The sequence below is a fragment of the Barbatula barbatula genome, assembly GCF_947034865.1.
Source record: "Barbatula barbatula genome assembly, chromosome: 10".
NCBI lineage: Eukaryota > Metazoa > Chordata > Actinopteri > Cypriniformes > Nemacheilidae > Barbatula > Barbatula barbatula.
In genome coordinates, this window is record NC_136773.1 from 20,284,445 (window position 1) to 20,428,623 (window position 144,179).

Consider the following 144,179-nt stretch of genomic DNA (forward strand, 5'->3'; position numbering starts at 1 on the left):
CTAGACTTTCTCTGACAAAGCAATTTACAGTTTCATCGGACGTGTGCCTGGAATGCAGTTATCTTCCGGTCTGTGTTTGGCTAGTTTTATATTAATTTAGATGATTATTTTATTGTGTAATAATTGTATTAAATAAACAATTTGTTGAATATCTTCATTTTATTAATTGAAAAATGTGTTGAATGGGTCCCGCTGTTTGGTCGCATTTAAGTAAACCTCACATTGAACTCTAGCGGTTAAGCTTGGCATCGCAGTCTAAATTTAAAATATTGGAGAGACAAGTTTAGCCAAGTAACAGTTCTTCTGGGTTTCTTTTGACTAAATGACTAAATGTAAATGTAGGAAGAAACAGGACCAGTATACAATTTTATTTTCTTAGTGCTTTCATTTCGGGATAATCGCATATCGTAGTAGATACTGACTGATGTGAGAATAAGCATGTGTGTCCATTACAGAACATACAGGTTTTAATAGGCTTCACAGATATTTAGTAAGGCGACTAAGTATAGGTGAGGCGAAATACTTGCTTGGTCATATCTGCCACATTATTCATCCTAATGACCTGTGCTAGACAAATCTGCTCATTTTTACAGAGAACGACTTTGGCATATTTCTGGTGGCCTGGACATCCTGCCTGTGGTCCCCCTAAGGGGCTTTTCTTATTACTCACCAGGTTTTAAACGGCACATGAATCTTCGCGTTCACGAAAGCCTTAATGATGCTGTTTGATGTTTGAGCGGGAAACTGTTTGCGAGCCTTTTTGACTTTAGAATTGGTCTTTGGTGGCCATTACACTTTAAGCAGATGTGCGCCCACCATGTCAACTAAAAGAAATTCAGACATCTTTGGGACGATACTGATGGGGATACTGTGTTTGGGGAAAAGTGATTAATAAAAAAGTGCTCATCGATAGACTAAAGATTCGACAGAAGAAAATGACAAAGCTTTAACACACTACACCATACATCCACTGTACAAAAAGTTTAAATGCAATTGTCCAATCATAAATCGCCAAATTATGTGCTGTACTTACAGATTTTACTTACATTTTGAGCTCTACAGAACAATATCTGACCTTAACCTCATGCATCACGTAGTTCAAACAATGCACAGGAAGCCAGAGGTCTTACCTGCTCGTGGTTATTGCTTTCGTGTCCTGTAGCAAACATCACATGGTGAGCTTGCTATCAAAATCCAGGCCAGTTGAGAAAGTTCTGCCTCTCGACGGGATAATTTAATCCAGCCGTCTAAATTAAGGAAGGAATGAGGAAAAGGAAGCTTCGGCCCTATTTATGGTCCACCTCAAACCTCATAACATGCTGGTTGCGCCATTGATCTCATATGGCCAACGTGACCATAAAGCTGCTGGATGTACCAGACGAGATCAAGTCTCACTCGGTTAGCGTTGACATTGCGCACACATCGTTGAATGCATATAAAAGGCTTATAATGCAGCAATAGCAGTGATGTGATAAAAGACTGGAGTTATACTTTTACTATTTATATCATACTCCATATGATGTTCTTCTTTAGAAACACCCCTGCTGGTTTTGTTTGTGAAAGGCATGCTTGAAACTTTTCACTATCAAGGCTTTCCAGCTTTCACAGACATCCTTTGATGCTTGAAGAGACCTGGAATTTACCAAAGGAACTGTTACACTTACTGTAAAGGGATAGTTTACCCAAAAAGGAAATTTTGTCATAATTTACTCAGTTTCTTGTCTTTGCAAACCTGTTTGACTTTTCTCTGCAGAACACAATATATTTTACTTTAACTGAACAACGGCATTTTGAGTCTACCAAGATTCTTTAAAATGTTTTCTTTTGTGTTCATCAAGTTGTCATCAAAACTGTAGCCATAGTTTACATCAGGAAATATTATATTGGTCTTTAGTTATATTGACAACATGGCTAAACATTTTGACAGTCTTGTTTATAAACCATAACATAAGGACGACATTGACATGTTCATTGACATAAAAATTTACTTTTGAGAACTACGAATTTCCAACAATGAACAGACTTTTGCACGTATTCCATGATGTTGTGCTGTTTGTATGAATTGTTTTTAAAAATGCACTTTTTATTATTACTATTTTGCACATTTTAAGAATGATACGAGAAACGCACCAAAGCGACTGTTAACTGTAAAATGCTCCAGCAAAATGCCCCAATGTGCAGTATTTGACTATCATTTCACCAACATGTTGAATGAACTGCATGCTGTTTGCCACAGAACCTCAGGGTCTGAAAGGGCTGAGTAGCTCATTAATCATCTAGATCAATCGTATAAACACAATTTGATGGCACATGCTGTAGAGAGGTCTCCAAGATAATGGACACAAGGTCTCATGTGAGCTCAGCAAGGTTTGTGGCTAAATATAACCCTCAAAACTGCTATAGTAAGTAATGATGTGTTGTTGAGATCTTGTCGTGGCAGGTCCTTCATGCCCTCTGTAGGACAGATGGTAGTGATGTTGTTAACATATGCAAGCGCTGAGTCCAGCTGCTGATTAAGAAATGATGTCCACGGCTGTGTTCAAACATCTGTGTGGGCTATCAGGACATTCTCCATGAAGTTTAAGTGAGTGGACAATAAGGGTAGACACATTCTTTCTTTCCTTCTCTCTTTCTTTCCTTCTCTCTTTCTTTCCTTCTCCCTTTCTTTCCTTCTCCCTTTCTTTCCTTCTCCCTTTCTTTCCTTCTCCCTTTCTTTCCTTCTCCCTTTCTTTCCTTCTCGCTTTCTTTCCTTCTCGCTTTCTTTCCTTCTCGCTTTCTTTCCTTCTCGCTTTCTTTCCTTCTCGCTTTCTTTCCTTCTCCCTTTCTTTCATTCTCCCTTTCTTTCATTCTCCCTTTCTTTCATTCTCCCTTTCTTTCCTTCTCCCTTTCTTTCCTTCTCCCTTTCTTTCCTTCTCGCTTTCTTTCCTTCTCGCTTTCTTTCCTTCTCGCTTTCTTTCCTTCTCCCTTTCTTTCCTTCTCCCCTTCTTTCCTTCTCCCCTTCTTTCCTTCTCCCTTTCTTTCCTTCTCCCTTTCTTTCCTTCTCCCTTTCTTTCCTTCTCCCTTTCTTTCCTTCTCGCTTTCTTTCCTTCTCGCTTTCTTTCCTTCTCGCTTTCTTTCCTTCTCTCTTTCTTTCCTTCTCTCTTTCTTTCCTTCTCTCTTTCTTTCCTTCTCTCTTTCTTTCCTTCTCTCTTTCTTTCCTTCTCTCTTTCTTTCCTTCTCTCTTTCTTTCCTTCTCCCTTTCTTTCCTTCTCCCTTTCTTTCCTTCTCCCTTTCTTTCCTTCTCGCTTTCTTTCCTTCTCCCTTTCTTTCCTTCTCCCCTTCTTTCCTTCTCCCCTTCTTTCCTTCTCCCTTTCTTTCCTTCTCCCTTTCTTTCCTTCTCGCTTTCTTTCCTTCTCGCTTTCTTTCCTTCTCTCTTTCTTTCCTTCTCCCTTTCTTTCCTTCTCCCTTTCTTTCCTTCTCCCTTTCTTTCCTTCTCCCTTTCTTTCCTTCTCCCTTTCTTTCCTTCTCCCTTTCTTTCCTTCTTTCCTTCTCCCTTTCTTTCCTTCTTTCCTTCTCTCTCTCTCTCTCTCTCTCTCTCTCTCTCTCTCTCTCTCTCTCTCTCTCTCTCTCTCTCTCTCTCTCTCTCTCTCTCTCTCTCTCTCTCTCTCTCTCTCTCTCTCTCTCTCTCTCTCTCTCTCTCTCTCTCTCTCTCTCTCTCTCTCTCTCTCTCTCTCTCTCTCTCTCGCACTCTCTGTCGCTCTCTCTCTCGCTCTTTCTTTCCTTCCTTCCTTTCTTCTTTTCTTCTTTTCTTCTTTCCTTCTTTCCTTCCCTCTCAATCTCTCTTTCTCAATCTCTCTCTCTCAAGTCTCTCTCTCAAGTATCTATATAAGATTGAATTGATCTTTTTCCGTCTGGTTTCTGGTTAAGCTCTGATCATTGCTAGACGAAAAACATGATGGACAGCCCAGTCATCGCAAGCAAAGCCAGAAGAAACCACTCGTAAAGATTTAAAAATAATAAACCACCAGTGGCTGAAGGTGGTCTGATGTGAAACCAGAAGAGACCTTCGGAAAACAACGTCAGTGCTGTGAATGAGATCTGATGCACAGTGGCCTTTCATCACAATAACTGAAGAAATGAACAGCCGGCTAAATAATGTTCCAACTGTCAATCATCAGCTTAAACTTTTGCAACCATCAGCCATTGTACAGTACTTTTGATGCCATCTTGACTCTACAGGCTGTTTTAAGTACCAGATATTTAACTGAAGGTTAAATAGGCAGGGGTATTCATTTATTTATTTGTGGATGTTTTGTTAAAAATATAGCGGGCTTTGTTTTATAGACAACTTTCTCTAGGCACTGCACTGCAAAAAATGTAAGAAAAATAATCTTGAATTAAGGTTTACCTTTTTCTTAGTCACTCAATTCAAGATTATTTTGACAGATTTGTTTGCTGGTTTTTGACTGAAAACAAGACTTATTTTCTTAAGTCAGTTTGCTCATCAAGAAAATACTTCTTGATTCAAGAATGTTCAAGAATGTTCAAGACTTTTTTATTGGGAAACAAGAAAAAAAAAAAGTAAGAAAGTCATTTTTTGCAATGTGATACAATGTAACAATGAAATTACACAAATAAATATAAACTACTTGTATAATAGAGGTCAAGTGGGCCAATAACATAACTGATTTAGATCATGCAACAAAAACAAGTCTCACTGGAACCATAACTCATAACATAAATGAGCTGATAAACTGCATAAAGGCTTTTTACAACTCAGTCATTTTGCCTCCAAGTTTAGATGAGCAGAAAATGATGCATATATTATAGACCAAAACCATTTAACAAGACACTGATTTGTTCATTGCTATGAAAGAGACAAACAATACATGTGGATTTAATATTGCATGTATCCAAAAGCCCAAGTTTCCTTACTGTAACAGTAATCAAACTATAATACACAAACATATTTCCTGTTGTCAGCCCCGTCACAGTAAATGTCAAAGCTTATGAAGGAAGCAAACTCCTGGCATCCTTTGAAATACGGCAAATAAATTATTTAGTGTTGTTCTTCGTGACCCCTGACCTGTCCAGTGAGCGGAGATGGAACTGAGGCGTGCTAAAACAGGATGTGAGCACATGCTAGAAAGGAGCTCATGGTGTACGCTGGTCAAATTCTTCTGGTTTTAATGCATATACAGCCTGTAGTCTGCCTATCATAAGGGAAAGTGCTTAGCCTGTACGCATCCTCCAGTAACATTTTACATGAAATGGACAAAATCCAGTGTTGAGGAAGATACTTTAAAGCTATAGCTTGCCACACTGATAATGCAAAGTAGCCAAACTACTTTAGAAAACTTTAAGTACTTTAAGTAAACCTACTTTGTAAAAGTCCTTCACTCAGGTCGATACCTTTTAAATAATAAATGATTGGACCTAGCTGAAAATACAGCAGCTTTAATGAAATATTTCCCCATGAAAAGAAGACCCATAACATCACACAGTTTTTCCGGGCAGAGTCTTGAACGTGGCCGTTTTAACATCCCCCAGGTGTGCAAAGACCCATTACAGAACAGAAATGCAGCCCAGCTCCGAGCAGCCATCCGAGGCAAGTGAAACAAAAATAAAAAAATAGCTTTTGGGAATATTTAAAGACAGGTGTGCCAAGCCTTTTTACTTACTGTACACAAACTCACCTCATTACAGATCCTTGTGTACTTTAATTATTCCTCAAATCCCAGATGAACCATTTTCATTAAAATGCTAATTTATATAAACAAATTAAAGGCTAGCGCAGTGCTTAATAAAACATAACGTGCTGCCAATCAGGGCAAGTGTACTCACTTTTCTCCCTAAAACACAGATAAAGCATTCAGCCTTAGACCTTTAAGAAAAGGTTTAGAGCTTTACCGCAATATATTTATTACTCTAATAATATGATAACAGATGAAAAAATATAATAACTTTAACTTTAATTACATATAAACAAAAATAAATAACAACTAAAGAAACACAGAATAACATATTAAGACATTTGAAATGACATATAAAGAAACTTTAAATTATAAATAAAGAAACATTAACTAACATATAAATAAACTGTAAATAACAAATAAAGAAACGTTATGTATACATTTTTAAACACTCGAGGTGGCTTGAGCTTCTTCTCCATCCTCCGCAGCACCTTCTGGGAAGCACACAAACACAAAACTTAAGCATGGAGTCAAAGCATACATAATACACCAACTTCTGAGCTTTGTTTTGAACATTGCTTAACCTGAACATCACTCAAGACAGATTCGCATAGTTTTTTCAGCATACAGGATTTTTTTAAAAGCCACTCCATACTTTTTTATTTCACTATACCCCGTCTAGCTGCTTTGAAAAACGCTCCTTACACTCCATATCTATAAGGTGCCGATGAGCCGCTTCCCTCAGACCGGTGAGCACATAAAGGAAAAACTCTTCTCAAGTTCCTGCAGCTTGTCCGCAGACAAGGAAAGAAGACGGACTTAAGTCTTCCGATGCTGTACGACTGACCTTTGCTTTCGTCTGGTTTAAATTGAAGTGATGCGCAAGTGAACTCGAATGAGGCTGATGAAATCATAAAAATATCATGTATAGTCATTTTCCTGTCAAAATTATTTTTTCTTCTTGGTTTACATAACAGAAAACGCTTCAATGTATTTTCTGTAAAGCTGCTTTGGAATAATAGCATACAATATTGCAAAATAGAAATACGTTAAATTGAAACCTCTAACTTCTATGATGTTGATTCTTCAGATCAATTTTAGTCACAAGTAGGCTTCAAATGAAATCCAAATGACCTTGTACCGTTATTTTTCTGTGAACTGCTAGTTAAGCTTCATGAATCCTGCCAAAGTAAACTTTTACTCTTTTTTAAAATAAAGTTGATTATAATGTAGGCTTCGGCTATATTTCATTTTGGTGGTAGGGACTATGGTTTGTTTTATCACATGCTGGATGAGAAAATGTTTCATGGAATCTTGTAAATGAAGTTTCAATATAAATTAATTTGCAATTTATAAAAAATAATTTAAGAAAATGAATTTCAAATTTGAAGTTGTAAAAAGTGAAAGTGCCTTCATAAACACTTTTCATAAAGACTCTGCACATCATCACAGAACAGTTATTTTCTTGGATCGAAGAACAACACCGCACATAACTGGAAGCAGAACTCCCTTAAATGACTTGGCTTTGCTTATTTTGGACAGAATATCTAACCGAATAGTACTGATATTTGACAGCTATATTTAAACGCCCGTATGGACCTTCACTTATAAACCCTTGTTGCAGTGCACTTAGAAAATGATTGATTCGACATCATTTCCTAAGTTTTAAAATGTGTTTTAAAGACACAGTACTGACCGACATAAAGACAAAGACACAAAAAAGTGGGTATTTTGTGCACACACATAATGTAAAACACCTCTCTTACTTGGCCATTTTTGCATCCACCACATTATTTGAATTACTTCAAAAATATTTTGTATGGCAACAACACAAATAAAATCTATTTTGATTAAATTGTCTTCACATCACTGTAGATAAACTTATGCAAATAGTCCAGATACAATCTTGAATATTAATCTAGATGAAATTTTTTCCAGCTGGTATGAACAAGATATAAATCAGACTTTTTTTATTGCTTGTGTTGTGTGTTAACATAGATGTATAATTTTCATTTCGAAGGCTGTCTACATTTTTAGGAGATTTAAGTGTGTCAGTTACCTCACACCTGCACCAGGGCCTGCCACATCCATAAAGCTTTAATAGCTCCCATCGTCTGCCAAACACAGGTTCCATATACAGCACAACATTTTCACACCGTGGCATTATGGTCTGTTCTGTAGAGGTACAGCTTTAAAATATTGTTATAGTGAAACATATCTGATCTCATTGTTGTGGCCCAGATCAGCGGCATGTTGTGGTTACCATCTCAATAAGTAAAAAATAGAATAGATACACATTCAACCGTTATATATACATATTCAAGGTTTTTAAAGGCCAAAAAACTATTAAATAAACAAACTGTTGACAACAACACGATTTTGAGTTTAGCTCAAACACACGAGTCTGACAGCTTGCTGAAATCCTGGCTGTTGTTTTTAACAAGTGGCGCCCACATGTTTTAATCTGTTGTCTGTGCTAACCAGCTAATGTCTACTTCATGTGTAAAAAACAAACCTTAAGGCAAGGACATGGCTTTATGGCACACAGATGTGCGTTTGGAAAGTCATTTACCATTGATGAAGCAGTAATTGAAGTGTATTAAGTAAATGACCTTGTTGATCTACATTTTTGTGGACTATGTAACTGAAGAAAGTATTTTATTTCAAGTTGTACACACACACACACACACGGACATTGTAATGGACAGTCCTGTAGGTTATAGGTCACATAGCTGTTATAGAACTTCAGGGAATAAAGACAACAAATTATAGAATTATTATTTTTCTTTGATCATAAAATGCGATGGCATTAACACTGGCATGACTTATCGAATAGATGCATTGGATTTAATATGGAGTTGATGTACATCTGCAGAAAATCTGTTTTGTTTGTGCGCGCGTGTGTGAGCTCAAAGTCTTTGTACTCATCCGGTTCCCTAAAGGAAGTGGGGAATGGGGTGTTCTGGTGGACTTTGATGTTAAAGATCAAACAACCTGTTTGATATTATGTTCTCAGTCTTTCAGGTGTCAGAAGTGTTATTTTACAAACATATTCCAAGGAAATGTTTTACATATGAAACACCGGGGCTAAAAAACAGCTATAATTATTAGTGCGATTCGTGGTTTAATCCTACTTTCCCAGTCACTGTGAGATCTAAATTAAACATCAAGACCGTGGCAAGATAAATTTTTTGTTTAAAACAGTTTATATGTTGGTTTCCAGCACTTAAACATCCAACATCCTGTATCTTGCTATATCTCCTCTAAAATTGCTCCAGAGAAATACAAAATCGAATATTTTCAGAAGTCTGAGACTAAGTCGATACATAAAACAACGATAAGAAATAGCAGCAACAATTCGGTGCTATTGCTCTGTTTTGCCTTTCGTCATTTTATAATTGTTTAACTTTGGCAGTTAAATGGCTGGATCGCCTTTATGGAATGTGGCAACATTCTTCAAAATATCTTCTTTTGTGTTCTGCGGAAAAAAAGTCATACAGGTTTGAAATGACATGAGGGTGTGTAAATGATGAACATATTTTTATTTTGAGTTGAACTATCGCTTTAAAATATATCAGTGGTAATGTTTTTCTAATGCATTTTTATACACGTAAAATGTGATTTCAATATCCTAATTTCTGTCTTACACTAAGCCCTGTGTGGATTTACGTGTAAATGTGTGCCAAGAAACCCTCAACTACCAGCTAAGGTTCCTTTTTTGGGTTTATGAATTGGGGGTTTGGAATTTGGGTTATGTTAACAAAATAAACCCATGTGTTTTTGTGTCTGCTGACTGAATGGGATTACATTGCATTTGTTGGTAGTTAAAGGTCCAGTGTGTCATTTTTGGGATGATCTATTGATAGAAATGCAATATAATATACATGGCTATGTCTTCAGAGGTGTATTAAGAGCTTACACAATAAAGCGTTATGTTTTGCTATTTCGATCTACATACACCGCGGATCCCATTGCATGTAATTCGCCAAGTTCTGTCAGCCGTCGTAGTGTTTCGAAAGGGAGATGTGAACGGAGCGGTTGGTTGCGAACCTCGCCGCCAGAGATTACCGACTGGCCCTTTAAGTGCAGAAAAGGATTCCTGTACAATGTTGGTCCTCTGTTGGGTTGTCACTTGATGTCCCAAATAAAACTTTGGATCCTAAAACGAAACAAGTCAAGAACCACCGCCCTAAACCACAAACCTTCCCCAACTGCCTGGTAACGTTCCAAACCACAGGTCTGTGCACTTTTCATCCGGATTCATGTCTTAACTATCAAAACCATCACACACTGGCCCTAGTCTCTCTGAAACCCACTTGTAAATAGGGTCCCTAACCTGAACAGAGTATTCAATTTCAGATCTAGCCTACCAGCATGAAACTACATGGGTCAGCTACTGCACAGGACTTGGGGTCTGCTGAGCAAAGCCAGCCGTGTCAAAAGCAGGTAAGACAATCCTCTCCGTTATAGGTTGAGTCGTGCTTATGCACCCACACGCCGGTGTCCCATTTCTACCACTTGAGTTTTCCCCGATGCGAGCGTCCAGACCTATTAGCAGCATTTTGCACTCTCTCTCGACACGTTGGATTTCGGTGCCGAGGGTTCGGGAGGACCTGCCTCGGGTGCACACTGCCTGCCAGTGCTCCAGTTCTGCATGATGGATGAGTCAGGTGGCTGGCTGAGACGGGTCGTCTTCTGTAATGGCTCCCCGAGGGCTCCAATCAGCAGCGACTGGAGCTCAGCGGGTAAATAATGAGCCACAGGGCTTCCACTCTGTGGGTCCAACACGGTACCAGAAGTACCTTCTGGTACAGTCAGCAGTCTGTTTAGAGATATTCATAGCATTAGGGGAGGGAAAATCAGTTATATACTCTCAACACTTTCACTGTTCTGGTCACAGAGGCCTACCTGTCAATGCGTGGGTATTCAGCAGGTAGCAAAATCAGTCCTGAAGGGCCTTGTCAGGTATGCTGGCTTTGCTTCAAACACTTTCCAGCAGGGAGAAAAGCAAGCAAAGAAAGACCGGAATAGAAAGGAGTCATAAGGTGGAGGAAGATGAATTTGATATTTACAATGAGCTGATTCCTCGTGGTCAAAGAATCCCATCTGTATGAACTTTGGCAAAGGATTCAATTTTTACAGATGGTTAGGAAAGAGAAGAATTGGAGCGGTATTTTTTTGAGCAGCGTTCCTTAAATGGAGCATGAAAAATAACATTTCCAAACGGCAAATTCACATGGTGACATACAAAATAAAGCTAATGGTCAAGTGATGAATGTTCTGATTTCATTAATAAAAGCTTTAACATGTAAATTATACCATTCTGCAATAATCCATCTTTAAACAAGGGCCGCTTATAGTGTTTCTGTAAACATTACATCATAGGAAAATTACTACGTTTAACTATTAACACATAAATGTTTCATATTAACTACATTTATTTTTCTCACAACCAGTGCCGTAGACAGTGTGTTTTCATACAAGCCTTGCAACTTTGTTAAGTTGTTAAGCAGACAACTCTGTGAAAAGCTAGAATTAAAAACATAGAAAAAACCAACACGAACCAAAAATTTAAATCTTTGACAGAAATGAACAAATAAGTAAAACGAACAAAAAATAATAAAAATGTGACCGTTTCTCTAAGCCACAAATGAATAAGGCAAATGTTGGATATTTATTTTCCTTGCTTTCATAGAATCACACAAGAGTTTCTTTGAGACCTTTTCTCAAAGAAAAACATTAACTGCGATATTTGACAACACATTCAGATAATAAATCAAATTAAAATATTTTTACTATAAATCAATATTTTATCAACAATACGAAGACATAAATAAATATCAAAATGTTGAAATGTTGGGTTTGTGGCAAAATAGCATATAATATATTACCAAAACACCGACTGTAAGAATGACACAAAACCCTGGAGTCTAATTCAACAGTCACAATAGTATTCAGAATGTTAAATGTTTTAAATTCTGCACTTACAAACAGGGCCGGCCCAAGCCTTACCAGGGCCCTAAGCAGAATTTTATTTAGGGGTCCCATTGTGCCCCTAAAACAATCGACTATTATCAATGTTTAAATATTTGCACGTTGTTCAATATTTCTATCATTAAACACTAAACAGTTGTCAAATATTGAACGTTTTTTATTCACAGTATGTCATGTGTTGTTGCACAGCACTCTTTCAACTTTAAAACTGAAATGACCAGCTAAAGACCATCTTCTTTGCGATATCAAAATAAGGTGGCAAATTAAATCAATGTTGCGTTTAGTCAGTCATTTCACACGTTTTGACACAAAACACAGAAAAAATTGTGGGTGCAGCCCTACGTGAGAAAATATATGTGCGATGTGAATATATCACAAAAAAGCTGTCATTTCTCAGCTGTCATGTTCTCTTTTGGCCCCCCTAGTGGCGGCGAGGCCCTAAGCAGCGCTTAGTTCGCTGATAAGGAGGGCCAGCTCTGGTATACATACATACCAAATCCTATTGTAATTATTACAGAAAGGGGGAAATAAATACAAAAAGGTTAACAGGTGTTATTGTATGTAATTAACCTGCAATTTTTTGTTTCAAACAGAGATGGTGATAAAGAGGCAAAAATATCATTATGAATTGCAGCTTAAATGGTTAAAATGTGTAATATCGACATTCTGAGTGCATTATCCTGTGGCTAGTTTTCAGACTTAATAGGCTATACCTAAATATAACTAAGCGCACATCTGTTGGAGAAAGCAGCACCCTGCCTTCTATTCTCATCCCATTCACTGTCAATATCACTCGAAAACCTCATTACACTGTGGCCCGCGTTTGGATTGAAAGGTTAATAAGTATCTGTCCAGGGACAAACCCATCTCAGCGTCTCCCTGGACACTGTCCAGTCTTTCTAGAAATTGATCTCCACCTGTCTTCCGCTGGGCCACAGCAGGCGGTTGCGAACCTGTGACTAATTAAACCCGTATCCAAGCACAGAAACCCACCGACCCCCACGAGTACAGAACCCGACAGATGCATAACATTCCAGCTGTTAGAGTATGAAACAACAGAGGAAAACAGGGGCAGGCCAGTTCTTCCCTTTAGCTTTTGTCCCGCAAGCGTGTGAGGTCATTACACTTTGTTTACAACACCAGCGAGACAGCGGTGCCAAATAATTTGATGGAGATGGGCATGAAAGTGGTCTGCGTTGTTTCGCTCACTTCTCATTTCACACCCGGCGTGATATGATATATATGACATATAGCCACTCTACCCCTGCTGATTATCCTTTTGGTTCCTTAATAGGGTGCACATTTACGGACAGCTGAAACATGCAATTCTAACTCACCTGTGTGGTCCAAACAATTCCCAGTCACATCATCTTCTTACATCTGATAAGAGTGTTTGATTTAGTCTAAGTTTAAGGGAATGTTTGAAATGTGTGCGTTTTGAAGGGTCACACAAATCCAAATATGTCCAATTTTAGTGTTACGACATCTGGGTGGATTTTCTATTGGCAACAAAACCGAGCCAACGTTGCCAAAGCCTTTTTTGTGCGGGGAGATGAAGTAGAATTAATGAAAGCACACTCGTGGATAAAGTTCATGATGAATATTGGCACTTGGAGAAAACAGCTTGCATTATCACACAGTCTAATCGACTGAGCATTATTGTGTTTTCACTTGCTCAAACACTGCATCTTAGATTTCCTTAAATTAAAAGATGTAATCATCCAAATGTCATTCTATATAAATGTCTTCCTTTCTTCAAATTCAACATTTTAGAACAACCCACATTCTACATTCAAAAGATTAACGCTCCGAAAAGCACACACATTCAACATTAAGAAAATCCAAACGACTCCAGTGAGGTGTCTAGTTGTCTTCTGGAGTAAAACCATATCTGGAATATGTTTGTGAGAAACCCTTAATATCGTGAACTAACTTAATTCAAATAAAATGTGACAGTATTTTCAAACCTCATCGGATCTCTTTGTGTCTCATGACTAGAGTTCATTTGGTCATTTCATCACGATGCCATATTCAAATTTAGTGCTCTGATATTTTTCTTTGCATTTCAATTTCACTAAAAAAGCTCAAGACGACATTTTTTAACCCACTGGAGCTGTTCGGATTATTTTAATGATGGATGGATGGGTGTGCTTTTTGAAGCTTTAACATTCTGAGTAGGGCAAGAAGGTAACTTGAAGATAAAGAAAATAATTTAATAGGTGACGTCCAAGTAAGACAATAAAAAAAAAAATATTAAAGACAGAAAATGTTTGAAAAGAAAAAAGTTGTCGTGTTTGTTGCGCATAATCTCAGTTTTCTGTATGTGTGCGGTTTCAATTAAATGTACATACAAATAACCATCTCCATTTTTCCTCATAAACAGAGCTAGATTATCTGTCACACACTGACACTTCCAATTTTATGAGCTGCAAGCTACCCATCTTCACTATACATCAAACAAATCGAATTTCCTCTGCGCTTCAGGAAATTATAAAAAGCTTTCGAGTACCGATGCCCCAATGTTGAGTTTAGCATTTTGTGCACAAATCCCTCTTTTAATACCTCATCTGTCGTGCCCTAACATCGGGTATTACGTCTACGCGTCACGCAGTGGAGTTGCCGTCAAAGACGCCGTGTCTGCCCGAGGCTGCTTTACGCAGCCATGAAGCCAGATCAAAGACCCAATAGGTCGCCTGCGCATTCCTAAAGATATTTGCCTGATAACAGCTGCTAGATTTTCTGCACAACAACTTAATAAGAAAAAGACGCTCATAACGGCAACGGTAAGCTCCTCTCCTTTACCAAGAAGCCTGTTCTATGCAACAGGCAATATTGTAATGATGAAGTAGGCCTTGGAAATGAGACGCAGATGTTTTGATTTCCTCCAGCGTTGGTCATGGTGGATCTGCGACTTAATGCCTCATCAAAAAGATAAAAATACACACTTACTAATAGAAAGGTAGGAAATCATATCGCGTGTGATGGATGCCTCCGTCCCGGGAGATTTTCAGAGAGATTTATCACTATATTCCAAGATCACTGAACCTGCACGATAAAATTCAGGTAAGAGCCAGATGAGAATTCTCATGAACTGTCAAAGCACAGGTAAATCGTACATTCTCTCATTCATTTGTAAGTCAGTTTTGTTTGCTCTAAAATAATGCATACGGGCTTCTTAACATTAAAGAGAAAAGTAGAAACATTTATATTCATTTCATGAAGGTCTCACCGGCTTCTCGCTAACGGATATGATCTTTTATTATGCTCATTAAAGTAATGATTAGTTAGACACAGATGCACAGCAAAGAGCTGGAGAGAGGAGACAAATTCATCTATTGTTCTGTTGTATCTGAATAACATTTTGTTGAGGAGTTTGTTTAGTAGGAGTACTCGGATGTCTAAGGATTTGTGGATTTTTAACGCAATCTAAAAAAGATAAATAAATGGTCCTCTGGCGAGGTGAGCTTTTAAGTACACACTGCAGGTATTAAAGGGATAGCTCACCCAAAAATGAAAATTCGACATTATTCCTCATGTCATTCCAAACATGCATGACTTCAGGACACAAATAAGGATATTTTGAAGAAAGTTGGTAACCAGCCTCATTGACTTCCACTGTATGAACACTAAACCTCCAAAACATTTCTCAAAATATCTTCTTTTTTTGTTCCACAGAAGAATAAATCGAATACAGGTTTTGAATGTCACGAGGGTGAATAAATGACGATCATTTTTGGGTGAACTATCCCTGAATAAACAATATTTGACCCTGCTTGTGAATTCTTTTTCCATAAAATCACTTGACATGTTAAGAACATTCAGAAATAAAATATAACCTTGACATTTATTCAATCATTTTCTATCTAACATATAATTTTAACACCCATTACGCGTTTTTGTCATATATGTCTAGTTGATGCTCCTAACCTAAGTATAACACTAGATTCTTCCTGGATTTCTCAGACATGGTAAGGTATTGGAACTTTATATATACAGTTTACAAACGGATAGCCAAGCTCTAAAACACAAGTGCACAAGACAGTTTTAAATGAACCGATGGTCTCTAGTCGAGATATGAGACACCTGTGTTAAGTGAAGGAGATGAGAAGCATGTAGAAGATACTGTATGCACACAAACGTCTCACACATTTTAAATCAACATGGCCTCCTAGTGTGATCAGACATGAGAAACCGCCACAGAGAAGAACATGTGAGATACAACACATGGCATAGATTCTCATTTCTAGGCTTCTGGCTGTCAGCAAGATGTGTGTGTGTGTGTGTAGAGGAGGGGCAGAACACACGTCCCAGATGTGGATTTTGAATGTCTTTCAATCAGGGAACATTTCGATTGCATAGTTAGGCAGCGAGATCACAGCGACAGATATGAGAGGATTTGATGATGCGACAAATTGGCATGTAAAATTTAACAAGTAAATCTTTACACTTTCTGAAAAAAATATGAGGAGTGCATGCTTGTGGAAAGGTAACAACCCATAAGGACCCATAACTAATAAAAGATTATTTAGATTTCAGATATGACCCCGGGCCTTTCTTTAATATCTGCCTATTACTGTAAAGGGAGAAAAGGTCAAATCTTAATAGTGCATTTTGTTGTATCACAGACTTAAAAGTGACGGTACAAAAATATACATTTTAAACATTATTTGAAATGTTTTTAGCAATTTATATAAATCAGTGATGGCAATGACTGTCAAATATGATAAAGCCACCAGTCAAGACCATGATACTTGGTTCTGTTTTCAATTGTTGACTTATGCAAATATAACGTATGCAAAATGCCATTTGTTATAATCGTTGTTCAAAGCACTACGAAACAATTGACTTCAAATAAGAACAAAATAAAAGGGAATGAATCACGAACCTCTCCAACGTTTCAAGGATATATAGTCTGGAGAAGAGAGAGGAAAAGCCAAACTTTATTATGGAAAAGAAATGTGACATCAGGAAAAGTGTTTATCTGGCACTCACTTCAGTCTCGATACAAAAACAGATGAAAGAAAATCTACAAATCATCATCATTTATCTTATTCAAATGCCACACCGCTCCAAAAAATTTAACATGTCTTTTTGTAAAGTAAACTCTCTCTCTCTCTCTCTCTCTCTCTCTCTCTCTCTCTCTCACCACCTCCCTGAGTAAGGGCACACTCACTCTGACAGCTGTGGGGGTCTCAGCTGTGTATTCTGCACTGTGTAGGTGACACTTATCACTTATATCGCTGTAGAGAACGAAATAAAACATGATGACATTTAAGACCGATTAATGTGTGACATACACTTCTAATGTTTTTACTTTATGGAATGCTAAAGGCAAAGAAGTTTAGAAGTGTTATTACATCAGTATTTCAAATACAATATTGATACAAAGGAACGGTTCACCTAAAACTAAAAAAAAACAATCGAAATATCAGTACCATTAAAGTTCTATATTATATTCAAAATGTATATTCACTTTTTGTTAGGGTTTTCTTGTTTCACAGAAAAGAGAAATTCATACAGTTTTATAGATGTTTTAACTGATAAAGGGATAGTTCACCCCTCAGATTGTCCAAATCTGTAAAATGTCTTTGTTCTGCTGAACACAAAGGGAGATATTTGGAAGAATGTCAGTAACCAAACAGATCTAATTCCTCATTGATACATAGTATTTATTTTCCCGACTATGGCAGTAAATAGGGAATGAGATCTGTCTGGTTACAAGCAGAAGAGAAGATGTTTAAACAGGTTAAGAACAACACGAGGGCCAGCAAATGATGACAGAATGTTCATTTTGGGTGAACTATCTTTTTAATTCTACATGTTTTTTCTGAGCTTTCTAATATACAGCCTAGTAATGTTAGTGAGATCAGAAAATTGAAATAATAACGATTATCGTTTGGGTTTCAGTCAGAACTGTGGGAGAAAAACCGACAGGAGAGAAATGAGGAGGCAGATTCGTCCGAGACACAGTTAAGACAAATGCATTACAAATACTGGGTTTATTCCAAAAGTTCCCATTGTTTTACACACCCTTTATAATGTTTCTTTACACAGGTCTGGATTGTTCAATAAACGTTTTCTTTTTGTAATAAGGGATTTGCAAATCGTTTGTAAACTTTTGACACACAACAGTGCCAGCTGCTTTTCATTCATTTTGACAACTCGAAGGAAATAAGTTAATACTGATTCGGCCGTCTAAAACTTCACTCGCTAGACCTTTAACATGATGGAAAACTGACATCACATAAAACACACTTCATATAACAATCTCAATTCATTTCTCAGAAACCGGTGACACCAACAGACAAAGAGATTTTCCAATGTTTTTCCATCTATATGTACACAACATTGGGAACAGAACAGACAATGAAACCGTAATCGTAAGAATGATAATTCATTAATGGTCCCGGCTCACCACTTTCACCTATGAACGACAACATACGGCGTAATGTGTCGTTTTATATATTAAGCTCCATTTATACACTCCAACATAAAACAATATTAAACCCATATTACATATAAACAATCCCTTATAAAATTATGGCTGTATATTGTTAGATGAGTGCAAAAAGTGAAAGGATTTATATTTGGTTAGGAGTTATCAGTCAAAGCTTTGTCTGAACTTTACCGGGTCCACCTAACTAATGCAGTGATGGAGACTTCTCCATTAGAAGTAGAAGAAACACATGGTCCATCTCTGAAAACGGTTTGCAGAATCCAAACTTTTTTGAATCCTTCGCCTTTTATGTTAGCACAGCAATAATCGAAAGTCCATTTGTTTCTGCTACATGAGTTTCCCCGTAGCTCAACTGGTAGAGCACAGCGCTAGCAATGCCAATGTCACGCCTGAATCCCAGAGAACACAAACCTTGAATGCTTGAACATCACAGTTTTTAAGGCAAAAAGAAATCAAGTTATTTAAAATTCCTTCAGGCTATGTAGCCTATCAAATATTCCCTTCAGATTTCATGTCATTTTGGCAAGATACTTCAAAATGGATAGAATTCATGATCCTCGTAGACATTTATTAAATGTGGGTGCACCATGACTGAATAGATGTGACATTGATGGTCTATATAAAAATACTGTAGGTTCCACAAGTTCAAATTTGCATTCCCCTATAAATCCTTCTCGAACTATGACTTCACACATCAAACGCTCAAACCTAACTTTGTTTTGTTCAGTAGGCGGAAAAAATGTACAACTTATATTTTGTGGCCTTTTTGACTTGATTTTGTGAATCACGCAATGCAACGTAAATGTTTCATCCGTGAGCCACAACGAAATCATTAAATATTAATGAATCAAATCATACGGATCAAGGAACTTAACGTACTGTACATGCTCACGGGAGTTTTATACAGCCTTGCGGCAAATATTGCCCTTCAAGACTATTGCGTGACTATCAAGACTATCATGACACTTCAAGTATGTACCGTTGGGCCACTTCAAGTTCAAGACTCCAGTTGAGGATGCAGAGCCAGATATCCTCTGCGGTTCTAGAGAAGCTCTCCATTTTACCAGACGCGGGTGCTCGCATAACGTTGAGAATCCAGTGAGGTAAACAAGGTTTTGAAAGCTTCCTTACTCTGTACTACCTCACCGGTGAATACATCTCACTTCAAACCTCAGCGAAGGTGTTCAATAGTCAATGCTATCCAAAGTCAAGGAGCCATGGTCCTCAAGCCCTGTTTTTCCATGATGTTCCACAGCTTCCTCAGATTGGACTGTGTGATGGTGTCGTCTGGTTTCAGCTGTAAGGCTCGTAGGTAATTGGCCTCTGCATCTTGAAGCTTACCGTTGAGATGGAGGATGGCCCCGAGGTTCATGAGTGCTGCTGGATACTACGAGAAAGAGAAACAGAATGTGTTTGAGGAACTAATTAATATTTATCCAGTTTGCGTGCAAATCGAGGTTATGCTGAAGTCATATCTTGCATTTATTATTTTCTTAAAAGTTCACGGATCCATAAATTTAGCTGGAGAGGCTGTTATTCTCCAGCCTGTAACTCTACTGGACACCCATCATCTGTTTTTCTTACGTCAGGGATATATGATTCATGTTGTCTGAATCAAGATTCAATGGAAACAATATGTTGAGCACGCTGATTCTTCTCACATGAGAGGATTCGAATAGACACGTAAATTAAATTTATATCATCATACCACGCAGGGCCACTGGCGTCCCAACACAGACATAGAAAAACACATTTGTTGCAGTGGTATGGGTTGAAACAAAGGCTGGTACATTAAGATTCTAACCCACTCATTCAGCAAGATCAAAAGTATTTAATTGCAAGACAGTGCGATTTAATCTGTAAAAACATTTCTTCACAAGCTTTATGCTTAGTTTGGAATCTCTAAAGTGAGAGTCATATATTATTAGAGAAAAAAAAAACTTAAACCAACTGCCTTTTTAGGCCGGCTGCCAGGTTGCTCTACATGGAAACTCGGAGCGACGTGATTGTGGTATATAATAAGTCAAATATTAGTGCTATCTGACCCTACACCGAGAAGTCAAACCTCAAACTAACACTGAAGGATTAATGAACTGTAAACTACATTAACTACACTCAGGTGACGCATACACTTACTTCTAAGAGCAAACACAGATCTGAATCAAACCATCGAAAGTGCGTAACTCAAAACCAACCAATATATTCACAGCAGACGAAAAATGCTGCGGAACAAAGTATGCATGAAAAACAGAAGCGTGCGGTTTGACCAAATTCTAATATTACCGTTTGAGTCATTTTATATCACAGTAACATTTTTACTGTCAATAAAAACACATTTTGTAGTTCAACGGTCAAAAATGGTTTATATATTATATCCAAACAATAAAGTCTATTTCTGGATTATCCATCTGAATATTTGCAATCTTTTTCTTGTTATTCAAAGATTATTCCAAACAAATAAGTTATCTACTACATCTACTGTAACCTTATTAAATACGGACGAAATTTACAACCCCATCAACCCATATTTGTACACTACATGAAGAAAGGTGTAGGGACGCCCCCTTCAAACAAACCTGTATTTCAATTCCAGTAATTTGAATTGAAACAAATATTAAGGACCAGTGTATACAGTTTAGCGGCATCTAGTGGTGAGATCGGGAATTGCAACCAACGGCTCACTTCACCCTCCCTTTCGCAGCACTACGGTGGCTCACACAGAAAGATGCTGTTTGACACATTTTCACTTCTTTCTCGAAGAAGATAACTTATTTACGACAATCTCTCTGTAGAGGAGTTTGTCCGTTAAGGGCTACTGTAGAAACAACATGGCGAATTCCATGTAAGGGGACCCGCGGTGTATGTAGCTCATTCTAAGGTAAAAAAAACATAACTCTTCATTATGTAAGGTCATTATACACCTCTGAACACATAGTTATGTATATTAAATATACCAATACTTTTGTCCACATAGTGTACACATGTGCATTCTTTTGGGAAGGGCGTGACGCCTGATTTTCACAATTCTAAATAATCCTCCAGATGCCGGACACACAGGAAACCGATTTAGACTCGTGTGTCTTCACCATCCAAAAATAATGATTAACCACACCACAACACAAACCATACAGACAAGACACTGTCACATGAGAGGAAGTGAGCAGCGGAGGTCGGGGAAACAACCCCACTGTGGCCTCAAGAAGTTTCCTGACCGCCCTCCTTCACCCTGTTCCCCATGACCACACAGTATCCCTCACAACACCATATTGGCATGCGGTGACAGCATCAGCGGAACCAGATGCGGAAAGGATCTTGTGACCTCTGTTGAAACAGCTGCTGGTCTGGGGTAACCCAGTGCAAAAGTCCAGACATAGCACACTATTGAAACCATTGTGCTGATGTCCATTTTCCTAGCCAAAAACTCGTGGTTTACAACTAGTGGCATCGAACTCGAGAAGCAATATAATTTGAGTGCACTTCAAAGACAAAACATGAAGGGAATAACTATATATTACTATATGTAACAATGGCTGACAGCGTAATTTGCATTTTGTAGATCAGAATATAAATTAAGTCTGGAATACACTACAAGACCTTTGCTTAGATTTTGCTCAGAGTTTCAGTCTTGACTTGCAGAAAGTCTTATCACGTAGGGTGTGATGCCTAGTTTTTTTAATATGTTCAGATTTTAGTGTAGATTTTTATTGGAGTGTGTTGCAGCCTCAACGCTCGTTCTGTGGCATGCTTTCAAATTAAGAGCACAACTCCTTCCACAGTGAAAACAAATGCAAAAAAGCAAAAACACAATAACTGCCTATAAAGCTTGTACAGTTTTGTTATCGATGGAACCGATAAAGTGAAGTGGACTCACACCAATCATTTAAAAGTCGAGCAGCGTGCGCGTGGAGCTTTACTTACATTGGGTCTCATGTTGGCCGCCTGTATGTAGAACCTCTCCGCGGCATCATTGAGACTGGCTTGTCTATAAAAGCAAATAAACATTGTGTTACTTTATGTGTTAACTTTAATGCCATGGAAAAGCTGTGTAGAGGCCAAAGAGGGTTTTAAAACCACAAGACATTGCAATTTTTATTTGACAACACAGAAGGTAGAACCCTTATTTATTTCATGACCTCATTAGATGCTTTGAAGATCTTTAGCTCCTGTAAAACCCAAAAGATTGATTTTTCATTTCATTATTTTCACACTCAAGTGGTACTGTACTGTACTGAACAATTTATGCATTTTCATATCAAACCAAGTGCATTTGAAAATAAATGATACTACAGTAGAGCTTATTTCTGAACTTTTATTTGGAATGTGGGCTATGGCATTCATCTATGTTTAGGTGTGGCACTATATGTATGGGCCACTGTGTACAGTATGTATCTTTCACCTGCCGGTAATAATTCTTCATTTACAAATAGAGCTCAATGTTGACACAATGACAAGATTTTGCCAGTTAGCCTTTATCCCTGTACAAACTCTGAACAGCTTTCCCCCTGTGAGGTGAGAGAGATGGCTCATTTGGGTCACAGTGTTTTAAGTTTACTTTATGAAATATCATCAAGGCTTGAAGTAGGTTGCAATGTATTAAAGGAAAAAGGATGAATAAAAAACACTTTTGAGGGTTGTAGGGTCAATCCAATCCTATATTCTTTTAATCTAAAAACAAAAGAGTCTCTAAACAGCCCATGTCCATTATTTCATTTAGTAAGGAGTGATTTACCGGCCTGAAATCTTACATGTAATCTAATTGCACTGACCTTTCCTAAACAGGAAGATCTAAATGATCTCTTAACTTCACAATACAGAAAAAGATAAAAATAACGTGCTCAACAGCCTATAAACCGAACCATGTGTTTACCATCAGCATTCTGTTTTACAATCCCCAAACATGATGTGTTTTAACTCCATATAATTTTCACATTCACATGCATTCAATTAAACAGGGCTTGATAACTAGAATTGTCTGCAAAGACAAAGGGGTCCCCTGGGCATCAACAGTAAAAAAGAATAGCCACCGCTGTCAGCTGGAAGTCAAAACTCATTGTTAAGACTGAACTGCTCCCCAGGACCACTACTAAGTTAAAAAAATGTGAAAGACAGCAGCACTTGGATCTTCCTGCTGGAGACATAATCTCTTTAATGGCAAGCAAAACCTTTCCTCCATACCACCCATCATTTCAATATTAATATCAATATACCATTCATGGATTCATGGTCCTGTGAGCTGCATTAAACAGTCTCTAAGATTTATAACAGAGGGGTCCCCAATTTGCCCTGCACAACCCCCCTTCCACCTACCAACAAACCAAACCCAGTTCCCCCCCACCCGGCGGGTCTCCCGGATTTTGGTACACAAATGTTGACCGGTATATATCCACCAAACAACATGTTGCATTTTTATAAAAAAATACTAAGTACATTTCTACTGACAGAGCGACAATAAATAAACAGGCAATGGCCCCACAATCTGGCTGAGGTTGATCTAAATGATACTCTAAGTGGACCAGAGAAACCCATATCATGGAATAAACCTGTCAGCATAGACCTGCTGGAAAGACATGAGACCTGCAGGAAAACGCCTTGTACTTCCCAATCCCGCTCACACTCGCCTCCCCCCGTACGAGATCCTTCCGTAGATCTTTCCAAGACAAACACAGTAGGAACCCGATCTTCAAATAAGAAGGACCACAAACCAGCGTGATGGCGAGAGGACACAGTCTAAGACAGCAATTAAGAACCAAGGGTTTGAACTCGTGTAGCATAAAGCTCCGTGCAAAATCTGCTTTAGGGCTGTAATACTTTTTAGGAAATATGTAACGATACACCATGCGAAGTGAGGGTAGCAATTATAATACAAGTGTATCGAACAGAATCCTCAAGGCAAGGGTATAAACGCTGACATTACATGCCCTGAATCTAAATGTTTCCACTTGGGGTTCAGCGGTATGGCAGGAGAAAGAACACATCCACTGAAATGGGCGGGTGGAAAGACGGAGTAAAAGAATGAAAGAAAACAAACATTCTATGGGGCAGTGATTTACAACAGCTTTTAACTGTTTTGTCATTAACTGGCAACCCAACATAATATCAAACCTGTTGTACCAAAGCAAACCAAACATTCTGTCATCAATTACTCACTCAGAATTGTCATTTTTGGGTAAACTATCCCTTAAAGAAATTATTTATATAGGCCTACTGTATTCTGTATATAAAAAAATTGGCTCGCACAAACTATATTTTTGTAAAATATATCGGAAATTCCACACAGTATTGAGGTCATTTTTTTCTAGCTAGACCGATTGACAACCCTTTTCATACACAACCCACCAGCTGACAACCACAGCTCTAGCGATGTCGCTGCCGTGCATTATGGAAAAACTTCCCCATTTTGTTCAGAAACAAAGGTATTCAATCATGGTAAAAATGTTGTCCAAATGAATCCTAGCATGTCCTCCTCACCTGAGCATATGAGCTGCGCTGAAAACCACATCGAATTCTTCACTGTCCAAGCGCGCTGCCTTTTCCGCCATCTCAGCAGCCTCCAAAAGCCGAGATTCTTCCAGCAAAAACTGACCTGGGGAAGGAAAGGGGAATTTCATTTAATATTTTCTTTGACTCCCTCAGAAAGACAAATGTGAAATGTTTCCTTTGGCTGTGGAAAGGATGGCTCGGTCTGCACGAGTCTCTGAAACATGAGATAGCGGGCCACTACTATACCACGCTAGTCACAGACAGACTATTTGTCCAATTGAGGTTTCGGCGATAAGGATGTTTCCATGACAAATTAATTGCTTACTCCTGTAGGCTTGCGGAAAAGGGAAGAACTGGGATTGGAAATGTTTGCTGTACATTTGCCGCAGATCACAGAATAAATAGCCTGACACATTGTAGTAAAGTGGCCTTTTCTCAATCTTGAGCTCCAAGGCCAAAACCAGACAGTTCTTGAGTAGCTTTGGATAAAAGTAGAAGCGAAAGATGACACACATTGTTTAAAAAAAGTCAATGAATAAAATTTCAAGACTCACCCAAGAATAAAAATTATGTCATCATATGTTGTCTAGATCCACCTTTTTCACAATGCGTGAAATTACCCATTATGCCTTGCGTATGCGCTTAGGGCTAATGCTCAAGACTTCCGGTTCACCGCTTGATCCCATTCAAGTTGGCTTCACAGCTTTTAAACAGTCTTTGTGCTTTTTTAAATGACGTAAAAGTATTATAATGTCAAAGACCAGTGTCTAAATTATTTCACAGGGGCCGCACAAGTTTTTAACCTAGACTTGAAAAAGCAACTTTGTTTCTCACCACAAGAAGTTAGAAGTTGCAAGTGAATGGGCACCAAGAGTTTTCTGTTACCAACATTCTTGAAAATATCCTCTTTTTCGCATCGTGATGTATACCCGAGTGTAAAAAAGTGTAAGGCTTTTTGATTGGTTTGTTGTAAATTGGGCCTGGACGCGAAGGCTTAAAATGCCAGGCCATTGGACAGTCAGTATAGTTCCATCTCTTTTTTTGTTGCTGACATCATGGGGTGAAGAGTTGTTGTTGGGAGGGGGAGAAGAGCTTAATGTTTTTGATTAAAGATTACAAATGATAATATATATTTTTTAATAATGGCGTGCACAGATAAATCATTTATAATAATCATTGCAAAACTGTGTAAAACACATTTGGTTCATGGTTCCAATCCACCCTCATACATTTGTATTTCTGTGAAGTGTAATACCCAGGGTAATACTTGGGTTCGATTCATTATAGTAAATGTATAATTGATCTAAATGTGATTTGTAGCTGCTTATGAGATAAGATTTGTTACCATATATTAAATGACAGTGGCAGTCTATCAACAAAATGGAAACTACAGAAGAGGCACGTTCTGCAGAACAATAGATGGAAACATAAGATCATCCTTATTGGCCTTCTGATGGTTTGCGCTCCAAAGATCTCAGATCAGACACATACTAGATTATATTACACAGATGCTTTGGCAGCGTTTGAGTGGAAAACATGTTATCTGTTTTAGCCAGAGGTGCTGTGTTTATCTGGATGAAAGCCAGACACAGTGCATCCAGGGACAACAATGGAAATCTCTGATTTGAAGGAAGCGGATTAAAATGATGTAAGGATAACCTTACAATCCTATAGATGGAAAGCAAATGTTATATAAAAATATATAAACATACAGTGATATGCATTAATGGCCATATGTAATCTTCGGAGCACATATTTGTACAATATTTCGGCTCAGATTCAACAAATATAAAAAATATGAGGCATGTGGTTCAAAATGGACAAAACACTATAGACTTCTAATGTATTTACTGGACTAAACATTTGTTAACAGCGTATCAGGGAATATGTGTTTTGCTTATATACACTAGCCTATACAAAAAAGGTCACGGAAGATAAAGTATGCATTGACTACAATCTTATCTAACTTTGTTAAATATTTTATATAGTAATATTTTGTACCTTTGCACATTTGTTGTGTCATTTTTTGCAAAGCTTCAGTTGACAGTCTAAGTATCTAACTTCACAACACGCATACATTTTTAATACTTCTTTAATAATATATCTGTATAGAAAGGTATAGAACTTTTCAAAGTTGGCCAAGACCGCACATCCATCTTCCTCATCGCTTATGTCTACTGAGGTCATGGGGAGTGTTGAAGTCTAGCCAGCTATCTCGGGTTGAGACCTAGATATACAGTACCTCTGAAAAGTCTGTTAGTGTTTTCATGCCACAAAATGGTTTTCAGACGCTATTTACATAATTTGCTGTAGTGTGTCACACAATAGGAATCAGTTTCCAAACACTCGCCATTATTTGTGATAATCCAGTGAGATTTTGGAACGCACAAGAAGTGTGACACACAATCGGTTTAAAATGATATAACACACAGATCTGGTCTCACCATCATTGAGTATATAAGAGGAACAATGGCAATGTCTCCAAGATGCTTGTAGAAACTCACATGTAAATGGGATGTATGAAAATGTAAAATGATTTTCCTATTGACACACCAGAGCAGGGCTTATTCAATTGGCGGCATTTGTGGGCCGAACCCGGTCTTGATGTAATTTGTTCCGGCCCTTCGAGCAGCATAGAGTGAAAAAGAATCTCTAGAATGAATGTAGTTCACTCGAGAACGGACCATAGTTTTATGAAGTCTTCATATAAAAAAACTGAACTTGCACCTGCAAAAGAAGCTTAATGTGAATCGGCCCTTATGGGGTAAAATTACAATATACAGGCTCCCATATGATTGGATGGCGAAAGCCATCAAAAAACTGATTTTGGCACAGAATCTGGCAAATGTAGCAGAAATGTGGCAGAAAGTAGCACCGAACAGCTAACAAAATTCTAATTGTGAGTGAATGACTTTAGAAATATCAGACCGTGTTTAAATATGTAATCTGTATTTGTTTTGAATGTGCTCATGGAGCTTTTAGAGAACACGTGCACATGAACATGACGGTGACCCGTCAAAATAAAAGTCTGGCTACCAAAGAAAGTTACCACACCATACCTCTTGTTTTTTTTCATAATTCAACCACTGATTATATTATTTACTTAAGTAAACTAAAGTGTATGTGCTAGTAACATTATAAAACATATTACATATTACCAGACTTACAAAAATAGTTTTTTTTCCCTGTATGGTGCAACGTATCTACTGCAGGTTTTTTATATAATTTATAAGTGAATACTGTAGTATAGTGAAGTCTTTTTTCATTTGGGCAAATATATTACTATTGTATAGTAAAGGACGGAAAACTAAAAACAACAAAACAAATTTCTTACGGTTGTTGTGTCATCCCTCATATTGCAAGCCATATCTCTCTGGCCCCTCATTTGGGATGCTTTTCGTGAACTGGCCCCCAATGACAAACTTATTGAAAAGCCCTGCACTAGAGCAAGAAATAAACATCCGGCGTAATATTAATGCGCACTGTACATCTGCTAAACCTACATTACAATATTTCAATTTGAGTTGTCACAATTTTTATCAAAAACAATGTCACGTGAAATTCAAAAAGACATATTATAGAACGATCCAAATGCACAGCAAGTAAAAATCCCAAATCTGATGAACAGCTTCAATAAATCTAAGCAAATACGGTTGGGATAAAAGGTAAGATCCCTAAAAAGTGAGCTTCAATTATACTTCCCGAGTCTCACTCAGAGAGGAAGTGGCCGGAGGGAAAAAGTTGCCTAACTCATGTTCATTCATACACCCATTTCTATTTTTTCTTTGAGAAATACGATCTTATTATCCCTGTCGACTTGCCCGGCCGTGGGTGGTTTCGTCTCACTGGAATAACATCTGTATAGCAGGTACGCCTCAGATAACTGAGAAACAATTACTTCCTGCACAGCATCATCTATCTTGTCGGGACAGACCCAAAATTTAGACCCGCAATTAGAAGCCCAACAAAAGATAAAGAGCTAATATGAACAATTACAGCTTAGAGAAACCACAAAGAATTTCACAAAGTCCTTTGCGTCAGCAAAGTTCGTACTGTACAATGTCTGGATTCATACGACCTCATTATCTTCCCATTACGGAGTGACCTGTTAACGTTGTTTTAGCCCGTGTGCGTGCACATTCAAGAGAGATAAACCATAACATTACTAACCATAATGCATATAGCAGTTTCCTTTCATGGGATCTAGCTCGATCGCCTTGAGAAAGAATTTCTCCGCTTCTGTTTTGCGACCCTGAAATAAAAACAAAGCAAGTCAGACATATCTTTAGGGTGAGTTTTTGCGTTTTTCATTTTCGACCTCTGACCCCCATAATGTTCACTGAAGCAACAGGAAATGCGTTTATAATTTCAATCCTTAATGTTTCTATACAGGTAACAATTCCCTTTCTAACAACATATCATATACAAGTTTAAAAAAAAAAATAGAATATCTTCATTACAGTCGATACTGTAAGCACACATTTGTTTACCAAATGTTCTTACACAATGGAAATATTGCATGTTTAAAGCAACAGGCCGTGCATATTGTTATAAATAAATACACTTATTTACATGAATTACGTTAGAGGAAAGAAACTAAGATCAAGGTTTTATTTAATTATACAATTTAGAATTCATTACACAAAATATTTGATAGACAACGCCATGACTGACCAATGAGAATCAAGTATTACAGATAAACGTGCGATTAAAAACACATGTTTCATGCAACTTCAGGCGTGAACGGAATCCATATTGGTTCCAGTTTGCAAGGCAAAACATCCTCTCATGAATCCCATGACAAACAGTGCATGCAGTCATCTGCCGAGCAGCTGCAAAACTGGGATGTATTTTTATATACACGTTGTTATTTAAATCCCTAAAGCAGTGGTGTGTAACTTTAAATCAATTTAATGCATTCACAATGATGCCTCTGCGGCTGCTGTTTACTGTTAGACATGGATGCTTGAATCCTTGGGTCTATGACGAAAGAGTGTGAGAAATAAGAAAAATGTCACATGAAACAGATGAACGGTACGGGAGGTTAGTGTCTCTTATCATCCCATTACCCCGTCTCCTCCTCACTTATTTCTTGTCAATATCCATTATGTATCTATCTATATAATACAAGTAAGCAGGGGGGTCATATAGTATTAATTTCAAATGAAAAAGAAGTAGTGTTGTCAAATAGAACAGATTTAGCACAATAATACACTTTGTCAAGTTCCTGACAAACACACTTCTCAGTGTCATCGGCTGAGGTCATGTTATCACTCTAAAGCAATATCCTGTTTTACCCCTTTCCCTCTGAACACCCCCCACCCTTTGCACGACACCCCGTGACCCCTTAATCTGAGCGTGACATCAGAGAGACAACAGACTCGCTGCTGTTCCGACGTCTCCAAAGTGTTTGTGAATGAAGTTTGAAGCTGATTAGTTGCGGATATGAGAGAATTCAATAACACAGCTGAGCAGCCCTTCCCATTCACACACACAGACGGACGCATCCCCGGGGTGGGGATCTTTGACCCCGGTGGGTTCCAGTGGGAAGGTCAGGTAAGGTCAGCACAGCGGGCGAAAGGGCCGAGTTTCACCACGACTCCCCCGTTCGATCCCTGACTGCGAGATCTCGCCGACCCCGCCGGGAACCGTACATGCTGATGTTTGCAGGATGAAAGCATCCTTATTTTACTTGAACGGAATAAAACATTCCAGTAAGAAAAAGCAGTCATAAATATTAAGAAATGTATAGGCTTCAACTGTTACGTTTCACAGCTGGCAATACAGCTGGCAGATTTTTTTTACTGTGAATAGAACAGGAAGCACACGAACAAAAACTCACTGCATGCTTGAGCAAAGTCACAATAGTCAGGCTTGAGAAATTCAGAATGTAACAATTGGCCTTTTGAATGCATGAGCTGGAAATCGAAATGAATTGGACACGCTATATATGATGTTACACATCACAATGACAGGATGAAGAATATAGTCAATCAAAGAGAGAATTAAAGAGAGATATGTCATATGTATTTCATACGGACACAATGCGTGTTTCTGTTCACAACCTTTAAGAACTACAATAAAGCCATTTTAAGCATTTTCAATATCCTCCAAAAAGTATATTTCTTTGGTCAGTGATGCAAGTTGTTATTCATAAAACGATAGCATTAAAGTAATAGACTTTATGTTACTTAATGATAATGTGAAAAAACATGAATGACATGTGAAATGTGCATGAATTACTTTTTTTATTCGACTGACAGCACAAGTCCTCACACAACCATGAAATATCTTTCCTTCAAAGTTTATTTAAGGTCAGTGGACTCCGTATCAGATCACTGCCCAAGCCTGCGTTCACCCTTGAGGAAGCTTCTTTTTCACACAACGGATTGTCTGTTTCTCTGTTTCTGCATTACACAAGCAGAAAGCGCACAGTTCCGAGAGACCTGAGCTGAAAACTATGTTTAAAATCAATACCGCTCTCTGAAGTCGAGATAACACCTTTTCAGTTTGCTCAAACTTCACTGTGTTTCATCACAGCAGTGACTCTCTGATGGATTGTGTTTGACTCTGGTGGGTAGAACTGTCCATGTCTGTCCAAATGACTTCATTCAGCTGCTTTCTTTGGTTGTATTGTAAGACTCTGAAAGGGAACGTATGATGTACGAGAGTCAATTAAAGAAGATACTGTCTCATCAACTGAGAGAGAGAGAGAGAGAGCGAGAGAGAGAGAGAGAGAGCGCGAGAGAGTGAGAGAGAGAGCGAGAGAGAGAGAGAGAGAGAGCGAGAGAGAGAGAGAGAGAGAGAGAGAGCGGGAGAGAGAGAGCGAGAGAGAGAGAGCGAGAGAGAGAGAGAGAGAGAGAGCGCGAGAGAGTGAGAGAGAGAGCGAGAGAGAGAGAGAGAGAGAGAGTGAGAGAGAGAGAGAGAGAGCGAGAGAGAGAGAGAGAGCGCGAGAGAGTGAGAGAGAGAGAGAGAGAGCGCGAGAGAGTGAGAGAGAGAGAGAGCGCGAGAGAGTGAGAGAGAGAGAGAGCGCGAGAGAGTGAGAGAGAGAGAGAGAGCGAGCGCGAGAGAGAGAGAGAGAGAGAGAGAGAGAGAGCGAGAGAGAGAGAGAGAGAGAGAGAGAGAGAGAGCGAGAGAGCGAGAGAGCGAGAGAGAGAGCGAGAGAGAGACTCTCACATCTATTATTCTCACCTATGTTTGAGGAAAATAAGGTAACTGACAGAAGACTTTGTGGACACTTTAAACAATAATTTAGAAAGCAAAATTGTATTACACAAACATTGTACATTTGAAATATAAGTGCAATATTTAAGAGACAAACTCAAGATGGTCATTGTGGGACAAGAAACGCCAAGGCATTATAAAAAATACCCTGACTGTAAAGGTTAGAAGATAGTCAGGCAAATATTGCGTTTTTTTATAAATTAACTGTAGAAGTGTTTTTTCTTTATCATAGTTTTCACTCCACTACATTTCATAAATACATGTACTGTAGTGTATTGAAGTACATTTAATGCTACTGTAGTACTCTTACTCTTTTTACAGAAAAAATTTACTTGAGTAAAAGAAAGTCCGAGATTTTTGTGAACTTTACTATTAAGAATATAAAACAACTACAACAACAAAATATATATTAAATATAGTGGAGTAAAAAGTATATTGCACTTTACAATGTAGTGAAGATGTTGTTTTCAAGGTAAAAACAATCTGATAAAGTACTTAAGTAGAGTACAAATACTTCAAGACTGTCCTGAAATAAAGAAGGGCATAGAAATTATTTTACTAAAATAAATAAAATGGACCAGAAACACAAAAGTCTTTCCAGTGAACTGAAACTGATGAATCAACAAGTTCAGAAAAGCAGACTACATAGACTCCAGTCTGTTTTCATGTTGACTTATAAAACACAACACTGTTAAATATTACAGATTCTATTATGTTTCTCTTTTTGTTATTTTTCATTACTACTCAAGAAACATCATTCCTGTTGAAATTTGTCAGAACAAACCCTCTTTCACAAACACACCGCTTTCTCTGTACCGTCTGCTCAAGTTTCAAAGATGGTAAATTAAGATGGCCCCGATTTTCTTTATTTAATCAGCTGGCGTGGTCTCGTGTATGAGGAAAACCCGAACAGGTTCCACACGACCAGAGTGGAAATGAGAGAAGACAGACTCGAGTAAAACCTGAGACAACAGCTGGCCTTTTTTTTAACACATCTCCTCTCATATCTGTCCACACAGATTTCTGCGGAGTGAATTTAGACCCTTGTGCATTGTATTTTTTTCTTTTTGTGTCGGATTCATTTTTTAAGGTGTAACGTTCCAACACCAGAAAGAGGAACGTGTTGTATGCTACACCACCCTGTATTAATTCAGTGTGTATTTTAGAAATGCGTTTGGAGATCGCTTTTACCGTCATGGACAGCAGCTTGCCGTACGTGAGGTGCGCAGGTATATGGTCCGGTTTGGCTCGGAGGGATTCCTTATACCAATGCTCGGCCTCTGTGAGTTTGTTGAGTCTCATATAGGCCTCTCCTGTGAGGGGAGCAGACAAGGGTCAGGTCAACAGGTCAGAAGTTAGGGAAGCACATAAACCCTCCCACGCCATGGTTTATTCCACAGTAGTGATGGAGGCAGTCAAGTGAAACAACCCCCAGAAAGTCTGACAGTCGATGAAATGTGACACTGGAGCCTTCCGCTTATGCAAAACAAGCGCCGAGTAACCACAACCAGGCGGCTGAGGTACGGATCGGCGTACTTGCAATGAATGTGAAATATAAATGACATGCAAATCAATACACTTATGGAAATAAATATTTTGTGTTATCATCTTGCATTGATTGGGAAAACATTCTTTTTGTTTTTACACTTTCAAAAATAAAACAATACAGTACCATTGTATCAAGATACTTTGATCTCTTTGAAAAGAAATGACAAAACTGAAACTTTAATTGACTTTTTGGTATGTAAATTACTTACAATTCAATAGATCCGTCACAAAAAATACAACAGAATTTGACCACTATTTTTATAAATAAATGAAGAAAGACAACTAAAGACCAAAAGAGAACTTAAAGCAGTAAAAAATTACAAAATTAAACATATAAAATGTATGTAACATATAGACGTGCGTGTTTTGCTAGTGTCTAATAATATAACCATTTCATTTCATTTATTCATTTGTATCATGATATAATAACTGCGTTATATAAACGATTTGTTGACATTTGGTTGCATGTTCATTTTATGAAGAAAAAAAAAAATGTGTTGAATGGGTCCTGTAGTTTGGTCACATTTAAAGAAACCAATGGGACATTGACAGTTAGAGGTTGAGCTTGGTATCGTAGTCAAATTGTAAATATTGGAGAGACAAGTTTAGCCAAACTCGGTTTCTTTTCAGAAATAACGTACAGGCACTCTGTTGTTTGTGAATATGTACAAGAAGTTAAGCTGGGGTCACAAAAGTGTGCATGCGCAGCAACGTTTGTTTACATTGTTAAGATAAAACCGTCTGTAGACGGGTCACATGTTGGCAGCTCGACCAATAGGATTACCCATGCAGCTACGCTGATCGTTATCGTTACACCCCCTTTAAATGACTGGTATATTTAATCTTAAATCAGCTTCTCTGTATTAATACACATCAAGGAATATTTATAAGCCGTTTCCCACTGCTGCACAGTATTTACTTCAAAAAAAGACTTTTTTCCAGTTCAATCTAATAACACCAGTGACATTCAATTTAAACAAAACTAATATTATCTAAGAACAATTTGAGCTTCTTCTCCAATCAACCTCTTACGTCTGTCTCCAGCTCCTGAACCCCGCAGAACAGAAGAACGCCTGTCCCAACGGCGCTAACCCTTCTCCTGTAACGCCCGACGAACAGCCGACTCCTTGTGACACCAGTGTAAACACACACCCCTGTTCTTTAAACATCATCTAATACCTCAACCGGCCTCAAAGCTCCCACCCACCTGCAATAATACACACACTCCTCTCCGACTGAACATTATTAAGAGAGCTGTATCACACAGCTACTTCACTGAGATAACACAGGCCAAATAATGTTAATGTTAGGTTATTACGCTGGAAATAATATAGACACGCTGCGTGACCAGTCAAGGGTTTTATCTGCAGTCTGATAACAAATCTGTCTGCACCTATGTGGTGTTGGTGTTAAATTTAGGACGTGCAGGACGTTGCAACAATCTGAAAGTCAAATGACTGTGGATGGTTATTATGACATTTTTAACAGTCACATATGTTATATTGGTAATATTGCTTTGGAAAACCCAGAAACGAAGAACCGCTTTCCTTCATTTAGAAATTGTTTACGGAAAAACGAATCCTCACATAATTTACTTTGTTTACGGAATAGAAATGTTCAGAAACAATTCAGAAATCGTTGATATTAGCGACAACGGTGGCCGTTAAGTGAACTGCAGCCAGCAACTCATTGCTTACTCTCGCGCACACACTTTGTGCACTGAACGTGTTTAAACCACAACATGGCAACAGATGAGGTTACATTAAATTTAAAGCATAAATGTTACATCCTTTGATTTTATTTAGCAAAATGTCACATCTCTACAGATTTCCACAGACAAACTAAGATGACGGGAAGGTCTCGCTTTTTAAGTCTTGTTACAAGCTGTTCACGTATCGGCAAAAGGATTTAACGCATTAACATTTGTACGCTTTCAAAAACACGTAAAAATGTGACAGAGCCAGAAAATATTTAACAGATTTTAACGTAAAAATGAGATGAGACGGGGAGACAGAAAGATATGTGCTTACACAATACACAAAAACTCAAGTGATGCTTCCATGTTCCCAGAAAAAACAAACTACTCTTGTGTGTTGTACCTGTATCCTGTGAACCTGTTGACATAATCTGAAAAAGCCAATTATAAAGATGCAAGAAATAGCTCGGAAAACGCTGCCGTTGTGAGACAACATAACCCACATGTGGAGCTCAGATAGACTCACCCATCATATTGTAAAGGCTCTGTGGGGCAAACAGTTTGGGCATCTTCTGTGTTGCTTCTTTATACACAGATATGGCCTCCTAAAAAAAAATCCAACGCAAAAAAATGAATAAATGTAAAATAATGTGAACAACTCAATCACTTGTATCAGTACAATGAATCCATTTCATTTCATGTTGGCATTAACTGTGCCGAGATCAGCTCACCTCCTGGTGACCCTGCTCGTGCAGAAGCTTTCCCAGGTTGTAAAGACAGCTGGTGACGGAGCTCTTGTGTGCATGAGGATCCTTCAGGTTCTCATCTGGGATGTCAGCGCAGGTGAGGAAGGTCCGCTTTGCCTCCTCTAGGCGGCCCTGGTTCATCAGGACAATCCCCGTGTTCAAGTAAGCGGCTAAACAGGAGAGCGAGAGAGACAGAGAATAAGGTAATAAAGATTATTTAGGCTCCACCAAAGACCTCCACTGTGGTTTGTGGAATGAAGCGCTTGATTTATGCAGATCAGCAGCCTGCAGTCTAGTCGATAAGATGCCAATACATATTCACAATTACACCGCGCCAGAATCAACTCTTAAGTCAGCGGGGGAATATCCAGTCCACCAGCAGGCTTAGTCCTGACATTCTTAATGGAGCATGTATACACACGAAACCATGCGTCTGAACGTCTTCATATCACAGGCAGGAAAATCCATCACTACTCAACATGCAGCAGGGGATCAGGGAAATGACACATCTATCACTCTTCACAGGGGCCATCTGTAGCGTGCTGACCCAGACTCTCGGAGATCTGTTTGAAAGTCCTGCAGCACATGCAACTAGTGCGCGTGCTAAAGAAGACTTGCTACATAACATCATGCAAAGTAAAAATGTCTTGTATTTTAAAAGCATTCAAGGGAATTCACAAGTATAGCAACGCTAACTTTGCGTGCAGTATTTTGTGCAAAAACCTGCGTCTTATTCACGAACCGATTGCATACCGACTTTCTACGTTTATAGCGCTGTGCAAATCAAGCACTTAAATAAATGTCTTATTTTTGTCTGGTACAATTGCAATGAACAGAAAAGAACAGTATATCATAGATTTCCATGTATATTTTATTTTTGTGGTATGGCACATATAATTGATCCAATGATGATCAAACAACCTTATAATTATATATATCTTCGCTGTTGGAGTGAAACATCGTATCTCAACTTTTCATGATTTTTGTCTGTTGGATTAAAAAATATTTAACCAATGATAAGTATTAAAGAGAGCATGTAAACTTTGATAACACAGTTTAATTATTGAATAAATCTTGATCATATATGAATATTATTTTAAATAACATTTTATTTAAGTTATTTAATTAAAAGTTGCTTAATTATGAATATAAATATGAATATATTAAATTGTATTTTAAAACAATATTTATATCTTCTATTCTATTTTTTATTTCCTGTAAATGTTTTGAAAATACAAGCTTTCAGCCCGACAGCAACAATATCCAGATGTATAGAAAACCAAAAGTTATACAACAAACTATTAGTCACACAAACACCAACTAACTGACCAAGCACACTCACAAACAGTTTTACATCAACATTCACATTAAATATATTTCGGTAAAAGACAAACTTTGTTAACCTGGAAATCCCCACAGCACATATCAAAATAATTCTCTCCCCTAGCAAATCTATTCATTCAAGCAGAGAAATTATTTCCTCCCATGACACTAAAAACAACAGGGAAAAATTCTATGAGAAACCTTAAAATGTCCAAAAATAGCATGTGCATTTCATTTGGATATGTGACAAGAAAATGCATCCACGCCGGGCCAGATAGTATGAAAGGAGTTTGGCCCGGAGTCTTCTTTTGCTGTTAAATTGAATCAAATGTCAATCATTCTCAAGTGGAAACAGAGCGGCTGTGTAGAGCTTGTGAATCATCATTACTTCTTTAACTCTGGATTTCATCCGAGCACACACACAAGTTTGTTCATTTGTAGTTGCCTGGACACAGTGAGCATTGTGGGGGCTTGAAATGGTTCATAAATAGAGGAGCTGTACTTACAAGCCAGAGTTGGTCTGCTCCCAATGGCCAGCTTATAGTAATGGAGAGCCTCTGAGAACCTGCTGTGTTCCTGTAGTAAGAGACCCCTGAAGCCAAGAGAGAAGAAATAAGAAAAAGACATGACCAGTTACAAACTATAGGCACACATTCAATTAAAACAGAGGTATCATTTTCACTTTCTTCACAAATAATATCTCATGAAGAAACCATAAACCACATTTATTCCTCACGGAAATTTCTCATGAGTATATGAAAACGTTCTGATGCTTTTTTTTAAATAAGAATCACTAAACCAGATCAGTGTTTTATTGCGGATGATGTGCACAACTAAGAATAAATAAAAATGCACGAAGAATAATTTTCCCATCAGCATCAGTGGCATTCGTGGTATATCCATCAGCATCAGAGGCATTCGTGGTATATGAATTGCGTATTAAAGAGATCACAGGGCTCCTTTATGCCCTGGCGCTGGGGTTAATGTGCACATTGGGGGTCCCTGTCAGCACCCTCTGGAATCGGCTGAATTATGGGACCGTCACGGCATGGGCCATCTCGAGATATCATAGACTTTAATGGGACAGATCGATAGAGTCTGCTGCAGACAAGAAGTTCCATCACTCACAGATTATACAGCATGTCGGCCATATTCCTGCGGTAGTACAGAGCGTTCCTGTACGCCTGCTCAGCTTCCGCTACCTTCCCCTGGTTCTTGAGAACGTTTCCCAGGTTACCCCAGGCTGAGAAAAACAAAAATGCAAGACAATGAAGTGACGTATCTGAAATCGACAAACATGAGTTTTATTTTTGAAAAAGATCTATTATTAAGAAAAACAAGCAAAAAATGTTTTGCTTTGTATATATAGTCAGATAAATGTAAAGACTTTGCTTGCATATAAACTTAAAATGTATTCTTCTAAGATGACAACCAGCCATACACATATTTTCTGTTTTGAAACACATTGGATTTCCAAGTAGACATTAAACAATTTGCTGAATTTTAAATGTATAAAAACAATATTAATGATGGCGCAACCATGGGAAGAAATTACATTATAATAATTCAATCTAACGCTAACCAAGCATAGAGACAGAGCGATGAAAAGGGGTGAGAGTGCCACAGGCTGTAAAATTGGATTAGGAGAAGGTAATTACAAAGTCATATTGATGTAGTCTGGCTTAATAAATAGTTTAAGATTGTGGAAATAATCAATTTAAAAGACTTAGCTGATAAAGACGGCTGTCTTTAATAGATGCAATTCAATCAGCGGGGAGAGTCATTTAACAGTTCAGTGACTCTACACCACAGACCAAATCAATCTGATGCAGGTGAGGGAACAAGTGACTTAAGAAGTAAAGAACAGATGATTGTAATGCATCAGAAGTTTGAAGCAAACTAAATTAAGTCATTTACATTTACATTTATTCATTTGGCAGACGCTTTTATCCAAAGCGACTTACAAGTAGTTTTCTTACAGTGGCACATTACTGCAGAGCAATCAGGGGTAAGTACCTTGCTCAAGGGCACTTCAGTCATGACCTGCTGGCACTGAGATTAGAACAGGCAACCTTCTGATCACAAGCCCAACGATCTAACCACCAGGCCACAACTGACCCCAACTGACCCCAAGTCATTGCCTCTCATGCATATTAGTATTGAACCCTTTTACTGGCCAGCTATTTGGAAACTGCACACGTAGTAGTGGTCAAAAGAGGCAAAGTCTTTGCCCTTTATTAAAACTTATTATTCTAGAACTTAGAATTAAGAATGTGTATGCTTGGAAGGAGGCTTGCAGAATGATACACACATGAGCAAAGTGAAATGATGCTTAGACGAACTGTAGTCAAAAACTAAAGATGAATAATGTAATATAAATCATAATATAAATATATTAAATGTAATATAAATTAGTTTCGGTCTATGCTTTTTTTGTTTTGAAAAAAAAACATATTCCTTACAACGTAGAAATAATAAATAATACAAAATGTGGATTCATAACACAAAAAAATGTTATGGGTCTTGCAAAATGGAATGTGCCACAAAAATTATTTGACCTCAATTTTGTTATTTTTGTAATCGCTGAAGGCCCAAATTGATCTAGATAAATTAACAACCCTTCTTAAACAAGTAAATAAATAGATATCTCAATCACACACACTTCACATTTATTGCACAGAGTATACAAATGAGTCTCTGAAATATTTGAAGATTCTGAGCGAAGACATAAAGCATCAACAGCGTTACTCCTGAAAATTTTAAATTGCTATTTTTGGTTTGAAGGCAACATGAGGAGAAATAAATCATAGCAGCACGTCCTGCTTTAACCAGTCAAGAAACACTATTTCTGCAGGCCAACATTGTTGTAGTTGGATAACAACTTGACTTTGAACCACTAACATGGTTGAATAAGCAAGAATTACGGTCTGTAGAACATCTCAAGAGCTTTAGCCTTGTGTTGTTGGGATAATAATAATAGCTTTGCTGGAAAACTGCTTTCAGAATGAATGGTACATCTCAGAAAATGCAACACTTACCCCTGTAACCACGAATGTACACACAAGGACATTCAAATAGGAAGGTAACTGTTTAAAATGTATAATGAAATTACCTTTAGCAGGGTTCACGGATATCCCAGACTTGTACAGCATCTCCTCATTCCGCCAGTCGCGGTTCCTCAACACGGTTTTGATCCCGAAAAGAAGAACCAAGGCTGCACAGCAGCCCAGCACCAAATCTCTGGAGAGTTTTCTTCTCAGTTTGACATATAAACATCTCATTCCTAATGCTACCAACAGGCAGAAGCCCATACTAGGGATGTACAGTACACGTTCGGCCACAACGAAGCCCACGTAGAGAAACAGGTTAGTGGCAGGCAGGAAGGGAATAGCCAACAGACCCAATGAGAACACTACCAAACTCTCAGTGGTGGGCAATGTCAACGAATAGTATTTGGCAGTACCATTGCTTCCGTTCATGTGCACGGAGTTTGAGTAAAACGTTGAGTTTTCATGTTCGGAGCTACAACTGTGTCCATTAGTGGACTTCCCGTTCGCTACATGATGAGCTTTTCCATTGGTCTCCTTGCCTTTGGTGGCGCTACTGCGAAGTCCAAACCACACCAGTGCCGAAAGTGATGCGTAGAAGACAACCGTGTGGATGTTTCTCCAATCGGCAAGGCTCCTCAGAAGTGGCAGAGCGTCCATTGACCAATCAAAACTCAGCATATCAGGGCAAAGGAGGAGCCAGAAGTTTATTGCAGGGAGGTAAATGAATGTCAGCATCCTAGTTAGGAAACAGGGACAGTCGGCTGCCGGGTTGTCCGAGTTAGAGAAGTTTGGAGGTTTGTTGCCCATCCAGTAGAAGCGGCAAGCGAGAAGGACGATTCCCCAGAAGCCGAGCAGAAACACGCTGTAGAGCAGGTGTAGATTTTTCTTCTGAAAAACAGTAAGAGGAAAACGTTAACATTGTAGGTTCGAGCAGAAAGGTTTTCTTTAGATTTTCAATCCCTTAAGGGGAGTCTGCACCAGGTCTTGATTGTAAAGCAAGACCGAGACCAACCACGATGTCAAGACTTTCTAACACCTATAAAATGTTACTTTCGAAAAATAAAACGCATCCAAAAATACGTAAACCTAGAACGACAAAATAAACACTGGAGCGCAAATTGGAACACAAACAACTTTCATGAGCAATTTGCTGGACACTTAAGTTACTCGATATTTCCCACCTGCACATACTGCAGTTTCATTCTGACATCAATCCTTAAAAAGGCAATGATGGTTAACAAGAATCAGCACTTTGCATTTCCGAACAGCCTTGGGGGGCACACCCGGCCAAACATTGTGAGCCATTATCCACATCTATTCAGAGCCCAGAATAATAAACGTAACAGCACTGACTGCTAGTGAGCGAGCGTAGCTTGAATCACGATTCAAGGCAATGTTGAATTCATCTCGATCTCCCACACCCTGCTTTTACAGCCTTGACCAAATAAACAAGATACGGCCTTATAAAAGTGCAATCCATCATGCTACAGCATTGATATTAAACACTCTACCATTCCCAGCAAGGAAATGATTTCATTTATGGAGTGTTTGAATATTTTACACTTTAAGTAAGAGGGAGAAAAATATAGTTTATTCCCTGTATAGCAGCTGCAAAGTTCAGCTCGCCTTCCTTTTCGAGTTGATTTTGGACCGAGCGCGCCCTCCAGCAATTTTATGACTTCCTGCAAACACGGAACTCATTAGGCATGGACGTCTAACAAACGCGACTGCTTCAAAGCTCCTTCAACGATCGATTTTAAAAGGCTAGTACACCAAAAAAAAAAAATCACAGTGAATCAGTAAATAAACAATGACAGGATTTTTATTTTCAGTGACCTGCATTGAGAAAACGCGTATTAAATATTAAACCTGAGAGAATGAAGTGGTCCCAAAAGTGCTACTTGAGAACAGTTGTTTTCAATCACCTCCGACAAAGTCATTATCACAATTTATCACAAACCACAATGACTAAGAAAGACCATTGCTCATTGAAGATTCAGACACAGAATGAGTGAGCGTTTTGTATAAATACTAAGCTCTGCATTGATTTTTTCCCTGTCTTTGTACATTTCTCTTGTAGAAAATGAGAGTCATACAGTACTCATGAGGGGAAACGTCTATAATACAACACTCATGTAATCATGTTATATCCTGTGAAGAGGATTTCCCCAAAGACAACCTTTACCTTAACATCTCACCTGCAAACAGCTACGAGTATGTGATATGACAACATTCAAAGAAACGTACCACATGAAACTCAATCGACTTATCCGAGCGGGATTATAAACACATTTTGAACCTTGAACCAAACCGGCTTATTCAGTACCCACCGTTCTCTTTCTTAGTTCAACTCTACCGTGTTCTCTACTCTACTAAGTTTTCCGTGCCACATAAGCAACACGCATAAATCTGTCGCCAATTAAAGTCCAGGACAAAATCAAGTTTACCACCTGTGATCGCCAGTCCCTCGCCATCTGTTTAAGTTTACTGACCGAAATCGTAAAGCGTGCAATAAAACTCCCATAAGATAAATAAGCATGACCCATTGCAAAAAATGTCTCAATCACAGAAACAGCATCAGAAAATTAAGGATATTTTATCCGAGCAAATAAAACCTGTTAGCCGGATAAACAACGATAAGATCTCAGGGTGTTTTGATGTCGTGCATGCGGCTGCGGACGCAGGTGGAGCATGTATGTCCCGGTGGAGCTGCGAGTTAAAGGGAAGAGGTCGTAAATGGGCGACCCAAAGGGCCATTAAGCAGCAGGCTACAGAGGCCGAGCGGAATAGTCGACCTAAAGAGAAACGCAGAACCGGGTTTAGAAAACTCGAACAGCAGTGCTATGGAAGTTTCGACTGCACGCATAAATCTCTGAAATAATAAAAGAAAAACATGTATCAATAGTTCTCAATTGTGTTGTAGGTTTAACATCCAAAAATCATCGCTTTTTTTAGTAGTTGCATGAAACTTCTATCATTTAAAATACTAATTTGTTAAATATAAATGTTTTTGGTCATATTGTTGATGCTCCTAACCTGAATAACCTCCCTTAAAGGGATAGTTCACCCAGAAATGTATAATGTACTCGCCCTCATGTCAATCCAAGCCTATATGAATATCTGTCTTCTGCAGAACATAAAAGATATTTTAAACAACGTTGGTGCCCAAACAACACTGGTCCCCATTGACTACAATGTATGGACGCAAAACAACAAGACATATTTCTCAAAATATATTTTGTGTTCCATGGAAGAAAGAATCAAATACCGGAGATGAGGGTGAATAAATGATGACAAAAATGGCATTTTGGGTAAACTATGCCAGGTCTGTATAAAAAAGGCCAACAAAAAAAAAAATGTTACACAGAACCAAAGCCCTAAATCTAAACTAAAATGGCACACTGTTTGAAAACCCTCACATACCACAGAAGATTCCTGGTGTATTATTAGTGAAGTACAAGACTATCAATCATAGCATACAGATCTGGGAAAATTACGTCTTGGAAAAGACTCCAAATGCCTCGAATGTTTCTCTTCATAGATCCAAGATTTATAAACTGGTCAGATGAGCTTTGCGATGATGATTTGCCAGCTTCACCAGGCACTGCACGACTGTAAATTCAGACAGACGAAGGTAACAAGACATCATACTTTTCAACAGATATAAAATCACTGCGGAGTAGTGCACTGATGGAGGCATCGATCATTCTGTGCGCACGCACAACCAAATCACTGCTGCATGAACTCTGCATAACCCTGCCAGCCAACCTCAAACAACAGACAGCAAACATGAGCAGATTTTTCACACATACAGCAAACATACATAAATAAATAATGATGGAGAGGAGTTGCTGGTGAGAGCTTGTGCTCAGTGTAAGATGGTGCGGATTGAGGAGCCGAGGATGAAGATGTATCGTAAGGTCACGGAGGAGTGTGAATACTTGCACGTGGGATTCTCGTCGGATTTATGAGGCTGCTGGAGGTTCGAGACTGCGCTCTCAAAAACTAGCGGGGATTTAGCACTTGCAGGTTCACAGCCAAAGCACAATTCTATAGCCAGGGAAAAATTGAGAGAGAATGATTGTCTGGCTTTAAAATGTACTTTTTATAGGTGAACTTATCATTTTTGTTTCATTTTGTAAACTTTCAACAACATTTCTAGCAAACTTAAAAAATAAATCTTGGCAACTGGAGAAGCAGGTTAAAATAACAGAAAATATCTTTAGACTCAAATACTGCAGAGAAAATAAGTTCATATTCACCTTCAAGTAATTCAACAGTAATATTTGTACATTTGTACATACAGGAAAAGTTAAAACGTAATTTTTTAATTGATTTAAAATAATAAGATGGATGGTCTCAAATTTTTCCATGTCTGCAGGTTTTCTGCGAGCATAAGGTACAATACACGTCCAAAGTTCCATCTTTAAAATGACATAAAAATCGTTGCACTTTAACTTTTTATACGTGCCACAACAAGTTCATTTGCTGTACATCTCTAATAAAATACAATAGTTTAGGCAAAGCATTTTTTGTTCTAGGACCATTTCTGCCGTCATGATTTTGGCTGCATTGCAGGGAAGAATAATATTAACCAATAAAATTATAGGCCAACATTTATAATCCAATCTTTGCTTCACTGACCAGATTTACATGCATGACATTTGTACATGCATCCACTATTCTCTTCTGAAAATACTGGAGGTGCTCCGACATGCCATTCTTCATAGTGCGTTCTAGTTATTTAGTGGGCCATGATGTGTCCCGTACGCATGTGTATCGGTTTATGTCAGTCATGCGGTGGTCGTAAGAGCTCGGCACACCACAGTTGAAGAAAACATCTTCATAAGATTGACAGCACACGCCATGCAAATACACACAACGCAACTAATACAAATGCAAAAATAGACCGCGAAGTTATTCAATATTAGTTTGACATAACATTCGCATGGATGTTAATGCAGTTATTAGATCCTCATCTCTTGCAGAACTCTTCACATAAGGTTGTGCGTCTGGAAAAACAGAGTCAATCTGACCGTCTTTACGCACAACCTGGCCATCAGACAAACACGAGTGTCACTCCTAGTCTGGTTTGCGTCTGGCACTGCTTAAAACACAGCAGATCTAAACGCATCCACATGTGCGGGCAGAACACGTCGCTATTTACATGCCTGCGCGAGAACATGTCACACTAAAAGAATGAGCTCTGTATCACACAAAGCAAAACCAATTCTTTAACTACATCTCCGCACGCAAAAGCGGCGACTTCTGGAAACAAAGAGGGGGAATCAAATACATCAAAAGGTGAGAAAACCAACGTACAAGCAAAACGAAACCTCAAAAACTAGGAGGAATTTGCTTCTGTATCTCTTCCATCTTCAATAAAAACAAGTGTCCATCTTCATAACGCTACTTCTGTTTTTAATGTCAGGTCATATCTACAGCCACGTTGAAGGTATTGCACCATCGAAAGTCCTCATTGCTACCCACAGAGGAATTCAGTCTCTTTGGTCTATAATCCAGTTTGTCTTGAAGTAAGTGGTTTAACACTGGCCGGCAGGAGGGAAGGAGCCTCTCTGCAGTTCTTTCCACTTTAGATTTCTCTCCATCAGTTTGAAATTAAACTACTTGAAGCAGGCATATGAGGATAACATCCATGGAGATGAGGCACAAAACAGAGCGATTAAATAGAAAAGAAAGAAAATCAGCTTTGGCATATTTTTTTTCCAGGGCATTTGAGATAGAAAACATGAAATTCAATGAACTAAAGACTGCTGCAACAACGAAAAAAAAATGCTCCTAAACTCTCCCTGTCAAAGCATAGGGCCTGTGACATGCGCAATTTGGCTTAGGCGAGTGAAAATTCGCTTTGTACCTTTCTGGTATAAACGGATCAGGAAAATCCCCATCAGCCGAAATGCTGCGTAAGGCTTAAGCACTACAAAAATCACTTAAAGCAACATGTCAATCTTACATTATGTCCAGATTGCTCCTTCCATCACTTTTAGCTTTGAAAGACTTTATATCTAGAGGTCTGCGTTTCCATTCCCATTAGCATGGCAGCGTACCTCATCACTCCTCGAGTTAACGTACGAGAGTGATAGGAGAGCAAACTGTTTAGTATTTGACTTCTCTTTATGAAAAAATTGGATGTAACCATGAGGGATTTGGGAAGGGCAGTCTCTACAAACCCTCGGAGTCTGCACTTTATAATCTTTAGCTCTTAATGAGCCTGTTCAAATGAACCTGCAGCTTTACAAGACGTCTGAAGACGGGTGGGCAGCTACTGATGATTTACTGAATTCAACCTCGGGCAGCAAAGCTCCAGCATGCTATTAAACATTTATGGAGTCAATGTCCTGCAGCACTTTTGAAAATGAATGTACAACGGTGAGGCGATGTATCTTGTCTGGGCTATTTTGTATTGTTTGAGAAATTGATGTGAAACTATTGGGGACACAAATATCATAATTATTCCTATTAGTCTTAATTATTACGATTACTTTAAGCCATGGCTTAAACTGAACTTCCAAGTCTAAAGACAGCACATCGTAGTAGGGCATGATGTATCAACCAATACAACAAACCTGAAACACATTAAGTTTCTAACTTGCAAAACCAAATAGTTTTGTGAGAGATACTCTGAGAAAACCAGAAGCAATTTGGCTGAGGCACATCCATGGAAAAAAGCAGGAAGATAAGAATGAGACTCACACAAAAGCAGACATTTACTGGAGCAGAACCTGTGAAAAACGTAAGGGTTATCCAACATTACACACGAAGAGATAGTGAGAAAACCTGAGAGAAAAAACAGAGATAGAGCTGTACAGCTACAGCCAGATCTCATGTACCTGTAGTCTCGTTATAAAGTGCAAGAGCAGGTGAAATAATGCCAGGGCTTTTATAATATCTGGAACTCATACATAATCGCACAGCAGGATTTTTCTCACCCTGAAACATAATAAATTAGGCATTCTTTTATTGGACCTGTAATACTGTTAGAAGTGCTCTACATCACAGTTTCTCAGTCAGTACGACCTACAAGATTTCAAACACAAGAGCCATACTGTGCCACAAAATTTACAGCCTTCATTTTGGCAACTGTACACTCTGTATACGCAGAGGTCTTTTATGCAGTTTTAACAAACCACTGGTAACTGATCTTTCAAAAAAGTATGCAAAGAACCATAGAAAGACAGTGACCATAGTTTTATTACAAATTTCTTGGTCAAGCTATGGTCAACCTAACTGGCAAACGTAAAGACACAAGCATTCAAACCAGCTCAAACGGTTTGATTTGGTCACAGACAGAGACGAATGGCATTTGAAGTATTTCAGACCTTTGCTCCAATCTAGTACAGCATTCTAAGGTAGCCAAAAGAAAGCCTTGCATCACCCTCAAAGCGAAAACCTTCAGCATAACCACAAAAGATTTGAATACAAATAAAGTGATGAGATCGTGAAACCTCAATCCATCCAAACTCAAAATTGCTTCCTGTGAAAATGTATTGAGTGCAGCCTCAGAGAGACCTCCTAGTGTAAACGTCTGGTTCCTAAGTCACTGCTGTTTATTTAGCCTAAGCTCTTCAGCAAGGCCGCGAGTCTATGATTCACGGAGCCAGATACAAGACAATGATTTATCTCTTCAGGGGTCACAGGGTTCGATAAGCTGGTGGCATTGTCTACAAACATTTCATGTGAATAATGCAATCAAGACTAGAGTTTTTAAGCTAGCTCGTACAAAATGAAATCACTTTTTGAGCGAACTATTTAACATCCATGCAAGAACTGCCTCGATGACAGTCTCCCCTATAAAAAACACGAACGCTCTCACTCCCTTTTCTAAGGTGCACTCGGCGACCTGCTCGCTCTGTCTGGGGGACGACGTGTGCAAATTAAATTTATAACGGAGTAAGAACTGGCAGCACATGCATAACACAGTGCTCAGTTTAGGCTCTACATGTGGTCAGTTAGAAGGATGTCGGGAGTGGGCACTCGTCCAAAGATACGCTCCCATCCATAGTGCCAGAGTTTCCGACCGCTACTGTCTTTTATCCAAAAAATGTAATCCTGTGCCGCAAGAATCTGTATCGGATTGCAGACCTCTAATCAAGACCTCTGCCCATTCCAAGAGCTCCTCAAAAACACAAATTTACCTAACCTCCTCTAGAAAAACTCATCCGATCCTTGTCCAACTTGGTACCCTTACCGCAGAAGAGTTCGGAACGTTCAGCCGAGAGGAATGAGACCTCCATCATGAACTTGTGGGTGCATCGTCAGCAGAGCTCTCAGAAACTAATGATCTGAAACTAACATGACTTGTCTTGGAGAGAGAGCAATCCTGCCGTGTAGGTTACATTGTTTGACCTTGCGGAGTTTCCAACCATGTTGCTTCATCAGGTTTAGCAATCCAAGGCTGTTTGCATTGGCTGCACTTGAACAAAGAAAACATGCCGTACTAGAGTGAAACGCGACAAGTTGCGGTGCGCAGCTGCCTGTTTATGTAAGTGTTTAACATGGATGTGGCCATCTTGAGGTCAAGAGAATTTAATGTTTTATACCATGTTTCCAGCAACGGTAACCTGGATCTTTGCTACGAGTGAACACAAGAAGAAAACATTCCCATTAGACTTATTGTTATTAAAAGCTTTTTACGGAAATTATGGATTTCTAAAGACCACAACATCATCTTTAGCCAGACCACGATAGAGCAGATGGGTAACAATAAATTAAACAGTCAGTAGCTACAACCCTGCTAAATTACATAAACGTAATGTGTTTCAAAGATTTCATGCAACAAGTTTGCAAACATTGACAAATCCAAAGATTAGGTCAATGCATCAGCCTAACCTTCTAAACGTTAACATTGGAAGACACTTTTAGCCCAAGAAACTTTAAGTGCATTCAAGGTTGTTCCCATGGAATCAAACCAATGACTTTCAAGCCCCATGCTTCACCAGTTGAGCCAAAGGAACACTGCAAATTTCCAAATGGACAAAAAAGCTAACAAAAACCTATGTCGGAAGCCATCTTTATTTCATCCATATGAAACTCATTTCATTGCTTAGATTGATAAAAAAAAATATATAAAAAAAGTCTTTGGAGGGGTGGGATCTTTTGACTTTTGATTGAAGCCCTGTTGAACAGATTTCACAAAAATCTCATAGAGAGCAAATCTTGCATCTGTGGGCAAAACATCTGCCAGAAAGATATAGACAGAAAAATAAAGGCATAGAAAACGAAGGAAAATAGTAATGGTTGGAATATTCCCACACTCCTCTCCCAGCATGTTGGCCTTACCATGTTTGCTCTGTAAGTTTGACCACGTCTCTAAGCATTATAACTGGTTATTGCTTCTTTAGCTCTGAACTAAAAACTAACCCAAGAGCAGAGAACTTTCCACTGAGGTTTGAGGATATACCGGTGGCCATTAGTTTGCTGAGTCACAGGTCCCGCTGCACCTTATTTCTCCTGTCATTTTAAGAGAAACCTGCTGTTATGACTCAAAGTAAAACATGTTGTTATATAAATCGGTGCCTTTGGTCTACCAGCGAAAATGATGGCTGTGATCAACTTTATGCTTTCATACAAATAAAATAACACATCAGTGGGCGCCTGGTTTTTGACTTCCGTATAAGGAATACTTTGACCAAAATGTAGAAAGAAAATTATGATTATAATAATAAATAGTTATGATAATAATTTAAAATCTGTGACTTGTTAATAATAAAAAAATGCACTTATTGAGCAAGTCCGTTTATCATATTTCCTTGAAATTATAAGGTTCTATCTGCTTTTTTTTTCTTCTAAATTGAATTATTCCCATATTCTTATTCTGTAACCCCAATTTATTTACATTATGTGGTGTTTTTGTTTTCTTCACGTTGTGTACATTTTGGGCAAAAATGTTCTACAAAGTCAAATGGAATGCAAAAACGTTGAAGTTCAATATCTCAAATCTGCACAGAACGCAGACAGAACAATATAATTTAAAGGCGAAAATATGTCCGCTTTTACCCAATTCACAAGGATAACCCAATAGTAATGATTTATAATTGAAACCATCAACAAAGAGAGTTAGAAAAAAATTATTGATGTTACCTTTGCCAAGGTTAATTTTTAGGGTCATTTGACCCATCTCTTACTATAACTCATATCTCTAAGCAACAGTTATGATTAAAGTATAAAGAAAAGAGGATGCTTATCATCAATTGTCATTTAAAATATTGCACTAAATATTGTACCGTGGACTTTATACCGAGGTATTATCATAGAGTGAGATTTTGATATTTAATCGATTAAAAAGTGCAATTTCAGTTTCCTGAAAAACTGCTAATTTGGACATCGGAGGTTTCGGAAGGACAGCGGCGAATCAACTAGCATTTTAGGTTTCAAACAGAGGTGACAACTAAGGCTACAGATTCCAGTTTTAATATTCAACTCTCCTTTCGGTGCCATTAGAAACATAAAAGCAAAGGTGTTAGGAACAACGTGGTGGTAAATATATTTCTGCTTTTTTGTTATCTTTATTATTCGTCACTTCTGAAAGTGTTAAGTTCAGGTAGTACACTTCCTTCCAAGTCTCGTTTTGTTGCTTAAACTGCCACATTGCTGCTGAATAATAGCAAAAGCTAATTCAGCTCCTCGGTACATTTACAGTGAACATTGAACAACATTAGCATTCATGTCACGGGTATATGCTTCACTCTGGTTTTACTGTGCCACTGTGATAACAATTCCAATGCGGAACGACAGAATTAAGAGCCGTGAATGGAGCAAAATGACTCTGAAATAGTAGACGGCATATTAGGGACAAACCGTGCAACACTGTAAGAGAGAGAAAGAGCGAAAGAGAACAGCCGCAAAGCTTCGTAAAACAAAATATAGGAATGAAATGACAGTGAAGTTACCCGCGATCATCAATCATACTGCTTAAACAGTCCCTTTGCTATGATAATGTACACAAATTCAAGTTTTCTCTATTGCCCTTGGCTTGACAGAATACAGAGTGTATGTGTTTGTAGTACAAAGATCTGGGAAATAAAGCTTTGGGTGCCAACCACTTAAAACAATGAGGTGTCAAACCTAACATTTATAATGCAGCCATTCAATGACTCTTTCACGTTCCAGTGCACTCTGTCAAACTGTTCTCAGGTCAGAGTATGGGTGGTCTCGGTAAAAAAGCAGTGCGGTGCAGTAATAAAGGTTTTTAATGAAAGGGACATATTACGGAAAAACACATTTAATAAAACAGCTTGCGTTAATACGAGTCTTAAAAGGCACTGTCTGGGTTTAAATCTGGTTCAAAGTGAAGGTAAAGAATGATCATGTCAAATTAGACAACGACTACACTTGGTGCCTTATATAACAAAAGACGGCTAGAAAAGTGTAGGAACGCTAAGTAAACAACTTCTAAAAGCGGCCGGGAGACAGCGTGCGTGCCAAATGAATGCATGCTTCAGTGATTGTGTCATTTAACACACACAATAAATGTAAAATGGCAGCTGTGCCTCAGGAGAAAGCTGGAGAATATTCCTCTGCATCTTCAGCAGTCTGGGGAATATGTTGCCCTTTAAAACGCATCTGAAGGACCATCAGTATTTGCAGAACGGGCTGTGCATAATGAATAGACAGCAAACATTGTCAATTTGGTAATGCATTTTAACTCCAGATGTTCTGCACACTAAACAAGTTATTAAATGAGTGGGGGAGTCAGTCGGCCATAATGCTAATTGATAATTAGGTAGTTGAGAAATGAGAGAAGAAATGATAAAGGAGCCGTGTATCCTCCGCTAATCTGTGAGTAATATATAAGACCTCATTACATTAATAAGAGCCTCCTAACATAGTACATACGAAATAAAGCTTATTACTGTTTACCTATTAAGTCTGTACGATTGCTCGATAGGATGTAATACAGACTTATAAAGTGACTTCAAAACATATTTAAAGGGATATTTTACCAAAAAATGAAAGTTCTGTCTTCATTAATTCACTCCCGTGGCGTTCAAAACCTGTACATGACTATTAAGCGGAAAACAAAAGAAGATATTTTTTGATACAATGGAAGTCAATACAAAATATCATCCTTTGAGTTCTGCGGAAGAAAGGAAGTCGACTGCGACTACGACTACGACTTCTACTGGGCTTACAGATGTTTCGACATTAAAAAGGAAAAAAACTTTCCTGCTGCCTGTGTGCATGCAAACACCAATTGCTTAGGCATATGCAAATGTAGTCTCTGTTACAGCACTTAAACAGAAAGAAATGCGACCATAAACAAAATTCAGGAAACGTGTTATTTTATACACAGTGCTTGTTTGAGGTTTTTGTAACAGGAGCCCATTTAGAGGTAAAGCAAGCATGACAGTCCTCAGTCCAGCCAAAACCAATCATCTCCATATAACCAGCTCCAGCGTACCCGATATCTCCCAAAACATCAGCGGATCATCACAGCCCCTGTGCGACTGTGGCAGGTCTGCATGCCTCCTCTCTCCAGGCTGCATTTACTCAAGTTTGAGACACAGTAACCACAGAACGCTATATATAGAGGATCTGTGACAGTTCACTGGATCTGCTCTCTTATGTGTTACACTGGGAAAAATAAACACTGAAGCCTCGCAGCGCTTCCCACACTCGGCAAACTAAGCAGCAGCTAAGAATAAATAAATGAAAAGAGACAAAACAAAGGAAAAAGCTGACATACGTTTGAATAAAACAGCTTCCCAGTAGCTCGACTGGAGGTGTATGGCAGACGCAACATCCCAAAATCATGGGTTTGATTCCCAGGAAATGCACGCACGGAAAAAAATGTCTGGCAAACATGTAAACGGACTTGAAAGTAATACGATAACCCTTTGTTGATATCTTAAGTGCCTAAAACATTGGGTGAGAAAAATAATCTTGAATTGAGCTTTACCTTTTTCTTAGTCGCTCAATTCAAGATTATTTTTCTTACCCCTTTGGCAGATTTCTGACATTCACTGAAATTTATTTATTACAATCTTGAATCAAAATGGATTTTTTGACTCAAAACAAGACTTATTTTCTTAAGTCAGTTTGCTCAACACGAAAATGCTTTTTGATTCAAGAATGTTTAGACTTTTACTGGGAAACGAGAAAAAAAACCTAAGAAAGTCATTTTTGCAGTGTTTCTTTTATTATTTAGAACGTTTGCATTTAAGTCTATGTGTTAACATGAAGACATTTTGGCTTATGAAACAGCTCTACATGGCTAGGATTACTGCAGTGTAAAAATTTACCTGCGGGCAGGTGTTCATGTACAGGGCAATGCCTACAGAGCATCACTTCATCACACTGACAGAACGCATTAGAGCATACGTGTGTGTGTGCATAAGCGTAAGGACAAGTAATAATTTCACACCTGTTTCTCAATAACACACACCTGAACACAACATGAACCAACCGAACCGTTTACACAATACAACCAGTTGACTTCCTTATCAAACACCATGTGGATCACAAAAACAAATAGTTTAAATTGTCATTTAAATTGTAAATTTACACACGCACGCAAGTAAATACATTTGATATAAGTAACATTAAATACAAATATTCATTGACAATATAGACAAATACACAGGGCTCAAAATGAGGCGGAGGTGGTGCCAACCTGATCTTGTACACACACACAAGAACGTGTAGGCCTACTATACCTTTAAATGGCCTAACCAACCATTTTACATATTAAAGCATATAAAACGATCTAAAGATTAGATGATTACTATCAAGTCAGATAAAATATTACTTTTAACAACCAAACAGAAATGTTCTTAAATCAAAAAAAGCTTTTTACGCTTTTCAACTAACTTTTCAGACCACAATAGCCAACTCGTCTTACTAAATGAGCACAGCTCGCTCACATCCTGCGTTCACTGAACTTTAAATGATTTACTGATCTTTTATATTCCCTGGTGATGGAAAAGTTTCAACAGTTTAAACGAATCGGTTCAAATGAGTCGTTCTGATCGCAATGTACGTTCGTTCCTAATGACGCACTCCCTGTGCACAGCATGACGCCGATTCAACGAACCATCTGCACAGCTCAAAACATTACAATGCTGTATGCCACGTTCATTTAAGAAACCTTTGAAAAATGAAAGAAATTGAACGTACTCGGACGTTAAATACACAATATTCACTTGAACAGCCACGAAACAGAGTTAATATAGCTCCTAACATAGCTCTTGGACCGCAACGCTTCCGCGCCTCACTGTGCTGATAAGGAAACAGCGGCGTAATGGCGCAACTGCAGTTATAAATGACAGTCTGTTGAATATACAGTGTTTTTTGACATCATTTTGGCTTGGGTGATCATAATTACATGCCATAAAATTCGTTTTTTTTCCATCTTCAAACGTCACTTCAACATATAGGCCTAATCTATTTACTTACATTTGCACTATGGTAAAACAACTGGCATCTTACTTTGTGTAATATTGTAACTTTTCAAATAAATCCAAATCTAAAACATACACGAGAAAACTAACAATGTTTACCCTCAGTTTCTTTCAGACATCAGTACATTTCTGTCACAGTGCTCCTCTCACGTTTACTTTTATGGCTTCACAACAAATGCCGTTTGCGATGTGGAAAAAGCGCAGAATTGCCAAGTCCTCGGGAAAGGCATTTTACAGCTTCACGCTGATAAACAAACATTGTGATCTCATTGTGAAAGGTGTGTATGCCAAACGTGCTGTGCTAATTGTATTTACCTTCAGTATCTGTTACCGTAAATGAGCCTATTAACCTGTTCCAGAAAACCAGCTAATAAAACAACATTTTTCCACATAAGGATAAACAGATCACACCATAAATGCAAAAGCTGCCTCTGTCAGCCATGTTATGGATGCATGTTAAAAAGAAAACCTACATTCCATGTATGAATCTAATCTGTAATAGGACATTACAACGAATGCATCTCTCTGAGGGCCCTCTGCTTGCCAACTTTCACGACTACGGAGGATTTTTTGAAGGCTGAGCATCATAAAGGACCCGCAATAATAGCTTTGGGTGGATATACTGCCAAGCTCCCTGTTAACTCAACATGTGCTTATGCACTTAACTTTCTCTCTCTCTTTCCTAGTTTGCACACACGCGCACATGCACCCGCACTGCTGTACCTGTATATCATATGCGCAGCGGCGCTACCCAAACACAGAACAAATACTGCCGACATTTATCTGCAGAGATGATTGGATCACAGCTCTGATAGATAGAACAACCTCATTGTGCATTCACATTAGATACGTCTGTCTTGCTATCACTGCAGCGGGAGAACATTAGAGGTGTGTAAATTGCGGCGGTGGGGCGCTTTACACCGACGCAGCCAAAACAGCATCAGCATGCCAACAATAAACCCCTGACACTGAAATGAAACACTGGGTTGCGTTTTATGCACACAAAAACAATATTTTTAGTTGGTCAAATAGACCCCAAAATCATGCTATTGGCAATTTTTGGAGCTTTTAAATAGGGCTAGCATTACTTGAGAATGTTTTACATGCAAGTAGTATTTTGTCTTTCTAATTTAAAATGCTACTTGTGCCATACTGTAAATGTAAAAAAATCGAAATGGCAAGTAATATTTACTTTGTGTTTTGTCATCAAATGAATCGATGTATGAAACCGACGAAAGCAAGTAAAATATACTCCACACAAGCATAGCTGCGCCATGCGCACTTTGAACGTTACAAATGGCGCTGAGCCTGAGGAAAGCTATTTTGAAGAACGCTAGTAACCACACAACATTGGCTCCCATCGATTTAAAAAAAAGCAAATAAATAGCAAGTAAATTGCATTAGCTAGCAAGTTAAAAGAATGTTTAGCCAGTATTATTTTGAGTTACATGTAGAAGAATCGTGACTGGACTAAACTTAGACAAAGTTACACGACCCATTCAACAAATTGTTCATTTAATAAAACTAATATACAATCAATTTAATACAATTATAATTAAATGAAATATTATATCTATATTATAGAATAAATATATCATCTAAATTGTTATGAATATAAATTAAATTAAATATAAATAGTTATAATATTAGCCATTAGCCAGAATGATGTGTCTGATGGAAGTAAGAAAGAAAAACTATTTTTAACAACAATATTGAATGAATTGTATGAATTACACTTGTTACCTTTTTAATGTTCGTAAAAATGAAATGTCACTTAACCGTAATGAAGTCCATTAAAGCATTATGAACAAAAAGCAGACAACTATTTAACTCAAAACAACAATAAACAGCCAAATAATGTCTTAAAGCATTAACATTAAATGGACTTTTCTCAGCAGTGCCAGATGATTCTTAAGACGACATAATGCAATTTCAAAGCCTTGAAAGCACAGACACTTAAAGCTGAGATAATATAGGCGAATGCACCATCTCCATAAGTAATAGTCCTGCAGTACAGACCAGCTGCCCAGACGCCACTTACTTACAGCAGACGTTATGATTTACCATCAATATAAAGTTAACGGATGATGTCATGAAGTGCATACCGCAATCAGATAAGTGCTACCGCAATTTATGATCATCCCACTATTGTAAGGCACACGGATACAGTTAAATAAAAATGGCTTTAGAGCGATCATTAATGTGTTTCTCGTACATTAAGCAAGGTTAAAGACTTCCCGCCATGAAAGAGCCGTACAGAAAGAAATATAGATGTGTTGTTATGCCTCTTCGACAGATCTGCACAAATATATATATGCAACGCTTATAAGTCACTTCCCGTGAATATAGTATATCGTCTCATTACACCAAATGAGTCTTCAGGCCCTAAGATGTCGGAAGTAGTTCGTCTCTATCCAGCTTTGATCTCCACAACCATCGCTTCAACCTTTGGGCTCGAGGACAGAATACATCAAGCTTACGTGTTTACACAGTTATTCTGGCTTTCCCTATGACTCGGCTTAATGCTAAATTGACATAAATCCGAGTGGCACGGTATCTCCTCAAAGAAGAAAATCTGGAATTATTTGCTTCTGACAAACTGCTAATACGGTTAAACCCCCTCCGCCGGGTCACAGTGATGTTAAAAACACAGCCCGGCCTGATGCAGAGAGGATATGCAGAGCACGTGCATCTGCTGGAAACCAATGTTCTCTGGCGCACAGTGAAAGAACCCGGTTCTCCTGTATGGCTTGAAATGGTGCAAATGACAGCTGGAGGTGACAGAATGGCTTCAGATTGATGGCTAAATGTCCAATGAGAGTACAGGGGGCTGTCAGATGTGAGAGATCAGGGTCTTCTCACACCCATAGGCCATGATTCCCAGCGTGTACTTACTGTATGTGCTATCAGAGAACCTGTCTTTCTGCAGTCTGTAAATCACAGGCTGGCTGTCATGTAGATGTCATAGGCTACTGCATTGAGATGCGAAGCTTCACTTGTTTAAAATGCACTTGCATGCAAGAACAGACAATGTAACACATGCACATATACAGAGGAACAAAAGCAGAATTATATAAATGCGTCTCAATGTGACACATTTCACCCAAAAACTTGACATTAAAAGCATTTGGAGTTAATAAATTATGCAAAATACAATTATTTCAATAATAATAATAATAATAATATGTATAATGTTTAATGTACATATTAAAAATGATCATTATAACATCATCAATATCATTATCATTATAATTATCCTTGTTATTATTATTTTTAATAATAAGGATAATAATAATGCGCATTATTATTAAAAAAATTTATTTCTTAAATGCCTGGATGTCATTAATTTATACAGTATTTCTAATGTCATATAGTAAATCAATACAAAAAATAAATACAATTACATGAATTGATGAAATTACAATAGAAATCACTAGAAATATATCATGTACAGTCATGGCAAAAATATTGCGATTCTTACTAAATAGGGAAGAGGGAATCTACATTCCTTTTGAATTTCCAATGTTTCATTGAAGTAAAACAATTTAAAATTGAATAAAGGTTTATTTTTGTTATGACTGTAAGTATAACAAAAGCATTACAGATAATAAATGTACAGTGTTGGTGAAATGCTTAATAATCAAAAAATAACCACAATGCAAAAACTCTTAATGGGCTTCTGAATTCTTTTTTAGGTCCAACGTGACCCAGACACGTCCTTGGCACCTTTAACGAAATTCACCCATTTAGGAAAGAAAAAACGAATCTTTACAGTCTAACATGAGAATTCAATGGGTCTCCAAGCGTCTCTAATCCACGGTCACATGTGCGCACGTGTCATGTTCGATTTGCTCTGATTGGCTGAAGGGGAGAGGTCACGGATCTCTCTTGTCTTTTGACGGTCGATGCTAAATGTTTTTGACAGGCCGAGGTTCAACAAAAGCCGCCCTAATGCAAGGATGCATGGAGACAGAGGTCTGCACTTAAGACAAAGGAAGCACTAGGTGCGATAAACATTGATTTCTCTGCTCGTGTTTATCTTCCGTTTCTGCTTAGTAACACACACACACACACAAACACAAACACAAACTCCTTATGAGCGATCGTTGTACTAATTACCCTTATCATGAAAACACAACACATTACCATCATTAGACATCATAAATGGAGCGCTCTCGGACCATTAATACAACTATTCCAGAATGTTAGCCAGGCCTCTACTGTTGCGGAAATTCGGTAATTATATCAGGTTCATTAAAAATGGGTTTACAGGGTTCTAACTTCACCCGTGTCGGGTTCGGGTGAACAGTAGTTTAAAGACGCTCAACGGGTCATTGACATTTATGTAGTCTGTGGTCAGCAAACTCCAAATGTGGGCGGTGAACAGATGCAACCCAAGCACCAATAAGATTACGGAAATGTGATGTGATGCAGGAACCTTTACTTAAGGACCGTAATTACAGGCCGCCATGCATAAACACAAACATCTCTGGCCAGATTTAGCAAACACAACTATTTTCTTTCATTGCCCTTTGCTTCGTTCTAAATTTCGAATAAAAAACATTCTACCTAAACATGGATGCCAAAAATATTTTCACTCAACAAAAAACCAACAACACACTTTCTTACGAATAATGCACGAAATCAATGAACTTTCTATCCACGGGTCACCGAGCCAGAAATACCATGCATGTGTACTTTGTGTTCAAAGCAACACACAAAAGTTACCGCGCATGTGCGCTTTTGTGTCCCAAATGTATCTTCCGGGACGCATCTGTAAAGAGTCCCTGTAGATTGTCTCTGATAACAAGCAAAATAGATAAGTCAATTACAATAGCTAGCAAGTGAAAAGTACATGTATGACTTAGCAGTATTATGTTGGGTTTCCAATAGAGGAACTAACCCATTCAGCAAATTGTCATTTCATAAAATAATACAATTTATTATCTTCTATTATTAATTGTAGAGTATATACTAAGGACTTTAAATTGTTTTTTATCGATTAGTCTAAATTAATAATTTGTATGTATGTGTATATGTTATATGTATGAATATATGTGCTGCAAATGGAAAGTGCCATTAAGAATGTCGTTGGAACTTTGTTACAAAGTCTAAAAGTCTAATATACAAAAAAGTCGACAAATTATTTAGTTAATAGAATTTTGATACAATAAAATATTAATATAAATGAAGACTAGAATAAATTTATTAAAATATAAAAAGTGACATTATTAGCCACTAGCCAGAATGGCACCATCTATAAAGACACACACGTTTATCCATAAAGTTTTTTTTACCTTAAAAACAAGTGTAGGAACCTGCTGCAACTTCATCCTTTGGAAGACAAACACGTCATACACGGCCGCCACAGCCAGCACCGTCACGCCCTGCTCTTTCCACAGCATGCTACAGGCAGCGCAAGCTAGCGTGCCCAAAAACCACATCCAGCTCTCCCCGCGGGCACCGCTGGTCCTCAGGGCGCAGTGTCTTATGTAACAGAGCAGGGCCAAAAGGAAGAAGAGTGCTGCGCCCACGTCGGCCCGTCCCACCACACCCGCCACGGCCTCCGTGTGGATGGGGTGAGCTGCGAAGAGAAGCCCAGCCAGCAGGCTCCACCAGCCCGACCCCAGCAGCAGCTTTGAAAGGCTGGAGAACAGAGCCGTCGTGGCACAGTGCAGAACCACATTGATCAGGTGGTATCCCCAAGGGTCCATGCCACCCATGGCGTAGTTGAGACGGAAGGAGAGCGTGCAGATCGGCCGGTAGGACTTGTGGCTGCCACTGTGGGTGAGGAGCGTCCCCCAGAAGTCATCGTAGAAGATGTTGATCCAAGGCGTTTCAGGGAGAAGGTCCTGGTTGGTTTTGATAGCGCGGCTGTGTGGAGAAAAAAAAAAGTAGTTTGAGCTTGATATACATTTTAAGGACACGTGCTGAAATGTAAACCATCAAAGCATTTAGTATGGCATGGTTTTAGGTTTGTTTTGAATGAAATCTCTTCTGGCTTTGAGGCGTGAAGGTCAGTTTAGCTCTTATATCACAACTCTTGTTCGGTTACTGCACCAAGCTGCCATCGGGGTGTTGTTACAGACATTCATCACTTGTTAAAGCCCTGAGCTCTGACACGCCGCCGTTGACTGGAGATCAGGGAAAGGGCACGGTTAAAACTCACATAAACACACATCACAGACAGAACATGTGTGGCAATATAACCGCATGTCAACTGAATGGTGATTTCTGTAAACTATTTCTCATGTAAACTTCATGACATTATTTGTAAATATACAAATTTAATTCATTTGTAATTTGAATGAACACATCAACAAACTGTATGGAAGTATGGACCTGGGCCATATTTACATTCATAAATTTCAAAGACGTTTTAATCCCAAGCGACTTGCATTGCTTAACAAGGTATATATTTGTTTATATTAATGGATGTTAAAAGATTAATCACATCCAGAATAAAAGCTTGAGTTTACATCATATATATCTGTGTACTGTGCATATTACTTTTGGATTTGTAAAAACATTCACAAAATTGTGTATATTTAAGAAAAATTTAAACATGTATAAACCTGTTAGAAAAATATTTTTATACGATTTAGATTATTGGAAAATATAAATGAATACATGTTCATATTTCCTAAATATACGTACACTGTTTAACTTTGCCGTAGTTTTGCAGCAGGTTTTTTATATCACATTTGTTCCTGGGGATCAAACCAAATGATTTTTACTTACACAATACTGATACTAGCGCAGCTCGGCTAGAAAACTAAAACTGAACACATGCATAGGAAACTGAAAAGTAAATATTATATAGGAATTGGAGTTCTTTTGACTTGGATGAATAGACAACCAACATATAACTGTCAACAATTTAGAACCCTTAAAAACTACATGGCAACACATTGATAGCCACTTGGAAGACATTATCAACAACATAGCACACCCGACAACCACCAACAACATCCCTGAAATGCGCTGACAATTTTTGCATGGACAAGGACCGCTCGGATTCTCTTTTTCAATGTAAAAAATCCAGTTTTAACTTTTAACAGGCTTTTTAGTTTAATGTAATTCATTTCATGACATCCTGATTCAACTGGAACAATAGAAAAAGGCAAAAAACATTTATAGACTTTTCCTTTGGGTTCAGAAAGCTGAAGGACATCTACCACACCCTTGACCAAAAACAAATAAATACATACTCCACAGAAAGACAAGGACCTCCATGTAGCCGTAAGCAAAGTGTGAAGTGGTACCAAATGTGTGTCCATCAAACCGACATGCCTGTGCCAGGAACCGAGGATTGGCCCACACAAAATGAGATACAAAACCGAAATACGAAGGGGAACAAAAATTTGGACAGATTACCAAGAAACACAGATGGAGAAAATAATTGTGGGTGGGTGGGAAATAAATGTCTGAGAAATACTTGATAACATTTTAAAACCGTGCAAGAGAAGGCTGGGCCGGATACGATCTGGAGGAAAGAGACGCACACTCCGCCCACGCTGTCTGTCCCATCCGACATGACAGAGAGCCCTCGAGGAAAGACAACAAAATAACACATGTAAACAAAGAAACTAAGCAGCTATGCTATTCCACTCGCAGTAAACCGTGCCAAAATCCATGTCATTTAAACCCTAAGCAGTGGTCTCACGCTGTGAAACACACACCCTCCAGCCCCCTGTGATGGTGGATGCACGCCTGCGTGAGTGAAGACGCGTCGAGACAGCCAGCTTAATTAGCTTCCGTCGTGAATGCGAGAGATGACATACAGAACTGTAATTAAAACATGCGATGGGTGAAGCGTGGTACGTGTGATAACACGACATCAGAGCCACCCCATAATGAGTCCCTGCAGCAATCCCACTGGAAACGTGCAATTAACACTCAATAGAATAAAATACAAGCTTTGTAATGGAAACATGTTTACAAGTGGAAATGCGACATGTGAATAAAGTGCTGTCAGGGTGTTAAGCTTTTCACCATATTTGATGTACAATTACAATCTAACAACCAAAAAGCCATTGCAGCCATATTGTGTATAATAAATATGTAGTTAAATCATATTTTAATGAAAAAGTATATAACAGAAAATATGTTATTTTCTACAGGTAAGAATAATCAGATTCATTTACGTGAATAAAATCAAATCGATTAATGTTTACGTCAATATATTTTTAAAATCATGTTTACTACATATTAAAGTTGCAATATTACTATAACTTTTGCCTATATATCTATTATCTATAAAATAAAATTGCAGGTTATCGCGTTCACAATTCTCAAAAATCTTACTGGACACCTCAACATCGTTTTTTTATTATAAGTGTACTGTTACAAAACGCTTTTTTACAACAACTTATTTTTTTAAAGAAAAACGTTGCAGCTGTGAACAAGCAATACTTTCAGCGTGTATTATACAGATGCAAAGCATAGTCAATTTTTTTATTATTTTATAAATAATTTTTGAACAAATATGCTATATATATACTGTATATACACATGAGTTTATAAGGGACAACGGTATATGTACTGTAAAAATTATAATTAAAAAACTAAAATAATAAATGCCTAGTGTTTGATTGTTAGTTATCAATATCTAATTTATTGTTAATAAAATATAAATCAGTGCAATACTTTTTGATGATATATATATACAAAAAAAAACGTTATATACAACTTTATTTACGTATATGGAAAAAGAATTGCACTATTTATACTATTTATATGTATGTGTATGTAAAATGATCCTTTTTGTTTCATTCTGTGAACTACTAGCAGTATTTCTACCAAATTTTAAAGAAAATGAAAACTGGAGAAAAAGGTCTAAATAACAGGAAAGATGTTCTGTAAAACAAGTTTATATTCACTTTTAAACAATACAACAGTAATATCAGTAAGTGTATTTTTTGGAAAAGTAAAAATAAATGTATGCGTTAACCTAAATGTTTCTCACAGTTTTCATGTGTCTTGTCATTCTGTCAGTCATTCTCATTGCTGTAGGATGACTTTATGTCACTCCCGAGGTTTGATTTTGTTGAAATTTAACAGACACCGGACTGGAATGACCACAATACATCTAGAAATGCTGAAAATTTGGAATGGTCTCCGCAACATATATCATGTTCATATAAATATACTATGGACAGCTTTGGATCCTCCATCCAAGACATCTCTTTCCCAGCTAAACAGCAAGCTCATAAATTTGATCATCTACTAAAAACTAGTATGCTTGCAGGGTATCCGTCACCCATGAGAACACTGGGAGCAATAAGGCTATTTCACAAATAAACTAAACTGCCAAAGAGAAGAGCCAGTTCAGGGCAATACTTCAACACCCTTTTTTGGTAGCCTAAAACAAATGTTACAACTGACGCTTTGAAATTGTAACCGCTGCCTTAAGAATCCAAAGGAAAAACAGACACTTTGAAATAAAGCTCTCGGTCATCGAACACATTACGATTCTCTGCCTGACTTCCAATCATTCCCTTTCTTGGCAGTCACATTTCCTCCTCTCAGGTACGTCTGCTTTTCTCTCTCTTAACCATTTGTCAAATTAGATCTTCATCTTTCCCAACAAAGGGAGCCATTTCGCTAGAGTTACACCTCTGAATCATCTGGAAGCAGTTGCCAGTATTTCGCACAGCACGGTGAGCCAGAGAAAACAAACGGCACGGCCTGAAGACTCCCGGCAGGTCAAACGCGACGGCAGAGAATGAAAACCTCGCGCCAGGCCCAGCAGGCAGGTGATTCTAAAACTGGCTCTCTCACGTAGTGTGAATCAGAAAGATGCACAGAGCACCGGCGCTGAATTAAACCTTAAGATCACATACAGCGGAGGTTCTCCGATTGCATTTCAAGCTCGTGAATTCCCGATTGGACGTCTGATTTGGCTTGACAGCGGCCCGAGGAAATCGGGCTTCCTGGAAGGACTCTAAATGGTGTTAGTGAGGCTACTAATGTGTAAAGTAATCTCTGGTGCTGGGTGATCTCTATCGGCCGTGACCAGTAGAAGATTTAGACAGTTAGAAAAGTCAGGGACAAAACCGAGTCTAAAGTTGTTTTACCTGCAGGACCACGTTCCTCCCGGGGGACACAGTGCCTCACGTTGCACAAATTGTCTCACGGTCTCCAATCAGTACGCTGGGGATACCGTGACCACTTCTGTCAAACCATGTTTGCTTATCTATCTCTCCTTGCTGTGACTGGCACGTTGTTGTGGTTTGGGGAAACCGCAGAGCTAATGAGAAGTGAAATCCAAAATAGAGTTTCCTCAGTCTGGAAGCGAGATTCAGAGCTTAAATGCTGCGGTGTCGATGGCAGAAATCGACCTCAATATTTTGAGACGAGTACTGCCTGGCTATATCCAAAAACAAAGGCTGACGGTTCGAGCCAAAAGGAAAACAAACCACACAAAGTGTCGGGCGCTGGAATAAAAAACGAATGACCTGCCACGGCTCTTTCGCAAGCGTATTCGCCGGATCACTTTTCCTTCTTTTACAAATCTGACACGTACTTATTCCTGACACACGATTAGCTTAGCGCGCAAACGGTTCTGAACAGTAAATCCTTTCTGCCAAAGTACATGAACTTCAGTGAGCGCTCATACAACTCAATGACATCAAATAACAGCCTCTGTGGATTTTTTACTGCTTCAATGTAAACAAACACCCCTGCTTGATGAACGTCTAGCGATGGCAAAAACGGTTCCAGATATCCTTTTGAAGCTCGGAGACAATGCGCAATTGTTTTTGATTTATGCCAGCAAGTGAAACGAAGGAAAAAAGGCACAAGCAGTAGGGGGAACGTGTTTGTTGGTCTGCCAAGTTTGTGTCATCGCTCGGCTTCGTTGTATGAAAGGGCCGCAGTCATATTTTCAGGACCTACAGAGAGGTCGTCCGGTCCGGCCACTCGGCTCTCCTGCCTGGGCTTTTGTCCATGGTTTCTTCCCATGAGAATGCCCGCAGGTCAACAACAGAATACCTTCCCCTGATGTGGTGCTCGTGTGAAGAGAGCTCTCGGGGACAGCAGCCTTGTTCCTTTGTGCGGCTGAATTAAGAAAAGCCGTACGCGCTATAAAAGGAGCATAATCAATTAATTTGTCAGATCAAAATAAAGCGCTGAACGGTTGACGACACGCATCACGCTGAGGGATTTGTTTGGGTAGAAGCTCATACAAATCTCTTTTTTTACACCTCACTCAAAGCCTCAAAAACAGGGAAAGAACGGGAGCTTCAGTAAAAAGTCTTTAAAGGTCAAAACGTTTCCATACACTTTTTTTACTTAAAGGTCCAATGTGTAATTTTTTGGAGGATCTCTTGATAGAAATGCAAAAAGTCTTCAGAGGTGTATAAAGACCTCACATAATGAAGTGTTATGTTTTTATTACCTAAGAGTGAGCGATTTCTTTTCTACATATATTGCGGATCCCCTAACATAGAATTTGCCATGTTGTTTCTACAGTAGCCCTAAACGGACAAACTGTTTTACAGAGCGCATTTCGTAAATACATTATTTCCTTTTTCAAAGACACGAAAATGTGCCGACATCTATTTTCTGTGTCAGCCTCCTCAGTGCTTTGAAAGGAAGGGGCTAGTGAGGGAGTTGTTTGTTGCGATTTTATACTTCTCTAGAGGTCGCTAAACATACGACCTGGATTCATACACTGGACCTTTAAATGTTTCATTTAGAGGCACATTTATTTGCATGACAGTGCATAGTTTCAATATTGAAAATACTGCCTCTCTCTCTCTCTCTCTCTCTCTCTCTCGTCCTCGCTATCTCTCAAAGAAAACAAACATATTTCACTTTTATTCCTTCCTTTACTTTCAGGATTCCTTAATTTTCTTTTTTTGTAATGGTTACCCAGAAAGCACCATAAATACAATGGTAGATGAATGAGAAGTCAAAAACTTTTAAAGAAAAATGATTCAATAAGTGAAACTAGAACAAGCCTAAAAAAAGTCTTGGGTCAACCAGTGACCACATTTCTAGACTACAGTTTCCTTTAACCTAAGAAAATAATCAAACAATCAATTTGCATTAATACATAATTTATACATGGCAGATTACGGAGGTGATCTTATAAATAAAACCATTACAAATCGAGTCATTAAGGCATAAGAAAAGGCCAAAGACCGGGTTGAGTACAAAGTGCTTTCTTAAGACTTTTATAGAACGTAATAATAGATTCTACACTCTGAACTGTCAAATGTTAACCAACACAAACCTATAACCATTATAAACCAAGTCAATGCATTTCACGCTAGGATTTGAATATATAGTTGGTCCAAATGTCAGCTAGTGTGTTATTGAATTAAGGGTCATAGCTAAAGTGTTCAGTCAGTCGATCTCTACAAACAACATAAAGAGTAAGAGACTCTGCAGACAGAACAAACCATCACAGACCACCATGAAATTAACATGGTCATGGCTGGACATTGATGATCTGAATGCCTCAAAAGCAACATTATCTGGCTTGCAACCATGTCAAGACAAACAGTCAATGGGTGGGGATTTTTCTAACCACGAAAAACAAGTCGACATTTATAGAACAAACAGCCTAGATGTTTTAGACAGGGTTTAGACCCTTTTGATCAGCTGGGTGCCATCACAGAACGACTTAAAACCAGCTCAGACCAGACAGTTTAATCTATCCCTTAGAAACCGTAGAATCGTTTTCGATAGATTGATGACCATTTGTATTACCATAGGTTCACTACAAATACCATGTTTGAACTATGGTTTTTGTGGTGAGACCAAAGTAAATTTGAGATTGAATGGTTTTACTACAAATAAAACCAAAATGGTTGGTACACATAAAACATTGGTAATTTCCATAAGGGAGTGTTTTCTTTTTAAAGAAGGGAGTCTGATGGTGCCTTACACATACCCTCCTCTGTCGATTCCACAAAATGAAAACCATGAAACCGAACTCATTTTACATTTCATGGGTATGGATCAATCCTCCTCTAATGGTGAATCAATGAAATTTCCATTTAGGTTATATCGACAGAAAAGGCGCAGTCAGCACATTGCCTAGTTCTGCGAGCGCCCACTAAATAAGCACTGGTGCTCACGTGATCGACCATTTTTATTATGTCACCCCTCAGAGGAGAAACATCCTGTTACCTTAAATTGTGTTTTTTGGGAAGAATATTACATTTCAATGGAACTCTAAAAGTGCATTAGTTGTAATGCTTCTGCAAGACAAATCCAAAAGGTTTACTTTATTTAACAAAATGTCATATACATGAAAAATATTGGATATCTCAGAAAGTATTCATGACAGAATTGAATGTACGCTGATGATGTTCCGATGAAAACAAGAGATGCTTGCCGGTGGAAAAGCCATTACTATAAACCTAGTGACTGCAGATCTATCAGACCTCTATGTATCATATCTGGCTCACCTGGAATGCGGCACATTTTCTACACATTTCCCTTGACTTGGTGATGCTGCACACACACCGGAGGAATGATGTTCCTTGGCTGTCATTAACACTGCCTACACTCATAACTGATGGCTTTCTCCTTCCTCCATTTCCTGAGGGCTGAACGTCTGTTATCCAATGTGCATAGCATAAGCAAAGGTGACACTTGCCAACAGCAATAGAAATCAATGTTATACCATTCACTCATGTTCTGTAAAGGTTGATATTGAGAAATATTACAGCTAATCTGGTCAACATGCACGTGGATTAGCATTTACAGTGCATATGCAACACGGGCACATACATTTCTCATCTGCCTCAAATTTTGGACCCATTTGCACCTGTAGTTTAGTGCTGCTCAATATGAAGTAACTACTCGAAACGGATATTAACACCAGAGTAAGCAGGGTTTGTGTGCGGGTGGTAAATCGGGTGCACGTATTTTTTTATCCCCCAAATTTCAGTCCAACCTCTGCTACCTCACAAAAGAAATATACCAGCTTGTTTTTAACCGTTTCCTATTTCCAGGCAAACTAAAACTGCCGGAGACGTATCTGAGTTTTGGAAAAAGTATTTTCATCTTCAAAAGATGTCAAATTAAAAGAGAGGAGAAAGACTGCTTTACATTTTCTAACTGCCAAAACTGTGACTTGAGCCCTAAAGGGCAAACCACTAAATGTCTCCATATGTTTACACTAGTATTAAGATGAACCAAAGAAGCCAAAAAAATCAGAGACAAGTGTGTGAAAGTTTCTTATCTATAAAATATAGTCACGCACATGCATGGATGTAGATATGTGGTATTTATGCATGACAGCATATAAATGCATGAGCGTGTTTAAAGAGTTTCCTCAGACGCCCTCGACTGGACTGCAGTTAACTTCCGGTCTTTGTTTAATTTATTTTAATATGAATTTATATTATTGTTTTAATGTATAATAATTGCATGTCCACAAATCCACGCATGCGTTTGTTTATGTTGTCACTTTGAAACCGTCTATAGTCTTAGCTTCTATACAAGAATCTTTAATCTTTAATTTAAGTATAGCAAAGTATAAAAAAATAATAATATACACAGAAGTGTTCAAGTTAGTTCAGCGAGCAAGGTCTAAATTTCCTGTGGATCTTAATGTGGTGTGCATCAGTTCTACGCACTACAAACCAATCCACCTGTTTGGCATTAGTGTCGACAGACGATACATCTTGCATAAAGACTACAAATGCACTAAACAGGGATTTTCTGAATAAAACAGATCAAACGGATACTTAAAACAAATGTACTGGTGAACCGCCTAAGAGACTGAGAGACGCTCATACTGTCAAGGGAAAAAGAGAGTGACATTGAGCACTAATGTTATGTTGGTTTACAAGTGCCATGGTGCAACAAACCCTTATTTGTAATAGTAAGTGTATTACTGTGGATTTCTTAACTTCTTAAGGGTTTTCTGCAGCTGTCTCCAAGCCCTTTAAATACCAACAAACATGAGGCCAACATATGATTTAATACTGATGACCTGTGACAAGACCCACACAAAATTAGAGCAAAGTTTTCCTGGCGCAAAACAGGAGAAGAAACGTCAATGCTACCTGAGAGAGAGGGGATATTTGAGGTTGTATTTCACTTTACTTAGTTGGCACGCACACAATCAAAACAACAAAATATCATTTTGTCAGACTACACTGCTACTTGTTAAAAAAGTATAACACTTATGACATACGTACCATTACAGACAAATGTGTGTTTGAGCAGGTAGGGAAAATAAATATAATAAAAATGCATTCTTGGCAAAAAGTACATCAATATTTTAAGATAAGACATTTTATATATACATTTTTGCCTTAATTGGACAGGACAGTACATAGAGAGGAAAGGAAACTATAGGGCAGAGTGAGAGGAACGGGATCAGCAAATGACCTCGAGCCGGGATTCGAACACGGGTCACTGTGTCCACATTGGCGCCACATGTCGGAGCGCTGCCCCCTAGGCTATAGGCTTCAACAAAAACAAATACTTATGCATAAGAAATGTATACATCTTATAATATACATTTTCAATAGCTTGACACTAACCATGAATGTAGTTTTGTGAACCGATAAGTTAAAGGTCCAGTGTGTAGAATTTAGCAAAGCACCACGGCGGATGACACAGGGCTTAAATGTCTAAATTATTTTGCCAAAGGATATAACGTATTTATGAAACGCGGTTTAGTTTGTTACTGTAGAAACAACATGAAGAATTTCATGTAAGTGGACCTGCGGTGTATGTGGATAGAAATACTGTAGCTTTGTTTTGTTTTTATTAATACCAACTATGCTTCATTATGTAAGGTCTTTATACACCTATGAAGACATATGAAGATTATTTTGTTTTACTGTCAATGGATCCTCGAAAAATGTACACACTGTGCCTTTAAGGTATCATACATTAGCCCAAATCCAAGGTAAAGATTAATTAAAGATTCTTCAGGATAAGCGCCATCAAACGCTACTTAACTCCTACAATAGATACAAAATGTCTTCCATCCAGTATCAATTAGCCTAATCTAGCAGACGTTTCATGCTCTGTGAATCCTCTACTATACGAAAGAGGCTTTGTTTTATCCAGAGTTTGACCCGGGTCTGAATGCTCAGCCCACTCTCTGGCCGCAGAACACAGGCTTCACAACAGGAGACTGTTTGTCACGGCTTGAGACCCTCTGGCCTGAGTGTAATAAATTAGCTGGACTTTGTCCCTGGATGTTTGTGAACCGTCTTTGTCTTCACAAAGAGAGAAAGAGAGAGGCAAAGACAGAGAGAAGAGAGAGAGAGTGTGGGCGGCCTGCTGGATGTGTTTGCGTGCAAGGCCCATCCTGACCACCGATGGGCTGTTTTATCATTCGAGGGGCTCTTGTTGACCCACAGGAGCATGTGGGAAGGGAAACGAGAACCCTGACATGGGATGGATGGGAACCAGCCGAAAGAATGTACGGGTCTGGCTAAGAGGAACATGTGGTATGGAGATGGGAATGTGGACTAGCTTCACGTAAAAAAAAACAAATGAGACCGAATATATTGTACCCACTAAGCTGGGTTTTTCATTTCCCTTTCCTTCCAACTTTTTTTGTAATCTACGTTTCCAAATGTTTTGTCTTGACATTCCGTCCAACGTGCAATGTGCAAGTCTGGCAAAAACTATGAAAGAACATCTGCACTTTAGACAAAAATCATCAGCAATACTTTAGGGGGAAGAAACGAAATGATACAAATTCACCAGAGTCTTTAGCTTCTTAACTTGGCTTTCCTTCCTCCGCGCAGACCCACGGACACGTGGCGGATGCTTTGCCGTTGTGGGTTGGAGCTCCTGCTCGCATGCGATGCGGCACTGTATTTATGAGGCGTGCCAGCAGACGGGACGAGCCAGGCCGTGGCACGCTATCGGCTAGCCAAGACTCACCGCAGTTAAGAGCACAGCACGGCGACCGTGAACGCCAGTAGCTCAACCGACCAAATCGGAGAATCTTCAGTGAAACGTTGGCCGCCAAGAACACTTTGCCACCCACACACAACACCCGCAGCATTAAAAAAAAAACTCTATATATCATAAGACTGTTTTTTTCTTATGGCTATTCCATCGTAACCTCGAAATCTTTGTTCATCACTCGGCAGATCTTTTGGACGGAATACTGACTGCCTCGCCCTTTTGGTAGACACGCGGTAATCTATCATCTAGGGGCCGAGATTGCAAATCAATCAGGGAGGTGAGCCTTTTACCTCCGAGACCTGCAGGGTGATCTGTAGCGCATGATTAATGCTCCTATTTCTTGCCAAGAATTTAAATAATGACTTTTTGGAAATTGTGTAGTCTAGTTAAAGGCAAAACTAAACGTGACCGTAATAATGACTTCGAAAGAGAGAAATGTTCTTGCACTGCATAGAAACCAAGGACATTCATTTTCATCATATTAATTGCGAAAATCCGAGGTGTGTGTCCCAAACGTGCGTTTGCCCCGACTGACCTAACAGCTAAAGTTGCAAGTCTCAAAATGTATAGTGACATAATTTAAGACATTATTTCATTGTAATGCTCAATCCAAGCTATCACCTCCTCATCCTCTGGTGCGTTTGCTTCCAAATCCTTAATCCTGTTTTTATACCCCTGTCATTTTCAGAAATCACCTTCGTAATTACAAGGCAAACAATGCTGAAATGCATAAACCTCCCTCTCCCCCCGCTGCTCTGCCACCACACAACAAATCCCTTCTTTTAATGAGCTCGCTGGAGCACAAAGCACACTTCCACGTGCCGTTCCACATGTTCCACATTAATAACAGATAATCACAGAGGATGATCCGTGGTGCTGCACAGTGTGATCTCATCAGACACAATCGCACTGTTATCACAGATGACACACACGTTATTAGCTTCACATTAGGGGGCTGCTGCCTAATTGAAGGTACATATGTGGGCTGTCGCGCCCGTGTTCCTTGCAGCTGACCGCCAACGGTGTGAACATGACTGATGTTGACTTTAAACCCGCCCCCTCTTTATGCACATGTCTGGAAGTTCAGTAAAGCTTCTTGTCAATGAAAACATTCACTATATCCTTAATGGCTAAACTAAACTTCAGATACATCTGCTGACACAACATTTGAGCTAATGGTGCATTTGCTCAAAGACTTTGTTTTATAAATGTCAGATTCTCTAACACGAACCCCCCAGAGAGAGTCAAGTCCGGTCAAGGTCTGTTAATCGGGTAAAATCTAAGATGGATTACTAGTGATCCAGCAGTATTTCTGTAGAAGAGGGGGAGTGAAGGGTGGGGGACTGTTATAAAAACATGAGAATGGTGTAAAAATGTATAGTTTAAATGAGGCAGTAGAATAAGTCGCCCATCAGCTCTGTCCTAAGCAAAATAATACACAGTCCCTTTAAACGTTGCTCCCACATAAGAGTAAACATGTGCAAAAACCTTCAAGAAAACAATCCCAATCAACTAGCTTTTAAGCTTTTAAACAAACTGAGGGTTTTCTAAGGGGGTCCGTTTCATCTCTATCCCCTTAAGGCGTGACATTAATGCATGTTACCAAAATATATTCTGCGGTGCTATTGCGTGAGATGAACACGTCTGGTAATCCCGTAAACATTTTTAAAAGGAACCCAACCGGCCACTAAACTGCGTTTTAATGCTTTGTCTTCCACATGGTGTCAATTTGCATTTTTGCAAAGGAGCTCATTTACGCATTTTATACTTTATAGTCACTGAATGGCAGAAACCACACCACCATCTTGGTAAGCAATCACGTTTTATAGCCTTTTGATTTCACCATTGACTTTTTAAATCATTGCGAGAGTGCACAAAGACGACTAAGTCAGAATAACATTAAAATTAATAAAATAATGCTTCAATAACAAACTACAGGACATCACATTATGCTTTTCCAGGTTTTGTGGATGAATCCTTGAGTAACTTGTCCCAAAAGTAAAACTTAATAGTACAGCTTCGGTACATAAAAATGTTGGCAAAATAAAAGCCAAACACACAGTGGTTAAGAACTGCACAACTACTGTGTGACATTATACATAATAGAGCTACTGGTAACAATAGAAGGGTGTAGTGTTGAATCTTATTTAAACCAACCACAAAGTAAACTCACAAAGTAACTCCCTTCATCCATCCATCCATCTGTAGCATTAAAAGCTTAAATTTTAGCTCTATTTTACAAGCGTAGGACTGTAAGCAAACCAGACCGTAGAATAAAGTCTGAATTGATTTGCTTAATGAGCCTAACTTGGCGACAGAAATCATCTCAAAGCATTCTGCAAGCTTTTTTTTACCGTCCCATGTCTACCAGTTGCATCCTGTTCTCTATTCTCATGTGGCAAGTTGTGACAACCCGCCATCTCTGTTGCATTTTAAAACATTACATTTTTGACAGATTTTACTATATGATTGCGTTTTGTGTGTTTTTCCAAACAAAGCAGACTATAATATCTGTAATTACCATCCAAAAGATAACTATTCTCAATTTATAAAACGTTGCTTGGAACGCTTTCAAAAACATCAGTCTCATCATATGTTTTCGATTAATTGAAACACCAGAGACCTTCGTGGCTGCATGTGAAGAGGGAAAATCTATCAGAAAAAAGCGCTGCTGCCTGACACGAGGTAACAGAAGAATTCACAACACACAATACATCCATCAACACCATTCTGTGCCAAATGTCTGCACTCTACATGTCACTTCCCGCTAATATACAATACACAAGTGACCTACACTTACAGCTCGAGAAATGCAAGACTGACCAAAAAATGTTGACAAAATATATATTTTTAAAGTATTGAAAACGATGCTTTTAAGATGAACCTCCGCTACCTTGTTGACAAATGGGTTACTACATTCCACAGGACGACAGGCCGTAAGGCGCTGAAAGACCCGTGCGTTCCAAAGGTGTTTTCATTTCCTCTTGAAAGCAGCACAAACATAAGTCAGGAGAAGGCCATTTCCACATTGTCAAGTGTGCGTCTTTGAAGTTTTTAAACAAAATGCATTTCCTGATTAGCAACAGCTTGATGCCGGAGAAAAAAAAGAGCAAGGTTTGCTGGGTCGTCTAATCCCGAACTTCCTTTGGTAAAGTTCAAACAGGAGGTCTTTCATAAACATTCCCAATCAGAGAAGCATGGATCTGTCTCAAGCCATTTCAATCTGAATATCTGCTCTAAATGTAGTGTTTACATTTAAACGTGCATGCATTTAAAGGGCCAGTCAGTAATCTCTAGCGGCAAGCTTGCGAATTGCAACAAACCGCTCACCCCCCCTCCCTTTCGAAACACTATGACGGCTGACAGAACATGGCGAATTTCATGCATGGGGACCCTCGGTAAGCGTAGATAGAAATGGCTCATTCTAAGGTTAATAATAACATAACGCTTCATTGTGTAAGGTCTTTATGCACCTCTGAAGACATAGATATGTATTTTTATTGCATTTCTATCGATAGATTATGAACACACTGGAAAAATGACACACTGGACCTTTCTGCACATTGATTCACATTTTATTTTCATGCTTTTTAATGGAGCTTTTAGATTTGCACACAAATACTTGCCAAATACATCAAAGTATCTCAATCCAGAGATATCACAATGCATTTAACATTCCCAACAGTGTTGGCCAGTCATGAACAAATAACAATAAAACTTCCCATAATAAAAATGGCATGTTTTGATACATAATTTGATTCGGTTGTTAAGTCCAAACAAAATGTATAAAAACATGACTTTTTTACAGAAGACTAGTTTAAAACTGTACAACAATGGCAGACTAAAGGGGGAGATGGTGAGCTCTCCATCTCTCAAACATCAAACAGCTTCTTGTTTTAACCAGAAACGGGCCTTCATGTGTACAAGGATTTATGAGTGAAACACAAGCCATGTTAAAAGTTTGAAAGTAAGTAGTGTATATTATGTTGAAGAACTGCAGATGTGTTTACGGCAAGCATCTAAAGGAGGTCAGGCTTCTATTATTCCATACAGCATTGTGAATATAGCTCCGGGTTATACCTCTCATTTATTTATCATGGTGCACTTGTGTAGTCAATTCGAATTGAGAATTGAGAGAACGTTTCCCCCTGTGCCACAAATATGCCATGCCTTTAACTAGGTCCTTACATCACCCGCCATCTCCAATGGATTGTTTCATTGACCTCATTGCAGTGCATTGTGGGATTGGCTACCTCATATGTGCTGCTTGAGAATCTGGCCAAAAGAAGATAGTTTGGAAGGCAACATCTTTTCCACAAAAATGTAAATGCTTTTATTTTACTCACCCTCATGTCCTTCCAAACCTGTATGATTTTCTTTCTTCTCAGAACACTAAAGAAGATATCTTTAAAAATGTTGAGAATCAACACAGGACCCCATTGAATTCCATTGTATGGCAATAAAACCGCTGAGACATTTCTCAAAATATCTTCTTTTGTGTTATGCAAAAAAAAAGATTAATATACAGATTTAAAATGACACAAGGATTTAATAAACTTAAACAAAAGTGAAAATTTTGGCTGAAGCATCTTTATCTAAATACATCTTCACAGATTTTCAACCTGCTTTGCATCGTTACAAAGTCTATATTATCTGAATAATGTTTCAGATGATTAGATTCTAATATTAGATGTATCATTTACTCTTTCTTTGTGTTCCCTGGACCTGGAACGCATGTTTTTTGTCAGCAAAAATCTGTTCGATGATGCAAAATGTGTTATTTGGTGGACTTCTGACACCTGCATGCAGAATGACTCCTTTTGCATTGTTTGACAAATTTAGCTGCCAAACATGCATTGTTTGGTCCAGGTAACACAAATAGAGTAAACGCTGTTTATTTACATACACAAATGACATCTAATAACAATACAAAGTGTTTTAAAGATCGCTGAAGTTACACCTTAATTTATCACTTTAGCACGTTTCATTGCTGTTTCTATTAATTCATCAATAATAAGATTGTCATACCACTACAGAAACCCACTCTACATACAACAACTCCGGAATTTTAAACAACACAACTGCAGACGTCTAAAATGCATAAATAAAATGCTTTCTTTTCACAGCTCAATCAGGTTGAACAAAACCCAACAAGGGAGACCTAGAATTCATGGCATGTCTCAGATGCTTGCTAGTGGCCTATTGTCGAACTGTAGAAGGAGAGAAAAAAGATAATGCGGGGGGGGGGGGGGGGGGGTCGAAGGAGGTTGTTCTCAACACTGATGACAAAGACCACAGCTCAGCTCTGCCCATGCACCAATCCTATGAATGCACGACACAAAGAAACAACTGTGGCTCTCGAGCGGCTGTGATGAGTGGGAACGCAGGAAGGGCGGAGAAGAAGAGGTGCACTTCTGCCCACACTTGAAGGCACGGCAATAGATGAGCAGTGTGAGGTTCGATCATGTGTGGTCCATTACTCAGCCAGCAACAGCTTGACATTCCCCACGTCTACAAGACATCGGAAACTCCCTCTGCGGGTAAATAGGCCCGATAGCTAAGAAAATCCCAGAGTAACAATAGGTAAGCCCATTGAATGAGGAAGCCATTGAATGAGTCGAATTAGGAGTTGAAATACGCGGGCACTCAAAAGTACCTCAGGGGAGAGGAGAGATCCAAACCAGAGCCAGGTGGCATGAACAGAATCGTACTGAATAGTGCATGACAATAAATTCTGTTCGCGGTTGACGACAAAAGAGATTTATTCATTTATGTTTAAATTTAAATAATTGAGGTGAGGTCAACTTTGTGGCTAATTTAAAGGGACAGTTTACACATTAATAAAAATCAACATTTACTCAAACTCGAGTTGTTTCAAATCTTTATAAATAACGTTGTTCTGACGAACACAGAGAAAGATATGAAAGAATGCTACAAACAATTACAACGGCCCTTGCTTTTCTACATTCTTCAAAATATCTTCTTTTGTGTTTAGCAGAAGAAACAAATGTACATAGGTTTGGAACAACCCGAGGTCAAGTAAATTATCCCATTCACTACAAATCGTTACACAAACACATCCAGACCAATTAAATATACATGTTTGTATCAAAAATATACTCGGAGCAATTCCTTTATAATTGATCTTAACTACATACTGAATAAAAATACAGAGATGACCCGTCCATGTTTTTATGATGCTTGAGGTCTCTGACGCTGTGTCTGCACGTTTATGACTTCTGCCAAGTTTAAAAAGCACTTAATATTATGTTGTGCTCACAGAGATTCCAAGTCAGTTCTTATTTAAAGGGGCAGTTCATAATCTTTTCAACTTCATGCCTGTTTTATTTCGTCATCATTGAAAATATATATTTTTTAGGAATGTCTCAGCGGTATTGAGTGCATACAATGGAAGTCAATGGGGACCAAGGTTGTTTGGATACCAGCATTCTTCAAAATATCCTTTCTTGTGTTCTGCAGAAAGTCATACAGATTAAGATGAAATGATGAAAGAATCTTCATTTTTGTGTGAACTATCCCTTTAATCCATCTTGAAAAACGGATGGGCTCTCATTTAGTGTAGCGTGTAGAAGTTAAAATCTACAAAGACATTCTCGACAACATCTGCACCACGTACGTCAATCCGCTTCCCTTCCTGGTCATCTGCAGAACGAGGTCACGAGATACAACCTCCTTTTAAAGAATTAGGGTCAAAGCTTGCGTGTATGCGTGCAAAGGATGAAGCGTCATGAGGAAGGAAGGTGTGAAGGATGGTGACAAAACTATCTCCTGAATCACAGCTTCGCTGAAAGCATTTCCTTATAAATACCTAATATCTATTACGGTTGCGAAACATTGTTTTATTTCCTCCCACAGCCACATTGAGCTTGCTCACTGGGGCCTATAAGAGATTAAAGGGATACTCCACCCAAAAATTACTCACCCTCTAGTTGTATAAACTTCTTTGTTCGGTTTAACACAAAGAGAGATATTTTGGAATAATGTAATCGATCCTGACTGCCATAGTAGGAACACAAAAGAAGATATTTTGAGGAATGTAGGAAAACAAACAGTTCTGGGGCCATTTTGCCTAGCATTGACATTTGTCCTATCATAGTAGTATCCGTTTAAGGCAAAACATGAATATAATGCATTTGGAAAGCATAATCCTCGAAGGAATCATATTTACTAAATTTATACATTTAATTTGATGTTCCAAACGAAGACAATACGTGTTGATGCCACTTCTCGTGATGTATTGCGTAAGCAATACAGCTCAGGAAAAGAAACAGTCAGGCCAAGCCAATCTACAGCAAACCATCATGAAACATTACCTCTTTTTATTAAAAAGCAGAAAATAACATGGATAAGAAAGGCTCATTTAAACTCCTCCGCTCTTTAGAACTTCGGCGGGAGTTTAGGAGAGAATGAGGACAACCAACATAAAGCACAGATCAGAGGATTTTAAGAACATAATGGCAAAAGGACGACAACGTTTGGGGAAATAGTTTCGACAAGCTGTGAGGAAACACTTCATTATTTCTGTGAGCTGATATAGGAATTCAGATGGAAGTGGAAAGGTCATGTAGAATAATTCCTGCAGAACTTTCTATTATTTTTAAACCAAGACCACATGGGACATTTTTTACAAATCTCTTATATATCTAAATATGAATGTATAATGTCTACAATGAAAGTAACTCAACTTCAAATGGTTGCTGATCAAATATAAAACAAAGAGCTTTGTGGTCTTGCACGTTGACTCAGAATTGGTGTTTGCAAAGTACAAAATGTTCCAAATTATCTTCCAATTCAGGCCAATTGTTCATCCTGGATTGTAATCCCCTGGCAACCGGGAGAGAGGTGTCAAGTTGTTTCGGGGTGTTGAACGGGATTTACCACCCAGACAAGAAAAGCCCCTACTGTCCCTCCCCCGCCGTGCATTAACACCGCTAGAAAAAATAGAAAAACATAAGTGCTAGTGCAACTGCAACAAAATGGAACGGTGACCTAGAAAGCAGAAATGAATCAGAAGCACTCGACAATAACAGTAAAAGGATTTTCGGTCTGCCACACATGTACAAGCCTGTTTAAAAGATACGGACATCATAGGGTCATAATTATTTCATGACGAGATGCAAACAAAGAAGCCGGTCAGATTTACACAGTGCTACTTCCATTCAAACAGTGCTTATGAAAAGCAAGCAAAAATAAATGGTATGTGATGATACTATGGTGTATAATAATAATATGGTAACCCAATAGGTGGTGCATTGCAAAAGCAGGGGTCAAATGTTCAATCCCTAGGGAATACACAAATGATAGCCATGAAATGTAAACCTTGCAATGCACTGCGAGCCGCTAGTCATCTTATAATATCATGTCATATGCATTCAAATGTAAAAAGAATACAATACTGCAGAACACTGTCAAATAAAAGCTGTCTTTGCATGAGATGCATTTATTAACAAGCAAGAAAATGGAGATCTGGCTTTGAGGTTTTAAAAACAGCTTATTCATCCACAGCACGATGCTAAAAACAAACCTAAATGAGCATCCGTTGGTTTTGCATATTAAAAACAGCACTGCTGAGTTCTAAAATAACGGGCATTGGGTCGGGCAGCTACTGGCTCCACAGAATTACGGCAACTTATCGCAAGGTTTATAATACTGCGCTGACAACTAACAGTAACTCTGAGGTTCTTTCATGTGGACACGTTTACCACATTTTAAATCAAAATGACATGAGGGGCCAAGTTTAAAGAGCAAGCGGCACAAGAATGTCTTGCTGCCGAAGAGCTGGAACCACATCAAGGTCTAAATCCAGTGCAGACCTTCACTGCTTCTTCTGATGGAAATGTGCCCGTCATTTCTTCAGGATTCAATTCACGAGCTCTCAAAATATTTTTTCTGTAGTTCTGTTTTTAAGCAATTGATAAGGATTTGATACAAACCACACCAGTATGTCCTATAAATAATTCCACTTGAAGGTTTATGACGTGTTACTTAGATGTCATGAATTTGAAACAAAACAAAACTCTGGGTCAGTTTCCAGAGCTCCACAATTTAAAAAGAAATCCTTAGATAAAATGCCAAAGAGAACATACCACACCTTTCCCACACCAGACATCATTTTTAACACTCAACAGCATGAATGGTGTCCGCCTGCGAAGTCTGGCAGACAACTACTGGAAGGATTTAATACAGTTTTTATTATAGTCCCTCCTCTTGCTGTACAGTAGATATACTGTAAAAACAACTTGTGTGGGGCACGTTACACGCTTGTGCAATTTACAAAAGCTAATCTCCGCGTTTGACGCATTCAAATCTCAGTGGGATGGTTAAGTATTAAAACGAACAGTAGGACAGAAACTTCACAAAGGCTTTTCGAAGCAAATAACCCAGTTTTAAAACATCCCATCCTGTAACCTCCAGACATTCTGAATAAAGCACGCTTGTTAAACAGAGGTAAAACTGGGAGGTCTGGGATTCAGACCTTGCTCACCCCGTAGGAATCTGTCGCTGTAAATTCTCTTTCGAATATTACCGCTCCGAGTCGGAGCCCGATTTATGAGCTAAGCAAGAGGAAAACAAACTCTCCAGAATAAAAACTTCCACATGACAAAAAGTGATGAGTGATGTTTGACTCGCCCGACTGGAAAAAACGCACAACAAAGAGAGTAAGACATATTATGTTTGTATTTTTGTTTGTTTCCATTGTTCGCCTACAGCACAGACGCAATCATGTCACCACAAAGACAGTTTCCCATCGCGGCACCAAACAAATGAGCAAACAAAATGTTACAATGCATCTTGTCAGGGTAACAAGCTTTGGATCTAGTTTGGGTTTGGGTCTAGCTCATTTTATAGGCAAATAAACCTCCAGAGCCCACGCTGGGCGTTTTATGGGCACACATTGCTCGTGAGCCTGGGAAAACAGACAGCAGACTGCGATTAATCGTCTGCAATGTGTTACCGCATCAAAGCCTTTCTAGAGATCCTCAGCACATTTCCGTCACTGCCCGCGATAATCACACAGCCTACAACATCCTCTCATTAGGAGCAAGAGATAAGACCCTCAAACCTGCTGGCCATGTTCTCTTCTCACTCCTGTGATCTCTGCATTTGTGCACCACCGCATTCAAAATCCATTGGCCATTGGGTTGCTTCAGCTTGCATTACCATTAAAATGTTTGTGTGGTCTCTCACATTGAATTTACATTCCATTCCATTCATGCAATTGACAGACGATTTGACCCAACTTGCAGTACATTCAAGGTATACATGTTATCAGTATGTCTGTTCCCGGAGTATCAAACTCATGACCTTGGTACTGCTAATGCAATACTCTATATTGTGCTACAGGAACATTTCATCCAAATGTCTCATTTACAGAGCTGCAAACGTCAAAGTGTTCATTTTACTGATACAGTTGTTTTTCATCCTAGTAAGAAGACATTTGGTGCCCAGAGGCAAATTATAATGATTAAATATTAAGATTTCATAACGTTGAAGCGTTTGTAGACTCATTGAACACTTTTACCCAAAGCAATTCATCCTAAGGAGACAAATTCGAAGTGCTTCCCTATTGCACAAATGATGGTAAAGCCTAGCACTCGCAATACAAAGGTAAAGCGTTCCATGCCAGGAAATGTCTGTATGGTTAAATGAAAGTTCTTTAATTTGTTTACTGTAAAGCATCCGGCAAAACGTGTAAGGTGACTGGCCGGAATGTTTCTAATGATCTTAACAAGATTTCATCTGACGGTTTATGAAAAAGGTACAACTTTACGATAAGATTCAATTCGTTCACATTAGTTAATGCAGCAGTGTTATGCATTTTGGAATTATTTGGAGTTAATAATGAGGAAAAAAAAGGAAACAATAAGAGACCAGACAGTGCAGATTCACGGTTGTTTAAATAGTATCTCAGGGCGAGACCTCAAGAAGCTAGTTGATAAAATGCCAATTTTGTGCTATTAGTAAATGCTGAAATAAACATGAATATTAAAAAATGCAGAAACATTGTTCATTGTTAGTTCATGTTTGCTAATGCATTAACACATTTTAAACAAATAGCACCTTATTGTAAAGTGTTTCCATATTTTTTATGATTCCCAAAGCGAAGTTTGTTTTGCTTTATGGTTTTGATGATTATTCTAAAGTGTGGTCCAAAAGTAAACTTTCGGAGAGTAGTGTAAACAGAGGAGGACTAGAACACAAGCACTGAGCTGTTATGGCATGTGCTCTTCTGAGCTCATTACGGACCAATCATGACGCTGTGTTTTGGATCATCTGCAAAGGTCTGATTACACATGCTGGACGTCCGGCTGGAAGAGCACTTCGCTTTATAAATGTGGAAATCGTTCCCATCATGTTAATTCTTCCCTTAAAAGTCGGATGCAGACAGGGGAAGATTAAACCTTTTCCACTAATCCTGGAAACAATGTCAAATAAATGAAATCGTCAACTAAGATTTAGATCAGATTGCTCTCGTGCGAATTATACCGGACTCCAGATAAACCATATTCCAGACTCATCAAGCAGTAGCTCCAAATGGGAAGTCAGGACATTTCCTGGTGCTGTGTCAAATGTCTTTACACCGAGTTGCATCACACAGCTTAACGCAGAGACTTGATCATAACCTTTTGTGACTTTCTCTCAGAGCGAAGGTTAAACTGCTGTCAGCAGGATGTGAGGAGAGCGACATCACTGGCTTCTAAAGAGCACTGTCAGGTTAATCTGGATAATCTGATATCCGTCGTGTCCGATCTGTGATCAACACCGATCACAGACAAAGATACATTTCAAGTAGGACGGGCCTTCTGAGCTTCGGAACAATATTTTGCAATGGTCATGCTCAGGTGACTTGTTTCCAACCCAAATTATGTCACTTCCTGAACGATGATGTCATTAAAGAAATGTGACAATGGGAGGATGGGGACAAATGAATCCCCCCTATTAAAAACATTTTTAATTAAGTATAAAACGAAGATATAAAAGCGTCAAGAATGGCTTTAGCACAGTCGTCTAACAGACCGCTAAAGTAAACCAGTTAAGATTAAGATATAGCGCACAAATACACATGGCATCAGTAGCCGCCCATGTGCTCTATTCTATTAATGTCCTGAATGAATTGAATCACCACTTCAGCATCTATGGGTGTTTTCCCCCAAGCATCTATTGAATAATTTAACCAATGGGGGGTGGGGAAAAGGAGAGAGACAGTGAGAAAAAGAGACGGAGAGATAGAGGGCCAGTTCCAGTTGAGTGCCTTCCTGGTGCTTAATTCTTATTAAATATTCAAGTCACGCAAACTGGGTTAAAGCCTCACAAAGTACGGCATTCAGCTCCGCTCAGCAGCCACAAGAACAGCCCAGCGTTCGAGATTTGTGGCCAAATGCAGCTAATCTCAACACACAATGTGCTGCATCTTCTGTCATGCGTCCAACTCAGGGTTAAAGAAGAGGTAAAACATACCAAAAAATGCTTTAAAATGGAAAAAAAGACAAAATAATACTGTTGGTCCAGCAGGAACACAGCCTGACTTTCAAAAGTCTGGTGAACCATTAGAATGTTAGATCATGAAACAACAAAGGACAGCAATCGTTAAAAAAAGCTTATTTTAAGACTCCGACGGGTCTCCAAGCAGGTGGTTCTACTTCACAGTGCATTGCATCGGGGAGCGTGCCGAAGATTTGTGCTGCTCTCCAAAAAGTCTTTATCGTTTCAGACAACACTTGGAGAAGATGAGTGAGGTAGGATTACGGAGAACCCTGCCTCACATGCAAGCGTCGCTCTTTACGAGGTGCAAAGCTGTGTATTATTTCTACTTCCTCTCCCTACTTCCACTCCCTCTCCCTGGCCAACTTCTTAAACGCAAAGAATAATACACATATAGGGATTTTATGATTTGAAAAGTGTAGGTGCAATTGACCAAGCCTGTTTTTGGCTTGAAGAGTTATTGCCAAACGACGAGGCTGCCAGGTATGGTAAGGCTCGGTGCATGAAAACAGAGGCTTTGAATCTCCTCCGTTCCAAGAGAGCAGCTGGTTTAAAAGTTCCTTATTTTATACTACAGGAGAAATAAAACCCTTAAGCACTCATACTTCAAACCTGAGCACGAGACTTTTGTAGACTCTGAAATGGTACGCTATTTCCATGCTTTAAATCTTTAATCTTATTTATTTATTCTGCATTTCTGATAGACAGTATCAAATGTCCTTTATTGCCGTGCCTATTAGGACGAGGAAGGAGACCATTTTTTGTAAGGTTTCTTCAAAACATAACCTTAAATCTTACAGTTTGGCTTTCAAGTCATAATGTATCATTTTAAATAGAATGCCATAGCAACAACACCACCTCAGCAAATGCAAAGCAACATTTTTGCAAAAACGAGGACCAAACCTAAAGATCTAGTTAAGATTCACGGTTCATATTGTCATTGCAATCTCCCAAACCGAACACATTTCTTCACCCCGTATCAAAGATCACACTGCCAATCACACGTCTGTAATGCAAAATCAGCTGCGCAGAATTCGCCGCCAGTCTGTCGTAGCGTGTTAAAACCATGTCATCTCTATCAGTGATTGTTTTCAGTCCTGACAGTTTTGTGAAATTACTTATTTGTCAAGCGCTGGAAAACAACCGCCACTCAACGCATCCCAGAACGCATCATTCTTCATAACAGCAGCAAACTTGAAGAGCCTTCCCAAAAAAGGATCAAAAGAATAAACTGCATTCAACTGACTTTGCATTCGAGCTGGACGGATAAGAAACCGTGGCTTGGTGCCAGAAATTTGTTTTGCGTTGTCTTTGTTTTTTGGGGAAACTTTCATTATGGTTTTTATGCAAAAGAAAACTCACAAATATAAACACAATCTCAACACTGAGACAACAAATGCCCAGAAAATACTGCCCGCGTGAGTTTCATTAACAGTTGCACGCAAGCCGCAATTAAAAATGCATCAGTGTCATTGTATTTAGACAACAATACCAAACTACGAAACAAATGCAGAATTTGTAAACATTGAGCGTTTTACTCTTACCCATACTAAAATATACCTTGGGCTATGGATCTATGAACTATACACATACTGTATAGCTCCTCTTTATTCTGTACAATTATATTTCATAATCCCAATTTTATTTAGCTATAATGTATCTTTTCATTTTAAACTTGAAATGTTCTACATGTGTCCTAGTGCAATTGCATTTTGAAATAATAACCAATGTCATTTATGCACTTTTAAGTCCAACATAAATGCCTACTTTAGGGCTTCACGATACTGTAGAAAAATGCTAATATATATATATATATATATATATATATATGCTAATTTACTGAAAGTGATACATGATATGCAATACAATAATAGTTTGTGTAAGCTATATTAATATATATTTGGTAATATCATTTTCAGTTTTAAAATACATCCTTCACATTATTTCTGATTACTGACCATCTTCCACACATCATACAAAGTTTCTCTGCTATCTGCATCAAAGTTAAACTGACTACACATAACTTTTAGAATATTTCTAAACCATTGAGATGCACATTCGCAATATTTCAACAATTTTCATATATTGTGTACCCTTTACCACAGTCTTTATGCACATAGGACCCATTTACAGTATATTTGTCAACCACCCCCATACAAAACCATGCGTCATGCGACTACCATTAAAAGCCCAGTTAGATTCACCACAGCAATATGTCCTAATTACCAGCCGTGTCCTTAGCGTTGCTATCGGCCTGTTGGACAAACAGCGCTGTTGTCCTTCAACAATCATCCCAATGTGTTTTCGTGTCTTTGAGGAACAGTCTTTCTGAAGGCCGGCCAGGAGATCGTTCGCCCCAGGCAGGCCAATAGCAGTTAAAGTGGGTTAGAACACAGACAGTGCTTTAATTATTCCACCGCATTGATGGCCTCTACATCAGTCACCTCGCACACAAACACAGCCAATACCGGCAGAACAGACGGGAACTAATCTGCCCGATTTTAGCTCTGCCGCCATTGATTCATCCTTTCCAATTAGGTAATGGAGGACAATAGCTCGATTGCCGCCAACACAGCGTTTATTGAGAACAGCAATGGCGATGACCTCTTTTGATCAATACAGAGACCTTAAGGACCACTCGCCCTGGCCTCGGTCCAATTCAACAACTAATGGATCTACTATTCCTCTGCAGTGGCCCAGCGATGGTCAACCCTCCCTTACAAAAACACATACTTAGAAGAAACAAAAGACACTTTTACTGAAACGACAGAGAGAAATCAACTAAAACAAACAGTCTTTCAGGTTCTCGTAGCGCCGGATGGACACTCGCGGTTCCATCCAAAATAAAACCCCATCCCAAGAAAAGCACAGTCTGTAGACTTCAGAGATCAGGAGGTTTTTTTGCTGTTTATAGTTGGCTGAAAGCAGCAACGGTTTTGTTGGCCGCCTCGATTCAAATGTTTCACTCCAAACTAACATCCTTATTTTCTTATGGTCTTAACTGCACAGATAATGCCACTCATTGAGGACTGCTTGAAACAATCGAAAAAAACCCACAATTGAAACCACAATGATATACCACATATGACCTTAAATGTGCATCTGTATGAATTTTTGTCTTTTTAATCTATTTTTGTTAAAAGACATTTAAAAGGTACTACCCATATTACAGCAATTGTATGGTGGCTAAATTGCCACTTTAATTTGAAGAACTATACAACTATAAACAGTCTATTCTCACAAAGTTTAGTTCTGTAAAGAATTCTAGGATGTCTGCATTCTTCTACTAATGCAAAACACTGTATTACTCAATACAGCCGCTTTCATGACGATCATACTGAACCAAATGGTGCGAGTCTGCGGCAGGCCTGTTTAATATGTTCTGGGGAGCATCTGGGAAACCCGTTTCAAAACAATATTAATGCAATTCTCTTTAGTTGACCCTAAAGGCCAAAATTACATATCAAAAAGCTGACTGAATGTTTCAGTAGAAACCTGTCTGAAGCGTCTACCTCATCATCAGACAGCGGTCAAGCTCCATCGCTCAACATCTAAATCATCCTCCTCTTAAAAAGAACGATACATGCAGAAACCAATAGCCACCTACAATCTAATCTTCCAGATCATTCTACCAGAACCAGAGGAGCTCGCTCAAGGTCTCGGCTCATTAAAAACATATATGTGTTCGAGAGAACTACATTCTCAGCAATTCTGCCTGTTACCTCTGATACTCGGTGTTAAAAATGCTGCCAAAACGGTGGTGGAAAAGAGAAAGATCGTGAGTACAGAACTCAAAGAGTGAGCGGGGAATTTCATGAGAAACCTTCATGGAATGGGGTCTGACAGTTCATGCTCATCTCTCACAGCTGGAAATACTTGTCCAGAGTCTTAATAAATTCAATAGCTCTTCTCAATCCAGCCCTGGAGAGAGACGTATTGGCTTTTGCTAGGACTGTATGAATGTTTTGTTTCTTTTACTACAGCTTAGAGATGTCCGAAGAAAGCCAACACTACTGCATCTTAGAGATGTCCAAAAAAAAAGCTGCCGCTACAAAGTAGTGATTCCACTTATTCCACAGAAACAGAAGGATAGATTTAATTTGGTTCCCAAGTTGTTTTTCTTTTGTTTATTATTTTAACTAACCATCTTAAAGCTGCAATTCATAACGTTTGCTGCTATATCGCCATCTCTGTATGAACATGAAATCGCATGTTACTCCACGTACATCTTGCATGACAGAGACGTTAGATTAGTAGTCAAGCGTTACTTCTAGTTCTGAGCTTAATATGTCTCAAGGCACCGTTTGTTTAAAACAATTATGCTGTAAACTATTTTATCAAATGTTTACAGGTCATATTCTTCCCGAACGTAACATCACACATACGCTTTCATTTATAGCTTGGCTTGCGTCGACAGGCAGAACCCTGTAGCGATGATAATCAGGATTTTGCTTGTGTTGTTTTTGTTCCTTTATAAACACAATTTCAGAGACGTAAACCCTCTGTGGTGTGCGAGTTTAAAAATCGCAGGAGAGGTTTAGAGTTTTCTTCAACCTTCAACAGGGATTTAACTCTTAATCGGGTTTATTTCAAGATAACAGCTGCCGATTCCGACTGGGCTCATTCAAGTACACCAGCGGCTACCGCTTGAAAACAAAACCCCTGAAGTTATTGTAAATTCAATTTAGAAACTGTTTTATTTATATTCTTGGACGTAACAAAATGTTGGATGTTTCTCACAGGCACATGCAGGTATAAACATGGCTTTCATTATAAAAGGGTGAATCCGTCTGGTTATACAGCGTATTACCTCGTGGCAAGTCAGGTTTCCTACAGCGGACGCCAAGTAGCTCATTCAGGACCACTCCCCGGAGAAAGGCCATCCTGGCCAGCGGATGATTAAAGCAATTTAAATAGAGCTGAACTTGTGATGTTAACCAACGGCAACCATTGCAAGAACTGAAAACAAAACCCTGCGAAAGGCCGTGGGCCTCGTGGGTTCTGAGGTTATAGATTTCAGTGGGAGCTGCTGTTTCGAACCAATCCTTCCGCTATAAATCAGACACGGTCGAAGTAAGATAAATAACTCTCAGTGCTACTGATGCTACACAGAAACCGACCAATTTAACATGATATACTTCAAAGTGACTGGGACGGCGACTCAAACATGCCCACACTTACGTCTGGAAAACCTTCAATAGACTGTCACAGTTAGTAGTTTTCACTGTAAGAGAGTTCAATTTCAGATTATTATCCGTTTATGAGGACCATAAAATTACAATACCAGTATTATATTTTATGTACGGTATGTATTCTGTGCATGTACTCTATTGTAGAATATTATGTATATTAATATAAATATTATGAATACGTGCAGAAATCCTACATTCCAATACAACAGAAAAAAATTCATGTTTTTTTATTGTGCATTTCAAGTAACTGCATTTTATTTGATTTAGTAATAATTACAAAACTTCATATACACTGCTAACTAACACAATTTAAAAACATAATTTTATGTTTTTTATGAACTTCATATACATGCATTATATATATATATATATATATATATACTATTTCCACGTTAAGCTGCTTTAAAACAATGTAACACTGTACAAAATTCAATATAAATACATTTGAATGAAATTAAATATGACAAATCTTGTCTGCATAGAAAAGAAAGATCATTATGATTTACCATTTTCATCTTTGACTACATTATCTCCCCAAATTCCTATTACGGCAAATAAAACCAATTCTGTCTGAAAACTATTACAGATTCATAAATTATTATATTTTGCACTATTACATTTTTAAGACTTCCAATCTAAACAAATAGCCCCAAATCTCTATCATGCCGTCAACCCCTGGATATATCCTGTCTTCAAAACAGGCAATGATATTATAGCTTAAGTTCAAACACCTGAATCCAAATATAAACAATAGGAAGTGTGATGCCTGCCTTAATAAGCACTAACTGAATGCATTGTCAAGACGTTGAATACGGTGGCTTAAAATAACATCTCTGACAAAGGTAACAAGTCTGGGTAGTGTCAGTATGTGTGAGAGGCATTGTAATTCAAGACAACCTAATTCCCTTTTTTAAAAACTCCATTCACCGCCCACAGTACGAAAATGCTGTTCTCTTTCCTCCCTGAAAACACCACTTTGTTGGCTCTTGATGACATTGACAGAAGACACTACGGATGCAATTTGGAGAAAATTAAGAATTCAAGGTCGCCGAAACGTGGTAGGCAAGAAGACCCCCGGTTCTCAGGCAGGCACCATTTAAGCACGAGCATCGCTAAGCAACGGCCGATGGAAATATCTCCTCTCGCTCTTTCGATAGCAAAGTGGTCTTTCTTTCCCTGACAAAACCTATTTTTTGGCTAATTGCCCTTTAAAACTGGGAGCAAGATGTGATTACATTTCCTTCTAAGCATGTGATTACCGGCGATCTGCCTTTTCTCATGTCAAGCCATTATTGTGCAATTAAAGACAAATTTTACCGGCAAACATTTGGGGGCAGGAGCCTGCCAATTTATCTTACTACAGACATCCAGCATTAATCACAGAGACAATTAAAACGCACGAACCGTTCCCCAGACGCCGGAAAGACGTTTTTCCCAGACGCATTATGTTTGTGTGACATTCAGAGCCTGGAAAGAGATGCTACAGGCATGAGATAATGTCATTCTGTGAGCCATACGTACATCAAAATGTATTTCTGCAGCTGAAGATTTTCATCACTAAAAAAGAACAACTGTTTTTGCGCTCTGTGCGAGGGTTTGCTACTTGCAATGATGTAATATAACAACATGAAATCCTTTGGGTCGGGATGTCAGTAAATAACAGACATCACCCTGTCAGGATGAGCTGTTGCTTCCCAAGCTTTCTGACCCTCAGACACAGGAGCATTTCAGAAGTGACAGCCTAATGCAAGCTTACTTCATCCAAAAATATTATAAATATTAATATAAAGATATTTTAAGACTGTTTGTAACCAAACAACATTGGACCTCTCTGACTTCCATTATATGGATGCAAAACCACTGAGACATTTCTCAAAATATCTCATTTTATTACTTATATTTACTTATACAGCTTTAGAATGACATGACGGCCCTTATAAGCCCATCATGAGGAGATGTTTTCCTACGACCATCTTTTTGATTCCTTGAGTTCATAACCAAAAATTAACTATACTATTTAAGTGCTAATAAAAGAACTCTGGTTTTAACATGATAACCTTGCCTGGAAGTTCTGCAGGATCTATCGCCAGCACATCAACACACATTTATTCTCCAAAAATAAACCTCCATTAACTCCTCCATCCAGAAAATAAAGCGTCTACTCTGCCTGATGTCCTACTGGGCAAACTAAACCGTGCATGCGTTCATGAGTATAGGAAAACTTCCCATAGCTTGGTTTACTCCACATCGATGATCTGTGACAAAAACAAAACACAAAACTGTTATCTGGCTAAATGTCTTGCTGGCCAGATTTTCAAATTTTTTTTTACATTTGACACAAACTTAAAAATTTTACTTTTAGTGTGTGACATATGCATTTTGTTTAGCGTAAAAAGCTTAGAGCCTCAAATAGCATTACTTAAATGTTTTTCCTACTATGGCAGTCAATGTAATGATTTTAGTAATTTTGTGATATTTTGAGAAATGTAGGAAAACAAACAGTTCTGTGGCACTTTTGACTACCATTTACATTTATTCTGCTATGGCAGTCAATGGAGCCTCAGAACTATTGGTACCTAACATTATTCCAAAATATCTCTCTTTCGGTTCAACCGAACAAAAAACTTTTGATATGTTTGGAACAACTATAGGCTGAGTAATTCATGACAGAGTTTTCCTTTTAGGGTGGAGTATCCCTTTAAACTAGGAGATCAGAAAAAACATTTAAGGAACAGTTCACCCAAAAATGAAAGTTGTCATTTACTCACTCTTGAGTTGTTCAATGGTAGTCAATAGTGACCAAGAACAAGAACTATTCTTCCAAAAATCTGTCGCTGTGTTCATCAGAACTAAGATGTAAACAGATTTGGAATCACTCGAGGGTGAGTTAATGATGACAACTTTGATTTTTGGGTGAACTGTTCCTTTAAAACACAACAAATCACATTAAGATTGGATTATAGTGCATTTAGTTGCTAAATAACTTTTTTATATTGTTTGTTATGTTGATGTGAAATGTTGTGTGGCAAATACAAAGTCTGGCATTGTGTTTGGTAAACAGCCAATGAAAAATCTGCATGCTAAAGCAAAACCAGTTGAGAAGCGCCGACACAAAAACACCTAAAACACTTTTCCGTCCATGCCGATGCTGATGTAAGAGCCACAGATGTTACTCTATGTCAGCGCTATGGTGATGACAAAGAGGACAACTTGGACGCAGGACAATGTGAATGTTGCTCGCAAGCACCGACTCAACATCCAAATGCATCTAGCGCAAGTCCTTGATGTTCTTCACAATCACTTAAAGCAGAAGTCAAAGGAAGCCTCAACCAAAGCTGCTGGCTTTCATTTGTGCCTCGTCTCTCCTTTCAACCGAAATGACTAAATAAACTGCACACGCATCTAAGAGCAGGCTGCTTTATTCTCTCTGGAAAAGCATATCACTTGTCTGGATCGGATTTGTACGAAAAAGTGTGATATCTGATGTTGTGAGACAGAACACGGATGACAAAACAGCGAGAACTTCTTAAAGGGTTTAGAGGTTTCCTCCATGGGCCCAATTAACAGCTGTCAGTGCCGGGCTGATGGAGACCACCTGCAGGGACCTTGTGTAAGGACGGGATAAAAACAGACAGATTTATTTCCAGATATAATTCTGGCATCAATGACTCATGCAGAATCTTTCCTTTCAGCTGTAGTTCTCAAAAATGACAGCAGCAAGGTAAATTTCAGAATTATCCCTTTACATTTCGGTCTTTTCCTTACACAAAGCTATCATAGAGATTCAGAAGGCTTTACAGAGTGCTCCTGCTGCAGTTCTATCCTGTTGAACCTACACAACCCGGCTATCACTCACTTTCAAAAGAGCAGACAACATCTTTTCTGTTTCACTGAGGAAAGAAATCACAAGTTTGAAAAGATGTAGAATATGTAAAAAAAAGTTATTTTGGAGTGAACTGCTCCTTTATAAGGCAATAAATATCTCAAAACTAATGACATCACAAGTAAAACAAACACCAATGGAGAACCGAAGGAAACTAGTCTTTACACAGATCATCTTCTAAACCGTTCATTACTACACGCCAGAATCTAATCCTCTCACTGGCCAGATCTTTTGTAACTAAACCAATGGGCACCGCACATCTGGTGTGATCTCAGATCTGGAAAGCCGACAGCTCAGATGCTAACATGAGCCTGGCGAAGTCATCGCTGGCCGCCGCAGGATTCCTGAAGCGAAAGTAAACTTGCTGATACGATCACTGTAGAGAAAGAGCTGTGGAATAAAACCCTCAGAGAAATAAGGGCTTGACTGAGACCGAGCCAAACACAACACCATTTGTTGACATTACATAAATACATTACAAGATTTGTGCAAATATTTAAATATCTATAAAAGGAAAGAAAGGGGAACTATAGTTGTCGGATGGATTTAAGCCATGGTTTTCATTTTACAGAGTAGCCTGCACACATGCTGTGCTCACTTAGTAAAAAAAAAAATATATATATATATAAACATGTGGCTCACGGTTCTACGCGAAACAATCACAAACCAAATTATTTTCAGCTAAATTAATTTTTTAAGGTTAAATCAATATTTGTAGATATCACAAATAGACAAAAACTAGTCTAATCTTGGGTTAAAATTAGGGCTGTCAACTTTAGTCGTTTAGTCGACTAATCGGTCGATGCCGTCTTGGTCGACTGACATTCTCATTGGTCGACCAGTTGCCTATTTTTTTTAGCCTATGTTTCATCCCCAACTTTAAATACTTTAATTTCGGCTATTTAAAAAAAATCACTTAATTTTCAAAGAATTGTATTATTATTATAGTTGTATGTATTATTGATGTCTTTTCGTTGTTGTTTTATAAATGTTCTATGACGATTGTTTAATAAATGTTCAATCAAAATGCAAAACATCACGTCTTTTTTTTTTTTTTTTTTTTTTTTTTAGTCGACTGATCGCTGCGCAGGACAGGACTTTGGTCGACTAAGCATTTCTTTGGTTGACTACAGCCCTAGTTAAAATTAGGGCAGTCAAACGATTAATAGCAATTGATCGCATCCGGAATAAAAGTTTGTGTTTACACAATATGTGTGTGTGTTCTTTTCATAAAAACATACACATGCATACGTTAAAATTAATAAATCGGTCCATACAATTGAAATTATTTGTAAAGAATACATGTACATATTTATTAAATGTGTATTTGTATGTTTTTATTAATAGAAAATCATTATGCAAAGTACACAGACATTCCATAAACAAAAACTTTTATTCTGGATGCGATCAATCGCAATGAATCGTTTGATAACCCTAGGTAAATCAAAAATCTAAATCGAAAATATAGTTTGATCTGCCGGCTAAACGGCAGGAACTAATTCATCTATCCGTGACACAAAGTGAGGTGACAAATGTAAAGCAGTTCCACCAAAAAACGAATATTACAAACAAAGACCCTTACAAAAAGCAGACTGCACTCCTGAATCACTAAAGTGGCCAGATCACAAGGCAGCAAAGATCTACACAACGTTGGAGCGGAGATGTCTTTTCTAGCACGTACCAATGACTAGATCGGTTCTGACAGGTTGGTACACGGAGGTGCTGAACGTGTCTCTTGCTCCAAATGAGAGATTTTTTTCTCAGTTTATCTGAGCCAGCAGCCAACACAAGTGAGGCTTATTTCTCATCAGCGAGTGCTAATGGTGCAACACAGAACAGACAGACCACACAGCTCTCCAGAACGAACAAAAGCTTCTTGGCCAGGTCATATCCCATCATCCTCAGCAAGGACCGGGGCTAAGACACACAAGATGGTAGATCTCCAAAAGAGACTTGCTTTATTTTTTAAGTGCACTCTAGCATCCTCTTTAGACGAAAGCGACGGGGGGGGGGGGGGGGGGGTTTGTGCTTCAAATGGATCAGGCTCTTTACTGACACAGCCAAACCTCAGACCCCGCCTCCCGCTATCCACAGGACACTGTTAATCCTATTACAATGAAGGCAGGCCGACCGGCACAGGACGGGAATATGGTATTAGATCCGTGAAGGAACATTAGCCCTAAATCAAAGTTCCTGTCGGTAGTGAAATGGAGGGAAATGATTTGGGACCTGCGTGAAATCAACCCGTAATGTTACACCAGATTTTGCTTCGGTGGCGTCTTTCCAAATATCCCCTGAAGCATGAGCAACACACTGTATAGCGGAGTTGAAATCCAACCTTTGGTCAGTAAGACAGAGTTTTGTGTCTTAGTAGTTTCTCGTCTGCTCTAATATCAAACCTGAGGGTGTTTGGAGAGACGAGGGTGCGAAAGGCAATACAATAAAGTATTCAGGGTTGAGAAGTAAGCGGGCTCTATTGTAATTATTTGTGGCTAATGGGATTACCTCAATAGTTCACCCCCTTCCCTAAGCCCCTTTAAAAAGGTTACGGAGCAATCCTACCTTAGCAACTGTTGCCATTCCGCCTTACCATAGGATTATTTTGATCTTTTAATACAAGTCTGTGCATGAAAATGTAGTGTTTTTGGAGAGTTTCAATAATATTAAAATAAGTTATTATACACTTTTTAATTGTTAAATTATGGTTTTTAATAATAACCATTAATATACTGTTCATGTTTTATATTCAATTATTGTTATTTCTTTGTAATTGCTATTTACTTACTTCAATGGGCTTCAATATGCCAGTTAAGTAAATAGGAACATTTTAAATATATATTATTATTTTAATAATTGTATTAATTAATAAATGTATTTATTATTACTTTTATTGATGTGCATTATCTATTTATTCCTTTACTATAATTTATTTATTCATTTACGTTATTTATTTATATTATTATGACAGCCTTAAGGTGATATGTATGGTTACCGCAAAACATTTCTCGTATAGTAAAATGGGTTTTTGTTCATCGTGCCCACCCCAGCTCAGCATAAATTGCTGCACGAATATCACGAACAGTTCTGTTCACTTAGACTAATGTTGTCTGTGGTAACGGTTATTAAGAGTAAGAGACACGGCACGCAAACTAAATCTGAACAGATAATCTGTTGGCTTTAATTAAATGGCAGCCATGAAGACGCAGCGCGCATGGAGGTGGCCACGCGATCCCACAGCGCTTGGGTTTGAGATAATCTCCACTGCTGTCCGCTACCATGCAGTAAACCTGCTGTACACACGGCCTTCCTCCTTTAGCCCTGATTACAGCCTGACCGAGCCTCTGGTGATTTAAAGGGCCAGGAAGGCCATCCACTGTGACCGGCAGCCCATTTTGCACCCCCACGGGCAGCGATGGGTCAGGCCACGCTGGCCTGCAGTTCATTTCGCCCCACGCATCACAAATGACAGTGATCTGCCCTGGCAATCACAGAGAGAAAAGTACTCCCTCAGAGAGCCAATAGGATGGGATGACGGCCATCCAATCTCTGCCTGTCCTGACAGCGCTGTGCTCCAGTAATCAAGCTGCTGGCGGTTGAGGCAACGACCCCCTCTGCTTACCAGCAAGATTGAGAGGAGGAAAAAACCTCGGCTTGGTCCATATCCCGAGATTTCAGTCTAGACGCCATCTGGAAAATGGACACGACTATCAAAAGACACCTGCGTGATTTAAGTATTTTCAGATGTGATTACAGAAAACAATAGACTTAAATATGACGCTTTTGTGTTTAAGCTTAATATTCCGACCGCCGACAAAAAGACCATTTACAACAAGAATGATAACAAGAGGGATTGCTTTCTATTAAATATATAAACAATTTTAAACCTTTATAATAAATAAACTTTATTTTAATTGTAAAGTACATTTATCATTCTTGGTATGAACGGGCCTTATTGAATCATAAATCATTTTTCCTACACCTCTATTCATATAAAGTGTAATAAATGTATAACCCCAAAGAAACACTGGGTGTCTCTCGCAAGTTCAAGCACAATCCAATTACGGTTCTGCTATGCATCACACATTGAATTGTGATACTATATGCATCCCATTATATATTGTTTACAGGGCTGTTGCATCGCCAACAACACACCATGACTAAATATTAGACCTAAATAACCTTTTCTGCCCTGCTATGAGACCTACAGAAAGCTATCATCTGGGTTTCTGCTCTATGGCACAGCAGGACTGCAGTAAATTGAACAAACGGTTGCTCTGAGGTTACAGCTCTGGGAAAGTTCATCCTCTGAGGTCATGGCCACAGTAATTGTTAGTCAGATTACTCAGTAGGAGACACTAAAAACACACACGCCGACTACAGTAGAGAGGGTTGTGTTTAATAGTGTTTGCGGTTTGTCAGATGGCCGCTGACCCAGAACAAACAGGTTAGAGCATGTCATAGATAGATGACGGTCTTCTCTGAAAACAAAGCCATCTATACATGTTTTTGGCTGTTTACAAGTGTCTCTTTCAATAATCAAGTTCATCGTTGAAAATTGTGTGTTGCACCTGAAAAATATACACAAGTGGTCTAAAGGGAAAGTAAGATGTGATGCAGGAATCACATGTCTTGGTGCTGAAACATCTCTTTTTCTGGAAGGACTAAAAAATATAGAAACCATTATTTTTTTATTCCTGGTTGCTTCTGCAATCTGACTTTACTCGCCCTCAAAACAAATTGTTTCTTTGTTCTGATGAACACAGAGAAAAACATTTGGAAGAATGCTTGTAACCGAACAGTTCTTGGCCGCCGTTGACTATCATAGTAGGAAAAACCACAATGGTAGTCAATAGTGCCCAAGAAACATTTGCTTTCCTACATTCTTCAAAATATCTTCTTACATTCTTTGATACAGAACCAAAACATTTTTTATTATTATTTCCTACTAAGGTAGATGACAGAAAGTTTCTTTAACCTTTGCAATGCTCCAGTTTGTAATAAATTTACCAGCCAACTGGTTACAAGTGAGTAACTAAAGTCAACTCTTATAGGCACCTTGGCGGGCTCATTTTGGGCACTGACTTAAACGTTACCGCAATGACAAATTCCTGCTGTGCCATTTTGAACTTAAAGCAAAAATATTTATAGTGCTCTAAAATTAAATGTGTCAAAAAACATCTGTTTAACAGACAGCATTAACTGCAAGGCAAATGGCACAGGTGACCATTCATTTTATGACAAACAAAAAGATGAGGCAGGATATTTCCTTCATTTTGGATGTGCCAAAATACTCCCTGAAGTTATTAACCCACAGCTTGAAATCTCTTAAATTCGCAGGCCACTGGCACCCACCCAATGTGGATCTGGACTGTCTTCATATAAAAATTGATGGGACTCATTTTTTAAACTTTCCCCCAAAGCTCCAAGTATAGAAGCTGGAGTTACAGCTGACTCATATTATGTTGTGCGCAGACATTTACAAGACTCTCAGGGAAGCACATTGTAGTAATTAATAAAATGTAAAAAAACACAATGAATGCGAAGGCAGGCTTTCTATAGCGTTTGACTCAAGTACAAAATGACACACAGAACAGTAGGCGGAAATTTGCAAAACATCACAAAGGACTTCTGGAGTCAATGTCAAAACTGTTGTCATCTGGAATACTATTGTCTACATCACAGTACTGTGCACAACTCGACCCAAGATTCCTCCTTCAACAAACACCCACAATGCTTTGCGAACACAACCATCTGGACACAGCGTTTGGAGGATTACAAGGGGGAGCCATAGAGTGACTCTTGCTTTAATTTTTTTCTCAAAGAAAATTACAGGGTACCGCTAGGATGGACTGATTGTGGAGAGAGAAGCTCCCAGCCCCGGTTGCCGCCCTTGGTTCTCGACATCACCGCAGGTCCAAAGTGTGTGGTCGGATACACAGGGTGGACACTCTGAAGAAAACAGAGCCAGACAGCACCACAAAACCCAAACCAACAGAACAGGCTATTTAAAGCAAACAGCAGCTCATCCCTGCAGTCTCAGCTAAACAGACTTGGAAACTAAACTAGCAGCAGAACTGCTCGGAAAATTGCCTAATGGAGAAGAGTCGGAGGGGAGGTTTTCTTGTGAGCATTAAAAAAACAAAAATATAAAACATGAAATTAAACTGACCACATAGAAATTTGCAACAAATTATACATCCATCATGTTATAATGACCGGTGTAAAGGTCAACAAAACATTTGGATTACTTCTTTTTTTATTTTAGATTATTTAAGAATTGATTTGAGCGTGACTTGAATAGTGCCAGGTCAAGATTACAAAGACATTTTTGTTCCTTAGAATAATATTCACTGACGAAGGCCATGACAATAAGAACTGGAATTCACATTCAAATAAAAAAAACCGGTTCTGATTTCATGTTCCTTTCAAATTTGTTCCTGTTCCCCATAACGCATGATTTTTAAGAACACAGACATGGCTATGCAGGTGAGGAAAGATATTAAGCAATGACATAAAAAGAGATCCATTCAAAGACTAAATCAAACATCCGGGTGAAACTCAGTTTGCAATCAAAAATACATATATCATTTTTTAAAGATACAGAAAACTTAGCTTCAACTTCTGACATCCTGCCCAAAACCACAAAACAAAAATATTTACGGCCATCTAAGACAGCAAAGGTGGCGATAAGTATTAACCAATAATACCATTGCGTCCACTTTCACAGGCCAATAAAAATCACAAAGTATAACATCAAATCCCACACCACATAATACGCACATCCTGTTACTTAGGATAAATGCATCACCCAAGATTACCTAAAAGCTGCATTCAAAACTTATCCGATGCTTCTCAAAACTGCAAAGGAAAAAGAAAAATGATCCATTTAAGAAACCCATTCATCCAATTCAAACACCACAAACCCCAAATAAAAGCAGGCTATGAACTTGAAATGGCGACGGGTTTGCCCTCAATTGCAGGTGAATGATGACGCTTCCTCATGTGAGCTCATCTATCAGGATTCTGAACAGGTTCATAGCGGGCCAAGGTGATGAGGCCGTAACTCTCATCTGGCATCTATCCACTCATTTTCCCATCTCTGGGTGTGGAGATTATGGCATGAGAGATATGATGTACACAAGTTATAGCTTCCACACTGCGGCGCAGGTGTCAGGGTCGGGTGTGATTCGGAGGATCAGGGCAGATGCAGAGAGCTCCCTGGGGATGTGTGGAGCAAATAGTACTAAAGTCTAGCTTACTGAGCGTCTAACAAAGTGATGCCATGTCAAAGCAGTGTAAAAAGATCTAGAACAAAATTAACACGAGCAGTATTTATAACATTTTCATTAAAAAATATGTTTTAACTCACAACACAATAAAAATATTCTCAGGCCAAACAAAGACAACCACTCACATCCAGTCTGTGACAAGCATTCTTAAAAAAAATTCAACAAAAACATCCAAACACAGAGTGTGATATGAATTGTAAAGGTCCAAAGTCTAATGAAACAGAAACAAACAAGTTTTGTTTGACACACAACTGCAGTATTATCACAATGCCCAGTTAAAAACACTAAATACTTAATGTTCCCTTTATCTCCCTTCAGATTTATAAAATTCATTTTATTCCACAGATGGTTTTAACAGTGCACCATATACAGAGATTCAGATGTAGCGATAAAGCACTAAAGCTCAATTTTTTTTCTCCTCGCAATTCCGTTTTAATTCTTGCGACAATACCTCCTCCTCCAAACAGGCACAAGTTTTCTGAAAAGGAACCAAATGTCATGCTTGAAAAGTAGCAATCCAGAAATATAACGTATTGGATATATAATTCATGCAGCCATCGACATCTCACATTCTTCATTTTTTGGGGGGGGGGACTTCTTCGCCAGCATTCTGAAGCGAATGTTTTGTGCATTACTCGGTCGCAATATATATGTGCAGAACCACTTTTCTAAGTGCTTGGTTTTTGTCTTGCACTAAAATCCTAACCCTTATTCCTCAACTCGCCGAAATCAAATGCCAACCTCCCGTTTTTAATAAAGCTGTTATACGACCAGGGATACATGATAGGGCTCTCTAAAAAGTTACCAACTTCAATCCTCACGAGCCTGTGGTTCAGTACCAGAGGTCAGCGCAGTGATTTAAGAGACAGTTCTCGCTTGCGCATGATATCAGGATTCTAAGAAAGACCTTGTCACATCTGCTCTTTCTCAGCACAAATTAAATGTTAACTAGCACAGGGTGTGTAACACTGCCCAGGACTCGCCTGACACTTGTGATCAACTCTGTTTCTACTGTGTGCCACCTCTGCAGGGAGACAAAATGCAATTTCTGGTGTAAATGATATCAGCAACCAATTGCAAGCATGCTTTAAAAAGGAAGGCGCTATAATTGAAAATCATCATTGCGGCACGCAAAGTGCAGGACAGGATTTTAACTGATATTCTCACTTATATCAAACAGATTTTAACTGCTCGACAGTGTATGCTCACACAAATTCAATAAATACAAACACATTAGAAAATAGTCTGGAGCTGAGAATAGCTGTTAAAGGTCAGATTTGTTATAATGCAGGCGAGTTTATTCTATCTAAAAATACTTTACAACACTCCACTAGTTGGAGTTTTTAGGTATTGCGTATTCAAAGTGCAAGAACGCTTTCTCTAACATGTTTGGTATGAGGAAAACGAACAGACGCGCATATTTTGACTGCCTGAGGTAAAATGCGCGTTATTGTTTATCATAGCATATACGAATCAGAAGGACGTGTAATGAATTAAGCGAGTCACTCGAAATTCAAGACCCTGAAGAGGAATCCATTTCACAATCATCGCATTCTCTCTGGATCATTTCATCTCAACTGCGCGTAACGTCGCGCTGCTCCACGTTTCTTACATTATCATAACGTGCCCTTAAACCACACACTCTGTCTGACAAATAAATGTGTCATTTCCAAAGGGTGCAAGGATAAAACGATCGTGTAAAGCTACCGTTTGAGTGCCGAAGCACTGCGTTGAGAAGTGGCCGGAACAAGTGATAAAAACTATTTCAACTCTTATCTAAAACCTCCGCGTGACTCTTATCTCAACGTGCCAGTGCTGTAAAGCTCAACAAACAGAACTCAGCCGGTAAACGAATAAACGGAGTGTCATAATCGTGTAGTTCATCATCACTAGCTCTACTAACCATAAATAGATAACACGTGATTCTCGTCTTTGACCTGCATGAGTAAACCAAATAAACATCCGCCCATATATCTACCATTACACGAACTCTTCGTCAAGCTACTTGAACTACTGGTTGTGATGATCTTTGCTGACAGATGTCAGACTCGCGCCGCCATTCCTCGCGCTGTCGCAACAATGTATCCGAATAAAAAGAGAACAAAGCAGCCGCCGCTACATTGTTCCCCGGTTGCTATGAAACAACATGCAAGATCGTGAAACTCAAAAACGCGCGGACGCATCCCATTCATTCATCCGTGTACCTGTCATCGTAGCAGAAATCAGCGTCCAGTGTGTTGACATACAGGACCAGTGCCACGGCGCTGCACACCAACTCTGCGATCATCTCTCAAAAACAGAAAAAAGAAAAGAAGGAAAGGAAACGAAAGGATAGAATGGTGATATATCAAAGTCCTCCTCCGATTTCTCTTTTCGCCTTTGTCAAGATGCGCCTGCCAAAACAGAATGTCCGAGTCCCCATCCTTGCGAAGTGTTTAAATGAATTATCCAGACATCTTAACCCATGCTATTTGGGAGGAGAATCGCGTTGATCCGGGGTGCAGCGTGTACAGTATTTACAGTACGGGCGACAGTGTTTGCACGTCCTTACACACGGAGTGTTGAGATGATGCATAGTGGACGCCGAATAACGTCGTGATTGAGCCGCGTGTAGTAGAGGGCTTAAGTGCGCATGCGCAGAACCCCTCCTCCTGAGTGGAAGCGCGCACACACAGACACACACACTTAATGACAAACGGATCAGATTTAAAGTGAAAATGCAGTTTGTTCGTATTTTATTTATTTTAGTTCAAAACAATGCGTTCTGCAGTTATACTGTGTATATATATGCACTGTATATATATATATATATATATATATATATATATATATATATATATATATGCACAGATCCCCAACGAATGGTTTTAGAAGACAATAAAACATTTCACACTAAGGTATTAAGTCTGTTAACCTCGTAACCCATGACATAGAAATGCATGCAATTGCAAGTCCTTGTGGCTAAATAATTAACCATGTGTCAGATTTAAATTGCTGTGGCGTTAAACGCAACTAAGGAATCACATCAAAGACTCCGGTGTGAACTCTGGATGTGCTAAAAATGCATCCGTGTCAAGTGAGCGAGAAATTCAAGAGGTAGTCATTTTGAGTTCACTATCCATCTGGTGATGGAGGATCAGCAGATCATTACTGCAGAAAATGATTTTCACATATTTTCACAGGTTAGAATTTGAAAAAAAATGTGTCAGACTCTAGGAACTTGAATTGATTTTATTGCACCCTTATGATAACTTCCAATCCCTGCATAAAAAAAGGGTATGTTTGTATCAAGTGTGCATGTGTGTATCAAGTGTGTCCTGTATAATGTATGGGATGCATGTCGACTGACTTTTAGAGCGTCCAGTGGAGGGCTCACATTCAAAACAAGAGCTGTCAGTAGTCAAATATTTCCACCAAATCTTTCCGCGGTATTCTTTATGTCGCTGCTTTTTCTTCCAATGGCACGGATATTTTGAGGACGAGAAGAGAGAAATGTAGGGAAAGAAACTGTGGGAGAGAGAAAGAATCAATCTTGTAGTTGCAGGATGAGGACACAAAGAAGGCTCTATGGTCGAATGAATATTGATGTAATTCTAGTTCAATAGTTAGACCCGGGCTACTTAGACAGGCTTCAATGTGGCCATTCAGCAGGACATTGTGATGTAATCTGTTATAGAACTCAAGTGACCCTTTGCTTCTATCTCACTGTAACTCATGAGTGTGTTGGATGGCCTGCAGTCAAATTCGCCGAAACTGTCTTGAATTCATGGGTGTGCCACGAGAAAACCATTTCTTTATTCTGAGACTGTAATTACTGTGTGTATTTTGTGACTGCACTTGGAATTCTCAATTTGTTTTGTTAGTCATATTTTTGCACAAATAAGAACGTTGTTAAGGACGTTAACAACATTGACTTCCATTGTATGGACACAAAATCACTGAGACATTTCCCAAAATATCTTCTTTGTGTGGTTTTGGATTAAATTAGGATGAATAAATTATGACAGAGTGATAACATCCTTTTCACCTATAAAAAATAAACAACTTTATTAAATCCAGTATACAATATAGTCGAGGAAACAAAATACACATTGTTTGCCTAACAGTAGTTCTTATAAAGAGTAATGGACTCCCTTTATGTAAATTCAACGTACTGTAGGTGTCATGTGGCACGCTGAAATGTCATTACCTACAGTATCATATCAAATCCCTGTAAATGAAATAACGGCAAATCTCTGTTGTACATGGATCGTATGCTGTCATTTGTCAATGTCAAATTTCTATGATTTTCTAATAATGTTTCCTGTGTGGGAAGCGCCTCCATTTCTCTAAAGAGAACGCAGCCGGATATTTGCATATGGTTTTGAAACCCCGCTGCCTAAAGTTATTTACATTTAACCAGCACTTTTTAACACATGACATGCTCCATGAAAAGACATGCTTCATGTTCTGAAGACTTCAGAAGGTCCTTCATCTGAGTTTTTACCATAATGTAGTAGTATCAACCGCACATCAAAATATTATTATTTCCAGTCGACATACAAATGGCCAGGCCTCCTTTCAACAAACCAAACTTGCACGTTCTGCTGTGAAATAGACTGCAACGTCCTGAATACTCTATTCGGCCTTCCATCCGCATGATGTGTGTACAGTGTGTGTGTGACTGTGATGTGAAAAGCATAGTCATGGGTTTGCATGGGTTTTGTTTGTACGTTAAACCATAGAACCACATTCAGGAACAGCTGCTTTGAGAATTCAAATATCTTTTTTTGGGTGGGAATGTATGCTGTACTTGTACTTAAGTGAATGACCAATTGAAAATGAAAGGATTAATAAAACAGGATGAGTGGGTGGGACATAGCAAAGGGCCCATTTAAACTGGCCAATAGTTACGTCTGTTCAATTTGATTCAGGTCAAAATTAGCAACAGTATCATTATAATGTTATATTATTTATACAATATTCCTTCAACACTAAGCCAACTGAGATAATGAATACATGCTTTTCAATGCATTATATAGTGGGGTTTCGATATGATTCACATATAACTGACTTTTACATTTCCAGTCATACTGTGTGCACGTACTGTGTGCATTCCAACCGCCCATAGTTTCATTCCTCTACAGCATCCAATTAATCCCACATCTGATTTACAAAATCAAATAACTTCTCCACACTCAAAACCCAGCATGCCTCAGACCCAGCTACCCTAAAAAAAACTATTTCGTTAATTTTTCAACACGGTTAAATGTCAGAAACTGCAATTTTCGGAATACATTCAAAGTGCATTTGATCTCATTTCTACTTGTACTGAGAATATCCTTCATTCAGAATGCGCCATCCCTTAAGCGATCCAGACCAATGAAATTCATCACACTTAAGAAATTTTCCCAGGTGTGATTCAGATGGCATGCTGACACTTGACCTATCCATGTGTGCAGATGGTGTGCCGCGGAATGCCTCGCAGCCATTGGCTGGTTCCTCTTTCTGGTGCCTCATCTGAAAGTGGGTCAGTAGACTCACTAGTTGTGACCTTCAAGTCTGGGACCATGAGACGGTGGCTGCCAGAAATACCCAAGGAATAATTAAGTAATATTTAATATTACATAGTCTATACTTAGTTAAATTTAGACTTGAGCATATTTAACTTTAAGGGATGGTTCACTCATTAATAAAAAAAAAATCTACATTTATTCACCATCATATTCTTCAAAACGACTTTATTATGTGGCACACAAAAGATGATCATTTGTTGTGAGGTATGGACAGAACCCAAGCACAGGCAGCGGTTTGCTAAATACAACTTTATTTAAACAAAGACCCTCGATGGGGAAAACATGAACAAAAACAAGACAAGACAGAAAACTAATACTTCCCACAAGGGGGACAAAACAAACAAGGTCTTAAGAATAATAAACTAAGTCCACAAACTTGAGTCCAGGGAACAGGACCACAGGTAATCCAGACAGACTAGGAAGGCTAAATGTGCAAAATGAACCGACAAGGGACAGAGGGAAACTGGGGCTTGATAAAGGGAAACACTAACGAGGACGGAATACACAGGGAGAGTGGCAGCAGATGACGTGGATGAAACACTAACGGAAAGCTAACAAGAGGATTGCACGAGGCAGGTGAAGTGAATGAAACACTAAGGGGAAGATTGTAGAGGGACGGTGACAGGACTAAACACTAATGCCGCTAACTGGGAAACAAGGGGGCGGGGCTTAAGGACGCGACACCGGAGAGAGAGCATGGCGTGACAAACCAAAACAATGCTCTTTCTCCACACAAAACACATGGGACTGACATGATCCTGCCACAAGACTCGAAAACCAAGACAAGGAGAGGCAGGATCATGACACATTTGAGAAGTGTCTCGGTGGTTTTGTGTCCATGCAATGGAAGTCAATAGGGGCCAATTCTGTTGTCTGGTTTCCAATTTTTCTTTCAATAACTTATTTTGTGTTCTGCAGAAGCCATACAAGTTTGGAATCACACAGGGATAAATAAATAGTGAAAGATATTTCTTTTTTGTAAAATCTTTGAATCTCTAGCTTTGATAACATCCCTGCTGAAAAACATTATTCATTATTATGATTTATCTGCCAGAGAACACCGCACCACTAGAATCTGTCCCATACTAGACAACATTATGGTTTCCATTAAAACCAATACAATTCACATTATAACCATTAAATCCATCAAAACGTTTTATTGTTTTGGGCAGGGTTCTATTGCTATTTTTTCTGCAGGAGTCTGTATGCTGAACATTATAAAAATAAGCTTTTATACATATTTAAAGTCTTCAATTTTTTAAAATAGGTTTGACTTTTTTAATACGGAGTCTTTTTAAAAATAGATGTATGGTTTAATAAACCATAAAGTACAATTTAGTGGCCATATCAAGTAAAACTTTCTTCTGCAAATATGCACAAGTCCAAAATCTGTTTATTTCATTAGGTGTTGTGACGAGCGGGCCAGTGGCCAATCAGCGTCGTCATGGCAACGGCGTAATCAAGCCACCACACCAGCAGATCGTCACCACCTGGTCCCTATCAAGCTCACCCTTTATAAACAGAGGAAGAAGAGGAAAGGGTGAGCTTGTTCTCATTGGAGATGTTATTGTCTAACGTGTCGTTTGCTTCCTTTAACAGAGACCAGCGAGTGACGATCACCAAGGCACCGCTCACCAGGCACAGACACTTCACCACCTTTCACCTAAGAGGCACGAGCACCACCTCTGAACCCGGGAGCACACGAGGAGCTAACTTCCCCACAGCTGCACTCACCTGTAACCCTTTTGCTGTGTCTCCCATTAAACCACCCTCCGGGGCTAGAAAGATTCGAAGTACTGTGTCTGTCTCGTCTATGCTTGCCACAGTGGTGGAGAATGAGGGCACATTGACGGGACAGCTTCTAACAGAATCTGTCTGGTTTTTTTTCTTGTCGTCTGTAGGAAATCGCTCTCTCTCTCTCTCTCTCCGCTCCAACCCGAGTTCGGATGAAGATGGAAGGAATTATTCAGCGCCTCACGGACATCTCCGCCCAACAACATGTGTTCAGCGAACAGCTCGCTCGCCGGCAAGAGCGTTTGGAGCACCAGCTCGAAACCATCCGGGCAACCGCTGCGCGGGTTCCCCTCCCAGATGCCCGGGCCACCGCCCACCACCATCTCACCAAACTCACCGAGTTAGATGACATCGATGCGTACCTCCACACATTTGAGGTAATCGCTACCAGAGAGGCTTGGGACAAAGGCGATTGGGCACGACTGCTGGCGCCCTTCTTGACCGGCGAGGCACAGAGGGCATATTTCGCTCTCCCCGCCCAACATCAAGAGGATTACGAGAGGCTGAAAGCCGAAATCCTCGCCCGGGTGGGGTTATCACCGGTAGCCGCGGCGCAACAGTTCCAGCAGTGGGCGTACAACGAACAACTTCCCATTCGGGTACAGGCTGCGCAGCTGTCGAGGCTCGCCCAGTTGTGGCTCCTAACCGAGGAACTCTCGGCCAGACAAGTCGCAGAGAAGGTCGTCCTTGATCGCCTACTCCGGGCCCTGCCTCGCCGTGTTAGAAATCCGGTGAGCATGCGTAACCCCACCTCCCTCCGAGAGCTTGTGGAGTCTGTCGAGCTGGCGGATGCAGCACTCGCCCGGGAAGGAGGAGAGAGAGCGATTCCTCAGCCCCGGAGGGTGAACTCCCCTTGGCGACCGCAGGAGGGTATCTCTCGGCCAGTCAGCAGACCCCCGGTGGCCTCACCGCAGGACGAGCCGATGCCCACGGAGCCGGCATCTCCTACACCACGAGCGTGGCTGGCGGGTTGCATCGTCCACAGGAAACTGCCACCAAGCGCCCCAGAGAGGGTCGTACGAGTCGACGGCAAGACCCTGGTGGCCACCCTTGACTCCGGCAGTTCCATTACCCTGGTTCGAGACGGCGTACTTCCCCCTCGTCCGATGCGGAACACCCGACTTCCTATAAAATGTGTCCATGGAGACACCCGCGAGGTCCCGAGCCGTCGAGTTGAGATCGCGGCAACCCCCGGGTCCTGGCCTTTGGAAGTAGGCATTGTGAATGACCTCCCTGTACCTCTTCTCCTCGGACGTGACTGGCCAGGGTTCGACCAACTGTTGGCCGCGACGATGCAGCCCAATCGATGGAGGACCAAGCCCCCGCGACGCCGACGCACAGCGAGAACTCAGCCAGCGCTGATGGCCACCGAAAGTGAGCAAGGGGGTGAGTGTGTTCCTCGTTCCACTAACCTGGATGTTGATCTTTTTCAGAGGGTCACCGAAGGGGGTTCGTTTGGAAGGGAGCAACGGGAGGATGACCGCTTACGCAACTGTTGGAACCAAGTTCGACTAGTCGACGAGGAAGTCAGACATCCAGCTCCTCACCCTCTTCCTCACTTCATCGTGAAGAACGGGCTGCTGTACTGTGTCGCCCTAAGGCGGGGGGAGGAAAAATCCTTGTTGGTCGTTCCCAAGGCGAAGACGGGGGTAGTTATGGAGCTTGCACATGTACACCCGATGGCCGGACATCTCGCGGCCGCCAACACGGCCCAGCGGATAAGGGACCGTTTCCACTGGCCAGGACTCGAAGCGGAGGTAAAAAGGTTCTGCCAAGGATGTCCCACCTGCCAGCTGACGTCCCCCCAACGACCTCCCCCTAGCCCCTTGATTCCTCTCCCCGTGATAGAGATACCCTTCTCGCGCATTGGCCTGGACCTGGTGGGGCCCCTTCCGAAGTCTGCCCGTGGTCATGAATACATTCTCGTAATCGTTGATTATGCCACCCGGTATCCGGAAGCCCTCCCTCTTCGAAAAGCCACCACCAAAGCGATTGCCAAAGAGGTCTTCATGCTGTTCACCAGGGTGGGAATCCCCTCCGAGATATTGACGGACCAAGGGACCCCCTTCATGTCTCGGCTGATGGCCGATCTCTGCCACCTACTCAAGGTGAAACAGCTCCGCACTTCGGTTTATCACCCTCAGACGGACGGCTTAGTAGAAAGATTCAACCAAACCCTGAAGAGGATGTTACGGCGAGTGGTGGCAGAGGATGGGCGTGACTGGGACCTCATGCTTCCCTACGTGCTCTTCGGCGTGAGAGAGGTACCCCAGGCGTCTACCGGGTTTACCCCGTTTGAACTTCTGTTTGGCCGTCAACCTCGGGGGCTCCTGGATGTAGCCCGAGATGCCTGGGAGCAACAACCCGCCCCGCATCGGAATATTGTGGAGCATGTTCAACAGATGAGAGAACGCATCGACCGAGTCATGCCACTCGTGAAGGAGCATCTGCTCGAGGCCCAGCGCGCCCAGAAGCGGTTGTATGACCGGCCCACACAGCCAAGAGAATTCCAGCCAGGTGACCGCGTGTTACTGTTGACCCCCTCGGCTACCTCGAAGTTCCTGGCGTCCTGGAAGGGCCCCTACACCATCGTCGAGAAGGTTGGGCCGGTCAACTACCGGGTCCGTCAGCCGGGCAGAAGGAAACTCGAACAGCTCTACCACGTGAACTTGCTAAAACAGTGGGTGGCCCCAGCCCAAGAGATGGCCGCCTTCGCGGAGATGGAACCACCAGTGGTTCAAGTGGGCGAGCACCTTTCCCCGGACCAGAAGGGCGATCTAGAAACCTTGGTCCGTCAGTTCTCTGATGTATTCCGGGAACGACCCGGGCAGACTCGAATCATCCAACATGAGATTCGGACACCCCCGGGAGTCGTCGTCCGACAGCGGCCCTACCGGGTCCCGGAGGCTCGTCGGCTGGCTATTGAGGAAGAAATTACCAGGATGAAAGATCTGCAGGTGATTGAACCCTCACGTAGCCCCTGGTCCAGCCCAATCGTAATGGTACCAAAGCCAGATGGAACATTACGGTTCTGCAACGACTTTCGGCGCCTCAACGAGGTCTCCACTTTCGACAGCTACCCCATGCCCCGAGTGGATGAACTCCTGGACCGGTTAGGGAAGGCTCGGTTTATCTCAACGCTTGACCTTACCAAGGGCTACTGGCAGGTACCCCTTTCCCCGGAGGCCAAGGAGAAAACTGCCTTCAGTACACCGTCGGGCCATTGGCAATATAGGGTCTTGCCTTTTGGACTGCATGGAGCACCTGCCACGTTCCAACGCATGATGGACATTCTGTTGAGGCCCCACCAAAGTTACGCGGCAGCCTACTTGGATGACTTGGTTATCCACTCGGGGTCGTGGGAGGAACATTTGACGAGGCTCCGGAAGATCCTGCTGGACCTACGGAAGGCAGGGCTCACTGCGAACCCGAGAAAGTGCCACCTGGGCCTGGCGGAAGCCCACTACCTCGGCTTCAGAGTTGGACGCGGATTAATCCAACCACAGCCCAACAAAACAGAGGCCGTCCAGAAGGCGCCCCGACCTACCACGAAGACCCAGGTGCGTGCGTTTCTCGGGTTAGCCGGCTATTACAGGTGCTTCATCCCTGCTTTCTCCTCTCTAGCCAGCCCCCTGACCGACCTGACCAAGAAGGGGCAGCCCGAGAAAGTCATCTGGAACCAGGAGGCCCAGGCAGCGTTTCGGGCCCTGAAACAGGCTCTCTCCTCCTCGCCCGTCTTACACGCCCCAGACTTCGGCTGCCCCTTCACACTCCAGACTGATGCTTCCGACACCGGGTTGGGAGCGGTCCTGTCCCAGGACCTGGATGGAAAGGAACACCCGGTCGTCTACATCAGTCGGAAGCTCACCCCAGCGGAAACCCGGTATGCCACGGTGGAGAAAGAAGCCCTCGCCATAAAGTGGGCTGTCCTGGAGCTCCGCTATTACCTGCTGGGAAGGAGCTTCACCCTGGTTACAGACCACGAACCATTGACCTGGATGGCCAAAGCCAAGGACTCCAATGCCAGGGTGACCAGGTGGTTCCTTGCGCTCCAGGACTACCACTTCACAGTCACACATCGGGCGGGGGCTTCCCATGGCAACGCCGATGGCCTATCCCGGATGTGGTCAGGGTGGGCATCAAGGTCAGGGGCACAAAATCCCCCCCAGTGCCCCCTAATTCCGTACAGAGCGAGCCGCCATACCATGTCGACGCTTAGGGGGGGGGAGTGTGACGAGCGGGCCAGTGGCCAATCAGCGTCGTCATGGCAACGGCGTAATCAAGCCACCACACCAGCAGATCGTCACCACCTGGTCCCTATCAAGCTCACCCTTTATAAACAGAGGAAGAAGAGGAAAGGGTGAGCTTGTTCTCATTGGAGATGTTATTGTCTAACGTGTCGTTTGCTTCCTTTAACAGAGACCAGCGAGTGACGATCACCAAGGCACCGCTCACCAGGCACAGACACTTCACCACCTTTCACCTAAGAGGCACGAGCACCACCTCTGAACCCGGGAGCACACGAGGAGCTAACTTCCCCACAGCTGCACTCACCTGTAACCCTTTTGCTGTGTCTCCCATTAAACCACCCTCCGGGGCTAGAAAGATTCGAAGTACTGTGTCTGTCTCGTCTATGCTTGCCACAGTGTACTTGTTTATTGGCTGTGACGTGATTCTGTGCGGTGTTGACAAAACGTTGTCAACATTTCACCCTTTAGTCACACACATTTTTTTGCTAGTAAAATGATTGACATTTTTGAAGGCTCCGCACACCGCTCAGCCATGCATGAGAATCAACCCTTCTCATCAAATCATCCGGCGTATCCACGCATCCAAGCCCCCTTTGAACTGTTGCAGATGACACGCTCCTCAACAAACAGCCTCCAGAAGAATGCGAGATCTTTCTAGACCCCAGCACGTTTGATGAGGGTTTTTACAACAGCAGTGGAACATCGCTGGGTTCTGATGAGCAGCGTGCCATCATAAAGCCAAGAGGCATGTGATGAGATTCCCAGCAGATCTCAGCTAATGTGTCTGGCAGAGGGTCCGCATGGAAAGCTGAGTCATCCGTTAAACCACTGAGCGAGCGTTCAGCCGTGCTGCTGTACTTTTTATGCAACGCACACACCTGACGGCAGAGGAAATAGTGGGGGGATGCTGTCTGGATGAGGCATGTGGGATGTCGACACCAACAAGAATAAAGAGCAGTGTCTTAAAGGATTGGAACATTGAAAATGAAAATTCTGTCATCATTTACTCACCCTCATGTCAATCTAAATGTACGGTATTGCATTGGCTTACATTTAACAGTTTATTTAGGTGTTCTATTAGTATACTTCTTAATAAACTAAAACATAGATGTAAGTAGTTGTAAATAAGAAGTTGTAAATAACTTGTGTTGCAAAGTGTTCATAAAGAAACACTTTGAGTTAGATAAAAAGTGGCCACTTTAGTCGGCCTACTGTTGAAGTACAGAAGTTCACTAACAAGTATACTAGGACTAGTACTTACTACATAAATTATTCATAATATAACTTTGCTTTAAGAAACAGTTCACCCAGACATGAAAATTCTGCCATCATTTATTCAGCCTCATGTCAATCTAAATATATGATATATATATATATATATATATATATATATATGTTTTTTAAACTGATGTAATTTTAATGTACTTCTGAGAAAAAAATTGTTGTGTATTAGTTGTGTCCTTAAAGTTTACTACAGTTACACTTAAAGTGTACTTGAAAGTACATCTTAACTTAAAGAGTGGGCCACTTTAGTCCTAAGTAGTGTTAAAATACTAAAGTACACTATTAGTATCAGTACTTACGGAAGGTGTACATAATATAACTTTGAGTTAAGAACACACACTTTACACTTGAAGTATCCTTATTTTAAGACCGTAGACAAATTAGAAATTTGCTAAATAGTCAAGGTGCTTTTAAAAAAAAAGAGAGAAATCTGCAGCATTAAAAATGTAATTGAGTTAGCAACGCAAAGGTCATGGGTTTAAACTTTAAGGAAATACACATGCTGACAAATAAGGAAGTATAGGCTAAATGCACGGTAAGACGCTTTGAATAAAAGCATCTGGCAAATGCATAAATGTAAATGTTTAAAAAAGGTAGAGTTCCCCTTATGGAACACATAGTACATTCCAAGTCTTCACAACCGATAAGACAGCTTTGCCCAAAGAACACACCAAAAATGTTCCCCCTCAATAAATTATTTTTAACGGAACTATTTCCGTATAAAAAAGATACCGTTGATGAACTAGAACGCTCTCGTCTTGACATACAAAAAAGGATGAACCTCTAAACAAGCCTTTTCAGACTTTAGAAAAACACCCCAAAAAACGTGTTGACCACCGTCAAGCTCTACAGTATATTAACTGTTAAATCCAGTTTGTAAGAGGAAAAAGCCAAACTAGTCTCCTTTAGTATTATGCATGACTTAGCAAAGAGTTTCTGAAGGGCATACCAAGTTATACATTATGCATTAGAAAGAGGAAGAGTAGAGTGAATTTCATGGAGCATAAAGCTCAGAGAGAGAGAGACAGCAGGTGTTGGCAACTTTGCAGGTAATGGAAGCTGAGAGCTGAGTGATTAACCAGACTGTGACGTTACATCGACTTACAATGAAGTCCACAAATCACGCTAATGGCAATTACCCGTCATGGAAATGACCATTAACATGATTTGCGCACGTTATTGAAAATTCTTCTTGTAGGAAAGCATCTGCTAAGCGCATAAAGGTAAACGTAAACTCTCGTTGAACCCGATGCATGTTAAAGAGGAAGAAAATGAGATTGATGTCCTGAACTCTGTTTATAAAACACATTACTGCACATTAAGGCTCTGTTTTCTGTCGCTGCGATGCTTGAGACTTCAGACAGCCCTTCAGAAGGAAAAGTTTGCGTGAGGTTCTTTCCGTAGTTTCGCATGGCAAAACACAGTCTAATGCAGCGTTTAGCACCTCTGTGGAGATCCTATGAAATGCCTTAGGTAATTTACAACCTCTCCTCCCAAGACCCATTACATTAAAAGCCGTACAGGAGTAATATTTTATCATGAACGTGTAGCTGTTTAAAGCTTCCCTTTCCCACAGAAAATGAAACCTGTTCTTGAATACTTTTCTAGTTGAACTTTAAAATACCCAATTTCTTACACCTGCACATCTGTAGTTTGACTATTGCTTAACAAATGTAAGATTACAATGTGCACAAACTATTATGTTTATGTTTTGCAGGCTTGATATTAACATCTACCTGTATCCGACACTGTTCACAAATCATCTTTTTTGTGTTGTGCTGATAGAGACAGGAAAATTATAAACTTCCCCTTTAATCACACTTACTCCAGTACAATGCTTTAAAGTTTTAGACTGTCCAATAAAATCTGGAACAGTGTTTGGTTTAGTGTTTGCGTTTTAAAATCGCAATGCATCTATGGTGTGCTTACGAGCATGTAGAGGACAAAAACACAGACCGAATTGTAATGAGTCCAGTCCTGAATACTAATGTAAGTAGAGACTCTGTTTTCTTCTGCGCGACACCAACAATAGAACTGGCCCAGTTTACAGACAGCTGATTTACCACTGTGTGTGTGTGGACAAATGTACTCTCTGTATCTCTTCATTTTTCTTTCTTAGCTCCAATTTTGCACTGAAAGTTCACCCAAAAATGACAATTCTTTCATCATTTCCTCAACTTCTTCTCTATGACTTTCTCTCTTCTGCAGAACAAAAAAGACAATGTGGTCACTGAACAACAGCGGTACAATGTCACTTACCGAAATTCTTCAAAATAAATCATTGTGTGTTCTGCAGAGGTAAGACAGTCAGACAGGTTTGAATTGAAAAAAGGGACATATGTGATGGCATATAACAGACTGCGGTTCGATAACCTATATCTATCAAAATAGATTTACGTCAAGATTAATTTCCCGGTCTGTCAAGCAAATGCATCATGCAACCTATTTTAAATTTCAAATGTACTGTACAATGGCTTCGCGATTTTGCATATTAAATATAAAATCTTTTTTTAAAAATGCACGTCATTACTGAACCACTGGTGGCACCAAAAGGAACTGCAAACCTTTAGTTTAATGTTTACCAAAACGATTTAGCCGCTCGAGACTGTCATGGTTAGACAAACACTGTCATGATTCTCGAGTGGTGAGACACGGAGAGAGGACCCAGGTGCAGACAGCTGGTGAGGGGTTAACAGATCATTTAATAAATAAAACAAAGACCCACGTGGGGGTAACATAACAAAAGATGGATACATAACATGACAGGACCAAAACTAACTACACTGAAACCAAACTTAAATTAACTCTTTGACATAAACTACACATGACTAAATTAACATAACACAGGAACCCACCACACAAACCACAATGAACCAGCACAAGACAGAAGACACAAGGGCATTAAATAAGGGACCAAATCAAGATAGGGACAGGGGTAGGGCATTAATCAATAATCAGGTAACGAGAGGATGGGAACAGAGACGAGACCAGAGAGAGTGTATGGAAGGCCATGACAATAATTGCCTCTCTCCACATTAAACATGAGGTTCTGTCATGATCCTGCCACTATACTAAGAGAAACATGACATGATGCAGCAGAATCATGACAAACACATGTATTCCTACTCCAAACAATAACAGTTAAGCATGTGATTCAAACAAACAGAGCAAGTTTATGAATGTGGCACAGAGCGACAGCGTTCACACTTGAAGAAAATCAGCCTACGCGTGTCTTTCTTATAACTGTCACATTACATTGAACCAAAATAATTAAACACTGAAAAACGACAGCTTTCAAAGTTAAAAAAATGGTGGAAATACGTGACGACAAATCAAATCCACAGCACAAGGTTGTACAAACGATCTAAATCATGACTTTCTGAATTTCTGAAAGAGTTCAACTTCAGCCACACTATAGCCAAAAATAAAACTAAAGAGGCACCGCATGATCAATGTCCTTATATTCAGTGGAGTGCTTTAATTCTACCTGCATGCTAGGCTACTGTTTAAAGATGCTTTCTGAGGTTATACAGGTTCACCATTTTGCAACATGACTTTGTCTGAATTTCAGGTCAGCACAGTAGGCATATCACCCAACACGCACTGAAGAATGTGAGGAAAAATATGTATATCGGTCATACTGATTGATAATATTTTGACAGTGCTCCACTATGCCATGCCTTTTTCCATTACCCAGAGCCACGTCTGTTTCCACTCAGCTGGAAAAAGCCACCGTGAATTCTATAGAGTGAATGTTGTTGATATATGCTTGTAGATTTGTGTTTGGGTTGTTACACAAACTATGCGCACCGTCCCACACAAATCACAACGGTTACTTTGGGGGAAAACTTTTTTATTTTAATTACAGCTTGTTTTTCTTATTACATTTTTAATGTTTTTAATTTTTTTATTTGTTCTAGGCTAACATCTGATTCCTTTTCCATGAATAGTTAGTTATTAAACAGCTGATTGAAACATAAGATTACCGGTTACTTTGTGTCCTTATTTTGTTAAAATTATAGTTTTAAAGTTTTATTTAACTAACACTGCATATATACATTTATAGTCTGTCTGATATTTGACCTGCTAAATATTAGATCTCTCTCTAATAAAGCACTTTTTGTTAACGATATGATAACAGATCATAAAATAGACATGCTCTGTCTAACAGAAACATGGCTAAAGCCAGATGACTATATTGCGTTAAATGAGTCTGTCCCCCAAGATTACTATTATACACACGAGCCTCGTCAAAAAGGCAGAGGGGGAGGTGTTGCTGCACTTTACCGTAACTCTTTTAGCATTTCTCAGAAGTCTAATCCTAAATACAATTCTTTTGAAGTCATGGTACTTGATGCATCAATACCTAATATTAAGGACAAAACATCTTTAAAATTTATTCTGGCTATTGTATATAGGCCTCCAGGGCACCACACAGATTTTATTAAAGATTTTGGTGGGTTCTTATCAGAACTAGTACTGTCTGCAGACAGAGTCCTTGTTGCTGGTGACTTTAACATTCATGTAGATAATGATAACGATGCTTTAGGAATGGCTTTTAAAGACACTCTTAACTCCATGGGCGTTAGTCAACATGTGTCAGGACCTACTCACCTTCGTAATCATACTTTAGATTTAATTTTGTCTTACGGTATAAACGTGGTCGATGTTAAAATCCTTCAGCAGAGCGAAGACATCTCAGATCATTATCTGGTATCATGCTTGCTTCAATACCCAATGGTGGCAAATCAAACTCCAAGTTACAAATATTGTAGAACAATAACTTCGACTACAAAAGGTGCGTTTCTTGATAATTTGTCTGAATTGTCTCAAATCTCTAGCATGAGTAATAACGTTGAAGATCTTGACTTTACTATTGAAAATATTAATGCCACCTTCTCGGAAACGCTAGACATAGTTGCTCCCTTGCGCTTAAAGAAGATTAAAAATGACAGACCGACACCGTGGAAAAATGAACACACTCAGGCTCTAAAGAAAGCGGCACGAAAAATGGAGCGCAACTTTAAAAAGACTAAATTAGAGGTATTTCGTACTGCCTGGAAGGATAGTACAAAAAAATACAGGAAAGCCCTAAAAACGTCTCGATCCGCCTACATTTCATCACTAATAGAAGAAAACCAGCATAACCCTAGGTTTTTATTTGATACAGTGGCTAAATTAACCAAAAATAAATCGTCAGCGACTTCTGATGCTGTATACCAGCATAGCAGTGATGATTTTATGAACTATTTCACAAATAAAATCCAAGATATTCGAGAGAAAATTATAACTATGCAACCAGATGCGAAACCCGCTGAACAAACGACTTACTACAGCACCCCTAAGGAGAAATTACGTTTATTTTCTACTATAGATCACGATGAACTATCGAAAATCATTAGATCATCTAAATCGACTACATGCATGCTAGACCCTATACCTACAAATCTTCTGAAAGAGATGCTCCCAGAAATTATAGATCCTCTACTTAGCATTATTAACTCATCTCTGACATTAGGACATGTGCCTAAAGCATATAAGGTGGCTGTTATAAGGCCCCTTGTCAAAAAACCCCATCTGGACCCTGGAGAACTAGTTAACTATAGACCTATTTCGAATCTACCTTTCTTATCTAAAGTTCTGGAAAAAGTAGTCTCAACTCAAATATGTTCCTTCCTCCAAAGGAATGAGATTAATGAAGATTTCCAGTCTGGATTTAGAGCACATTACAGTACAGAGACTGCTCTGATTAGAGTTACAAATGATCTGTTTATGGCGTCCGACCGAGGTTGTATCTCCTTATTGGTGCTGCTAGATCTTAGTGCTGCATTCGACACCATTGACCACAGCATGCTCCTACATAGACTTGAAAATGATGTCGGTATTAAGGAAATAGCTTTGAAATGGCTTAGATCTTATTTATGCGACCGTTTCCAATATGTAAAAATAAACAATGAGGTATCACGCAAATCGCAAGTCCAGTACGGTGTACCACAGGGCTCAGTACTAGGGCCTATGCTCTTCGCATTATACATGTTACCCCTAGGAGATATAATAAAGCGACACGGAATAAGCTTTCACTGCTATGCTGATGATACGCAACTTTATATTTCCTCGAAGCCTCACGAAACACAGCAATTCCATCGAATAGTGGAATGCATTGTCGATATAAAAAAGTGGATGAGTAGCAATTTTTTATTACTGAACTCGGACAAAACTGAAGTGTTACTTATCGGACCGAAAACCGCCCTACGTAACAACCAAGAATACTGCTTAACTATTGATGGATGTTCCATAAAACCCTCATCTTCAGCTAAGAATCTTGGCTTTATATTCGATAGTACTCTGTCATTTGAGAACCAGGTCGCCAAAACCTGTAAGATTGCGTTTTTCCATCTTAAAAATATATCTAAATTACGTCATATGCTGTCATCATCAGATGCGGAGAAGCTTATACATGCCTTTATGACATCAAGACTAGATTACTGTAATGCACTATTAGGTGGTTGCCCTGCAGGCCTATTACAAAAACTCCAACTGGTCCAAAATGCGGCAGCTCGAGTTCTTACACGTACAAAAAAGTATGAGCATATTAGCCCGGTTCTGTCAACCTTGCACTGGTTACCTATAAAGCATCGCATAAATTTTAAAATCTTGCTTATTACCTATAAGGCCTTGCATGGTTTAGCTCCTCACTACTTGAGAGAACTTCTTACGTATTATAGTCCATCACGTGCACTACGCTCTCAGGCGTCAGGTCAGTTGGTAATACCTAGAATTTCAAAATCAAGTGCAGGCGGCAGATCCTTTTCCTATCTAGCGCCTAAACTTTGGAACAGTCTTCCCTGCAATGTCCGGGAGGCGGACACACTCTGTCAGTTTAAATCTAGACTAAAGACGCATCTTTTTAATCTTGCATACACTAGATTATCATAATATATGTATTTCAAAGATCTAGGCTGCACTAGTTAGATCAACCGGAACCAGGGACACTTCCAATAACAACTGATGCATTTGTTGCATCAAAGAGTGCAGAACAGTACTCTACTCTCAGCCAGTCTTGTCTCATTGTTCCAAGGTTACAAGAGCGGAGCGGGCAGGGCGCAATCCATTCCTAGACCTGACAAATGCTGGACGAAGGAAGTGACGTCCCTACAAAACTTCAGCCACTATTAGATTATTAATGATAATTTTAAATCTAATTTTTTTTTTTATTTTCGCCTTGTTGTGCAAGCACTGTTGAGCTTGTGCAGAGGCTGCAGTTTTTGCCAGAGGGGAACTGGAATCCCCTGGTTAGGCCTGGTTTCCCTCCGAGGTTTTTTTTCTCCTCCAATGGAGTTTTGGGTTCCTCGCCACCGTTTGCATACTGTTTTGCACTGTTTTGCCTGGCCGGGGGGGCTGCTAGAATTTGGTAGTCTTATTTAATTAACACTGCATATAGGAATTTATTGTGTGTCTGATATTTGACCTGTGTTTTGAATTCCATAACCTTTTATGTTTTACTTATAGTCATTTTTTCTTGTACAGCTGCTTTGTAACAATGAAAATTGTAAAAAGCGCTATATAAATAAAGCTGACTTGACTTGACTTGACTTGATATTTGACCTGTGTTTTGACTTGCATAACCTTATATGTTTAGCTTATAGTCAATGTTTTCTTGTACAGCTGCTTTATAACAATGAAAATTGTAAGGGGCACTGTATAAATAAAGCTGACTTGACTTGACTTGACTTTTAATTTTATTATGCGACTGGGCTAAGTAAGGAACGTTTTGAATAACTTAATTCTTTAACGATATTTAAGCTTGTAGCATCAATTTGAATTAATATTATATACTGTAAATATATAAATACACAATATTTAAAAATAATATTTTTGTCATATTTATAATAACTTTCATTTAAAATTTCAGTTTATTTCTCTCACTTGGCTTTAGAAATATAACAGATGTAGGCTACCACAGTGGGCTCCTACAGAACTGAAGGTTGAATGGATGTTGTTGTATTCACTGTGCAGTAATTCCAGGCCCCGAGTCTATTTCCAGCATGTAGGGTCTGTTATCAGCATAGAGCCTAAAAATGAAAAAGGTCCCGTGTGAATAAAACAGACAGAATTGACCCATGAAAGCTCCACGCACTGGTAGCTCTTCTCTTTCACACATAATTATACTCTTACACAAACACAAAACATAAACACGGGAATTGTTTTCTAATGAGAAAGCTTTAGCACTGGCGAAAACAAAATCCCAGAAGAGCAAAACAGGCCAGACCTGTAAACCCACAGTGGCCTGGACGTCAGAACTCCGGGCCCCAGTCCAGCTCATATTATGTACACGTGTGTATAATTCAATTACATTCGGTTATGTTTGTATTTGAAGCAGTCCAAAGTCTTGTCAGACTTGCGCTACTGGCATGGAAACTTTCCTGTTCTTAACACGTTCTTTTTGACACGCTATCAGAAGTGCATGAGCTATTAACGGTTACTGGCGAGGATCAGCACATTTTTCCTGCTTTTTATGTGCGTTTCCATTCTTTGCCTCAGCCAACAATACCATTCACCAGATCTGAATCAGCATTGTCTAAGAACTTCTAAGCCTAAACGCTCTTCTTAACACCTCTAAGATACAGTTGGTATTTAGAGTATTACAGGCAAAGACACTGTTTTATTTGAACTTAAAATAAAAATGCAGCTAGTTTTGTATTTCTATTGATTGTATTAAAAACAGTTCATTTGTACTGTATCATTTATACATCTGAAGCTGTATTGTGACACCCAAAACGCAGCATGTCAATAACCTTTTTCCAATTGTTTTCCATGTCTATTACATTTCTCACGCTTAAACATTTAACATGTCACACAAGTAACTGTAAGAAAGAATATACGGTAAGCTCGCTTTTGATAAGCAATCTGATTTTGAGATAACATCCATCTAAGTTTGATTTTAACCTGATTTGAATGTCCCCAGTCAATATCAAAGACATCAATGCTTAATTTACGCTGATCGTTCTTTACATTACGAGCTATGATTTTATGTAAATCATCAAAAAATGACTTCAGCTGGATTTTCACAAGCAGGGTCACACGTGGAAAAGTTATGGAACACCAATGTTTACTGCTCATTAACACATTACAGTATAATAGGATACACAGTTGTGTTTGCTGCATTGAGCATAACACGTGTGGCTCCGTGTGACGTGTGCACGCAAGGGGACGAAAACAGGACACAACGCGGTCCGGTCCCCCTCTCAATGTTTGCCTTAAAATATTTCACGCACACATCTTGAATTGCTCAGTCTCATCAGTGGTTTTATTTGTGTTGCGGTGTGCTCTGAAGTGGTGGGCTTCCTGGCCCCTGACCGCTCCACACATACATAATAAAGGGCAGCCAGATGAGGAAAGAGGTTGCCAGAGTCCAATTAGTGTGCGCTCATTAAGACTGATCTTAGTTCAGTCCCTGCATTTAACTGATTAAGCCCTGTATCTACCAACCAGTAATCTCAATTTTCAATTTAACCCTGAAAAGATGCTGTGCTGTATATATACTTTAGTGCTGTTTATTGTCATACCATACTGAAAAGTTTTAACATTAGAAGCATGCCTTAAATTGTTATCACCTATTATATTTATATATTAAAAGTCTGTGGTGTAACTGTAAAGTAAAAAAGATACTGTATCTTTAGCCAAATGAATGTACTTTTTACCCAACTGTATATAAAAAACATTTTATAATTTGACTCAAATGTATTATATTTATTTCAATAAATTAAAATGAAGCATTTTGAGGGAATTTTTGTGACCAATGTTTTAGGTTAACTCAATGTGGTTCTGAAAGTTATATGGATGGCTTTTGTGACCAATGTTTTAGGTTAACTCAATGTGGTTCTGAAAGTTATATGGATGGCTTATGTTTAATGAGATGATTTTTATCTCACGGAGTACTTTATTCAAAGCTGTTAGTTGACCAAAGTGAAATAAATACAGTTTAAAACAGTCTTGTTTGATGCCGTTTGACATTGCTGTCTAGGTTAGTAGATAGTAGATATCTGCCTAAAGAAACATCAGTTTTCACTAAAAACCAAAGTTCACAGTTCATAGTGTGTCTCACCGGTTATTGCTAACAGTCTAAAAATCACCATATTCAGCAGAAGACTTGTTTACTAGGACAGACTCAGCAGCCAACAGGTTATCCACCCACCCGACGCTTCGAGCTGTTCTTCAGACCACGCAACCAGTAGGCAATTACCATGAGGCCCAGGCACCGTGTCTGCCGCCCGTGTCCAGAAGAAAGCATGAAGCTCTCACAGAAAGCTCACATCCCACACGCTCACATTACAAAGCCACCGTTGGTCTGTAATACATTTCATAGCATCTGGAGCCAATCTCAGCACGCTGACATATGAACCTCTCTCAGGCACAGACCTGATTGTCATCCGTGTACTCAGCTTTTGTGTTTTATATAACTCTTAATGCACGGAGGTAAAGATTTAGCTTGAATGCGGGATGCTGGAGAAGGTGTGTGATAAGAGACACTTCTCTCTGAAGGATGGGTTTGCTACCTTAATGAGCTGGTGGGCTCAGATATGTCAGAGATGAGTTATGAGGCCCAAATCTGAAAAATACAGCCCTCTAATGGTTCATACGTCTGTATCGGACGTCATCTGTGATGTCCAGCAATGTGAATGAAAGTCCAACAACTTAGAAAAAGTTGAGAAAAGTTTACCTTCTTGCAAAATGGAACCATTCACAGAGACTTTGTTTACAAAATGCTATGCATCATATAATAATAAACTGTATTCTAAAATGATATTTTTAGCAGCAAAACGTATTGCAGAAGTTTAAAATAACAATTTAAATATCAGCGCTTTAGACAACATACAAGTTTGAAGACATCAAGGTACATTCAAATATGATATCCCAGGATGTTGTTTGTGCAGGTTGGTTTGGTGTGTTGGAAAAGCTGAAAGCAGCTCTTTTTAAAATACTATCACAAAACACAATCTACTTAATACATGCATGTTGGAGATGCAAACATAATCATATTGCATTCAATTAAATTTTTAAGGCCAAATTTAAATGAATGAAATTCAACAGTCATGTAAAAGTGATATAATGATGACATCGCAATCAAATGTGTAAACGGATGTAGACATAAAGAAAATTAAGTAATGCAACAATTACCAAAACATTGTCAACTTAATTTCATTATGTACAATTAATCAAATCCATAAACATTTCAAGTAAAAATAATATAATTCAATAATTGACAATTCTCGGTTGTTAATCTGTCTAAATCGATATACATTTTGATTTTTTTATTAACTTTCTACAATAAAGCATGCTTTCGTTATTAAATATTCTGTCATCATTCACTCTCCCTCAAGTGGTTCCAAATCTCAATAAATTTCTTTGCATAGAAAGAAATTTTAATAATTGCTTATACCATAGGCAACATTACAATAGTAGTCAAAAGTGCCCCAGAAACATAGAGATTTGAAACAGCTTTAGGGGGAGTAAATATAGATAGAATTTTCATTTTTAGGTTAACTATTTCTATAAGCTCACCTGACTTTGTTCCACAGGATCAGATGTCAAACATCCAGGAGACCTTGACTTTTGTTAATTTCCTTAACAGTGACCTAAAAGCACAGCGTGGGGGCTCACTGTGACAAAAATGACAAAACCCTTGTAAAAAAAGGTGACAATTGAATCTGATCGAAGCCTTAGGGGCCGTTTACACGAGACCGTCTTCAAGTAAAAGCGCAAAACTATTTGTACGTTTGTTTACAGTATGTGCAGCACGTGGGAAGGGACATATGGGGCCTGAGCAAATCACAAACACTTCCATCCACATCTGTCTGAGCAGGAACCTCCTCAGGAACCTCCATCAGCAGCTCAGAGAAAACTGCATTAGCAGACCAACCGTGAGTTTTTCAGGCTCAGTGATGAATGTGCATGGTGATAGAAAGAATAAAAGTTCTCTACGTGAAGCCTGACACTAGCGATCCTCCGCTCTGTGGAAAACAGCCCTTAAGCCTGATTCACATCAGGTGGGACGGCGTAAGCGCGACCAGAACAATCGGCTCTCACCTCACTCTGCTTTAGATTTACACGTGACTGAGAGTGACAGGGATTGATCTGAAATGGATGAATATTGATCCTCTGAAAGAAGACACTGTCAGGCAACATTTGTGATTGATTTTCTCTGTATCTATCTATCTATCTATTAAGATCTCAGGCTTGATAATTAGCCAGCGAAGGATATTACATCATTGGAATGTTGTGTCCTTCAATCGATCTGTGCATCACTAATACAAATGCAAGGAAAGGAGAAGAATTCATTGAGCAGAGCAAAGATAAGCTGTTACATTCAGAACAAGGAGTAACAACCCGTGATTTGTTTTATCTGTAACACATTTGTAATCATTTATGAATTTAGAGCTCAAAATTAAAGGGACAGTTCATCCAAAATGGAAATTCTGTCATCATTTTCTCACCCTCTTGTCATTTCAAACCTTTATGATTTTCGCTCTTCTGCAGAACACAAAAGAAAAAGAAGATAAATTGAAGAATATGATTAACTGGCAGCCATTTGAATTGGTTTTGTGTCCACACAATGGAAGGGAATTGGTACCACAGCTATTCGGTTGCCAACTTTCTTCAAAATATCTTCTTTCGTATTCTATGGAAGAAAAAGTCATGCAGGTTTGGAATGACAAGAGGGTGGGAAACTATACCTTTAAGACCAGTGTACGCTAACTTTCTTTACGGTAATACTAACAGATAATAATGTTATGTTATGTTTACTCTTAGCTTTCACATTTATTCTTAGTTTCACATTTTAAAAGGATAAAACCTTTACATTTTATAACCTCTATCACATTTTAAATTCATTAAACAAAATTTTGATTTGCTGTCAATTTTTGTCCCTCTTTGTTGTTGAAGTTGTTTTCATCTTTGGTGTGTACAGGCCTTTAGAGATTGACCATTAGATCAGGTCTGCAAGCTAAAAAAAAGTACTTAGCCATCTAATACACTGTCTAATAAGTAAATACAATCAATCACAAATAGACTATGAGTAAAGATAAAACTCAAACATCATGACTCCTTCGTCAAAAGAGCCCATCCCAAGATATGGTCCCTCCCTCTCCCCGATGTGGGTTTGAGATTTTTCATTCTTTTATCGTCTACCAGACTAAAAAATTTAGTTGGATTGCTCAGAAAAGTAATAGCACATCTGCTGTGAACAACTTACACAGAACTATGATTTCAAGACAAATACATGAAATAAATGTTCACGAAAAGTAAAATAAAGACATGGTGATTGAGAGTCATTGAGAGTTCTCATGTAATGGACATCTCTGCTTTCTCCTCTTGCCCTGTGCACGGCACCTGTCCTGTCTAAGGGTGCTTTGAGAATATATGATCAACTTTAACAAGCCAAGGGAGTTGTGATTTTCTCCCAGCAGGCCTGAGCAAACCAAAAGTTCAGGAAGTAAGTGTTTATGAAGCGTGCACGGAGACACGGAGAACCCTCCTTTCTTCATAAAGCTGAATTTCTCAGGGGTATACGCTTTGGCAGTAAAGATTAAAACGAGCAGAAAAAAGTTCAATCCTGACACGTTTAGGAGGGAACAGAAAAAGTCCAGGTTCTGAATTCCAGCTCAAATAACTGTCGAGGGACAGATATAATTAACTCCAGCCTGACCATCACCCGGATCAATACAGTACAGCCGAGGGCTTCGCTTTTAGAAACGTGCAAATTAAATCTGTGGCTCTGCCGAAAATGAGCAACGTGATAACAAGTAAACATGTATACAACTAACCAATACGTGTATTCATGTGTCTAATCGTCAATAAAACAACATTTTCCGACCAGTCCACCTGTCCAATTGCATGTGTCAATCTTGTCCTACATTTTACAGATCTTTATGTTTTGGTGGAGTTGTCAAGCGTATGGTTATAAACTTGAGTTATAGACTCATGGATAGATTCTTCCACTATTAAAACAGCAGGCACAATGTGGCTATCGCTTTGCAGATCGAATTGAAATCTGAGTTTCAAATCGGAGAAACATTGTCATGTTTGCTGGACTGAGTCAATGCCAAAAAAAAACGCAAATTCTACACTTGTGTGATTCATAAGACCTCTAAAAATCTTTTTTGCACATCCTGTTTTTCATTTGCTCTTAAATAATAAAGATGTCCCAATTTTTTATGTATAGCAAAATGAAACAAGACTAGTCACAGTTTAAGAAAAAAAAATTCAAAAGAATTATCTTAAGACTATGAATGATTTTTAACATATTTTTTATAATTTAGTAAGGGTAACAGGGTCTGGTTCCATAAGGTCAGCTCTTAGGTGTTTAGATATCGCTGTACTATATCACTGCAGATGATACACATGTCCTTATGTGGAGCTCGTCCAAAGAGTTTCACTTCCAAACTTAAGACACATTTATGTGTCGTTTTTTAATACTATAGACACTTTAACTTCTATGTCACGAGGAGTAAAAGTGTTATGAGACTGTCTACATACTGCATCTCAGTTATATTTCCAAAAGTGACTTTAAGTGTCTTTGACATCAGAATGGCGACAACAAGACGATTTTTCGGCCGCTTCTCTTCTGACTTTTACACCGTAAAATAGAAATTCCAGTCAGGTTAAAAATCCAACCAATTACATAAATCACATGTATCATTACTGGCTTAGCTCTTCCGCACATCTGCAGAAAATCTGATTTAATAAGCACATACTCTATCTCTTTCTAGTCTAACCTCTACTGTAACACAGTGGTTTCACCACCATATGTTTTGAGTTACTCTGTGGTCACATCCTTTTAACTCTACGGCAACCCTATTGTATCAGTGTCATAAAACCACTAAAGGCGGTGTGTTACATCAGCAGGTAGTTAGTTGTAGTTTTATCATACTTTTACAGTGTCAACGATAAGTCAACGGCGACCCTGTTAAAACTTTGCCTTAAAGAAAAGGCTTTTTTTGTTCAGAGAGAAAGATATTTTGAAGAATGCTTGTAACCAAACAGATCTTGGCCACCATGCACTCCCACTGCAATTTTTTTCTTCTGTTGAACACAAAAGAAGACATTATGAAGAATGTAGGAAGGCCAACCGTTCTTGGGCACTTTTGACTAACATTTTTCTACGATGGTAGTCAATGGTGGACGAGAATTGTTTGTTTAAGAATTCTTCCAAACATCTTTCTGTGTTTATCACACTTTATACAGATCTGGAACAACTCGAGGGTAAGTAAATGATGAGATCATTTTTATTTTTGGGTGAACTGTCCCTTTAAGAAGGGCAAAATGCGTAGTACCCATTTCTCACTTCTTACAATTATATAACACAGTGTTAACCAGGATATATCTCTTTACAATGTATGTACCACAGGTGGGGTTGATCACGTTAACCATGGAAAACATTTTCCCACGACTGACAAGCAGAAAGTGTCCTTTTGACTTTATTTGGAACCAAACAGCATCTTTTATATCTTTTAAAATCTAACAAATGCCTTTTTGTGAAAGGTTTGCTTACAATGTGCATGTGCTACATTAAAATAAACAGCATTTGTTTGATAAGTGTCACTTAAACAAAATACATTCTGTGGTCACTGTAGTATGCATATATGTATTCATAATTCATAATCTTGACATACTTCATACTCCGGCTAATGGATAACATTACATGACTTCAAATAAGTGGCATGGCGTCTCTGTTTTAATGAGCTTAAGCTAACGTAACCCCACTCGACCACAAACAATGCAGTGCATCTTCTCCAAAACCTCAGTAAATTTCCAATCCAAAGCCTCATTGGCTCATCTTTCACCATGTCAAAATATGCAAATGATAGCTTTACCATGCAGAAGGAAGGACCATTTGAAGTTTGATGATGTCTGAGCAGATTTCCCTTATTGAGGCTGACTGGTGTGTCTGTCATCAAGCCAATATAGTCTGAAATGTTGCGTTGAGCTTTCCAGTTGTGACAAAATGTAACATAAGTCGTAAATTAAAGAACGGGCATTAAGGAATATATATAGAAAGACATAGAGGCATGTGGCATGTGGTATATTATGGGTTAGAGTTCATTTTTAAACATCCTTAAAAGAAGATGAATTTGGAAAATTGTTCTTGACAAATTGTCATGACAATGAGTAGTTTTGATACTTTAGCTGTAAATTTTACACCAATGCCTCATACGGCAGTGTTTATTCAGAAACGTATGTTGAGACTGACCAATCACAAATCACTGATACTAAATTTCTCCACTGATAGCCGACTATAAAGAGTGATATCTGCCGATACATATTCTAAAGATTTAATTACTATGTTTTAACTTCTTAAATATTATTATTTATATAATGACTAACATTTAACATCAAACTGGTGATGTTTCTTAACATTTTCTAAACGTTGCACAAATTCATTGTATTTTCCTGTCCTTTTTTGATTGACAGGGTATCCCTGGATCCCTTTGGGTCAATCTTTCGAAATTGAAATGTATACTTCATCGGAAGTCTGAATAAATACGCTTTCCATTGATGCATGGTTTGTGAGGATATGACAATATTTGACCAAGATACGACGGGAATCTAAGGGTGCAAGAAAATCCAAACATTTTTGAAAATCGCCTTTAAAGTTGTCCAAATGAAGTCCTTAGCATACTCACAACATACTCTTCATGGAACATGAGTTTTACTAAATATCCAAAAGATTGTTGCCATAAAATAAAAAACAATTATTTTGATACATAGATAGTATCTTTGGCTATTACAAAAAATGTTCCTGTGCTACTTAAGACTGAATTTGACGTCCAGGGTCATATATAGGATCCGATCATCATTTTAAAATGGCTTTTATCGACCGATACCCTTTATTGGCCGATATATATCGGTGCATCTATATTAGTTCTTATTTTAAAGTTATTAATTGTATGTATTTTTACGTTGTACAATACACCAATTTAAAAGATAACATATACTTTCGACATTAATGGTACATATTTAAATCAAGTATACAAATGTTTAAAATGCATAAAAATGCATATCTAAAGAAATATCTCAAGTTTAGATTTCTTATTGGAAAGCAGGTCAAAATAACCAATAAAAAAAAATGTTTTCACCGTCCAGTATATTACTTTAAGTTTCAAACGTTTCACTTCAAACGTTTCCTTTGTCCCCAGCACACGGTAAAAAAACTCACATACATCCATAAGATCACAGAGTAATTTTAGTTTACTCGGCCCTCAGACTAAATCTAATCCATCATCATTTGCCACTTCAATGAATGAGACTGAGATAAGAGAGAAATAAAGGGAAAAATGATCTAAACAATGCTTTATCTTCTTTGTCAGGCAGACATTACATGGAAATCTAACAAACAGCAACGCATACACAACGTTTCAATTTGATCCATTGAAAGCAGCTTGTGAGAGAGCTCTTTGTTGGACTGGCAGGCTGTATAAAGCCACAGGGCTCTAACCGACATCACTGAAATAAACTGAGTGACATCCCGTATGGATTCATCATTCATATGTTAGTACTTTATTCATGCTGGTGTTCTGGGCTGATGGCAGACACTTGTAATTATGGGAGAGAAATTAAAGAAACATCGAGTTTTGTGTCAGTGGCTTACACAACCTCACATCTGTGCTGCATATGTGTGAGAATCTGCTATATTCTGTAAGATAGAAGACATCGGACCTTCTAGACATTCAGAAGCACCCTATAGAGGAATGGTTTGCATGGGGATGGAACAAAACGCCAACCTATAATCAGTTACCTCAACAGAAGAACGACATGAAACTGCTACACATTAGAAAAGGTATCTTTTTCATGTTATTTATAGTTTTGGGCCTAACCAGGCGTGCAGGCAATATGCAGCTATATAAGAAACTTCGTTTTTTATGTTGCGGTGCTGTGTTGCGTCTGGTATGGACACAAGACAAGGAGCAACACTGCAACATTTAAGAAAAGAAAAAGTGTTTCTTTATTCATTTGAGTTAGACGCACATTACCATGGTGTGTTTTTCCAGCTCTAGAATGGTTCCCCTTCAGTCGGTCTCTCGACGTTGTGAGAGACTGACTGGGGTTTGATCCTGAGAACCTACCCTCTCCGAGATAATTAATAATTAAAAAACGCCAATGGGCTTGGCGAATGGCACGCGCACGCCAGTCTCCGCCCCGTGCATACGGGTATAAAAGGAAGATGGCGGCGGTCATTCACTTATCCTTTGTTCTTCGGAACCTGTGTGTTTCTTATGCAACGCACTTTTACTCGACTTCGAGAAAACTTTTCCTGCTGGATTTACGACGCGGAGCAGCGGACTTCTCCTTTCGTGGACTTCCCCTGGGCGTTTCGGCAGAAGGCTACAGACCTTAGAGGTAAGTCCCTCCGGCTACGAGTATGTCTCGTAGCTGTGTCCTCGGATGCGACAGACTCATCCCGGAGTCTGACGGCCATGACACCTGCGTCACTTGCTTGGGGCTCAAGCATGCTGAGGCAGGTTTCACTGATTCGGCATGTTCCGTGTGTGCGGACATGGCAATCAGGGTGTTGCGGTCACGGTTGGCTACGTTCTTTTCGAGCGCTGCCACCACCCCGTCTGCTTCCCAGGCATCTTCAGCCGCTGTTTCGGCGCGGTTGATCGCTTTGGCGAGCGGCGGGGGTGATTCGGGGATTCCTATGGATGTCGCTCCGTCAGCAACATGCTCGCGGACCATCCATACCCCTGCACGCTCACCTGGTTTGTCCCCTATGAGCGGCAGACAGCCGTCTCATAGCGGAAAGACTGCGTATAGGGATGATGACTCCATTTCTGTCGCTGCATCGGACAGCTGCCTGCTGGCATCTGATGCGGAAGATTCCTCTGACCTCCTGTCGTCGGGCAGTCGAGTACCAGAGGAGACGGACACAGAGATGTCGGCCATGCTCTCTCGGGCAGCCGCGTGCATCGGGTTGCAGTGTGTGGCTCCACCCTCCCCGAAACGCTCGCGGCTGGATGCATGGTTTCTGGGATCGGGGCGTGGTCAAAAGCCGCGCCCCGCCCCGGTGCCGTTCTTCCCGGAAGTGCATGAAGAACTCTCCAAGTCTTGGAATGCGCCCTTTTCGGCGCGTATCAGGCAGGAGGGTTCGGCGGCTGTGGCTTCCCTGGATGGAGGAGCGGCTAGAGGCTATGTCGACGTTCCCCGGGTGGAGTGTGCGGTCGCGGGCCACTTGTGCCCGCAGACGGCTGCCACCTGGAGGGGTCGACCTAGACTCCCGTCCAGAGCATGTAAGCTCTCTTCGACACTCGTGTCGAAGGCTTACAGTGCTGCTGGACAAGCCGCTTCTGCACTCCACGCTATGGCAGTCCTCCAGGTCTTTCAGGCGAAAGTCCTGAAGGACTTGGACGGCGGGAAGCCCGACCCAACTCGAATGAGTGAATTGCGCACTGCCACAGACCTCGCGCTACGGGCGACGAAGGCCACGGCGGGCGCCCTGGGTCGGTCGATGTCCACAATGGTGGTCCAGGAAAGGCATCTGTGGCTTAACCTTGCGCAGATGAGCGACGCCCAGAAGGCTCGCCTTCTAGACGCGCCCATCTCGCAAGCCGGGCTGTTTGGCGATACCGTGGAGGACGTAGCGCAGCAGTTCTCCACGGTTCAGAAGCAGACCGAGGCGATTAAGCAGATCCTGCCGCGCCGCGACGTGGCCACCAGCAGGTCGTCACGTTCTCGGCCGCAGTCTGCTTCCCAACAGCCCCGCCCTCCAGCGGTGGCACCTCCGGTTCCAGGACCCTCCCATAGGACGACCCGCCAGAGACGTCGAGCCCCGCGGAAGAAGGCATCTGTCCCCCGTCAGCAGTCCGCCAAGAGCGCTGCTAAGCGGCCCTGACGGGACGAACCTAGGGGAAGTTTCATTGGGTCCGATCCCGGCCTTTCCAACGCTGGATCGGGGAAGGACGCTGCCTGCCGCGTCTCCATCAAGTCCGGGCCCTTTTCAGGGCCCGGCACCCACTTACTCACAAAGAGAGATATTTCCCCTGGGTTTTCCTCCACAGCACTCTCGTCCAGACGGTGTCTTGGATGGATCGGGCCGCCGACTGCAATCTCCCCCGGATGTTGCGTCAGGCCGCCGGAAGCAGGTAAAACTACAGAGCCGTCAGCCTCCCAGGGGGTCCCCCCTTTGCGAGGTGACCGCACTGTCAGCCACCGAACCAGCCTTCCCCGGCACGGTGAAGCAGATTGTCCCTCTGGTCCCACTGTCGCGGTTCTTGGACGCTTGGCAGCGCACCAGCCCGTCACATTGGATAGAGAGGACAGTCCGTCTCGGTTACTCGATCCAATTCGCCAGGCGCCCCCCCAAGTTTCGGGGCATTCTGTACACCTCGGTGCGAGGAGAGAATGCTTCCGTGCTTCGGGAGGAGGTTGCCGCCCTTCTGGCGAAGGGTGCGGTCGAACCCGTCCCTATAACCGAGATGTCGTCCGGGTTTTACAGCCCGTACTTCATCGTGCCCAAAAAGGGCGGGGGGCTGCGGCCCATATTGGATCTGCGTCGCCTGAACAAACACCTGCACAGGCTGCCGTTCAGAATGCTGACGCAGAGACGCATCCTGGGCTCGGTACGTCACCAGGATTGGTTCGTGGCAATCGACCTGAAGGACGCGTACTTTCACGTCTCTATTCTTCCCCGACACCGACCGTTCCTACGGTTCGCGTTCGAGGGAAGGGCGTATCAGTACAGGGTCCTGCCATTCGGTCTGGCCCTGTCTCCACGGGTTTTTTCCAAACTAGTGGAGGCTGCCTTAGCTCCTGTCAGGGAGCAAGGCGTGCGAGTGCTAAACTATCTCGACGACTGGCTTATCTTGGCACACTCGCGAGATGTGTTGTGCACGCACAGGGACCTTGTGCTTCGGCACCTAGACCGTCTAGGCCTCCAGGTCAACCAGGAGAAGAGCAAGCTCTCCCCCGCGCAGAGCACCTCTTACCTCGGTATGGAACTAGACTCTGTCCGTATGACAGCACGTCTCACCAACGAGCGTGCACAGTCAGTGCTGCGCTGTCTGAGGTTGATCAGTCAGCATCCCTCGACATCGCTGAAGATTTTTCAGAGGCTCCTGGGGCACATGGCGTCCTCGACGGGTGTAATCCCTCTCGGGTTGATGCACATGCGGCCGCTTCAGCACTGGCTACAGAGTCGGGTTCCCTGGACGGCGTGGCACGCCGGCACCAGGCGGATTACGGTAACGCCGCAGTGCCTTCGCACTCTCTTACCCTGGTCAGACTTGACCTTTCTCCGGGCGGGGGTCCCGCTCGGACAGGTTTCGAGGCGTGTCGTAGTAACGACAGACGCCTCCCTGCAAGGGTGGGGTGCGGTGTGCAACGGGCACGCAGTATCTGGTCACTGGACGGGTCCCCGACTGCGGTGGCATATCAACTGCCTAGAGTTGCTAGCAGTCCATCTGGCACTGAGGAGGCTCCAGCCCCTCGTGCAGGACAAACACGTGCTAGTCCGGTCGGACAGCACGACTGCTGTGGCGTACATCAATCACCAGGGCGGCATACGCTCACGGCAGTTGTCGCAACTCGCCCGACGCCTCCTCCTCTGGAGTCAGCAGGTGACGAAGTCCCTGCGGGCCACGTTTCTCCCGGGATACCTAAACCAGGCAGCCGATGCGCTCTCTCGTCAGGGCATTCCCCGCGGAGAATGGCGGCTCCATCCCCGCGCAGTCCAGCTCATATGGGAGCGGTTCGGTCAAGCACAGGTGGACCTGTTTGCCTGCCCGTACTCCACCCATTGCCCGCTCTGGTACTCCCTGACCGAGGGTCCCCTCGGCACGGATGCCTTAGCACACAGCTGGCCGCGAGACAAGCGGAAGTACGCCTTCCCCCCAGTGAGCCTCCTTGCACAGGTCCTGTGCAAGGTCAGGGAAGAGGGGCATCAGGTTCTGGTAGTTGCGCCATACTGGCCCACCCAGACCTGGTTCTCGGATCTGGTAGATCTGACGACGGCCCCCCCCTGGCCCATTCCCCTGTCGAAGGACCTGTTGTCGCAGGGGAAGGGCACGGTTTGGCACCCCAACCCAGGCCTCTGGAGACTCCATGCCTGGCCCCTGGACGGGACGAGGAGACCCTAGGGGGCTTGTCGGTAGCGGTCCGGGAGACTGTTCTACAGGCTAGAGCCCCTGCCACTAGGCGGTTATACGCCTACAAGTGGCGCCTCTTTTCGTCCTGGTGTTCTCCCCGGGGGGAGAACCCACGGAATTGCTCGATCGGGTCGGTGCTGGCCTTTTTACAGCAGAGACTTGAGAGTAATCTCTCCCCTTCCACTCTGAGAGTGTATGTTGCGGCCATTGCTGCACATCACGATCTCGTGGAGGGTAAGTCTCTCGGTCAGCACGACCTGGTCAACAGGTTCCTCAAGGGCGCGAGAAGGGTGAATCCACCTCGACCGCGCTCTGTACCCTCTTGGGACCTTAACGTGGTCCTACAGGGCCTTGGTACGGCCCCGTTTGAGCCCCTCGGAGTTGCCAGTCTCCCTCATCTGTCGATGAAAGCTGCACTCCTGACGGCGCTCGCCTCTATCAAGAGGGTGGGGGACCTACAGGCATTTTCCGTGTCCCAAGGGTGCCTAGAGTTCGGGCCCGGCGACTCTCACGTGGTCTTGAGACCCCGGCCCGGTTACGTGCCCAAGGTTCCCACCACTCCCTTCCGGGACCAGGTGGTGAGCCTGCAGGCGCTCCCCTCAGGGGAGGAAGACCCAACCTCTAATGTGTTGTGTCCAGTACGCGCGCTGCGCCTCTATCTGGACCGCACACGGGGCCTAAGAAGCTCCGAGCAGCTCTTTGTCTGTTACGGAGGACAGCACCCGGGGGGGGCTGTCTCCAAACAGAGACTGGCGCACTGGATTGTGGATGCCATCACGGTGGCATACCAGTCCCAAGATCGCCCGTGCCCGCTGGCAGTGAGGGCCCACTCCACCCGGAGTGTGGCCTCCTCGTGGGCACTGGCACAAGGCGCCTCTCTGGCAGACATCTGCAGTGCTGCGGGTTGGGCTACACCCAGTACCTTCGCAAGGTTTTACAATCTTCGCGTGGAACCAGTAGCAGCCCATGTCCTTAACGCCCCCGGCGTGTAGGACGGACTCCTGTTCTGGGCGTACGCCTGCGAAAACGCCTTCTCCCCTTGCTAGGTGAGACTACGGCGTTATTAGCCTCCCTACTTTCCCCTCTAGGCGAAGCATAGGCATTCCATCCATCACTAAGCATTGCACTTGGTAACAGACTGAGCGGAGCCGTCTGTTAGAACCAGGTCCATTATAGGTAGAGTCATCCCCGCTCGGGCAGACCCCTGTATTAGGACTAGTGCCCCATACGTAGTGACTCCCCGCTGGGTCGTCCCGTGTGTTGAATTCCTCACTCAGGATTTCCCGATTGGTGAATCTGTGACCTCCCCGCCGGTGGTATCCCACCTGGATTGTCCCCCTATTCGGGCTAACACCTTCCGCATGATGTTCTCCCCGCAGGGGAGACCATGTTAGTATCTCCACATGTAACCTCCCCTTGGGTAGGATGTGGCCTCCGTAACACACTCTTCTAAGAGAAGAGCAGTGTTCCCCAGTATTCGGCTCCGGACAGCTCCTCGCTACTAGAGGCGTACGCCACTGTCCGTGAGGCCGTCAGTAGAGGCTTCTCAGTATGACCAATACTATGTGACTGGAAGATTACGTCTCGCGGTAGCACTATTTGGCACTAGCCCAGTCAGGGTCGCTCCGCTAGAGGTCGTGATATCGGTGCAAGCGCTGTGGCGTTTAAGATTGATCCCCAGTCAGTCTCTCACAACGTCGAGAGACCGACTGAAGGGGAACGTCTCGGTTACGTCTGTAACCTCGGTTCCCTGATGGAGGGAACGAGACGTTGTGACTTCATGCCACAACGCTGCACCGAATCACTGCAGTGAACGTTCCAGGTTCCTCAGTACAAAGGGTAAGTGAATGACCGCCGCCATCTTCCTTTTATACCCGTATGCACGGGGCGGAGACTGGCGTGCGCGTGCCATTCGCCAAGCCCATTGGCGTTTTTTAATTATTAATTATCTCGGAGAGGGTAGGTTCTCAGGATCAAACCCCAGTCAGTCTCTCACAACGTCTCGTTCCCTCCATCAGGGAACCGAGGTTACAGACGTAACCGAGACGTTTCACACAGCCTGATCGCATGGAAAGTCATATAGTAACTATTTATTCTAGGTGGACATTTCGAACAAAGAGAATCAAACAATGAATGAAACACCGCTCCTAACCACCACGGGTGCAGATCGTGCCACAACATACGAATGAGATCATTCAAATTCATATGAATTAGCTCTACCTTATAAAGAAAGTTTGTGTTGTTACATATGGTTTTATTAAAACTCTCACAATAGATTGTGGTGTGATACAGAAAATAATGTGATATAGTGTAAAAATAAAGGTGCTTAAAGGGTGCCACAGCGATGCCAGAGCCATGTTTTTATAATCAGAAAAACATTTTTTGCCACAAAGAAGGTTCTTCAGATGTTTAATGTTCTTTAAGGAACCAAAAGGTTCTTCTATAGCATCAAATAACATTTTGAAGGACTTTTGGTAAGAATACATGGAAAAAAACTAGTTTTTCTGAATTTACTATACAGATATGTGTTTAGGTTAAATGATCATTTTTGTTTAATTCTGTGACTGTACTAACAACATTTCTCCCACATTTCACAAACTAGGAATATTGTTTCTATTAGCATTCATTTGCAGAAAATTAAAACTGGAGGAACAGGTTAAATAACAGAAAAGACGCTCTGAACTACATGAGACCTCATAATCACTTTTAAGCAATAAAACAATAACATTTGTATGTATTTAGGACATTTAAAAAACAATGGTGTGCTTACTTTGATTTCATCACAGTTTCTATGTGTCTTGTCTTCTGTCAGTCTTTCATGTTGATGTAGGAGGACTTTGTCGCTCCTGAGGTTGGATTTAGCTGAAATTCAGACACTGGACCAGAATGGCCACAATACAGAAATGCGGATTAAATGAACACTTGGAATGCTCTCATAATTTTTCCATGGCACTATATATTAAAATCATAATCAACCAAGGCTGGGGACCACAGAAGGGAGAAATCGACATGAAAATGTCAAGGTTTCTTACATTTAAGATATAAAACTTGAGGTGCGCAAGTCTTTTTGTCCTTAAACTAATGGTTCACCCAACATTTCTGTCTTTTGCACCCAGTTTTCCAGAATTGGTTCTTGTCAACCCCTGGTCACTCCTCTTGTATGGAAAACAGCAGCAGCATCCATCTAAAAAAGAACAAAGACACAAGGGTCAAGAATGACATTATGGTGACAACCCAATGACAGATTAAAACATTTGAACCATTCCTCTAATCAAAAACGCATATGCACACACATGACAACCACGCCAAACAGATTCATGAATTGTAAACAAGGATGATCATCAAACACAAGTGTGCAGACTTATCTCAATTTTCCAGTTACCGCACTTTCCGGCATGCACTTCTGACACCCTACAAATGAGCGTGTGGAAAAGCATGTCAGTGGTGAATAAATCAGAAAAAAGATCACAGCGTATTTACATTCATCTGTGTTTGTGCTTATGTGTGTGTGTGTGTGTGTGTGTGTGTGTGGAGCCAACAGGGCATGATGTTGAATGATTCAGGTCTGTGTGTGTAAGTGTGTGAGTTTCTGTGCTGTGTATATAAAGCAAAGTTGGACGGGAATGCAATCCTATAGGTGGATGGAACAGCTGAGAAATCTCCCGTCTCAGGATTAGTGGCTGTGAAGGATACGCGGTACGTTTCCAACAGTTCCAATTGATCTATCTTTCATGTTAATCCCAGTATTTACCCAACACACTCTAGTAACTATAAACACTGCCCTGCAAACACAGGGAAACGGATATGCGCGATTAATCAATGCACAACCATGGAGAAAAAAACAAGTTTTGCACAGAGTTCAACTTTAAGATCATTTTAAGAGCTAAACTGTAGATTCTAAAGAAGGTTTCATCTGATGCGCACGCCTAGGTCGAGGTTGACTTCCGGTCTTTGTTTGTTTATCGGCCTTAGCTTATAATATAACTATTTTTATTCAAATTTAAGTGATATTATAATTGTATTAAATAAACAATTTGTTTATGTGTACTTTACATTAATAAAAAAAACTTTGATTGGGCCGTATATACTCAAAATATTACTGGCTAGACATACTTTTAACTTGCTAGTTAAAGTAATAAAATAACTTTTCATTTCTTTATATGTTATCAAACAAAATCTACAGAGGCTCTTTTCTATTTGCGGATGTGTACCAGACGTTACAGTACACCCCAAAATGTACATTTCGTCATGAATCACTCATGCTCAAGTCGTTTCAAACCTGTATAAATGTATTTGTTTGGTTGAACAGATAGACATATATTTGGAAGAATTTTAGCAACCGAGATTTCTGAGGCACCATTAACTACAGTGGTAGTTTTTTGTGCTGTTGAACACAAAATTAAGATATTTTGAAGAATTTAGGAAAACAAACTGGGATTTTAAAAATCTCGGTTGCTAACTTTCTTCTACATTTCTTACATTGTGTTCAACAGAACAGAGCAATTTATACGGGTTTAGAAACACTTGAGGGTGAGTAAATGATGGCAGAATTTTCATTTTTGGGTGGACCATCTCTTAAGGTTCGGGCCACAGAAGCGTATACCGTCTACAGACTTTCACACAGACAATGTAAGCCTTCATATAAGGCTCTTTTTTGTGCCACATTAGTTTAGTTACCCTGTCTAAATTTCATATGACGCCATGGTTTCAGACTACGATTTATGGCGTGATTTGCATTACAGAATTTGAAGTAAAGAAAAGATCATACAGAGAAATCACTCCATGTTTATTGCTTTTTCTCAATGCAGTTCTACTGTATTTATAGAGGCTGCTCCTCCTAAAATTCCAAAGAGAAATAAAAATAAACACAAATAAGACTGAGTGCTGACATACAATTGTACAGAACGAATAAAATGTAACTCAATTGGTAGATTGTTATGTTATGGCAAAGATCACTCTTCAATAAGAGCTAGCCAAATGCATCAATGTTCATTCAATGGGATTCAATCAGAAATATCAAGATTTCATCAAATTCTTCCAAAACTAAATTATCTAAGACACAAGCTACTCATGTAATGTTATAGCTATATACTCTTACTGTACTGCAAGACAACAGTTGTTATTTCTCCCAATGAATCTCAGGAAATTCAATTAAATGATGTTTTCTTAAAGAGCAGCTTCTCCGTAATAAACATTTTTCACTTTGGAGATTTAAACAAGCATCGAGGGAAAACAATGTTGAGCACTTTTGCGATATTTTATGGTTTATCACAGCTTAGATTTAGATTTCTCTTATGTTCAGCATGAAGCGTTTTCAACGGGTCCACTCAACAAGAAGCCATTGACTGATCACCCTCATTTAAAGCCATGCCACAAGGATCTCTCCAGGGAAATGATTTCATACAGGGAAAATCAGAGTGGGAAATGGAAGCCCACCTTGCCCGGGTCTTTCATCTTCTCCTGTGTTTGTATTTAAATGGAGCTGTCAGAAAACAGTAAAAGATATGTAACATATATGCCCTCAGGTCCTATCAGTGTGACAAGAGAGAAAATTGATTGCCAAAAATGATCTTCAATCCATCATTTGCGGGGTTAAACTAAATGTCCGTAGGGTATAACTTGAAAAGCAAAACGGTGGACACACTTAGCTTTCAAAACATAATGTCAATAAGATTTTAAGCACACAATAAACGCTGACAGAAAATGAAATATGTGAACTTGCAGTCGTGCACTTAATTTAAAGCCTTTTAAGGCAAGTCTGCAAGGCTAAAAAGCTCTGGCAGTCAATGCTATTTACACTAAATGTTACTTCTGCTCTATGAATAGCTGAAGTCACTTTGTGGCCCAACAAAAATATTACGATACTTAATTACTTTGAACATGAAATCAAACCCAAACTTCTAAAGTGCCTTTTGCAGATTAATTGTTTATTGTGTACAATTAAAGTTCACCCAAAAATGAAAATTCTGTCGTTGTTTATTCACCCCCTTGTCATTTTAAACCTGTATGACGTTCATTCTTACGCAGAACACAAAAGAAGTTATTTTGAAGAATGTTGCTCAGAGGCTGTTGAATGTAACCAAACAATAGTGGGACCCATTCACTTATAGCGTATAAACACGAAACCAATGGCCATTTGTATAAGAAACATGAACATTGTTTTCAACACTCTGGAAGTGATTCAAAATATACTTTAGTTTCTCTCTGATGGCCAACGCTCTTACACCCAGCATCCAGTTAGAAAGAGGTCAAGACTATCTAAAGATCAAAAGGGTTCGGACAAAAAAATTCCTTCAACCCGACTGTACTGTAATTTAACCACAGATGGATGTGTACAATCTGGCATTCTCAATGCATAGTTTCATATAGGTAATGCTTACATGAGACAAATAGCACAGCAGAATGCATACGTGCTGTCACACATCTGTGGTTTTTATCTAATGGAGTAATAAGGGAAAAATGGAGTTCTCTCCTGTGTTTAAAACTGACCTGAGTTCAGTTTAAAGTCATTTAGCAGCGTGATTACGTCTGGATCGTGGTAAGGGTTTGTGATTAAAGCATTCTCTTCAATGACGATGGATGAAAACACTGACGCATTTACAAGGTTAATGTGTTTTGGATCTGGTTCACGTTGCATTTCCCCAATATTTATCTCCATTATCAGACAAAAGTATCCCATTCAGATCAGTAATGTCTCTATGAGGGCACGCCGAGACTTTTGGCAGAGTTTAGAAATTGCTGTGGGTACCCAAAATGAACTCGTAACTTCGAACGAATTTGCAGTGCATTACGAAAAAATGACAGATGTTTATGGTTTGTGGTCTGTTTGTTATATTTAATCATCGTGGTCAGAGCGCTGCGGAAGGTCCGACTGCCCACTTGACCACATAGTCAAAGCCAAGTATTAGAGATAAAACATGCATTTGTTATTCTACAAAATATTAGAAAAATTGAGATACTTTTAGCTTTGCATTTTGAGCATGTTACTTTCAGGATGTTTTTTGCTTATTCTTTATTTTCCCAGGAAAGTCCCATTGAGATCAAAAGACACCTCTTCTTCCAGTGAGTCCTGGCCAAGATGACCGTACAAATTTTCACAACAACACCATACACAGAACATAATGAAATATCTCTCAGATGAATTAAGACAACCGCAAGGTTCACTCATGGTACGCTGCAAAATATGTTTAAAGGTATTCAAGGACTGAATAGTATCTAAATGAGCAGTAATACGAGAAAGCTCTCGTGAATGTATTGATGGTATTTCCAACAGATGATCTGGTTGAGTAGTTACTTCTACGCAAACATAAAAGATTAGTAATATAATTGGGAAGTAGGCCTATGTCAGTAAACGTTTTTATCGTATACAGCAACATGTGATTTTTCCTTCTTCGATAGACCACCATTCTACACTGTTTTACAGCAAACAATGATGAGTACGTGAGCTTGTATTTGAAATAAATCGAAAATGTGTTCGACAGCTCAATGGTGTAAAAAAGGTGGTCCAGATTCCACGTGTGATACAAGACTGAAAGTGCAGCAAGCTCTTCTGTGTTGCCTCATAGGTGGAAATTGGGCCGCCTTTGTCCAATTAGTCTGAGAATATGGTAGCAAAGTTGCTGACTTTTTACAACAAATGTACTTTATGAAAAGCTCCTTCCCTCATCATTCACTAATGCTTTGTTTTCCAGCAAACCACAGAGGATTGGAAACACTTATCTTCATTGTCCATGAAGTCTGTTTCCATCACAAATAATGATTAAACGCCAACAGGGTATTTTGCAAAACCAGATGTGCAGCTGTCATAATGTTGTCACCACTTCAAAACAAGCAAAGAATCGTGTTTTCCATTTGTCCAACTATTCTTGCACTTTCAAATTAAAACCATTACGCAATCTTTAAAATCCACTCGGAGACCGAAATGCTTTCCTGTTTTATACTTAAAACATTGTTGCTCTTGAGCAACATAACCACAAAAGAGTATTAGAGTTTTAAGATGTTTTGTGTTATTCTCTATACAATTGCTTATTCTAGAGATTCTTCCTCCCACATTCTTTGGCTCTGAAACAGAGGAAAACAGTGTGATTGAAAGAGAGATGTGCGAGAGCGGGGTATCGTATCGTTCGGTCCAGGTACTGCAGGATTTATAACCCATGTGGTGACCACATGTCTTCAGTACCTTTTAGAGGAGGATACGTGATTCATGCTTGTCTGATCACCGAGTCTGATGTGCTTTATCTGTTTCGGCAGCTTTCTTCATTCCATAAAATACATAAAAAATACATGACCTCAAAACACATGGCTGGAATACACTCAAGATAACCTGATGAGGCCTGAAGATCTTTATGCTGGAAGATAGTGGCCTGAGTTTATCAAGGCACATCATCCCTATTGCTTATACCTGTGTGGCTTGTTAAAGAGATGTATTACTTTCCTGAGTGATTAGACTTTTTACTTATCAGATAATAAAACTGACAACAACACAATAGAACAACAACACATTGATGGATCAAGTCATGTCTAATATAGAGTTTGGGGGTCTTCCAATAAGTAATAGTTACTGTCTAAAACACCCTAGCTCAAAACACACAGGTGGGCTTTTCTGACAAGAGGGCACGTACATGTACCTGTACCAAAAGAATGAACAATCACAGGTCTTTTTAACGAATTCAGTTATTTCAACTAGACATCAAATGAAATTAAATGGAAAGCAAATAAATAGCTGCGTCTCAGGTTAGAAAAACACCCTGAAACTCAAAAATCTCAATATTACA

The 144,179-nt window shown here is 39.9% G+C and overlaps 1 protein-coding gene across 1 annotated transcript; it reads right to left on the reverse strand.

The window, feature by feature from the left end:
- Window positions 1–16,590: 16,590 nt before the first annotated feature.
- On the reverse strand, window positions 16,591–103,042 carry tmtc2b (transmembrane O-mannosyltransferase targeting cadherins 2b). Its single transcript, XM_079465646.1, has 12 exons — window positions 102,588–103,042; window positions 59,908–60,484; window positions 40,253–41,078; window positions 38,269–38,383; window positions 37,647–37,732; window positions 35,803–35,987; window positions 35,598–35,676; window positions 33,019–33,140; window positions 28,774–28,855; window positions 24,592–24,706; window positions 22,042–22,105; window positions 16,591–19,510 (listed from the first exon to the last, which is right to left on the reverse strand). The coding sequence occupies exons 1-12, from the start codon at window positions 102,668–102,670 to the stop codon at window positions 19,331–19,333; spliced, it is 2,514 nt and encodes an 837-aa protein (XP_079321772.1). The 5' UTR covers window positions 102,671–103,042; the 3' UTR covers window positions 16,591–19,330.
- Between the last annotated feature and the right edge of the window lie 41,137 nt (window positions 103,043–144,179).

Excerpts from the sequence above, each read along its gene's own strand:
- tmtc2b (XM_079465646.1), bottom strand. The coding sequence starts at position 102,670 with ATGATCGCAGAGTTGGTGTGCAGCGCCGTGGCACTGGTCCTGTATGTC. Across the intron at positions 37,733-38,268 it reads GCCGACATGCTGTATAATCT|GGGTCTCTTACTACAGGAAC; the intron begins GTGAGTGATGGA and ends TCTTGGCTTCAG. Across the intron at positions 19,511-22,041 it reads CGGCCAACATGAGACCCAAT|TATCCAGCAGCACTCATGAA; the intron begins GTAAGTAAAGCT and ends TCTTTCTCGTAG.